General features: G+C 45.3%; 1 protein-coding gene across 1 annotated transcript; it reads right to left on the bottom strand.

Annotated features, from left to right (window-relative positions):
* Positions 1-69503: 69503 nt before the first annotated feature.
* Fndc1 (fibronectin type III domain containing 1) lies at positions 69504-131007 on the bottom strand. The gene is made up of 22 exons (XM_059272476.1): positions 130677-131007; positions 127318-127404; positions 126638-126706; positions 114557-114763; positions 110795-110893; positions 108310-108427; positions 106399-106586; positions 105353-105460; positions 102146-102334; positions 98158-100593; positions 96151-96251; positions 93844-93955; positions 92448-92921; positions 85668-85736; positions 83290-83433; positions 80783-81013; positions 80256-80364; positions 76526-76605; positions 74653-74682; positions 73349-73510; positions 72355-72477; positions 69504-70125 (listed from the first exon to the last, which is right to left on the bottom strand). The coding sequence occupies exons 1-22, from the start codon at positions 131005-131007 to the stop codon at positions 70010-70012; spliced, it is 5583 nt and encodes a 1860-aa protein (XP_059128459.1). The 3' UTR covers positions 69504-70009.
* Between the last annotated feature and the right edge of the window lie 13172 nt (positions 131008-144179).

Raw genomic sequence — 144179 nt, 5'->3', positions numbered from 1 at the left:
GGGTAGAAGGGACAGGGAACAGCTTGTGTGGCTAAAGCTCATGGAGATTTTAGCATTAGCAGAAGGGTCGTGTTTCCCCTTCAGATGGTTCCAAGGATGAGGTGTTCCCTTTAGTCCTGACACTAGGTCATAAGTTGGCCAGACTGGAGAAGCTTGGAATAGAAAGTTAATGACTTTAAGAGAGGTGATCTCAATGGCATGAGCGCTGAAGGCACAGACATAGCAAGAAGTTGCCATTAATATTTCAGATGCTAAAGAAAGTGAGACATAAAGGACAGAACTATTATTCAGGTTGTTATTTTAGGTTCTTGAGCTGTATGAGGCTAGAGTGTGCTTTATATCTCAGAATACCATACAACTACCCTCCTACCCCTATAACTCACCCATAAGCCTTTAGGAAAGCTCCTACTTAAATATTCTTTTTACTTCCTTGGTCAAACCTGGGCCCTCCAAGGACAAACCAATGGTCCAACCACATTTGAAGGTGAAACCTAATAAGCACTGTGGACTTTTAGAAGAGTTCATGTTTAAAGTGCTCATAAAAATAATCCCATATGAATGATGCGTTTATGCTGCCAAGTACATTTAAGAAACTTGACATCATTAGTGTAAGTAAAAGGAAATGTCAGCACTCTATGGTTAAGCCATTTATAGGGAATTCATTCAGCATCCAGTTGGAATTATTTTTTCCTATTAAAACGCTAAGACTTCTGGTCCAGGCAGGATACAGAGCATCAGCTCCAGAGAGGCATTTAGTAATAGGGAAAAACAGAGCCCTACCTGAAGCTATGGAGACTTACAAGGGTTGGCTTGAGGCTAAAGTTGAGGTAGGAGAGCATTAAACTGTCAAGGGTCATCAAGGATGGTGTGGAGTTGTGACTTGGGCTCAGAGCTTAGGATCAGATTAGGGTTACAGTAATGCTGATTCTGGACAAATCAACCTGGTTTCTTGGAGAGCGGGTTTCTCTTCACAAATATTGGCCATATGTTCGTTGGCATCTCAGAATTCATGTGAGACTCTCGCAATCATGACAGTGTGTGGTCTGGAGCCTCCCTTGAAGACAGTGGGCTTGGAACAACACAACATGGATGTGTTGTGATTTCTATGGTGTTTATCTAGCAATCGGTCACAGATGAGGAGTGAAGAAACGGTCTCCGGGTCCTACACCACCCTACACATGCTCTCCGAAGAGATTTCCTTCCTGCAGCACTTGGACAGCTTAAAATGATCCGGTGACTCCTTAGGATCTGTCCAGGTCATGGCAGAGGCACTTGAGTTGTCACAGAATTTGGGGTGGTCAAGCCTTTGTCAGGATAGAGAACTGTGGCAGTTTCCACGAGGAGCCCTAGGAAGATGGATGCTCCCATGAGGTCTGTATTAGTCACTTTTCTATTGCTGTGATAAAACACTGTGACCCAGGCAGCTTACCTAAGAGTTTATTTGGGTTTATGGTTCCAGAGCGACAAGAGCACACCTTGGTGGGGACCCATGGCAACAAGCAGCAGGCACGGTGACAGGACCGGGAAGCTGAGGGCTCACACCTTGAACTACAAGCACCAAGCAGGGTGTGTGGGGAAGAACTGGGAACAGCACAGGGCTTTGAGACCTCAAAGTCCACCCCAGTGACATGCTTCCCCAAGCAAGGATTTCCTCCAGCAAAGCCACACCTGTAGCATGAATCTTAAAGAGTCTTATTAATAAAATCAAACCTGAAGCCAGGTATTGAGGTGAATGCCAGAAGATCAGAGAAGCAGAACAAGCCACAGCTTCCTCACCTCGACAGTTCCTCAGCGGATCCTGTTTTCTCAAACTGGAAGCCTCTGAGTCCTCATTCAGAATGGATCTCAGCTGAACTGCTGCTCAAAAGCCTAAAAGCTTAACCAGCTCTAGTTCCTGGTCCTCATGCCTTATATACCTTTCTGCTTTCTGCCATCACTTCCTGGGATTAAAGGCATGAGTCACCATGCCTGGCTGTTTCCAGTGTGGCTTTAAACTCACAGAGATCCGGATGGATCTCTGCCTCCCAAGTGATAAGATTAAAGGCGTGTGCGCCACCATTTTCTGGCCTCTATGTCTAGTGGCTGTTCTGTTCTCTGACCCCAGACAAGTTTATTTGGGTGCACAATATTTTGGGGAACACAATATCACCACACATACCTTCTAAATCTATGCAAACAGTGCCACCAACTGAGGACCAAGTATTCAAACATCTGAGCTTATAGGGAACATCTCATCCAAACTGTTGGGGTCCACAGAGGTTTCCTAGTGAGATCTGAGCTTGCTTTACCCAGCAGGGCTGCATTAGAGGACGGCTTGACCACGTGCATGGTTACCAGGTGTTTGGGAGGGTCTGTACTTAGCTGTGCTGGGGGGAGGTCTTTTGCTCCACCCCTTGGCATTTCTATAAATAGCCCTTTAGAAGAGACAGAAGGAGCTAGTGGGTTTGGCCCAGGCACCCTCTCCCCCTGAGGCTATGTGTTTCTATCTGTCTTTTTCCTCTATTTTTTTTTAATCTAAATATTTCTTACTTCTCCCTCCTCAAGAGTACCCTGGGAGAAAAAGTGAGAGCAGGTCTCCCACACCAAACCAACACAAGGAAGAAAATCCCAGGCTGTTTGTTTCTGTGAACTATATTCAGATGTCATAAGAAGTATGACACAGGGCAAAGCTGGCTTTATTGTTTGATATTTGTTTGTAGGAGTAAACCTAAAATTCACATGCGCTGGATATTAGTCTCCATTGCTCAAATGTCTGTGTATTTAATTATTTAACTTAACTCATATAAAAATGATATAATTAGTTGTAGGCATTGGCTGGCTTTGCAGGACCATGAAGAATGCAAAAGGGTGTCAGTGGTACCTACAAGGTCCTTAGAAGCTATCCAAGGGAAGTAGCACCTCTCAGTGTTACTCTTATCTGTTGTTGGTTTCCCTTATGGGTCTGTGTGGAATGAGTCTTATGTGAACACTTTGTCCTGGCTTCTTTCTCTGCTCTTCCTCCATCCTCCCAGGACTCTCCCTGTTCCTCCTTCATCCTCCACACTTCGGGCAGCCCATAATTTCCCTACACAGGAACCCTGTGCTTTGGGGTCTTCTTGACGTTGCATGGGGCTATCATGCTTCTTTCTCTCATACTTTGACCAATGTTTCCTTTCTTAGCAAAACTACCTGTTCCTTGGCCCACTCTGGGCATTTTCATCCATATCCACCAGCGAATCTGTGATAAACGAAGTGTAAATGGAGTGATGAGTTACCTGTGCCTCCCAAGACATGCTTTTGTTGTAAAGGTGGGGCCCTCCTGGAGGACCATACTCCAAGTCACGACCACCATCCATCAACTAGTGACGAACTGTCAGAGGATAAGTGGGGAGCGATGGTGACTTTCGGGGATTCCTCAAATCACCCCGCATATCCATTCAGATACACAGAATGATGGAGAGTGCACTCAGCTGAACTTGCCTAAGCTTATGAGGGACATTCTCATTTAAATAGCCACAGCCCCCTTCCAGAAATCCCAGTGGGTGTGGAGATAGTAGCACATCTGCTTTTTGTTTGTTTGTTTGTTTTGAGACAGAGTTTCTCTGTGTAACTTTGGAGCCTTTTCCTGGACTCACTCTGTAGTCCAGGCTGGCCTCGAACTCACAGAGAGATCTACCTGCCTCTACCTCCCGAGTACTGGGATGAAAGGTGTGCGCCACCACAGCCCAGCAACACATCTGATTCTTAAGGGGCCTGTCTCACGACACATAGCTCTGAGCACCCAGGGATCCCCTCAGTGCTGGCAAGACTGGGACAGGAGAAGCTGGGGAGGGGCTGGGTGTGACTACACACTGGCTATCCTGGCCTGAAGAATCAGGCCCCCTTTTCCTACAGGTTTCTAGAGATTTAGAATCCCAAGTTAGATGTGAAAACAGCCACTGTAGTTTATTGGGTAAAACAACGGTGACAGCTGGACGAGTGCCAAGTGTTCTCTGTCACTTCATCCCCCGGGTACCTTGTTGCTTCTTCAGGTTGTCCCTTTTGTCCCCTTGCTCCCTGCAGTCAGGGGACACACCTTGTCATGATGTCTTGTGGACCTTGCCAAGTTTCCTTTCACACGACAGTCACCAAGTGTGACAGAGAGGCCTGGACATTGACTGCATCCCAGTCATCCTGCTTGGGCTCACCTCATCCATCACCATTTCACATCCATTCTAAAATGCCTTAGAATGCCCATCATACAATATTGCGCTCTTGGTAGACGATTTCAGAAACCAGACAAAAGGAAATTTCAAAGTTCCCCTTTCACACTCTGCCCCACTCACCCGGGGTTCTGGCTAAGCTTTGCTGTGACGGGGACAACTCCTGGAGCGTCAATACTTGATTGACAGTCGTCTGACAAGGACCAGTCCTCTCCCATGGGGCTGAAAGGTACTGGAAAAAGCAGACTACGACAAGGGGGCTGAGGGAGTGTGTGAGTCTCTGAAGAACAGTTTGGATGCAGGTGACTCTCAGTCAGCTGAGACGCAGGCTGCAGTCACTAACCAAGGCCAGGTGGTCCATGCCCTGAGACCATAGAACAAGCCCCAGATCTCCCCAGGATGCCACAGATCTCCAAAGAGAGGGAGCACTCTCAAACATCTCTGAAGATGTGTTTGTTGGGGCCAGAGAAACAAAGGACAAAGCCAGGCCTCCTTCCCAGCCACTGGCCTGCCAGACCCAGCCGCCAGGCAGGAGCCAGGACACAGAGGCCAGCAGTGACCTCAACCCTGCACCCCTCTCTCCCAACCTGGTCTGGGGACCTCAGTGCTCCCCAGCTGTGGCCTGGGAGCCACAAGACTCCTGTCCCTGCTCTGAGAGGTCAGAGGTGGGAGCTTTATTGACTCACAGCAGGACTTCCCAACTTGGAAGCCAGGGTTTTCTTCCCGTATATTACAATAATAAAAAAAAGTAATTACTGCTCTATTGAAATTTTCTGCTAACCACACCAGGTCCAGACATCTGAGTTAAACGAAGCCAGAGAAGCTTTAGTGGAGGTTTTTTCCACAGCTGCAAAGCTCTGCAAATCTCAGAGGCGTCCAACAGCCGCCGCACCCACAAATATTACAGGAATGAGGACGGTTCAAATAGGAGAGAAATGGCTGATTATGCCTATCTGAGAGGCCCTAATGAATACAGTGGTATCTTTTGGATAACATTACAGAAATGAGCGAGGAGTCATTAGTTAGAACTGTGAAGATAAAAATTTTCATTAATCATTCTGGCAAGGAGGAAGAGACGGAGGGAGGGGGTTGGCTCCGTGGTAGATTTGGAATGTTAGAGTCACTTGAGAGGTGCAGATCAGCAAAGAGAGGCAGCCCGCAGCCACGCCCTTTTGCTACTGAGGGAGGGGGCTGTCCTTCCTGCTGGGCACTGTGTGGTGGTTTGAATGAGAATTGGTGGCTCAGATGTTTTTACACTTGGTTCCCCGCTGGCTTTGGGGTAGGGTCAGGAGGTTGGTCTTGCTGGAGGAATTACATCACTGGGGGAAGGCTCTTAAGTTTCAAAGTCACACGCCATTCCCAGTGTATTCTCTGCGTTGTGCTTGCACTTCAAGACATGAGCCCTCAGCTCCTGCTCCTGCCTCCCTGCCTGTGCTCCACCATCTTGGATGCTAACACCCCCCCACCCCCCACCCCCCGAACTATAAGCCCAGATAAACTCCTCTATTGCTCACATGGGTCGTGCTGCTTTATCATAGCAACGGAAAAGTAACTAAGACACACTGAAAGAAGCTAGAAGAGTTTCCACTACCCAGCGCTCAACACTATCCATAAGCATGGGGGCCCAGCTTGGAGAAGACTTTTCAATTAAATGGGAAATCAATGGTCTTTCCCAAAAGAGCCCAAGCCTGTACCTGATAGGATAAAGTTCTTTATGCTACTTTCCGGAGGTGAGATAAACACATTTGCCTATGGTCAGACTTTAATAAAAGTTCCAGTTTCTAGAATACTCAAAGGATACAGTAAGGATTATTTAGGGATGAATGACTGATGCTGTAAAATTCTGCTGCAGGTAGATGATGAAGCTGTGAAGACCTGCCATTCTTTGCTCAATCAGACCCATTTACACAGTGTTGAGGAGAAGCCCTCGGAATTCCTGGGCAGATGGAAGCCAGGACAGGCTCTTCTGGCAGAAGGAGAGCCACTCAAGGCTTCCAGGGAAACTGGATTTTGCCAGCGGTCAGAAGAGAGGGGCCAGGTTCAGAGCTACAGTGAGCTCTTCTTGTACCTGTGGGGGCAGCCTTGTCTCTTGCATGGAGAGCCTCACCATCTCCTTTCCCTCTGAGCTTCAGGCCCCCTGAAGAGCTAACAAATGTCCCAGAGCTCTCTGATTGGGACTCTTAATACTTCCTGACTTCTGGATTGTCAAATTTAGGGGAGAGGTGACTCCTGGGGTTTCTTTTGTCTTTATTGAAAAGACAATGGACATGCTTTGCTTTTCAGTCCTCCACTTCCAAGTGACTCTTGATACCCACTCCACCCATAGATTACTCCTCCTCCTTCCCAGGCAAGCACAACCCCCAAGCTCAGCTGTCCTAGGCCACCTCAGCCAAGTAAGCAGAGATTTAACAAGTGCTGCGAATCATGCTGATGATCGAAAATGCTTTGCAAACTGGACTCAGTAACTGGACCACAATAATGTCAGTGTTTGCAAAATGGAAGTTATGGACTGTAATTTGCATGTAGCATCCGTACTTTAAAATTGAATTTATTGAGTCATCTCTATGTGCCAAACACTACCCAAAGTTCTTTATGTAGATTATCTTATTAAATCTCAGGCTAGCCCTACAAGGCAAGAGTTCATACGTGTCTTTTAAGTGGCTGATTGTGACCAGAGGAGTTAAATTGTTTATAGTCAATACATGATGACAAGGGGCAGGTCTCCATGCCTCCACCAAACCACAGCAGCACACAAAGTACAGTGTAGCCTTAAAGAGGCAGGAGAAACTCCATCTATAGAGACATTTTTCCCCAGGACTGGGTCAAATGGAGTCCTAGCTTTCTTTCTATTGCTGTGATAAAGACTGGATTGTAGTGGTTTGAAAGAAAATGGCCCCCATAGGGAGTGGCACTATTAGGAGGTGTGGCTTTGTTGAGTAGGTGTGGCCTTGTTGGAGGAAGTGCATTACTGTGGAGGCAGGCTTTGAGGTCTCTTATCCACTCGAGCCACGACCAGTGTTAGTTTTCCTTCTGTTGCCTTTGGATCAAGATGTAGAACTCTCAGCTCCTTCTCCAGCACCGTGTCTGCCTGCATGCCACCTTGCTTCCATGATGATGATGGACTAAACCTCTGAACTGTGAGCTAGCTCAAATTAAATGTTTTCTTTTATAAGAGTTGCCGTGGTCATGGTGTCTCTTCACAGAAATAGAAACCCTAACTAAGACACAGACCATGACCAAAAGCACCTTGGGGAGGAAAGGGTTTATTGGCTTACACATTCCCAGTGTAGTCCATCACTGAGGGAAGCCAGGGCAGCAACTCAAGCTGGGCAGGACCCTGGGGGCAGGAACTGAAGCTGAGGCCATGGAGGAGTGCTGCTTTCTGACTTGTTCCCCATAGCTTGCTCAGCCTACTTTCTTATATACTCAGGACCACCTGCCCAGTGGAAGTACAAACCACAGTGGACTGGGCCCTCCTATATCAATTATTAGTCAAAAACTATCCCAAAGACTCGTCTCCAGGCCAATCTGATGGAGGCATTTTCTTAATTGAGATTCCCTCCTCTCTAATGACCCTAGCTTGTGTCAAGTTGACAAAAAAAAAAAAAAGGAAAAAAAGAAAAAGTCCTGCCCGCAGTTAAGATAGTCTTTTAACATCTATTAACCTAATTGAGGAAATCACTCAAAAACATGCCTGACGGCCTCAGGTGATTCTAGATACTATCAAGTTGACAATTAGCACATTTTCCTCCCCCCCCATCCCTTGCCCTTTCCTCTCCCTCTTCCCTCCCCTTTTCCCTTTCCCCACTCTCTCTTCCTTCCTCTTCCCTGCTCTTCCCCTTCCTTCTCCTCTTCCCTTCCTTTTCCTCCTTTCCATCATTATCCTGTACTTTCCCTGGAGAGTCTAGACTTGCTGTTGCTTCTGATGTGCTGACTTTCCCTAAGTCCTTAAGCAAATGCAACAGAAAACTCCAGTTTTGATGACTGTGGCCAAGAAACAGGGCTCTGCTGCCCTTGGGTCTCTGTGGAGAGTTGTGGCACCTTCCCGAGGAGGGGGGCAGCTTCCAGCTTTCTCAGTACCCTTAGTCATGTGCTAAAAAGGATCAGCTCCAGGCAAGAGTGCCTCTGTCACCCATGGATACCAAGATACCAGGCTCCATTAGCCCTCATCTCAATTTATCCTTAGGGTAGTAGACTTGTATTTGGAAGGAAAAGCTTAGAAAACCAGCAGCTTCCATTCTATCCAGGGCGTGGCTCCCAAAGCAAAGACCACACTTAGAGAGACTTACGTGGTCCCCATTGCAGATAGTGGAGCTGAGGCTCAGTAGTTTTACTTGTGGGGAAAATCAGGCCTTCCTGAGATCTTGTTTGAAGCCAAACATAGGGAAGATCACACTCCACGGTGCCCTCCAAAGTGATGGAAGCCTCAGTGACAAGCACGTAGGAGGAGGCTTCAGAAGGAAACCAAGTCTACCAAAAGACCGGTCATTTCATGAGGAAGAATCAGAGAAAGAGACAGTTAATGGGAGTCCTCTTGGGATCATGACAAACCTCAAACACTGACTTCAGAACTACCCTCGTGAAGGAGTCCAAAGCTAATTGGATCTGACTGTGGAGTGATCTACGCCGTGGAATGTTATTGAAAGCAATTGAACAATCAGCAAGCAATTAGTGGAGTCTGACAGCTGGGTGTGATCAGGGATGCAGATAATCAGAGTACTGCTCCCACCAACCTTACCCTATGCATTCCTAAGTATGCTTTCCCTGAGAAGTGATACCAAAGGGTTCAGGCTGGTCAGGAACGGGGAGAGAAACAAGTACATAACACCAAGAAGGAGAAGGTTTGGTGAGAGGATCAGTACCCAGACCTGCTCATAATCAACACAAAAAATAAGGACAAAAGAACATGAAGTTATGACTTCCACACAGTCAATAGCACACAACAGCAAGTGCCCATGAGGGAGCTGGGAAGACATCTCAGTGGGTAGGTTTGCCCGGAAGTTGCAGGGCCAGCTGGCAGCACTGGACCACCAAAGACAAGGTTCGTGTAGTTATCATAATGGGCAGTATAGGCAAAACCATGTCCATTTGCCCGGCCCTGTCATGGGCAGCACAGGTAAAGAAGTTTGTATGGTGACATGACTTGTATGACCAGCAAATTAATCTGGTCTTTCCAGGCATGGAATAGATATGAAGCCTACTACATTTTTTGTTTGATCTGTGTGAGCAGAAAAATTCTCAAACAAATAAAAGAAAGGCTACACTGGGTCACTGCAAAGGGAATCTTGGCCTGCGAACAGTTTTCTGACTTGAGCCAGTTTACAGACCCAGATCCCCTTGAATGAAGGGATGGATGGCCAGGTCCTCCCGAAGAAGGACTTTGTTTAAATACCTATGAGTTTATTGTTAGCCTTTCTCCCATCTTTCCCAGCACCCCTACTAAGAGATGGGAAGTAGAGACAGAATTGTCTGGAAGGTCACAGGCCAGCTACCCTAGAGTGTGCAGTATAAGGGCAGACATGAGGGAGACCCCGCTGAGAGAGACCCTGCCTTGAACAAGGTAGGATGTAAGCGCTGAAAAGTTGACCTCTGACCCCCACAGGTGCACCATAGCACATGCACACTCATACTCACATGGACACACACACAGAGCAAAGTGTTTAAAAAGATGATTCTATGATAATGAAATTGAGCTAGAAAAGCATATGTATTTCAGTCATCTCATTTTATCATCTAGAATAATTTCCCCCCAAACAGTTTTCTGTAGAAAACAGAGCAAAGGGTATAAAGAGGATTCTCATAAGATTACTGATAAATACGTATTAGTTTAAATAATAGCCACATGACCTCCTAACAGGTTTATAAAAACTTGGCATGGATGAGATAGGGGCCAATGCAAACCCCAGACTGAGTAAGGAGCTAGAACTTTCATAACTATCAATGAAAGGTCCAAATCCCCATACCCAAGATCTTACTATGCCTGGTTATACGAATCTGTTCTATCAGAGTGTTGAAAGATCCAGTAACATTTAGTAACAATGCTTTCTATGAGAATCCAGGGCTTCACAGTGCAGTTCTGTTCTAGCTACTTCAACCACAGTTCTGTAGCCACCAGGCATGTCCTTAGAGATGCAAACCCAAGCAATAAGCCTGGGGAAGGACTGGGCAAGGTGCCTGGTGGTCTCTGGATCTACTGCTTCAGCACAGCTAAGTGCATCACTCTAACCCTCTTGTCCTGTGTGAGAGGAAGGTGGCACTCATGGCTGTCCACTTCTGTGGCAGGGATGATGGGACTGCTTCTTCCACTTACTACTGGCAGGTCAAACTGAGCTTGGCACCCTGTTAAATGTTGTCTGTATAAGAGCAATAACCACGACTGTCCAGTGCCTGCCGTGTGTCAGCTGCCTGTCCTGTATTTTTACCCTCTGCAGGGATAGTACATAACATTGAACCTCAAAATACATCTTTGTTATTTTATACATCTTAGCTTCATACATGAAAGTTGAAGTTCTGGCACAAGCCCTCACAGAAGTCTAGCAAAGTAGCTAGAAGATTGTTTGGGATTCTTGCCTTAGCCATCTCTAGCTGTGGGACCTTGGGCAAGCTACTTAGTCCCTCTGTGCCTTGGTCCTTTCTTCTGTAAAATGGGGTAAATATTAATACCTACTCCACAGTGTATTAAGAGATTTAATGTGTTAATACTTACACATTCTGGTGTGTAGAAATAATGTGTGTTTCTTCTACCACGGGGGGGGGGGAATTAGTTTGCTCCAAATTTTACAGACTTTTCTGCCAACACTTGTGCTTTTGCCAGAGGGAAAAGGATAATGGCCCCAGTTTTCCTGATGTCCCCACAGAATGCAAAGTTTCTATAGATGCCCCGGCATGAAGCCACTCCGGAGCCGTTTCCCCCAGGTTTGCTATCTGCCGATCCAGCTCTCTGGTGAGTATTTCAAAGCAGAAACTTGCCCAGTGAAAACTGAGTCCAGGACTCCGCTGTCCCTCTGTCACCTGTACTAAGCAGAGGGGATGTTTACAGCAAGCAGCGATCAACTGAGGCTAACTACCTACCACTCCCATGGGGACCCAGCACTGTCGTCAGGATCCCAGGATCCCCCTGCTTGGAACTCTGCAGATCCATGAGCTGCAGCCACAGAACTACTGTCCCTGCTGCCAGAGAGGGTCACTGCTTCAGTGACTTAGGTGGGAACCCACCAACTTTCAATTTCCTCTTATGCTTTGGAGTAAGTTTTTTTGAAAAACATGATTGAAAATACAGTACAGCCCAAACAATATCAGCCCATGTTCTGCTAGATTCTGTTTTATGAGAGGTCCCAGAATTAGAAAGAAGAACAAGTGAACTTCAGAGGAAAAAGTGTTTTTGTTTGTTTAAATCAGGGGATCCATGCTCTGCTTTAGGGACAGAAGGAATCAGAGGCTTGAGGATGAGACATCTCTGAAGTGACACTGGAGGTCACCTGGAGCTACTATGTGAGAAAGCTTTGTCCTATACAGTTCTGAATTTGAACCCAAATCCCACCCATGAAATGACACTGGGTGCTTTTGTTTGTCTACTGTTCCAGAAGACTTGTTTGAAAATCCAAAGTTACTTTAAATCTTCATGATGTCATCAATCCTCTACATTGGTGGCAAGTCAACCACTTTCTGCAGGGAGCTCAGCATACAGTTTTCTCTGAGATCACATCGTTAGGACTGAGCTAAGACAGACTGCTATCCAGAAAGGCACACTTATGTGCCCAGACATACACATTTTATGTTATTTCTTATTTGTCTTCTGGCTAAAGCCAATGCTTTCTTAGCAACACTAATGCCAGCATTTAAGGCTGCAGCAACAACTCTGTAAAACACAGACATCTTGAATGCCTGAATTTGACTACATAGGATGATCTGCTAACTTCTGTTTTCATTTTCATTTCATTATAGAAGTTTCAAACTTTACTCATTGATTTCTTTAATAACTTACTGTGTTAGTCGGTCTCAGTGAATTGGTATACTTTCTGTAGCTATTAATTTCTAATTTTATTCCATTATGATCTGGTAAGACACAAAATCTTCTACTTTTTTGGTATTTGTTAAGACTTGCTTTTATGGCCTAAAATGTGACCTATATTGGTGAATGTTTCATGGGTTGCTAAATGTGTACTCCACAGCTACTGGGTGAAATATTTAATAGATGACTATGAATCCATCTGATCGACGGTATGGTTAACCTCTGAAATTTCTTTGTTGATATTTTGTCTGAGTAATCTATCTATTGATAAAGGTATGGTATTGAAGTTACCCACAGTTACTATATTTGAACCTGTGTGTTCTTTTATGTCTAGTTGAGATGGTTAATTTGGTTATTGACTTAATATACCCAGGAAAAGGGATCCTCAGTTGAGGAATTGCCTCTATCAGATTGTCCCATGTTGATGGGGCATTTTCTTGATTGATGATTGATAAAGGAGGGCCCAGTCCACTGTGGGTGATATCATCCTTAGGCAGGTAGGCCTGGACTGTGAAGAATAAAAGCTGAACCTGAGATGGAGAACAAACCAGTAAGTGGTATCCCTCTGTGGTTTCTGCTTCAGTTTCTGTCTCTAGGTTCCTGCCATGGCTTCCTTGGATGATGGGCTATAACTTGTAAGTCGAATATACACTTTTCTCCCCAAGTTGGTTTTGGTCAGTGTTTTATCACAGCAACAAAAAAGCAAACTAGCACATGGGCAGATTTTGTTCTATGAAATTGAGTGCACCAATGTTCAGTGCATATATACTTACAATTATAGCTTCTTGATCAGTTATTCCCGGTTTAAATATGCAATGCACTTCTTTAATGCTTGTATTTTTACTTTCCATTTTATTTTTTATAGGATATAATGTAACTATGTTATATTCCATAACAGAATAAAATTAGAAATCAATAGCTACAGAAACTACACCAATTCACCAAAATTGAATAATACATATTTGAATATCAGTAAGTTATTAAAGAAGCCATAGAGAAAAATTGAAACTCTTATAGAAACTATATTTTATATATGTATATAAACATATATATAATTATGATTATATATGTGGTTATTCTTATTTCTTGTTCCAACTTGCTTGGGATATCATTTTACATCTTTCAACTTTTAGTATGGGCAACTTTGCAAATAAGTGTGTTTCTTGCAGACAGCAAACAGTTGGATTTTGTATTTTAATCCAATCCAGTCTTTTAATTGAAAAGTTGAGTCTATACATCTAGGTTATTATTGAGAGGTATTTGTTGATTCTTGTAACACTTACTTGATGGGTTTAAATATGTTTATCCTTTAAATTTTTCTTTCTCCCCTGTTCATAGTAGGGGTCTGTTGGTTTACTGAGTTGGATATGTTTGTGTATTTTCTAATTCTCATTTGTTCATTTATTCTTTTTATTAAATCTTCCTTTCTAAATTCTTCACATCTGTGGCTGCCATTTTTCCCTCCTTTGTGCATAGCATTCCTTTCAGTGTCTTCTACAATTTTGCCTTAATAGGCAGCAATATTTTAATATGTACTTATCTTGGATTATCTCTATTTTTCATAAATTTTAAGAGATATCTTTACTAGAAACAGTATTTTTTGGCAGTTATCTACTCTCAGGACTTAAAACACAACATTGCACATGGTGAGGGTGGGAAGAGTGGCTCCAATGCCCTTCACAACCTGAGAGTCCTGGAGAGTGAACTTCCAGTCTGTCCAGATCTGACCCTCTCCCCTTATTAACAATGGCCTCATGTCAGTGTCTCTGCCCAGCCCCTGTGGCAGGGTGCCCCTGGATTCCCTCATTTGTGGTTGTTACTTATTTTCAGGTCTTAAAAGTATCTTAATTTCAAACTGTCACTTCAAGTACCCACACTAGAGTCAGGGCTCACGAGAAAGTGTTCTCATCTTGCAGCTGGGATTGCGCTTGAACTATGGCTGTGCTCTTAGCTTCCCTTCTTCCACCTTTCCTAGGTAGCAACTGCAGCCACAGGCTGCTTTCAGGTTTGTGCTAGACAACCTGATGTATTTCCTTGCCTTTCAGCGGCCTTGTCATCCCTTTTGTAATTCCCAGTACTCTTCCTCTCTTGGTGCTTCATTCCTTTGACTCCCCTTTTTCATGTTTCCACACAAAGGCAGCTTCTTTTTAAGTTTTTTTTTATTATTTAAACAATTTTTAAATTTCAATATATTTTGAGTATATTCTTCCCTTCCCCAAAGTTCATCAAGATCATCTCCTCCCTACCCCCCCCAACTTTAAGTTCTTTTTCAAAAAACAAACCAAAAAACCCAATACAACAACAAAATGTCCAAAATCTAATGTAAAACAAAATACAACATCACCCCCACCAAACTGTAACCAAATAAAAGTGCATGTGCACATGTGTGCATGTGCACACACACTTGCGCATGTGCACACACACACACACACACACACACACACACACACACAAGAAAGAAAAAGAAAAAAAAATCAAATCAAACAACAACATTATTTGTTTATCAACTACTCCTAAACATGAGATCTGCCCTGGAATGGTTGATATACACAGTTTCACTCTATTGGAGAAAACTGATTTTCCCTCTCCTAGAAGGTATAAATGATAATTCTGTTGTTAGTCTTTACGCTGGTACAGCAGTTCTCAACCTGTGGGTTGTGACCCCTTTGGGGGGGTCACATATAAGATATCATACATATCAGAAATTTATATTATGATTCATAATAGTAGCAAAATTATAGTTGTGAAGTAGCAATGAAAATAATTTTATGGCTGGGGGTCCCCAAAACGTGAGGAACTGTATTAAAAAGTTGCAGCATTAGGAGAGTTGGGACTTGGTGACTAGGCTTATAGTCATTTGTTCATTTTAATATAACAAAATAAAATATGATAAAACAAAAACTATTGGATTGCACTCAGACAAGACAGAGCAGCAGAAGGAAAAGAGCCCAAGAGAGTAAACAAGAATCAGAGATCCAGTCATTCACATGCTCAAGAATCCCATAAAAACACTAAACTGGAAGCCATAATGTAAGTGCAGAGGACCTGGTGTAGACCCGTGCAGGCCCTGTGCATGCTGCTTCAGTCTCTGTGAGTTCATATGAGCTTTGCTCATGTTGATTCAGAGGGCTTTGTTTTCTTGGTGTCCTCCATCCCCTCTGACTCTTTCCATCTCTTTTGTATGGTTTCCTGAGCTCTGAGGGGAGGGATTTGATAGAGACACCCCATTTAGGGCTGAGTGTTCCAAAGTCTCTCACTCCCTGTGTAATATCTCACTGTGGGTGTCTATTTTTGTTTTTATCTAGTGCAGGAGGAAACTTCTCTGATGATGGTTGAACAAGGCAGTGAGAACAGCAGAATATTATTAGATGTCGTTATATCACTGTTTTTTCTTTTCTTTCTTTCTTTTTTCTTTTTCTTTTGCTTTTTCTTTTTAGATCAGTATTACTTGGTTTTGCCCTAGGTCCCTGAACTATCCAGTCTCAGGTTCTTGGTCACCTAAGCAGTGTTGGATATGGGTTTCATCTTGTGAAGTGGGCCTTAAGTCAGATCAGTTATTGGTGGGTTACTCCCATATGCTCTGTGCTACCATTGCCCTAGCATATCTTGCAGGTAGTACACCATTGTAGATAAAGGATTTGTAGTTGGCTTAGTGTTTATGTTTCTCTTTTGATAGCTGGAACATAGGGGTGACATCTCTATGTAGGTACCAGCTCAACATATCCGTGTTCAATAAGTTGTATGAGTGTTGTCTTTAGTAATGGGGCCTTGTTGTGAAGAGTAATCTGTTGTCTTGGCAATAGCCTGGGTTTTTTGGGAGTTCCCATGAGATGCTTTTGGCCAGGAACTCAATTAGGTGTAACCCATTCACAGTACTGGAAACTTCATTTGGTGACAAGAGGTGGCTATTTGGGTCTTTGGGTCTCTGTCTCCCAATATTTGGTAATTTCATTTAGATCATATATATATATATATATATATATATATATATATATATATATATATTAGGTTTCCATACTACTCCTTAAATGTCCCTTAATTTTAGCTGTCTTTCCCCATATTCTTTCCCACTATCCCTTCTCCCCTCTCCATCCCCACTTGACCTTCCCATTCTAGCTCTCCCCATCCATCTGTAAATATCTATTCTATTTCTCTTTCCTAATGAGACCTGTCTGTTCCCTCTAGTCCCTTACTCTATACCTACCCTCTGTGCTTCTATGGATTATAGCTTGGTTATCATTGACCTAATAGCTAATATTCACACATTAGTGGGTACATATCGTATTTGTCTTTCTGGGTCTGGGTTACCTCACTCAGGATGATTTTTTTTCTAGTTCCAACCATTTGCCTGCAAATTTCATCATGTCATGTTTCTAATGGCTGAGTAATACTTCATTGTATAAATGTACCACATTTTCTTTACCTATTCTTCTGTTGAGGGACATCTAGGTTGTTTCCAGTTTCTTGCTATATGAATAGAGCAGCAATGAACACAATTGAGCAAGTGTCAGAGGCAGCTTCTACTTTGCCATCATATCCCAGAAGTTTCTAAAGATGTGCCATCCCAACGCTGCCCTATTCAAGCTCCAGTGGTCCCACTGACAGGGCATCTCCAGTTCACCTGGTCTTTGATGGATTCTGTGCACAGCACTCTCAGAGTGCTTTTGATATGCCCTCTATATGTGGTTGGCTTATAGCCTGATGCTCTAAATAACAAGCTGGGACAAACGGTCAGTGGTTAGTAAGTTCATTCAAAAGTGAACATTGTAATGGAAATAACCATGTCTTCCTAAACTATTCACATGCTTAATGAGGCTAAATCAAGATGTTTTCCAAGTAATATTTTTACTAATCCTTTGAGAATTTCATGCAATGTATTTAGATCATATTCACCCAACTCTGCCCACATCCCTTCATCTCCTTACCCACCCAACTTTCTTCCTTCCTTCCTTCCTTCCTTCCTTCCTTCCTTCCTTCCTTCCTTCCTTCATCCTTTCCTTCCCTCTCCTTCCCTCTCTCCTCTTTCTTCCTTTTATATAGAGCTCACAACTTCATCACAGAGAACAAAAGTCTGCTATGCATGGTCACTTTGGTCATTTAAGTATAAAAGACAAAGACTCTCTCCAGCCTTAAACTCACCCCACCCCTTTTCTCTGTTCACTCTAAAACTTTGAAAAGAGCCCACAGGCTTTTTTTCAGGGATCATAGCAAATTTTCCCAATGTTCCCGAGGAAGGGTGTAACCCCACATTCCACATCTACTTTCTATCCTTACAGCAGTAGATCCCTGAGAGACCCTCAGCCCCAGACTTGTTTATCTCAGCTCATTTAATGGTGAACCAGAGATCACACACCTCCTGGGCTCTGGGGAAGGCAGGGAGACTGTGAGAATCACAGGACAAGCACAAGCGTCATCCCCCGAGGAGTAAATAAAATTCTAGCCCTTTATTTTTTCCTCTCCCTTCCTCTGTTTGCTCCTAACCCACTTCTTATAAGTGTGACCCTTCTGAAAAGCTTTGCTGCTTTCCCAGAAAGTCTCCAGAGAAGAAAGCATCAAAGCCCACAGCACGTACCTTGCCAGTCTGCAGCAGGTCACTTGTTTACATCGTTGTTAAGGTGCACAGTTGGCCCTGCATTGTACCCTGGACCCCACAGCTCCTGGACTCCACCGAGGTCCACTGAACACTCTTTTTGGAAGCCATTTCTTCTCTGGGACTCTTGACTGCCATTGTGATGTCATGCGTGACCCTTTTGTCTTCTTCCAGATGTCTAACATCAACACAAAATATTGGCAGTTGTGATCATTTCGGGCTCCAAAAACATTATTACTTGCTTTGTTTCTAGCCAGACTTTAGCTTCTAGAGAAGGAGCTGGGATAATTTCCAGCGTTTATACAATATGGGAGCCCTTGGTGAGTATAAGTGGATCTGCCCTGCCTCATCTCACACCCCATATGCACTGGACCCCGATAATGTTGTAGGTGCAAGGTCATGTCATGTTCTTAACATAGCAGCTTATTTAACTGTCATTATGGACAAGCTACAGAGCTTTGAGGGAAGTTATGGAAGGCCCACTTAGTATATTTGTAGGGTCAATAGAGATTTCAGAAATGCATGCACAGGTGTAGTCATGTAAGTGATAACAGCTGTCCATTCATCTGTCTCCAGCAGCCCCAAGCAAAGCCAGACACCTGGTGTGTCAACATACCTTCAGCACAGACCTGAGTCTTGTCACCAGGTGGAAATCCCACTCTCATGCTTCTCATCTTGTTGAAAACGATGGCCAAGAAGTCTGTCGTTGGTTTTCTGCTGTCGCATGTCAAAATGTGGTGGCCTAATCAGCAATCATCCTTTGTTCCTTCTCAGATGCTCGTGAGCCTGTCATTCAGGCAGGCCATGGCAGGGATGGCTTATGTCTGCTTATGAGTTTAGGGGCCTCAGAAGCAAGACTGGAAGGCAGGGTTTTGCCATCTTCCCAGCGTTTCCTGTCATATGTGTCTGCCAGCTGGAGCGCCAGCGGGACCCGGAGTCAGAGCACTCATGTGGAAACTCTGTGTGCCCTGGGTGTTATCAAATATAATGGCTATCCCATAAGAGAGCCATGCAGTGGTCCACCTCTCATGGCCCATCCTCAGCAGCTGTGCTCCATCTCTTCCAGGGTTTTCTGTTGGCCAGGACAGTTAGAAAGGTCTTCCCTGTCTCTCAGGCAGGGAGCATAGACACTGCCCCCTTTCCCCTCAGCTGCTTTTTGGAGATGAACAGAATCACACTATAAGACTATGTGTTAAGGAAAGCAGATGGGTTCAACCACGTGGGAGAAATGCCTTCCACCCCAGCTGCTCCTCCACACACATGGGCTTCCCCGTGAAGTGGCAGATACACTATCAGCTTTAAATGACAAAGTGCTTTCTTGGTACACAGAAATCATAGTCCATGGACATGTGGCCATCTAGGTCTCTGGTGGGATATAACAGCCCGAAAGCCCAACAGTTTGGCCGAAAGTCCTAAGAACTTGCCATCTGGAAAGAAGGGGGAGTTGGCAGCTGAGCACCTCTGTCAGGCCTGTGTTTGAGGCAAACATCTGGATAGCCCAGGGCTCAGAAAAGCCGGCCTAGACAATGCCATAAAAACATCTTGTGTTTTAGTGCACTTGATGCTTTTATAAGCAGTCTCATCTGGTCCAGTGAGCGGCATGCTGATGAGGCTGTGAACTACCTTCCACAGATATTAAAGTCATAAAGGACACAGTTCCTGGGTCCTGGAAACCTACATCTGGTTGTAGGGGAGATACACAAATGGAACAGACTAAGCAATGCTATACCTCACCAACAAAGGGACCATAGGCTGTGGCGGCACTTGGGGACACTGGGACAGGCGAGAGTGGAATGATTTGTAATTGGTGTGTGCACCATAGTCAGCACAGTGTCCCTCAGGCGGTCACTCAACATTCTGCAGAGGACAGTAATGTCACTGCAGAGAACCCGACTCTCTAGTCAGCCATTATCACAGGGGCTGGCTTAACAACGCAGCCAAGATTAGATTTCCTGGATCCTGGGTGCAGGGCAATTGCTCTCCACGAACACACCATGCTCCAGACAATGCAAAGTGGCAGCCAGGTAAAACCAGGTGTTCTGCTCCACTTGTGGCCTGGAGCACATGCTCAGAAAGTGCCAGAGACGGAGAAACCGGTGACAAACTGGCTGAGAAATGATACTTGCCCCATGTACTCAGGCTGGGAGATGATTTGAACCCCATCTTTCTCCGCATGGTCCATTTGTTGCTGAAGAACAGAGTGTAAATGCAATCTTAGTAGATTAGACTTTTATTTTCAAGCTCTCTGATGCCAGGGTTGGCAAAATGTGGACTGTTGTGGAAGTGCAATGAGTGGAGTTGAGGAAGCTAGTCTCCCCAATGTGGTGTAAGTTTTGAATTTCTCAGATAAGAAGTAGGTGAAAAAGGAAAGGAAGAGTCATCTCTGGCTGTGGCTCTCTCTCTCTCTTACTCCCTTCCCTGAAATGAAAATGATTGCTTCTGAGTGATTTGTTTCACCAAATTAAATTTTACAAATATTACCCTGACCGTTTCTATACACTGGGCTTTCCCAGGCCGAGCATAGTGTGCTGAGGGGCCTGTGTGTTAGCCTTGCCTCTAATTTCTCCGATAGTTAAATCACACAAGGAGCTGGTTCCTAACTTTAGGGACACACGCATGAGGCATCCATTGAAGGGTGCATTGGTGGAGCTGTAAAGATCAGTGCAGGTCTGAACCCTTTTCTTCCAACCAACTGTGACCCTTGCTCTCCTCTCACCAGATAGGGTTTTAGTTTCTTCAAGACTCCTTCCTCCAGAGATGTGGAAGATTCTAGAAGTCACAGTGTGCTGTATGTTTGAAGTCACCAACACCACAGAGATGAGGTCAAGGCTTCGAGACTAGAATTTTCTGGTCTCCTAGAGCAAGACAGTAACCTCACACAACAAGGCTGTACACATTTTCACGGCACTCACGGGTTTTTCACTCAGGCTTTTCTGCTCCACTTACTGGAGGCGAGCACATCAGGCATTGTGGGAGGAAGCTGAAAAAAAGATGAGTAATGGCTTCTGGCTGTGAAGACTGTTTTCACGATAGTTTTTAAATTTCTCAGATAACACTGCCTAGTAAAGGCATTCTCCTCATAGTGGACCTTCAGTCAGACTGTGACCATTGGGTGACCTTGTGGAGAAGCTTCTGCTTGAGTTCCACCTGGTTCCAGCTCTCTTCCTTTCCAGGTGGGACTTCCTGTCTCACCTGGATGCTCAGAGTGACCTCACCCTGCTTCCTCTCTCTTTATCCTTCATCAACTACAGAGTGTCTATAATAGGAAAAGATGTCACACTCACAGTGTGTTTAGCATTGCTTCAAGGTAGCAAATTAACCGAAAGCATACATCTGATTTTTCTTAAATGTTATTTAATCATAATAACTATGCTTTCCACATTCTCTGAGTTTTACTTAATGTACAGGTATATTTATGTGCTTGAAGAATAAAGCACACCAGCTCTATTTTTAGAGATTTATTTATCTTTATTTGATATGTATGAGTGTTTTGGCTGCAAGCATGTGTGCCTGGCACTTTTGGAGGGGGAGGGCATCACATCCCCTGCAACTGGAGTTAATGATGGTTGTGAGTTGCCATGTGGGTGCTGAGAATGGAGCCCAGATCCTTGGAAAGAGCAACCATTGCTCTTAAGCACTGAGACATCTCTCCAGCCAGACATACTAGTTTTGAAAATCAACGTTCTTGCTCCTCAGATTAAAATCCTTAATGGTTCTTGCTACAGTTGGAATGTGACGTGGCCTCCATAGGTTCATGTATCTGAGCACTTGATCTCTAGCTGGTGGCCCTGTTTGGGAAAGTTGTAGCATCCTTAGGAGGAGGGGCCTCAGTGGGGGAAGTGAGTTTCTGACGGTGGCTTTATGGATGATAGCTGAACCTAGTTCCTGTCTGAGTCATCTCTCTGCTTCCTGACACCCCAAGCTATAACTTCCTCTGCCTCACTTCCATCTCCTTCCTGCCTGACCACACTCCTGTCACTCACATTATCTCACACCCTTTTGTCTAGTATTTGTATCTCCTGCATCTGTGGTGCCTTTCTTGACTTGTGCCCTCCTTGTCTTTAGGTGACATTTCAGCCTGGCCTCTTGCTCCTTAGGAAGCTCCGGGGTTCCCACTGGCCCATTATCTTCACCAAGCCACCTGCTCACACACATGTGGAGCACTTTCAAGGACAGTTCTCACTAGACTGGAAGTACCCAAGGACAGGCTCCGGGTTGCAACTTGGGATACAATAAATTCCACTTAGGAATAAATCCATGAATAGTGGTTGATGCCCATTCTGCTTGAAATCTGTTCCGTCCTTGCCCACCAGCAAACTGAGTCAACCTCCAGAGTCCCACATAGATGTTAGTTCTGCTGTGATGCCCTGCTGGCCCCTCCCTAGCAGCTGGTGACATCCATAGATCCTTCCCTCTAAGGTGGATTGTGCACAACCATTTCCCCCATGGTTCCCCCAAGACCTCCCCAGTTGAGAGCTGTAAGGTAGTTATTTCATTCTTGTGGAAGGAAGGGGAGTCATATGTCCATGTGGCAGAAAGCCCTGGGTTAACGTGAATAGAGAAAGTTCAAGGATGGATAACTGGTACTTGTGGCATTTCCTGATGTTCCTTGCATGGGATACTTGGCTGGTGGCAGGTCCTGGGGAATGGCTGCTGCATGAAACAGCCTCATTCTTACCCCTCTGGAGTCATGTGGCTAAGCAAAGCCAGCCAAGTGTCCCCACAAGCACTGGTTTGCCTGCCTTCCCACCCTCCACCGAGTTTCTATTACTTTTGAATTCTTCTTCCCTGTCTTTGGTTCGGGCTGTTGCCAGGCCTGAGACCAAGTTCCAGAGTGTCACCCTTCAGGAATGTAAAGTGATTCTGGTCCCAACATGGCCGCTTAATCACACACTCCGTGAATTCAGGGAGCTTATTTAAGTAAAATACAGTTTTCCCTTTTCATGCATTTGCTGCTTTCTCTAAACAAACTCTAGGAGAGACTGCACCATCAGCAACTTGACAATTTGGAACTGAAAGAGTGTTGAGACTCTGGGATTTCATGTCTCCACTGGCTGAAAATAAGAATTCTTTGAAGTGTATAAATTTGCCCTGGGCAGTGTCTTTAACTGGCAGCCTTTCACTTTTCACCGACCAAGTTGAAACTAGAAAAATTATTTTCTACTCATCACCAGTAAGTGTCTCATTGAGAACCCCCCAAAGGGAAACACGGGCTTTTCTGCCATGTAAATCATGGGGAAGAACCCTTCTGCTTCCTCTACTTCCTAGGCTATCCCTAAGCAAGCTGACACACACCACAGAGTGCACCATGAGTGGTCTCTGAAGTTCTGGATGATGGGAAATAGGAGCAGGCTTGGGCCAAGCAGCCCTAAACCCTGAGTCTGTCATGTGACAGTCCCTCCATACTTGTGCATGGCTCCATGTGGGGCTAGAGATGTTTGGCATTTCATGGAAGAAGACCCACAGGGAGACACAAGCATCATGCTCCTACCATGGATTCTGCCTTCATGGTATGATGGTAATGACAATGGTCCATTGATTGTCTGGCTGCCCAGAGTCCACGTGCACAACCATTGCTACATTCCTGAGGCTGTGGAAGAAAGCGCCACCTAATGTTTGGAAGATGTAAGGATAAACTAAATATGTTGACAATACCGTTTTATCTCTACAAACTTATGGTGCTCAACACTCAGCCTCCCCTCATCTCCCCCTCCCCCACATTTGAAGTTTCTGCATGTGGAGGGTGTGGTGGTAGCTGGACTTTCAGTATGTGGAAGCTGCAAAGTCAGACACTTTGAGATCTCAAAAAGATCTTTTTTTGCTTCACAAGATAGATGTTAGAATATCTTCCACCCATTCTTTGGTCCTGGAGGGAATGCCCACTCAGTGTTGTGAGAGAATGGCCCACCTTGAAATGTTTCAAGCTGAGATGTCGCTTTAGTTGTAGAAACTGGTCCTTGTACCAGGATCATTTGCCCTCCAGGTTAGGATCCCTATACCTGAGAATTCTTGCTCTGAAGAGTATGTTCTTGGGGAAGCACAGTGTTGGAAAGGTAAGCCTTGGAGGTTCTACAGAGTGAGGGACGAAATGTGGCTGAGATTATTTGAGCACAAAAATATAGATGGACCGAACTGTCCCTTGTCCAGTTGTCTTTTCTTGGCAGTGGATCTCCAAAGAGCTGACCTTGGCCCGGATCTGGGAGCAGGTCCTGTGTGGAAGGAAGATGGAACTATGGGCTGTGAAACCAAGAATTCACATCAGAACCAAACAGAACAGGAAAGATGAGAAATGATTTCACAGAAAGGAGAAATAAACCTACATCAAAGAAACTACACCACGGACAGTCAGTCTTCCCAACCAGAAAGGACAGGGTCAAAGAGATGGGAGGGGAGATGGAGCCCACGGGAGTCTGTGAGCTGCTAGGACTGTGCAGAGCTTCTGGATCTTGACTCTGGGTGGTGGAGGACTTTGAAGGCAGACTCAGCTTAGGAGAATATGAAGTGGAGTTGAGAGTTGTCAGCGAGGAAAGAAGTCATCAGTTGATGTTGGAACTGTGGTATAGAACCGTCAAGATAAGAAATAGCCTTGAATGTGGAAAATATGGAGTTGAGGTTGATGAGGTAGTGGGAAAGTTTTGGGTTTATCCAGGAAACCCATTTTAGTTTTTCCTTGCATTATGAGTGAGTCAGTACCAGAGTAATGGACAGATCAGGGATGTTACTGATAGGGCCATAGCTGGGAAAGGCTCTATGTCTACCATACACAGTCACTACACAGCCAGCAACAGAAAGACACAGTATCTCAAGACACCTGTATCTGCCTGTGGGAAAAAGAAACAAGCCTGAAGGGTTCCAGGTTCACCCCTCAATGAAGGGCGGCATCCTCTATAGGAGACAAGTTGTCTTCTGGGACCACAGGTGAAGATGAAGCCCATCCTTTGCCCACAGGCCCAGGGTCTAGCCTGAACTCCGCATTGTGATAGGGCTGTCCCTGACTGGTCCTTCAGTGTCGTTTCCTGGAAGCCGATTCAGTTCCTCTTGTTCGGCTGGTCCCCAGGGATGCTCCTGACGCTGGAAGGAAATGAGCTGAGGAATGGGATGCATATCTAGAGCTTGAGTTACTCTCTGTGTGTAAGCAATGAATTTAGCTATTTTTAGGTTTCCTACTTTGGGTTATTTTGTTGTTGGGATTTTTATCACCTTATTTTTTCCTCCATTACTGGTATGAAAATACATGTTTCACATTTCTCTTAAATGTCATTCTCTCCTTTCAAGGGCAAGAAGGGATCTAATTTTTTCCCCCACTGTTCACTTTAAGAAAAATAATATTTAAATTTTTAAAATTAGAATCAAAGGTGCAAATATTAATTTAGATTCAGAAAATAAGCCATAATCTTATTAAGTAGGCACCAAATACTTTGGTCACAAGACATGGAGAAATCAAGCTGGTACTGACCTGGACACTTCCTCCATGCTGGCCAATTTCTATAATAACAGAAAGTGCTATGTAGCCTATTAGGAGAGAAAAGTCAACAGTTTTACCCAACTGTGAACCCTGAGAGCTACAATAATGACCAATGTGGCAAGATATGCCCATGTGGGCAACAATGGCACAGATGTTATGGAGGCAGCCAGCTGTTTTCTGATTGCATTGAAGGTCCTTGCCGCTGGAAGAAACTCATGCCTAATGCTGTAAATCTTGCCAAGAACCCCTGGCTGGGGAGTTCTCAGGTCCCAGGAATAAACCCACTACGACTATTTTACTAGACAGACATAGTATCCATCTTAGTTAGGGTTTCTATCGCTGTGAAGAGACACCATGGCCACAGCAATTCTTATAAAGGAAAACATTTAATTGGGGTGGCTTACATTTGCAGAGGTTTAGTCCGTTATCATCATGGTGGGACATGGCGGCGTGCAGGCAGACATGGTGCTGGAGCTGAGAGTCCTACATCTTGATCGGCGAGCAACAGGAAGTAAGCTAAGACACTGGGTGTGGCTTGAGCATATATGAGACCTCAAAGCCTGCCTCTACAGTGACACACTTCCTCCAACAAGGCCATGTCTACTCCAACAAAGCCACACCTCCCAGTAGTGCCATTCTTTATGAGTTTATGGGGGCCAGTTACATTCAAGCTACCCCAGTACCACACAGCCCTCTAAATTCCCATCTCTAGACCCACAGACTGGTGCAGCTCTCAGACCTCATCAGAGAAGTTTCTTTGTGCAATAGATGGTGGTTAATGAGGAAACTCACAACTGGCCGTGTTCATCCATTAATGTGACATTTATATCTGAGGCTCAGGGAACATCTTGGAAGAGGAGGCAGAAAGATCCCAAAGGGGAGAGGTGGGGAAGACCAGGACACAATAATGTCTTCTGGACACAACAGGACTGGTGAACACATGAACTTACGTCATCTACAGTTTCCTGCATAAGACCTGCACAAAATCAAGCCAGCCAGCATTCCATCATGAGACGGGGAAGAGCTCATGAGCCCTAAACCCTAGCTGATGAGCTTCTGACAGTTGGTGGTTCTGGTGGAGAAAAAAAAATAAGTTTTCTTTAAGGTTTCAGCCCCTGGTAGGTCCTCCATGCTCCAGTGGATATCCCTGTGTCCATGAGTATATGAGGAACACAAACGAGATTCAGTCGGTTAAAAAAAAAGAGAGGACATGAAGTTGGGAGGGGTGGGCTTGGATATAAGAAGAGCTAAGGGAAAGAGTAGAGAGCAAACGTGATCAAAATACACTGTATACATGTATGCTATTCTCAAAGAAGCATTAACTTCTTATTCGCATGTGCTTTATTAATAATAACTAATGAGCACTATACTTAAAAATCTACTATACAGAATCAAACTAAGTGCCCATTGATAGATGAATATAGATAGTCATATACATGTGGCTTATATGTGGAATGGAGTATTAGTCATAATAAAGAAATCTTGTCATTTAGAGAAATACGGATTATTCTAGAAGCTATTATATCAACTGCAGTAAATGAGGTACACAGGGAAAGTTACCACATGATCTCAATCATATATGGAAGTTAAAACAGTTGATCTCACAGAATGGTGAAAAATGTTTACCATAGGCCGAGAAGAACAAGTAGAAGCTAGGGTAGAGACGTTGGCTGCAGGGTCTAAAGTTATGTGCAGCTGGGAAGAACATGTTCTGTGCAATGACAAGGTAACCATAGTTAACTCACCCCCAGGTCCTCCTCTTGGTAGTGGGTGGCCCACTGCCAACTTGGGAGAATTCCGAGAGAGCTATAGAGCTCAGAAAAGGCCATCTAACTCCCAAGGCTAAAACACAAACCATTATGTTTTAAACAAACAGAATTTTTAAAAGTTGCCTAAAGAATTTAAACCTCAAGTATTTCTAATATGTTGACTCTATTAAAGAGTGGTGTACTAAGATTATGGTTCCATCTATTTTCAAGTCTCTCTTACCCGATGATGACTCAGGGTGTTAGGTTTAGGCTGAATGTCAATTCTGTCTGCTGTCTGGTGGCCAGCGTATATCCCGCCTGGCCTCAAGGAGGGTGTCACTGATGGGTCCCTTCCTCTAGTAAGACTGGTCCCAAGCATGCCATCCCCTCCCTGGTCAGTAAGGAGCTGGAAAAGGAGAATCTCAGTGACCCTCTAGGCTCCATGGTGCTAGTTTAAAATACCCAGGCCTCAGTCTAAAATTCTGTTCCACATTTCTGTGCCAACATGTATTTGTATTAAACTCTCACCACCAGCACAGAAGGATTTTCAGTAACTCTTTCTGCCAACAAGATGTGGATGTTTTGTAGACATCTAGCTTAAATGAGAAGGAAGGGTCTTGGGAGGCAAAGGATCCAGTTCCTCACCTTCCCTCCAGGCCAGGACCACAGCTCAGACCCAGGAAAGAGAGGAAAGCATTTTAAAACAAGAAGGTTCTAGAACCCAGGCATCTACGATTTACTCATGTGACTGTCACTCTGGAGTCACAGAGGTACGAGACAGCCTGTCTGACAGGTCTGGGCCTGACAGAGACAGAGGGAGTGGAGTCTGGTTGCCAGCTTATGGCTCACAGGCATGCTGTCTTTGAATTCAGCAGTGTGGTGCTACCTTAGGTTTTAAACCCACAGAGTGCTTGTCAATACACACACACACACACACACACACTCACACACTCACAGAAGACATGCACACAGATAGACTCACAGACACACAGATACAGACATACACATACATGTACACAGACACACACACATTCACACACAGATACACAGACACAGAGACACAGACACTCACAGACAGACACACACACTCATACACAAACACAGATACAGACAGATATAGACACACACACACACATGCACACACAGACATACATAGACACAGACACACATACACACACACACACACACACACACACACACACACACACACACACAACCCAGATTTCTGAAATTTCGGTATCAGCTTAGGATGTCCAAGCCACAACTGACTGCTAGGATGTGCTAGTGTGAAAGACACTGCTCTCAGGCGAGCATATGCTTTAGGCTCTCACAGCCCCCACCTCTGTCCATGAGTATGCCAGGAATCTTCTGTTACCAGCTAGCCCCTGTGGTCATTTGACTTGGTGATCCCTGAGGTAAGCTACTGTCTAACAGAAATAGAAATCCAGGTCACAGGTGCAAGCAGTGTGTGCAACTTAAATGCTCTATTAGCCACATTTTAAAACAATAGAAAACAGTGAGTACAATTAATTTTAGCCGTTTACTACTTCATTATGTAAAATATTATGCAGCCTATATAAAAAATAGAAATGCAATTTTTTATCCTAACCTTTAAATTCTGGTGTGCATGCTGCTCTTGCTGTATATCACAACTTACATTTCAGCTACCCAATGATGCCATGTCCACAGTGCGGATGGGGTCAGCCAGTGCAGGGAGATGGCGGTGTGGGTGATAGAGTGGGTGAGTGGCAGAGGTTAAGTTACAGTGAGGTTGAGTTTGTTATGATGCCAGTGGTCTTAAGGAGGTGTTTTGGTACTTTATAGAGAATTGGAAACTTTTTAAAGGGCTCCAGTCTAATATTTTAATGCATGTCACTGTAACCACATGTCAGATGTGCTTACTCTTGCACCATGGCATGTGTCTGTGGAGAGCAGGTGGGCAGGAGCTTCCAGAAGTTGCCAGATGGTTCTCAACCTTCCTAACTCTGTGACTGACCTTTCCTCATGCTTTGGTGAACTCCTAATCATAACATTATTTCGTTGCTATTCCATAACTATAATTTTGCTACTGTTATGAATTGTAATGTAGATATCTGATATGCAACCCCACTGTGGACATGACCCACAGGTTGAGAACTGCTGGCTTAGAATGTGAGCATTCCCAGCAGGGCTACACGGGGGGTGGGGCAGTGGAGTGGTGAGATACTGGACCTGCCCCCACCCCCCACCCCAGCACTAACAAGAGCAGCCTCATCAGGGTTCTCAAATGCAGGCACCTGTTATTTACAGAGAGCAATGTCACTGCCTTGTATGAGCACAGGGGTGGGGGTGGGGAGCCTGGACTACTCCTTTAGAATTTCCCTTTCTAGACCATGTGAGATCCTCTCCTCCATGTTTTGTATGTGAAGTGTTTCCCGCCCGTTTCATCCACCTTGTGTGGATCATTTAGTAATTCCATTTTTCAGGGTGGCCCAGTGAAGCCGAGTATGAAGTGTGGTCATGCTTCACAAAGGCCTTTACAGACAGTCATACACAGGAACTTAAACATCTGAAGGGGTATTCAGTCACCACGTAACTCCACCAACCTCATGTTTAGTAAGTAATTATGGATTTGGTGGTACAATTATATTCTGTTTTAAATTACTTCTAAGCACCATTTTTTTTTTTTTTAGTGGAAAAAAAGTAAGGCTTTATCTTCTGCGGAAACAGATTTTCTATAAAAGATGCAGCTGACCGTGAAGAAAGAATTTACCCCTAAACCTTCCGTCCAAAGTGACGACGGACTTATCCACCCTCCATCACAAACCCTTGTGGTGTAAGTTGATCTCTAGCAAAGGAGGAAAGAGCTCTCTGATCCCAGGACTTGTGTGGACTTACATGGAGTGAAGACAGAGAGGCCTCTGCCCCAGGGCCGACCAACCCTGCTAGTTCTTCCACAGGAGCGGTGGAGTTTACCACAACAGCACATTTCTTCAGTGCCTGTCAGTCTCCTCAGAGGTTCTTTGCTTTTTTCCCCCCACACCACCGAGTTACTGGGTCTCTCTTCTCCACACACTCTTTCTTTTTTATTTTAGTTGGTAACTGATGGTTCCTTACTTGTCAGTCAGTTGAGATCTTTTACAACCATTCCAACCACAAAGTCCTGGAACCAGACAATTTCTTTTAATGAATTCCTTTGATGTGAATCTTATGTGTCCAGGGAAAGTCAGGGACAGAAACTCACCCGAATCCAGAAATATTTCCAGAGAAATTCCCCAGGGTGTGTTCAATTAAAACGTTCTGTTACAGTCTTCTGTAACTTCCATTATATTCTGCGCTCTCGTCTGGAAATGCAAAGAGGGGCACTCAGAGGAGTAATGGTGGCTAGTGAACCAGGGAGGGTGGGGACAGTGTGCCAGAGGGACTCTGGGTGGGGACAGAGGCTGTGCTCCATAAGCCAGAGTTCAGATGCTTAGCCATTCATTCCTCTGAATGTGCTGAGGAGGGAGAGCGTTAATTCAGCTACAAGCACCCAGAGCACCCCTTGGAAAGGGGGCCCAAGGCAGGGAAGCCATCCTGTGGAGAACAGGGAGAGCATGAGGTGATGTGCAGGTGTGTGTGAGAGAGTATGAGAGACAGAGACAGAGACAGAGACAGAGAGACAGAGAGGGAGGGAGGAAAAAATGGAGGGAGAGAGGGAGGAAGGGAGGGAGAGAGAGAGATTGATTCCTGGATGAATTGCTGCAATTGCTTTTTTTTTTTTTTCTCAGAAAGTTGCAGAAACAATCGAAGGTAATATTCTTACGGCGATAGCCTTGAAGTAATTCCACAGACACTGAGAAAGAAGTAATCTTCCCACACCTGTGTCTAGTGTTTGTCTCCCACATTCCTATGGAGGTTCACAACAAGCCTTTGAGCAGCAAGTCAAAGGAGGGGAAGACTCCGAGAATCCCAGCAATAAAAGATGGCATGTCCCACAGGATCATTCAGGAAAGCTCAACATTTGGTTATTGGCAAAAAGTGTGGATAATCCTTAAAGAAGCCAACATGGCCCAGTGAAGAACCACACGGCTGACAACGCCCTGAAGCCTGTAGGATCAGGGGCACAGGAGAAATTCTCAGTGTCAGAATCCTGAGAAAGAAGAGCAGATGGGAACTACTGATAGCCTGATGCTTCCCCATGACCCCCTGCTTGCTGACACTGGACACAGGAAGGATGCTGGAGGCTTTCTTTAAACAGGATTAAACTGCCCGTTCTGTGGATGGAATAGGAGGTGCTACTGAAGATGCTGGGACATTTTTTGGTAACCAAAAGTATGTTTAGGAGATGATGACCACGATGACAAAGAAGAAGAGGAGGAGGAAGAGGAGGAGGAGGAGGAATAAGAGGAAGAAGGAGGAGGGGGAGAAGAAGGATGAGGGAAAGGAAGAAGAAGGAAGAGGAGGAGGAGGAGGAGGAGGAGGAGGAGGAGGAGGAGGAGGAGGAGGGAGAGAATTTCTGTGAACTCAGCTGTAACCTGCACACAGCCCATCAGAGGTGAAGTGGAAACCTATTGACGCAACCCAGACAGCAACATGGACCAGAGTCAGTGGGTCAGGGCAAGTCACAAGGGCTGTGCAGATCCATGCTTGTACTCGAAAGGCAGAGTCTAGGCATGTAAACACACAGAATGCACATGTGTGTCACATCCAGCAGCACCCTTACTACATCATCATAAAGTGAAATTCATTGTCATTTACCCTTTCATTTTCATGAGGACCTAAGAAGATATATTGGATCATTTTTCAGGGTGTGTGTGTGTGTGTGTGTGTGTGTGTGTGTGTGTGTGTGTGAAGGTAACACATACACACAAATAAATAGACAAGTGTTTACAGTCATTTGAGGCTTACCACAAACTTTAACTCTGTAAAACTCCATGATCCTGCCTCGAGGACCCCATATTTGCCAAGCTGCCACATCATTATAGAAACTCACTTCGGGAAGGCAGAGTCTTCAATTAGAGAATGGGTTATAAACTTAGCCCTTATGTCCTTAGAGGGAAACAAAGTGAAAAATCAACAACAAAGTTGACCTCAGAACAGTCCTGACAAAAGCTTTTAGAAAAATGCCCTTAATAGTAAGCTGTGCAATGGACCTGAAATGTGATTTCCATCAGTTCTGAACGCCTTGCCAGGGCTGTTGTGACAGATCATGCTCTATAAAATCAACACATGGGGACATAGTAATGAGAATGACAGATATCCGGAGATAGTGTTAACAGCCAGCAACAGGCAGACAGGCGTGGGGCTGGAGCAGGAGGCTGAGAGCTCACATACTGAACTGCAAGTGGGAAGCAGAGACAGTGACTGGAGATGGCCAGGATCTAAACACTCAAGTTTAAAGTCTCCAGTAACATGCCCCCTCCAGTCATGCCACACCTCCTAACACTGCCCCAAATAGTTCCACCAACTGAGAACCAAGTGCTCAGATACATGAGCCTATGTGGGTCATCCCATGGAAACCATCATGCAGACTGATGTTGCCTTCAATGGCTGTCTTTCTTGGGCAGTGCAGGATGCAGATTGTCTGGCATCTGACCAGAACCCCTGATCCATGCTATGACTGGGTGTGGCTTGAACAACCCTCAAGCAGCATTTAAGCAGCATCTTGTGCACAGGTACAAAGTTTCCCATAACCAGCCAGCACAGCATGTGTTTTTAGTGATAATTTCCCAAGAGTAGTTTCATATTTATTTATTTGCATTTTATTAGTTGTCTTATGTTTTATTGGTTTGACCTGGACAGATGCATATTCATATGCTCATTGAGAGTCAAAAATACAGGTAAAACTTTTCTACAAGAACGCCCCAAAAAAGCAACCCAAGGTGCCAGCCTGTTCTGAACTGTCTGTCACTCCTTGTCCCATAGCCTTTGGAAAGTGTAGAAGGTTCATGGAGAAACTGAGGCAGCTCTGGATGGCTGAGATGCAAACCAAATACCCTGTGAAGCACTCTGGCATCACCCACACCAAGGAAGAGATGGGAACGGGCTGCTGCCCAGCCTGAGTTCCTTTTCAGAGATCTTATTCAAAGATACTTTGTGTCCTGCTTGGATCCCACTTGTCCTCAGCTCAGGACACTTAACTCCCAGCTCAGGAGCCAGGCTTTTTCTGTACGTGTGTGGCAAGGATCACTGGAAGCTCAAACGTGCTACCCCAAGAGGTTTTCCTCAGAAAGGAAGCATGGCCTGGCAGGTACCAACATTTAGCTTGGCTTCCGTTCTAGCACTTTCTATATTTCCAAACAACTTAATTCTCATAGCAAACAAAAGTCAAATATCATTAGCAAAAATTTCACTGGGAAGAAAGCAGTTGCCTGTGAGGTATCTGATCAGTCTTGGGCCATCTGGGGTCTGAGTCAGAGCTGTGTGACTCTTCTTCCAAAGCTCACACTTTTAGACCAGATGGGGCGCATTCAAGGTGGTGTTACCACAGACAAAGCTCACACTTCCAAGCACACCAGCAGAACTGCATGGGCTGCCCGGTGGCTTCCTTGTGATGGACACATGAACAATTCAACGTCGTGTTGTCTGCAGAATTAACCCCTTCCACTCCATGAAATAAGAACAAGTTTTCAGTCACAAGCTGGGTGAGTAGAGCTTTGGTTATGATCATTTCAATCTCATCCTGGGTCCCACTCAGTTAGAAACTGAACGTGTGCAAACCTGACTTCTGTGCTGGGTAGCTTTTATTGTCAACTTGTCAGAACCTAGAATCACCTGGGAAGAGGGAACCTTAGGGACTGCTTAGCTCACACTGGCCTGTGGGGGATTGTCTCAATAGCTTGTTGATACAGGAGAACCAAGTCCACTATGGGCAGCGTCATCCCTAGGCAGGTGGTCTTGGACTATCTAAGAAAGCTAGTTAAGCATGAGTCAAAGAGCAAGCTAGTCCACAACCCTCCGAGATAGTTTCTGCTCCATGTTCCTTCCTTGAGCTCCTGCCCTGACTTCACCCTGTGATGGATTGTTACCTGGAAGTATAAGCTGAAATAAGCCCCTTTCTCTCCCTGAAAGTTGCTTTTGGTCATGGTGTTTCACAGCAACAGGAATCTAACTAAAATAACCTGCTTCTGGTCACATCCGGAGAGCACAGAAAAATGCACGGCTTCTTTAGTTCAGAGCTTTAAAACTCGGTCTTAAAGTAACTGTCCCTTGTCCCTTCCTCCCACAGACGAAGCCAGCATGAGCCCAGCCTGAGGGTGATGAAGATGCTTCTGTCTCGGTTTCAATCTGCTTCCGGCTACAGTGTTAAGGTGTGGCTCACACTGCTGTCCTTGTCATCAGAATGAGCCGGCCAGCTATGGGGTCCCTTCAGTGATGACTAGAAACCCTGTCAATGTGTGTTGATCCTTCGTGGCTGCAGGGAGTCCCTGTGTTCTGAAGTGGACCAGAGACCAGAGTCCCTACTCTCCTCCTCCTCCTCCTCCTCCTCCTCCTCCCTTCCTTCCTTTGCCTCTCTCGTTCCCTCTCTCCCTCCTTCCCTTCCTCCCCTTGAGATCCACTGACAACCCTGAGGCCCATTTCTGGCCTCCTGAGTCTCTTGAGGAGCCATACTTGTCCTCTCCTCCCCTTTCTCCCCCCTGGATTCCTGGTTCTCACAGTACCACCAGGTAGTAATCACCCTTCCCTTTTCTTGTCGCCTGTACATCCATGTACATTTTATAATTCTGTCTTTCTTTCCCCTCAACATCCTCTCTTTTTCCTCCACCCCTTTCCTTCCCTCTACTCACAGGGCACCTTCTATTTGCATGTCAGAGAAAACATGCACAATTATCTTTCTGAGTCTGAGTCTGGATTATTTCACTTAAGATGACGATCTCCAGTCCACATATTTTTCTGCAAATTGCATTATTTTATTCTTTATGTCTGAAGTCCATTATGCATATATATACTGCACTTTGCTTATTCATTCAACAGTTGCCAGATAATGTGAAATACAGCACAACTTTAAAAATCATGTCATCTTAAAAAAGATTAACACTTTAAAAGTCAAATGTCTCTTTAAAAATCTAAAGTCTCTTAGCCATAGGCACCTGTAAAAAATGAAGTTTGATATTTTCTATTCTCAGAGGGAAAAATTAGAGCACAGTTACAATCAGATCAAACCCAAACCCAAACCCAACAGTGTAAAAAGCTCACATCTGGGACTCGCTCACGACCACTGGTTCCAAAGGGATTGAACGGTCCCATTTCTGTGGCTTTGCCTTTGACAGCATACCCAGATTGTCTTGTGGGCTCAGGACAGCTCCATCCCACACATGCCACTGTCCTTGATTGACATCTCACAGTCTCAGAGTCTACTCCACACCCCTCAAATGGAGAAGTCTCCACTGTAACTGAAGCTGCACCTTCACTAATGGCCTCTCTCCTGGCCTCTCTGATGCCAAACTTTGGGTTCTCACCATGATCCCCTCATGTCCTTGTGACATACCATATGGGAGACACAGTGCCAAGTCCAGAAATATCATACTTGTCCATGAGTGCTGTCCACCCCATCCAGTAGAACTTTTAACACCACCACCACCACCACCACCACCACCACCACCACCATCATCATCATCGTTATTTTAAAGTTGATTTGTAAACATTGGGCTCTTAGAGACAGGCCACACTGATTGTTTTTTCCTAGTTATTAAATACTGGACATTGCATGCAGACCAGTAAAGAATAAAGTGAATACTTATGGCTGGAAACACCTTCTTCCCTTTTAAGGCCACCATATATGAGTCAAGCTAGTCAGAGACTGAGGTGGATTTGAGGTTTTTGCTGTTGTCTGCAGTGAGCTGCTAACTCAAACTGCTCTGCCTATGTCTTGGACTCAGGATGAGACCTGAGGCCCTGTGTGGTGTGTCTGTGCTTGTGCTGTTGGTTGCAAACTATATTTGCACACCCACATCTCAGACAATGTCCTTCACCACCCTTGCCCCAGTCCAGAGGTTGGCTGCTCTTGCTTCCTGTGCTTGCCAGGCTGCCGAAGAAAGGCAGTAGTCACTGTTGGCTTGGTCTGCTGTTCATTTGTCATTTATTTACACGGCGACTTTCTCTTCCTCCCCATATGCTTTCATAAGTGAGCTAGTGTGTGCATCCTCACCCCCTTGAGGAGTCTGTCAATCCTTGAGAGATCCATGGGGTCAGTGAATGTTATGATTGTTTTCTGGATATTTCTCATCATTCCAGTTGGCTAATACTCTTCCAGTTCCAAGAAAGACTTTCAAATTTTAGAATGTTCTCATCAGAACTGTGTATTCAAAAGCACAATGTTAGATACAATTAATCCCACAATTTTAAATACATGGAAGGAACCATTTCAGTTTATGACAAAGAGAATTAAAATCTAATTGGAGGAAAACAGGACTACATAATCCAGATTGGATGTCTCATCCCAATCAATACAATAAACTCTCTCTCTCTCTCTCTCTCTCTCTCTCTCTCTCTCTCTCTCTCTCTCTCTCTCTCTCACACACACACACACACACACACACACACACACACTCAGCTGTAAGTATAAACAATGATTGGCTTATGGTCTTTGGAAATCAAAACTTGAAAAAAGTTGAAGTACATGTATTTGGAAATAGACGTGAGTGAGGAGCTTAGCAAGACTATTTCTTAAGACACAGCTAACTAGCTTCTAAATATATCCTGTGTTATTAGAAATTCATCGTTGTTTTCCATGTGAAGCTTTCAGCTTCCACAACAATAAACAATGAGAGAGAATGGAAATAATTAAGCTTGGAATTAAGCTGAATTTGGAATTTGCATGACATCGTCTGTTTCTCAACATATTTTCCCAAGTCCCAGAGCCTTTTTGGATAAAGCTGAAGGCTCTTGAGCATCTCTTGCCAATAAGTGGATGAGAAAGGGACTGATATTTTGGAAGCAAGGGCTTGAATGAACTTCTTTCACCCTTGCCGAGATGAAATCGCCCCTGTGGTCAGAACTTCAGAACATCAGCTTTTCTCTCCTGACACCTGACTGGTGAGCAGGCTGTGGGCACTTAAGATTCCTACTCTAAGTCAGAGGAAAGGGAAATTTAGATTTGCCTTCTTCTTGGAAACAAGGTCTCAGAAGAAGGTAGATTCTTCTGGGACCATAAATGACCTCGGAGATAAGGTTAGAGCTGTTCTTAGAAGTTGGTCTTCTTTTGCTGATCCTACCCTTTGAGCACAGTTGCTAACTCTAGCCAAAGCAAGAGTCCTCTGTCTATATTCTTCAGAGAGCCACTGCCTCCCTCATGTTCTTCTGGGAATCCACACCCAGGCTATACAGGGTTGGCTAAACATCAGGTTCTGTTCTCCGAATCTTAGCCTAACTGTGCCATCCGACCACCAAGGAAACATGAGCGTATGGGTTGATAGAGCTACATTACTAATATTTCCCAACAACAGCAGAGGCATTTCCTTGGGGCTCATGTCACCTGCAGAGGGCACCAGGTTCTTGTGCTCACAGCTAAGCCCTAGGGAAATCAGGAATGTTAAACATGCAGGGTTGTCTCTTCAAAGAAAGAGATATACACCTCTTTTCCAACCAGAAAGCTGGACATAAATGTGGTTCATAGCATGGTCATCTCTGTGACATCTGTGGGGCCGGACCACACCTGGCTTCCCTAGACTCTTCTGTTGATCTCAGGCATCCATCATAGACTCTTATCCTGAGTGTTGCAGATCAGGCCTTTTCCTGACGTCATTCTTACAGCCTTTCTTCCCGCACAAGTCTTGGCTGTAACGCCAAGCTTGCCATTGTTCTTTCCCTCTCTGGACTGTGCATCCTGTATTCCTTTTTGCCCCATTTATTCCTTTTCATTGTAGAGCCACGTAAGAATGATTACAAATAAACATGTAGTTGAGTCAGTATTAGGCTGTCTTGAAGTCTTCCCCACCAAAGAAATTGGTTCATTACTTTTAGATTTAGCCTTAGGCAAGTTCTTAGGACAAGGGGCAGAAAGAGTCCACACTCTTTGCCAAAATATCACACTCACGGTATCTGTCCCGTTGCTGGTATTATTCCCTCTGAACCTCTTGAACTGGACTGCCACAGTCCTTGTTGCTCTCCGTACTGTTGTCCTCTGAACTCCTGCTGGGGTGGCCCTCTGCTTACAGCACTCAACCATTTTTCTTGTCCAAACTTCCAAAGCGTTCCACATTCCTTCAAAAGCCAAGATGGCCAGGTCTGTCCCAGCAATAGCCCACTCCCTGGTACTGACTTCTGCACTGGTTACTCTTCCACTGCTGTGACAAAACACCCCAGCCAAGGCAACTTACAGAAGAAAGAGTTTATTTGGACTTATGATTCTGGAGAGATAAAAGTCCGTGACTGTGGATCAGAGATGTGAAAACAAGTGGTAGGTATTGTGGAAGGAGCAGGAAACTGAAGGCTCACATCTTGGACCACAAGCACAAAACAGAGAGAGTGTACTGGCAGTGGCTTGAATATTTAGTCCCAAAGCCCACCCCCTTGGAAGGTGACACACTACCTTCCAAGTCTCCCCAAACAATACCACTAAATTAGGGACCCAGTGTTCAAACGCCCAAGACTGTGAGAGACATCTCATTCAAACTACCACAAAAGGTATAGTCTAAGACTTACTGTTTCAGATAAGAACTCTGATCAGGGCACATCCTGAGCTCAATGGCTGCCATTCCTGGCTTGTTTTATCTTTTTCTTCCAGTTGAAATTTGCTGGAGTCATGTCATTACTCTGCCTTGTTCTTTTAGGCAAGGTAGACAAAACCTTCCTCAATTTAATATTAAATTATATGCCAGAAGGATATCTGCTCTTTCTCCTTTGTAGCCCTTGAACCAATGGCGGAAGAAAAGCACACCTTAAGTTGAGCATGCTCAGTCATGTCCCCCACACCTACATCTGCTTTCCTATGTGAATGTGTGAGGACTGCTCTCTATGATCCCCTAGTTTTCTATGTTCAAGAAAATAACTCCAGTGTCCTTTTGCCATAAGCAGTAAGTCTCTCTGCCCTTTTTTCTTACCTTCTGGTTGCATTCACTGGTTTTGCACTTTCCAAAAGAGAGCCCTCTGCATTCAGTCATGCCTCTATCGCCTGCAAGCATCCAAAACGAAATCTCTTCCAAGCCTGATGTGGTAGTTTAAATGTCATTGGCCCTCATAATCTCATAGGGAGTGGCACTATTAGGAGGTGTGGCTTCGTTGGAGTGGGTATGGCCTTGTTGGAGGAAGTGTGTCACTGTGGGGGCAGGCTTTGAGGTTTCGTATGCTCAGGATGCTGCCCAGATAGTCAATCGACTTCCTGTTACCTCTGAGTCAAGATGTAGGACTCTCAGTTCCAATACCACATCTACCTACAGGCCACCATGGTCCCCACCATAATGATAATGGACTGAACCTCTGAACTATAAGTGAGCCCCCTCAATTAAATGTTTTCCTGTATAAGAGTTGCCATGATCATGGTGTCTCTTCACAGCAACAGAAACCTAAGTAAGACACCTGCCATGGTTTCTTTTCCTTTTTATCCTCTCAGGAGAGATGAACCAACATGACCCGCTGGTTCCCAGAGTGCCTCCAGTGCCACTCTCAGGATGGACACCTCAGACCAGAAGGACACCTGTTAAAAGCAAGTCCAGATGCCCAGCTGCTAGCAGAGCCTTGTTCTCTCTTGAAGGTTGAAAGGTTTCAATGGTGACTATTAAGATTTCCTGTTGGAAACCCAATGTGCCTGACAAATGGTCCTGGCTTCGGCCCTTCCTGAATTTCTACCAGGCTGCGCTTGCTTGGAATGCAGTGACAACCCAGGGGTTTGTTGCAGTGTAAGACAGAAAGTTTGTTAGCCCACCCCATTCCTAGCTGAGGGCACAACTGTGAGAATCTATTGACACCGAAGCTAAGCAGGGCCTCTTGTGTGTGTTTGGCTACAGGGAGAGGCCAGCTGTGTGGAAACATCATGGAAACACCTGAGGTCGCTCTCCCAAGTCCTGCATCCTTGCTGCCTTTCCTGTTTTTAGACTCTGGATACAGTTTCCAGGCAAGGTGAAGTTGTGCCACATTGCGTGTTAGGACACACAGACAAAAATCAAGCTTCTCTGTTACTGGAGGTCTGCTTTGTGCATTCAACAAAGAGAAGGAGATAGCATTACCAAGGTTTGGGCCATGAACATTGCTGTAGATTAAAGCGTCGATTCCTGAAGAGCTCTGGAATTGCTTCTGTTGGTAAACTGTGCTTTTCACAAATCTGTACTTTTTGAAATGTCAGGTTTTCATATATCCATGTCATCCACCTTGGCTACTTTTGAGGCATGGCAATCCTGGAATCCTGATTATTGTATTCATCACCGCAGCCTTCGGGAAGTATATGTTTCTTGTAAAATCTTGTCAAAATCATTCTTTTTCAGTGTAATGCCTAAAGACTAATAGCATAATAGCCGTGAGAGAAGTGTATGAATTTAGACTTTTAAAAAATGAGATAAAATCTGACTTTTCCAAAATCCAAAATGTGACTTTGGTGGAATGGCTTTCCTTTTAAGTGAACTATTTGATGTTGATACCATAGTGTATGGCAAAAATCAAAATACACCCATTTCCTTACTCACAAATTCAATCAGCACACATTAAGCGGGTCAATTTGTGTGCTATGTCCTGCCCAAGGATACATGGACACATACACCATGATGTAGGCTTGGAAAGGAATACATATATGTGGGGTGGAAGTGCGTGGAGAAAGACATGCAGAAATAGCAACTAGAATCAAAGCCCCTCCTTCCCAAATAGCAAGCTCTAAAGGGAACCAGAAAAGCACATAAGGTAATTTGGGATATTTACTTATTTATTCTGCTTTATAACCATGAATGATATAAACAAGTACATGCAGAATTGTTGTCACACCCCTTTATGGGCAAACTGTATGTACAATTCAAGTGTGTGCTAGCTTCTTGTTACTGTAATGAACGCCTGGGGTGATCAACTTATCAAGAAAGAAGGTCTATCTTGGCTCATGGTCTCAGGGGCACCAGTGCAAGATGGAAAAGTGAAATTGCTCACCCAGGATCAACAAAAAGGGGACAGGGAGAGCAGGGGACTGTGGTCCCATAATCCCTTTTAAGGGTATGCCTCCTATGACTTCAAAACCTCCTTCTAGGATACACTTCTTTAAGGTTCTATCCTTCTTAACCCTGGAGGTCAAACCTGTAACACATAGATGTGTATGGCGTAGGGCGGGGGGCATTTACACTAAGACCCAATCTAGGAGGGGCGAGGGTCAAATCTGCATTTGTAATGTTGCCTTTGTAGAATGATAGTTTCCAAATAGGAAAAATAAAACATTGAACCCAGTGGCTCCAGGAAGAGCAAAACCTGGGTTTCCTGCTGGTTTTCTCTCAACCCTGCTCAAGTAAAATGTGTCCTATGGTTCTGTTGTGCTCCCCAGAGGTTGGCATTACAGCTGGAGGAGGGAACAGGGCTTCTCACTGAGACAATCCCTGGAGGGATCAGGTGACAGACAGCACACCTCACTGGAAAGGCCTGCAGGGAACATCTGGTGGGAGAGGTAGACTGCCATCAGCAAATCAAGGGTCTATCAGATGCTGTGGGATGTATGGCAAATGTGTTACTGATTAATCAATAAAACACTGATTGGCCGTTGGCTAGGCAGGAAGTGTAGGCGGAGCAAGGAGGAGAATAAAGCTGGGAAGTGGAAGGCTGAGTCAGAGAGACACTGCCAGCCGCCATGATGAGAAACAGCATGTGAAGATCCTGGTAAGCCACGAGCCATGTGGCAAGGGATAGATTTATGGAAATGGATTAATTTAAGCTATAAGAACAGTTAGCAAGAAGCCTGTCACGGCCATACAGTTTGAAAGCAACATAAGTCTCTGTGTTTACTTGGTCGGGTCTGAGAGGCTGTGGGACTGGCAGGTGAAAGAGATTTGCCCTGACTGTGGGCCAGGCAGGAAAACTCCAGCTACAAATGGCGTCCAACGTGGTGGCAAGAGTTTCCACCTAAAAACTGAGAAAAAAGATTCTAAAACGGAGCTAAAAACAGCTTCCTAATTGTCTCTCTCAAATGAGCAGCAGCTGCTGGTTTCAGCTACTGGTGGGTTCCTGGTGTGCGTGCTCAACTTGCAGTATGGTGGGAATCAGGCCTCTGCAAGTGGCACATTAAGCTGCGTGGTGGATTTAGCCTTTGCAGGTACAAAACAAAAAAAGAGGTTTTTGGGCTACACGCTGCTTGGATAAAAGCATAGACCCACGATAGCTCCCAGAGCTGGCGGTAAAGTACCACCGCCATGTTGGGAAGCTGAGATGGGCGGAGTCAGCAGCCACAGCTGCTGCAGTTTAAGGCAAGAGATTCACAATAAGACAGATTCAGATGTAATAGTTTACAATGTGTGTAAAATATACGTAGGCTTGAAAGAGACAAAAAAAGGTGATATACAATCAGAGTTTAGGACATTGGAAATGAGGAGGCCCCCTCTGAGGGAGGTGACAAGAAGCAGGAAAGCATGGCTCTGAGCTGTTGCCCGCCATGTGGTGTGAACTTCCCCTGTCACGAGCTCCAATTTCCTTTGTTGTTGGGAGTTAGGCATGTAAACACACTGTCTCCAAGGGTAGCTCCATTGCTCAGAACATTTGATTTAACAAGGCATCAGGACCCAGCCGTCTTCCAACTCGGCCTTCCACAGAGTGTGACTTTCATACCGCTGACCTGGACCATCTCTCCAAAATACCAACATTAAAGAGAAGATCAAACAGTGAGCAGGGCCCCAGGGAGGACAGGAGCATTCTCCCAGCAGGAAAACACTTTATTATCCTGCTGGTTAATGGTATTCAAGACAACCTCCCTTCCATGCCTGAAAATACATCCCTGTCCAGGAGCAGATGTTCCTGGTGGCCATTCCCAGAGAGAGAGGGAACAGTGTTTTGGAAGACTGCTTTATCTTTAAGCATAAAAAGGAAGCATGTAAGTTTGAACACTAAAATAGTCACCAAACATTTTGTAAAAATTATCTATGGGCTGGCAAGATGGCTCCATGTGTAAAGATGTTCTACACCAAGCCTGATGACCTAAGTTTGGTCTCTGGGACCCACAGTACAGCAGGAGAGAACTGACCCCACCAAGTGGCACTCTAATCCTCCACGATGTAGCATGCGTGCCCCCACACAAATAAATAAATGTAATAAACCATGTTAAAATGAATCTGCTTGGGATAGTGTATTAATTACTTTTCTGTTGCTGTGACAAAACCCTGTGACCAAGGCAACTTGTAGAAGGAATGGTTTACTTGGACTTTCAGTTCCAGGGGGACACGTTGTGGGCATGGTTGCAAAAGCAGGAAGTTGAGAGTTCACATCTTGACTTCAAACACGAAACAGAGAGTAGAGTGGAAGAGATAGGAGACTTTGAATCTCCAAGCCTGCCCCCCAGTACTTCTCTGGCATGGAGAATTGTCTGTGTATGTAGAAGTGGCTCAGCTGATGGATTATTGACATCCTCCCCAAGACCACTGTTGTGGCAGCACCGAAGTTCTCAGCTCATTACCAACTGACAACTTATATTTACCGTACCTGATTCAGCAAACACAAATGGGTGCCGTTAGGTAGAACTATGTTCTGAGATTTTTAGGTAGAACTACATTCTGAGATTGCTCCTAACTAATACCGATTCTTACTTGCCCTTGCTACCAATTTGGTACTCATTCATTTGGACACATTAGGCAACTGGATGTGGGTGGGTGACAGGAGAAAATATAGATCAACATCAAACAAAAAGATCTGGTAGATATATCACCCAAAGGTAACTTTTGGAAAGAAACTAAGACACATCGAGAATCTATGGGCTTGCAAAACCAGTTTGACAAGGGTGACCAATTTTGGATTTTTTTCTCTGTGTAGTGGAAAGAGCTGTAAGAAAGACACCCCCATGTTTCAAAATGAGAACTAAGAAGAGTGCGCAACTAGGTTTAAAGATGTGAGGTGAAAGCTTTACTGTGATTCCCAACTTTAGAACACAAAATACATTGTAGAAATGTACTACCTGTGTGTCTCCATTCCCCACAATCTTGACAACCATGGAGCCAGAAATGGGGCAATTGCAAGAGCAACACTGTTAATCTGTGTTTTACTCATTCCAAGAGCATGATGTTAGCTCATTTTCTTATTGCTATGGCAAATAGCTTACAAAAACATCGTAAGGAAGGATGAGTTTATTTTGGTTCACAGTTTGAGAGTACAATCCATCATGGAGGGGAAGTCGTGGTGGCAGCAACCTGAGACTTCTGGTTACATTGTATCTGCAGGGGGTGGGGGGGGAAAGGCAGAATATTTGTGTACACTGTGAAGATGTGTCTTTGCCAAGGCACGTTCTGATTGGTTTAATAAAGAGCTGAATGGCCAATAGCTAGGCAGGAAAAGGTTAGGGGCGACTTCAAGGTTAAGAGAAGAAGGGAGAAGAGATCTAGGCACATGAGAGGCACCAACGAGACATGGGGGGAGTCGGACATACAGAATGAAAGAAAGGTAAAAAACCAGATTAATAGAAGCGGATTAATTTAGTTATAAGAGCTAGTGGGACAAGCCTAAGCTAATGTTAAGCTAATGCTGAGCTTTCATAATTAATAGAAGTCTCCATATCGTTTTTGCAGGCTGTCAATCCTAACTAGAAAGCTTACTGGGGGAGGAGGGGAGAAGAGAGAAGAGGAAGATAATGCTTGTGCTCTCCTCACTTTATCCTTTCGTACAGACTAAGATCCAAGCCCAAAGAATGATGCCACCCACGGTAAGTGTGAGTCTTCCCACCTCAATTAATCCAATCTAAAAATTTCCTCACAGGTGTGTCCAGAGATTCATGTCCATGGTGATTCTAAACTTCGTCAGGTTGACAGTATTAGCCACTGTAATCATCTACACACATTTTGGGAATACTATGTGCAGTAGACATTGCCCATGTGGATCCACAGGCCCTGCTCTCATTTCCAGTCAAAGATCCATTACCTAGTGTTTTAAAGGAATAGGACTATCATATATCATATCAATGCTGTCACCAGTAAAGCCCAGGGTGACATTGAGTCTGGGGTGTAGTTACCTTTTTAATAATTGCTGGCCAACTTGGTTGAGTTGGAGCTCAAGAAAAAAAGACTCTAAAATTCAGGCTTTTGTTTTTATCACTGCAGTGTGGATGATGTTGACCTGGGAGCACCCTAACCCAAATCCTCATATCTCTAACAGCAAGAAGTCAGGGTTTCTTCGACTGTTAATAGCTAACAACTAGGGTTTCAGACCAAGTACAAACATCAATTGTGTTCCTAGCAGAAACTCATTTCCCCCGATATTATCCCTTTTATAGACCCAACCATTGGCATGTTTCTGCATGTGGATTTCTACTATAAATATGAGGTTTTCCAATTAAAAATATTTTTCCAAGTTAAAATATTTGTTTTGCCCTCTTGTATTTCAGTACCTCATATTTTAATATGAAAATATTTTCACAGGAATCTGAACACGTGAGTTTACAGAGAAATAATAATGCACCCATGGGGGAGGGGGTGATTGTTGTGCCATGCACAGTACTGACGCTGGTGGAAACTGCTAGAAGCTTGCTCCTGAGAATCTGACATAGTTTGGAAGAGCAGCATCCTAGAGCACAGGACGATGAAGAAGAGCCCTACAGCTGGTCTAAACCCATGCTCTGCCACTAACGAGCTGTGCAGTGCCCTGTAACAGGTGACTTCTGCAAGCCACAATTTCCTGTTATGTGCAGTCACGACTGGATATGTGGCCTTTAGCTTTTCCTATACACTACAGTATTGTGGATGAGTGGGATGACGCAGGTATAAGGCAGCATTTTAAAAGATCCCTGCTTCTGGAATCTTTCCACAGCTTAGACAACATTACCCGAAGCTCATTTGCTATGACTTGATCCTCAGCTGACTGTGACATAATGGCTATCGGTCTTGCCCAGACTCCACCTAGACACCACACCACTTACACGCAAACAAACACAGAGACACACAATCACTCGTGTGCACAAGGCTGACAGCAACCAGGCACAGCCTCTGGATGACTCTTGATTCACCTGTCACATCAACAACTCCTGCCCTCTCCCTGAATGCTCAAAATGCATTTCAGACAGTGTTTCTAGCAACTTTAGAGACTCAAGGATTCAAGAATTCAACTGGAGGAGGATCTTGGACAAGGGCCTTGCTAGTACGTGCAGTCTCCCCATGGAAATGACAGAAAGGTATCTCCATGTACATTACAAGAGTGTCACATCCACACGGGTGAGCAAGAAAAAGGCTTTCTGACAGTTCAATCCTGGGACTGGAACTCTGAAGCATTATGTAGATCCAGTCTATAGGCTCATCTTCCTGGGTCATCAGCAGGCTGGCAGAGCAGCCCAAGACACTACGGACTCCTTTCTCTCTCTCTCTCTCTCTCTCTCTCTCTCTCTCTCTCTCTCTCTCTCTCTCTCCCTCTCTCCCTCCCTCCCTCCCTCCCTCCCTCCCTCCCTCCCTCCCCCTCTCTCTCTCTCTCTCTCTCTCTCTCTCTCTCCCTCTCTCTCTCTCTCTCTCTCTCTCTCTCTCTCCCTTTCTCTCTCCCTCTCCCTCACCCTCTCCCTCTCCTTCCCTTCCCAGAACATGGGTAATAAACTAAAAATGATGCTGACTGGTAAACAATACTGAGGCAATGGTTTAAAAGATAACAGCCCCGTGTTTCCCAATCATGGGACACCAGTCTTACATAAGCATCCTTTCATCTCAGGGCTGTGAGCAGGCTCCAGGGGCAGGAGATAAGTGTTTCCTCTCTAAAGGAAGCCTCTGGGAGCACTGTATGTGGTCCTGAGCAGCCATTCCTGCCCTTAGATGGATTTGTTTTCTTCTCAACAGACCGGACGGGAGTAGCTCTGCTGTTACACTCAATATCTGCCATCTCTTCTGCAGGTGCATCCAGTGCTCGGGGGCTGTCAAGGCCTGGCATGCCACATGGATGTCTTTTTCACAGCCCCGTGTCCTTCCCTAGTTCACCTTCCTGACAGCCAGTGGCGAGGCAGCCATCTGTACTTGGCTATGAGCTCCAGGCTTGCATCTTGCCTTGCCACAGCCATCCAGCAGATCGCCAGAGAGTCCAGCAAGCGGAGCAATGGAAACTCAGCTGACGAGTGGAAGACTTCCAATATAAATTTCCCTTTTCTCACCACAATTTTATAGGACTTTGCAAAGCTGCACATCAGCACTTCTGTGAATCGAGCTGTGCTCTGACAAGAACCTGGGCCCGTCGGAGGCTCTAAGCTCTGGTGTTGTTTTTAAGGGTTTGATCATTGACCAAGCACATTATGTCCTTGTAACCCTATCTCATGCCATAGAAGGAGGTTAGAACACCAGGGTTTTAGGAAAATCTGTTTGCCACATCGACCAGAATTTTAAGCAACTCTTAGTGCATTTTATCCTACATTCTCAAACACTGACCCTCTGTGAACATTGAATCCCTGGCTGGCTGAGCTCACCCCTAAGTGACAGGATCTGACAGAGATGTTAGGAGTCAGGTGACAGGCCTGTGTAAAAGGGCAAAGTGTTCTGCTGAATCCCCTGAGCAGAGTCTCACAGGCTCTTGATCGCCCCAAGCCTCTCTTGAAAACATGATATGTAGGATTTTAACCTCGCTGTTCTTCTGACGTTGAATCTTGGAGCTCTCATTTCCTATACTTGGTCTTAGCCCTTCAAGGTGAATCTAGAATACACTTTAGAGTTGACACCGAGAATGACTCTAATTGACTTCTTCTCAATTACATCCTCAAGCAGGACCCTGGCCAGAGAGATTGTTTTGATCTTCTACAATGTGACCTCTTTGTGGGCAAAGCTGATGTGTAATTATCTTCTTATGTGGTTATGTCAAAGGACGGGTTTTGTAACTGAGTAGAACCATGCACTAAAGACTAGACAACCTCCCCACGCCTCGGAGGCTGTGGCATTCCGTGCCCTGGCCTTGGCTCCCACGGCTGCCCCTTCGGGGAGGACATTGTTATTCCCATTGTCATCTCATGGGCCAGGGCAACACCTTCTCTCCCTTCAAGGTGAGCCTTCCCTGGGTTCCTTTCCTTCCCTGTACCCTCTGGACTCCACCTCCACAGAACTGTTTGTCCTACAGGAACACCATAGCATCGTGGGAAGTCTGATCCTATAACTCCCAACACTTGATTGTACTTACGTGTTCTCATGTGGATTCCGTTTCTCAGTCTCTGTACTCTTGATAGATTGGGCTAGATATATCTTTGCTGGGGAAGTTGTCCTAGGCTTGCAAGGTATTTGGCAGCACTCCAGACCTCTGCTTGCTACATGCCCTTTGCTTGTCCCTCCTCATAAATGACAGCTGAAATGATTGTCAGAGTCCCCGGGGAGACAGGTTTGTCCTAATAGAGAAGCACCTCATGGTGTCGAAGCTCATGTGCCGACTTCATTTACTGAGGCTTGCTTCCAACTTTTAGCTACAAGTCTAGCTGTGTCTCAGCCCCATGATCTCTCAGATATTCTAAAAGAAACGGGGGCTCTTTCCCCATCACACGCCTCAACCACTACCTGTTCCTTCTCATTCCGGTTAGCTCTTGTCCCAGGGATGCTCGCTATGTCATTTCCTGAGCCTCGAGATTACGTTATTTGTAGACAGCATAGCCAAGGCGTGAGCTGAAAGGACTTGTTCTGATCAATGACTGAGCCTGGGACTCTAAACTACATACAATCACCAGTCTCACTTAAGCACCCAACTGCTTTGGTGTTGTGTGGACTCAGCTCAGGACAGGCTTTAGTAACATGCCAACGTAAGTGGTGACTTAGTGGGCCGTGGCCATGTTTATAAGATTGTTATCACCCCACAGATTCCTCAGTAGTCATTGTCTCTTTTGAGACCTGTGGTAATAGACAAAAATCAATCTTGGATCTCAAATGGGCAATGTTCACCTCCTAATGACATCAGTGGCCCAGTTGGACTGACAAAATGATGCCTGCTAAGGACAAGGAGCCGTGACCAGCCTCCCTGTAGTTGATCACCTTTTGCACATCGCAAAGCTCATTCCCACGCCTCCTTCTCCACTCTCTTTAGTCACCCTGTGATGGGCATCCCATAATATGAATGCCAGTCTTAGTGGCTAACTTGGGAAGAGGAGTTGAGGCATTGCCTCCATCAGATTGCCCTGTGGGTGTGACATTTTCTCAGCTACTGATTGATATGGAGGTCCAGCGTACTGGATGGTGGGTGGTGGATGGTGGGTGGTGGACGGTGCCAACCCTGGGCAGGTGGTCTTGGACTATCTATAAGAAAGTTAGCTAAACCTGAGCCTGGGAGCAAGACAGCAAGCGGCCATCTCCCATGGTCTCTGCAGCAGTTCTCCCCTCCAGGTTCCTGCTTTGAGGGCTTGCACTGGCTTCCCTTGATGATGGACTGTAACCCATAAGCCAAATAAACCCTTTCCTCCCCAAGTTGTTTTTGATCATGCTGTTCATCACAGCAACAGAAAAGTAACTAGAACACACAGTAAGGACTATGCTGTTGGCAGCAAATAAGGAGTTCAACCTTCAGCACCATCTTCTAAGCATGGTGATCACTGCTTGACTATTTATCCACCCATTCACCTACCTGTCCATTATTCGGATGCTCGTTCAACATGTACTACTCAATTCTGTCATGGTGAACATCTGTGCAAAGACCTGGCAATTGATGGCGAATGAGAATACCACTGTCCCAGTTCTCATCTTAGGTTCCGAAGGCAAGGCAGATAAATAATCATGGGAACATATGGAGTCAGCAATGCACCTGATACTGTAAGGACAGAAAAAGACTCACAGAGGAGGCAGGGTTGATGTGACTTGACTCTTCGGGACAAGGAGGAGCCCAGGAGCAGGAGCAGCAAGGAACACATGCTGGTCTCCAGGACCCTCTTACAGTCACTCTAGTGCAGGTCTGGGGTGGCTCAGGAAGGCATATTTCCTATATGCAGGCTCTAGAACTGTCTTCCATTTTATAAGACTCAGGAAGGGCCAGCCCCTTCATGCCTAGTGGGTGAATACAGCCATTTAGGACACTGATCCACAAGCCAGGCAGATGTGATGTGTCACTGTGGAATCAGACAAGAAAATGCCAATGCTTCAGAACTCACCCTCTGGAGCCAGGGATCTACAGGTTCTGGTTCTCTTTCGCTTTTCCCATTTTAAAGATTCTCCTACCATAAAGAAATGTTAATATGTCTGTTCACCTGCTGTAGCTTGGGTTAGAGTTGGCAATACTGGCTTCCAGTGTTGCTGGATCTTGGCCAGGTCTATTTATCTTTAAGGTGTTTTTTCTGCTTCTTAGCAGGACTATGATAAAGCCTGGATCACCCACAGCTGATCCAGCATCTTCAACACCCTCGAGCTTAGGAAACTCATTATGAAAACTGATCGCAGAATGGACTCTCCAGAGTTCTATTTAGTTCCTCGGGAGTGAGCCATCGCAAAGCAGGATGTGTTAAGTGATTTCACTTGCCTTTTGTCTTTGCACAACTCCAGCAGGCCTGAATCCCTGAGCTGTCTGGGTGAGGGCCATGTAAAGAACTCCCAGGCTTCCCCAACACGGACCAGCCCATGTGACTCCAGATCAAACACAACGTCCAGCTGACAGGTACCTGTTGTATTCCCTGTGCTTCTCCATGATCAAAAACTGCTTCACTGTCACAGGCACTAGCTCAAAATACATGTTAGCCAAACGGGGAGCTTCATGGGCTGGATGTCTCACTAAAGCACAGGTCCCTGTGAACCATTCTCATGGCAGCAACAATAAACTCAGGCCTTAAAAAGCTTGTAATGAGCTGGGTGGTGGTGGCACACGCCTTTAATCCCAGCACTCGGGAGGCAGAGGCAGATGGATCTTTGTGAGTTCGAGGCCAGCCTGGTCTACAGAGCGAGATCCAGGAAAGGCGCAAAGACACACAAAGAAACCCTGTCTCGAAAAAAACCAAACCCCCCCCCCAAAAAAAAATGTATTGCCAAGCTGGTGTCAGGAAGAAAATGTCAAAATACTACAAACAGACTGAAGTTAGAAATCCAGCCTCTGAACCCATCAGGAGTTTATGCATTCCTCATTGTATATATACAGAAGTGACCTCACACTGTCCCATGCTAGTGAGAGCGAAGTAATGTGAAAATAATCATGCGGCTACACAGAAGTTCCCAAAACAGGATGTCATGAGAGAGTGGGAAGTGAGCAGCCCAAAACATAACAAGGCACCCTCGCTTTCTCTGCTTCGAAATTCCCCCAAGAGAAGTCCTTTCCAGTATGTACTGTTATTATTTTATTTTATTTCAGCAGCACGGGGCATGGAACCCAATACCTCCTCCATGATAAGATCCAACACTGAGCTGAGCCCCAGCCCCAGGGTCTTGTTTTAGCAAAGCCCAGCACAACCACACTGAGTCAGGTACAGCTGATTCACATTCATTCACTTGTGTTTGCTCAGCTGGGAGAGAGTCAACGAGTCTCTTATCTAGGGAGTTTCCAGATTCGGTCCCTTGGGTCACAAAGGCTACTTGCATGTACTCCAGGTGTTTCCACAAGACTCATATAGGGGCCCAGGGTAAGACTCTAACCATCAGATTCACCAGAACCATTGTGTTTTCATCCAATATTGATATTAGTTTGCTGGTTTGGATCATTAAGGAAAAAATGTTATTAAAATGTTTCTCTGTGTGTGTGTGTGTCCTCATGATAAAGTTCAAATCCCAAAGAAGTTGGTTATTGCCCAAGATCACATCATTAGTTAGTGGCAGAACACAGTGGAATCTTACTCTTCTGGGTCTCTTCAGTTTACAGATTTATCTAAATTTCAGATTTCAGACTTTCTGATTAATCTTCCAAATGCTTCTTCACAGTACTACATGAATTCATGATGTGAGTTGATTGGTGGAAAAATTCACTAAAGATTCATGGGCCATGGATTCATTCTCAACTAACAGATCTCATAATTACCCAGCTACTTCTCAAGCACAAAGCCTGCAGGCACAGACCCAAACAGAATTATTCAAGTTGGAAGTCCTCTGAGCAGTTATGCAATCTATCCCAGAAGTGGATATGAGGCGTAGTTAGCATGCTGACTCTAATAGATTGGTAGTGACTGATGAAAAAGATCCCAGGACCACCCTGGCCACAGAGATCATACAGCAATGATTAGTAATGTCTGTCATGGTGTGGGAGGGGAGTATGGTGTGATTTTTTTCATCCCTGGCTTTTCCTAAGTGCTCCATTTGGCTTACAGATTACCTTAGAATTGCTCTATTTTTTTTTCCTAATCAGACTGCTAGTTTTCAAAGTTAGAGATCATGCCTGAAATGTTTAGCTAGCAGATTACTATACATTAATCTAGGCTCTAACAACTATTAATAGCATAATAGCTTATAGCTGAGTTGAAGCAAACCAAATAATGTAATTATGTTGACTTAAGCAAGAACATTCAAGTAAATACTCAGCAGAGAATGCATGCCTGCTCAGAAGCCAAAAATGTTTTCATCAATATTTTAAATAAAATTTATTCCAGATTGCATCTGAGACTATTTCCCAAAAATGTACTTTTTGATTTAACACACAGTTTCCAAAACAGATTTTTTTTTGTCTGTAGAATATTGAAGCATGAAGCATAGATCAAAATGAAATCTAAACAGATTAAATGCAGTTGACTCTTGTGTTACTGTTAGCGGCTGACTTAGCAGACATCAGGAAGAGTGGGAACAAAGATGGCAGGGAAAGTGCTGTTCCGAGATTTCTAAAAGGAGATTAGAGGTGAGAATGGACAGAATTACTGACAGAAAGAAAATCCACAGAGATTCGAAAGGCTTGGGGGACTGGGTGACATTAACCTACAATGCTATATTTTATCATTGTACTTGAGATATTTAATTGTGTGTATGGGGCGCGCGCGTGCGCGCGCCCCCCCCCCCCCCCCCCCCCGTTTGCATGTGTATGCAGTACCTGCAGAAGCCAGCAGAGGGCGTCTGATCCCATGGACCCGACCTTACCAGCAGTTGTGAGCCTTTCAATGTGGGCAGTGGGAACTGAAGACCGGTCCTCTGTAAGAGCTCATACTGCCACCTCTCCAGTCACGTTTATGGTACCAGTTTTTTTTTTTTTTAATTAGCCTTCCTATTTTTAGAATTTTGCTCATAGCTCTGCTTCTAGCTTCCTGTTCTCAGCACAGGTGGAGAAGGCCAGAGTGGGCAGGGTGTGAGAAGAGAACTGGGCCTGGCTGGCTGGCTGAAGAACCAAGCCTTCCCCAACACTCTGGAAGAGGGCATGAGGAGAGGCCACTGACAAGGGATACTGAGGCTGAGGAGCGACACCATTCCCCTTGTTTTTGCCTGGTCGGCACCCAGAGGCTAAGGGACCTTTCCCTGGTCACCTGCTGTGTATCAGTGAGAAGCTAGGCCTTCGGGACATTTACTTCTAAGTACATTGTGTCTGTTCTCCTCTTCTCCAGCGTGACAGCAAGCATAGATCTCTGGGAAGAATTATTTGTACGGTGCTTGTCACTCTCATTCCCCGATATGAAGGAAAACAGACCTAACTTCTAACACCACATCTCTGTCCCATTGGGGTACAAGGGAGCCTCGGATATTTGGACTCCTCCTCTCTGTCTCTGGAGTTGTAGCAAGATTCTACATGGGTGTCCCCTGTCCCGGTCCATCGTGCATATAGGAGGGAGACTGGGGACACCGGAGCCTCAGTGTGGCCTGTCCACGTGAACATGTGCCTGATCTGTCGTCCCATCCCACACCTGTGCTGTCAGTCAGCATTTATTCACCGTGTGAACTTTGACCTGAATCCTAAGGAGCTCAAAAGCAACACTGCAAAGTTGGAGCTACGCTTCTGAAACCACAACGGTCTCTCCAGAACAGCACTTGACCCGTCTGCTGAGATGTCAACCCAGAGTCCTGGTTTGCTTCCTGTCCGCTGTGACGGACACCATAACCGGAAGCAACTTGTGAGGGAAAGAAAGGGTTGGTTTAATCTTGCAACCCCCAGGTTATAATCCATCATGGAGGGATGTCGGGGCAGGAACTTGGAAACAGGTACTGAAGCGGAGACCACGGAGGATGCTGTCTCCTGCCTTGCTCACCATGGCATGCTCAGCCTGCTTTCTCATACAACTCAGAACCACCAGTCCTGGGGTGGCACTGCCCACAGTGGCCTGGCCTCTCACAAACATTAAAAAATACTCCCACAGGGTTGCCTACAGTACTTCGTTCAGCACAGACTTCATGTGAAACACAACTTTCGTGCTTTCTGAAGGCAGTTTCTGCATAAAATAAAATTGTTTGTTGTACAGTTTGTTAAGAATAAAATTATACTCAAAACTTGGACAGTTTAGTCTCGTATGAGTCACTTCCTAGGAGCATTTCAGTGTTTTCCTAGTAATATTAATACTGGATAGAATACAATGTTGTTGGCCAGGTTTGAAGGCTTCTCAAGTCAAAAGAAAAGTTATAAACAGAAGAATTAAAACTGAGGAGGAAGAAAGTATTCCACTTAAAGCATCCGTGAAAACCGGGCTCTACAAACAGAAATATAAAATGTATAAATCTAGAGACTCATGTGACCCGGGGACAGAACACTGTTAACTCAAGAATGCAGCCTGAAAGCCAACTATAATTAGAAAGACATCCATCCTTGTCTGGCTTTTCTTGAGGGACAGTGAGAAGACCTAAACCCAGGGCCCCACACTCTTAGAGACATTTACTAAAACCCTCTGCCCACCCAGTCCACCCCTTCAGCATCCTGACCCTGGTGCTCAATCCACTAGCCACTGGCTCCAGGCCACGCCCACCTCCTTCCCGAGTCACTCATCACTTCCCACCTACATCATCTCTCACAGAGCTGTCATTAGCAGCATCTAAGAGATGGGAAGGCTGTGAATTCTCCTACCACTCATGTTTCCTCTAAGAATGTATCAGGTTATTTCAGGTTTAAGTTTCAGAAGCCCCATTACAACTGACTTAGACCCAATAGCTACTGTGGACTCAGCTAATTGTGATGTTATGAGATGTACTGTTCCAGGGTAGGCTAAAACCAGGGGCTCAGCTTATGCTTCCTAGAACCTGCTTCTCTTCATCTAATGGGCTATGTCTAATTATGTGTTAGTTTTGGTGTTTTACGGCTACTGGGAGATGACCAGAATGAGCATCAGATACATATCCTCCCAGCCTAGCCTGGCTGGGGAGATGGCACTTCTCCCCATTGTGGCAGAGAGAGTGGTGCTCATTGGCTTCCCTGCAATTATTAGCATCCCGAACCCTAAAAGGACAGATTCTCTCACATGCCTGGCTCTTGTTACATGTCCACTCCACTCCTGAAGCTGGAGGAGAGGTTAGCTTCATCTACATCAGATGCATGGTGGAGAATGCTGATGGTTCTCTTTGGGGAGGTTTACCTGAAAGAACGAAGTGGATTCTGGAGGAACTAAAGCATCAGACATCAGCCAGAATGAGCTAGAGACTTCATCGTACCTAAGAGCCACCAAGTAACAAGAGGACCAAAGCAGACCACACTCCTCTGCCTCAGTGGGACACATACAGCCAACCAGTAGATCTGTTCTTTGAGCTCATCCAGATGCCAGGATGGGGAAGGGCCTTTTACAACACTTACCCACAATCCCCACAGCAGGAAAGGATGCTTCAGTGGACACCAGTTGATCATGTCTGGAGATAGCACACTTGGCTTCTGATGACAAAGAGAATCAGAACATTGGGAATGCTACTGTTATGTCTATTCATTGGTGAAGATGGCAATGTTTGTCACAGGGGAGAACTCTGGACACCCCGGGCCTTCCTGCAAAGGTCACATGGGCCATCCTCATCCTATGGGCAGATGCAAATCATCTTTTATAGCTGTAAACCCAACCCAAAGGGGATGGCACCATCTCAGAGGCAGGGACCCCTATTTTTCTCTCTTACCACATGCAGCCTCCGACGTCTCTAAAAAGATTCTCAGGATTGTCATATCTGAATTTTCCCTCCTTTCAAAAGAGAAAAGGAGCCAAGAGCTAATGGGAGTTATTGTTTTCCTCATGATGCCTGGGTCTGGAGGGGCCCACACGCTGCTCGAATAAGTCTTGGCACCTGATCAGCAGAGTGAACACGTAGTAGATGGTGTGAGAACATCTGTGTAAGTTGGCGTCTACTTAATGAGTGTACTTCTTCTCTCCTGGTCAATATGAAAAATAGACACTTCAGTTACATTTCAGGTTTGGTAATGGGTTTTGATGACTTCAAACAGAAATAAATTAACATGAACCAGAGACGTATCTCTTTAAAATTCCTTTTTAAAAACAGGCCTCTACACTATCGATCGCTGTGGAGACTGTGCACAGTGTTACATGAATAACCATGGTAGCTCAGTCTACATGGGTTCCAACAGCTTTTACCAATACCCACAAGCAAGCACCACTGCATGAGCATGCCTGGAAAAGTAACGGTGTTGCTCAGACCTCACCGCATGCTGTTCATTGTGTTAAAAGGACTTTTCCACAGAGACACCGAGAAAGGTTTGTAATTTCTGTCTTAAATACATATGTTTAATTTCAGCAAATAGGTCAAATTTTTAGGAAATTATATAGCAAGAATTAAGGGAGTTTAGATTTTTGTATGAGTGATATCTGTTTGGAAATCTTAGAGGGCACAGGTGGCCTTTCAGGGTAGACATATTTGTTCATATAGGTTATTATAGCAGAAGCCAGGGACAAAGAACTCTAAATATGGACCGCTCACAGCTGAGGACCACTCCCATTGGCCAAACTGACTAAAAATTAGTGAGGCTGGAATTTCAGACTGAATTAATATTCTTGTTATTTCCACATTATAAAAAAAAAAAGTATGACTTTGGCCATTTTGTTTCGTTGAGACACAGTCTTTCTGTGTGTAACCCTGGTTAGCCTTGGACTCACTATGCAGCTCCAGTTGGCCTCAAATTCATGGCAAGCCTCCTGCCTCTGCTTCCCAAATTCTGGAATGACAAATATGAGTCATCCCATCCATCCAGCTGTCTCCCCCCACCAAGAAATGGCTGAAATGAATAAGGTTGACTGAACAGAACCTAAGTTAATAAATTGCAGATGGCTGTTTACCTAGTATCTAATTTGAAGGAACAGGGACAGCACAAATGCATTGGGTTTAATTATACCCAAACATATGAGCAAAGTTTCTGTGTAATTAATGATCCCATGACAGTGTTGGGATGTCTGCTACCATGATGCCCAAGACGTAGAGGGGCAAAATGCACTCACTAGTGAATGTGTGAGTGGATGTTAGAGCCTGGAAAACCCAAGAGCAAGCTGTTCAGCAAACAAAGATCTCTGCAACTAACGGAAGGCTTCCCATATACAAAACATACTCCTAACCACTCTGCGGGGTTCTTCTTCAGCTGACGTGATGATCTCACAGGCAGCCATCATGAGTTCATGGTGCAGCAGAAGTTTGGGAAAGTTGCTTAGCCTCTTCTGATGCCTGGAGTTACAGATGATTGTGAGCTGCCATGTGGGTGTTAGAAATCAAACCCTGGCCCTTTAGAAGAACATCTAGTCCTCTTAATCATCTTTCCAGCCCCTCTAAACTGTTTAAGAGTGGAGAAACCGAGCAGAGGGCAGGCAAGCCAGCAGATAAGCAGGTATGCATGTATTTCTCTCTGCTCTTCACTGTGGATGTGACGTGAGCAGTTGTATCAAGCTCCTGCTGCCTTGACTGCTACAGACTGGACTGTGGAACTGGGCGCTAACTAAACCCTTTCTAAGTTGCTTTTGATCAAAGTATTTTATCATAATAATTGCAATGAAACTAGGGCAGAAATTGGTATCAAGGAAGTAGGGCCATTGCTATGATAAACTCGGCCTGGCTTTTAGGCTTTTTGGACTCTTATGTGGAAGAATTTGGAATGTTGGGCTGGAAAAGCCACTGGACACTACAAGCTGTCCTGTGGGAGCTTGGAAGACGGCCATGCAGCATGCATTAGAGCTTTCTACCTGCCGCCTCCCCTGGCCACTTCCACCCTGTCCGGCTGTCGTTCTCTCGAGGATGCTCATGTTTTTGCACAGTGTGGGTTAGCCTAGTTAGGCTAAGGTTGAGTCCGACCTCTCCCTTGTCCACAGGCAATGGCTCAGCTCTTACACTAAGTCTCCCAAATCTTTGCTCTTCTGCTCTGATTCTGTCTTGTGCAAGTAAAGCTTGGTGGTGAGCCTGGGCCCCTGTTGCATGGCGCTACTCCTGGGGGGATGTGAACAAACCTACTCACCCCAGACAGAGAACTGATGACAGACCAAAGCCATGATACAACCAAAGTGCATCTTGGTTAACCAGGGCATTTATGCAGGCAAATGCTCAGACGTGTAAAAATAAACAGTAAACGTTACAATAAGAAACTTTATCCTCTGTCTGCTCACATGCTTAGTGTCCATCCAAATATCATTAGTGAAATGTCTTTTTGAAAATATTTTAGCGCCTAGAGACATGGAATGTAGACAAAATTCTAAATGGTCTTATTAAATAAGAAACACAGAGCCAAATTCAGAGTTAAAAGCCCAAGAGATCAGAGCACTAGCGAATAGCCTTTAGCTTACCACTCCCTGGCTGCCGTCGCTAGAGAGAGAGACCTTCTTCCTGTGTGACTACCTTTTTATTGCCTTTCTGTTCTGCCTTCTCATTGGCTCTAAACCCAACCACATGACTTCCTCATCACTGCCTGTCTTTACAGACCTCCAGGTCTCTATGGTTGGTACTGGGATTAAAAGTTCGTGTCACTGCTTGGCTGTGTCCTTGAACACACAGAGACTCTGGCTGCCATGTGATCGGATTAAGGGCGTGTGCCACCATTGCCAGACTTCTGCTAACTGGCTCACTTTTAGCTCTGATCCCCAGGCAACTTTATTTATTAACATACAAATAAAATCACATTTCAGCACAAATAAAATATCACCATAATGGAACAGTTGTTAAAAGCACTGGCTGCTCTATAAATCTAGTCCCATGGGATCCAACATCTACTTTTGGCCTGAGTGGTCACTGCATGAATGTGGCATGCAGACAGACAAAACACCCCCACACCCAAAAATGACAAAGAAGTTTTAAAAATATTTTACCCACTTATTTTGAGTAGCTATTGTTTTCTTATCATTAAGACCAAGTATTTAACATGGTATGGAAATACATTTTTGACCAGACATATGATTATCATGTATTTTCTCCCAGTGCATAGCTTGGTTGTTTTTGTTTGTTTGTTTGTTTGTTTGTTTTTTGAGTTTTTTTGTTTTGATTTGATTTTCAAGACAGAGTTTCTCTGTGTAGCTTTGGAGTCTGTTCTAGAGCTTGCTCTCTAGACCAGGTTGGCCTTGAACTTAGAGATCTGCCTCCCTGTATGTATGATTTCTCTCCCACAGCATCCTGAAAAACATAAATTACACAAAACAGATTGGTGGTTGGGGGCAGGAGATGGAGAAAGGGGTTATTTGGGATGACAGCATTGCTCTGCTGTGAGTGGTTACACGACCTTGTGCATCTGTCAAAACTTACAGAAGCACGCACTAAAGATGAGATTTATGGTGCATGAGTTTCTAAACAGTGAGTCTGGCACTTTCTGAAGTGTACTGTTGCTGACATATGGGCAGATAAATGAATAATATTCTCCTTGTCATTTTCGAACTGTGAACCAGAGCACAAACTGTTTTCAACTCAGTTACAATTCAGCCCAGAAATAGCCTGACTATAGATAAAGCAAGACCAAGCAAAACTTCTGGAAGGGCTAGCAACTTTTTGTGCCTCTCCGACCACAGTTTGTTCCCCACTAACTACAGCGTTCCCAGGGGATAAACAGCATTTTTCAGAAAGGAGTCACAGTCACCAGATAAATATTCCCTATATGATAAGGCAGCCCCAAAACATGCTAAGTGGAATCCAGAGACATCAAACAGCTGTATTTCCCACAACATTAGACCATTTGAGATCGTAGTGCACGGACAATATTTTAAATCTTATATTTAGTCCTCATTTTCCAAACTAGTATGAAAAAAATGAAGCTTTCTCACTTGTTCTACTTCAATTTGTCAAACAAAGTGACTGCGGACTGCGCACTGGCCTGGCTGGGTTTATTATCACTTATGTTCTCAGCACACATGGCACTTCTGTGTTTGCTGAATTAAAGACAGGTTGGATAAAGGCTGAACAAAGAGAAAGCCTGACAAGTTCCAGAAGTCAGGGCATCTGTGGGTCGGTGTCATCCTACAGGTGACCTGGGCCCCAGGAGAAGGCTGTTATTGTCACTGTATCCTGAAGACATCCTCACTCACACCTTCGTCCCCCAAGGAACCTCACACTCCTTACAGCAGGGAAGCGCTTATGTGAAACTTTGGCTATCTGGTGTCGGATCCTCCCATCTGATCCCCCTACCTGATCACTCTAGATTTTAGCCTTTTCAAACCTCCCAAGAGGTGATAGTGGGTGGTCTTGTTAGGGTAGACGGGTAAGACGCAAGCCAGACATGCTTAGGGCCAAGTGGGCAGCCCAGGTGGGGTTAGGGGACATGCTTTGGCATCCACTCTGGGGCAAGGAGGAAGGAGGAGGTGGCTACAGAGGATGACTAAGCTGTAGTCAGCTTGCTCTCTCAGACAGGGAGGAACTGTGAAGGGAGCTTGAAGTTTATTCTTTCCCTCCGAGGGCTTGATAATTTTAGTCAGTCAATATACAGACAACAGGAAAAGGAATATGCAGGTCTCATTGTGCGCTTAAGTACAGGAGCCGCACGCCTTTGGTCTGAGGCGGGGCGGGGACAATGGCTCAGAAAGAGGCCAGTTTCTGAGAGAAGTGATACATGAAGGGGAAGATGCAGTCTTGGGGTGCAGACGGTCTCCCGAACAACAGCCACTGTGGCTACTTCTGTCTGGGCTAGCGTCCGATCCTTTGTCTCTTCCTCTTGCAGGCAGAGTGTTCCCAGGGCAGAAATCGAGGTGTTGGGTGGACACACCTGGGCCTTCCTCTGCTGTGTACTAAAGGGACAGCCTCAGATCCCTTCTTGACTGTGGGGCTCTGCAGCTTCACTCATAACCGGCTCTAAATGTGCAAAAGAAATACATTTCAGGAGGGACTTTTCCTCAGCCACGTGGACGTGGGTGTCTTTCCCCTTCAACTTGATTAAACTTTTTAAGGGAAACCAACACACAGTTAGACATGATTGATACTGACAGATAATGTAGGCTGAACAAATATTGATACATGTAACTAAGAACTGGGTTCTGCAGGAAGTAAAAACATGTCAACCTAAGTCAAAACCAGGAGTCCCTCGTGTGGAAAGTGCTGATTGGATTCACGTTGTCCTTTACCTCTTTTACTCATAGCATCCTTTAGCTTCCATCCTGACCATGGGGTCCTGGGAGTGGAAGGTTCATTTCTGTCAAATGTCAGAACAGAGCCTTTTGCCTTGACTAAGCGAAGATGTATGTAAATGAGCTTAAACTTGGCTTCTGGTATTACCTGAGAGAGCTGCCCTGCAGTCAGGGTTGGTGATAAGGATGAAGCCAAATGCAGATTCAGAGGAAGAACAGGCTTGATTGATTAGTGATGTCTGTCCCAGGTTAGGAAAAGACAAGTGGAGACCCATGTGCTGGTGGAAAAAGCAGAGATTCAAAGTTTTCATCCCAGCCAGAGACACAACGTCACCAACTATTCACCTGCCTGGTCTCCTTAGCTATGAATGATGGAGCCAGTGAAATGCCTTCTAAAAGTCTCTACTCTCTCCAAAAAAAGACTCTGAAGGGGCTTCAACCATTTTCCTGGCCATCTGTCTTCCAGATAGTCTTCACCAATGGGAAACATTAGCAGGAAGCAGGGGTGTGTACAGAAGAGAAGGGAGGGAAAAGAGCAGGGATGAGGCAGCCCAGGTGTCCACCCTGCAGGATGCCCCTTGCTGGCACAGTTTCTTGAGCAACATCACTGATTCTCTAAAATGTATCTCCAAGACTCTTCTAGATTCTTCACACCACTCCTTCCTCTGGCCCTTTTGGCTTTGAATAGTAGCAGCTCACCGATGTGATACTCACCCACATCTATACAAGTGGTCCTTCTGATAAGTCTCCTTCAGTCAGCCTCTTTGGAATGTGATGTGTGTTTACTCTTGGGATGTGGATTCACTATTACCATGCTGTATGAAATGAATGTTTGCCTGATCCATGAAATGCATACATGATCTGTGTCTGTTAGCTTAATATGGTCCCAGAATCTTTGCAGGAGCCTGATCAAGGTTGTGGAGAGCAAGGTCAGGAAAGAGTTGAGCAAAACCTGAGGCTTCCATAGGATAGTAAACATCCGTGGATCAAATGGGGATGGACACTTAAAGTCCAAATTTCCTTGTTAGAATCTCCACTGCTGGTGGAAATCCCGGTAGTTATTATTATTATTCCATAAATTAATGGATGGATGGATGGATGGACGGATGGACGGACGGACGGACGGACGGATGGATGGATGGATGGATGGATGGATGGGTGGGTGGATGGGTGGGTGGGTGGGTGGATGGATAGATGCTGTGGGACGGTCTTTCTGTATACTGTGAATATGTGTTGCTACTATTGGTTAGTAAAGAAGTTGTTTTGGTCTATGGTAAGGCAGGATAATCACCAGGTGGGAAATCCAAGAGAGATAAAGGAAGAAGCGAGCAGAGTCAGGGAGACATGATCTAGCTGCCCAAGTAGGAACAAGATGCCAGCAGACCGGAAATGCCACGGCCACATGGCAAAATGTAGATTAATAGAAATGGGTTAATTTAAGATGAAAGAGCTAGCTAGAAAGAATCCTGACCCATAGACCAAATACTTTGTAATTAATATAAGGTTCTGAGTAATTATTTTATAAGCAGCTGCTGGACTACAGGTGGGAGAGATTCGTAGGGCTAGGTGGGACCAAGAAACTTCCAGCTACAGATAGATGGGTGGAAGGATGGATGGATAGATGGTAAACTACACAATGATTCTCTTCCTTTCCCTCTCTTTGTATCACTCTGTAGAAGTGACCTAATAGACCCATCCAGAGTGTCCCTACAGTGGGCATCTAGTCCTGGCATCATCTTCTCCAGAGCCACCGTGGGGCCACCTGCTTTTGCTCCTTAACAAAGCAGCTCTCATGGAAGACTAGGTCGAAGAGTAACTCTCTGGCACCCCAGGGAGTCCTGGCCTGTGTAACACAAGTACCACAAAGATGAGAGGCACCCCATCTTACCAACTGAGCACCCCAGACTCGGTACAAAGTGACTAGTTGGTACTTTTAATAATTGTCTATCTCTGCCTAACCCATCCTGTGCATTCTCGGAATTCCATTCCATTCCGTTCTACCCTAGCCTATCTTTTTTGTTTACCTAACAGAATATCGTAGAAAGACCAGACCTGTCACCTCACTGTCGGGAGACATCGTCTTGGGAGCATCTCGATACAGAGAAAGGCAGAACTTCTTGAAAACATAAGGGCAGTGGTAGAATGGCTACCCACTACATCGATGAAGCTAACCTGTCCTTTCATCGTGGGTTAGGGAATGTTTCTCAGACTTCCTTCTCGGACTCCTCTATGAAGTAGAAATATTGGAGTCTTTTAGAGAAGTCTCAACATATCCAAAGTGAAGTCACTTTACAGTTGAGCACTGTCCTAATAAGGCAACTCACTTTATTTCACTTTCATTCACCAGATTATCTGTTCTAGAGAGACCTCGTTTTCTGTTCTCTAGTCGGGCTGTGGCTGCCAGTTTATACCGCGTGACAGTCCTCACACAGTGGCATGTAAGGATCAGCCAGCCAGCCCAGCCGGAGCTTCGGTCTACCCCTTTGAGGCTGGATCTGAGAGACCTGGGCAGGCAGCTGAGAACAGCTGAGTTTCCTGAGGGCTTACAGGCATGGAGTCAGGGGAGGGCACAGCGTGGCCGAGGGTAAATGGAAATAGTGTTCTTTCACGTCATAAGCACGCAGCAGAAGCTGGTCGCTAGGAGAAAATTGACATTCCCACAACAGAACAAGAGCAAGAGTTATCCAAGAAAGGGGCCCAGAACAGTCCCCCAGAGACCCAGCAGCATGTCACACAGCATCTTCCGTCCCGAGACTGTGGCTTCACTCTTACATAGGCATGTACTCACCCTCTGTGACTGTGAGCTCTGTTTTTCCACAGCATCCCTGAGCTCAGTCTAATCTGAGACTGGGGCATGATCTAGGATCTGAGTGAAGGGTTTGGAAAAGTACTTTACATTATTTTAAAGAGTAAATCATCCAAGCATGACACCTTACCAACAAAGATATCTTTTTATTTATTTATGTGTATGAGTGTATGCCTGTGTGAGTTTATGTGCACCAAATATGTGCAGGTGCTGCAGAGACCAGAAGACGGAGTCAGAGCCTCTAGAACTGGAGTTACAGGCAGTCATGAGCTGACGGATGTGGGTGCTGGGAACTGAACCCAGTCCTCTGCTAAATAGTTACTTTTTTTTTCCGAGTCAGAGTTTCTCTGCACAGCCCTGACTGTCCAGGAACTTGCTCTGTAGATCAGGCTGGCCTCAAACTCAGAGATCCATCTGTCTCTGCCTCCCAAGCATTGGGGTTAAAGGCATCTGCCACCACCACTCAGCAATAGTTACACCTTAAGGAGATGGTTGGAGGCACTGTATAAGAAGTTATAGGTCTGGGAGGCGGAGTGATGCTCATTGGTTAAGCACACCTGCTGCTCTTGAAGAGGACCCAGGTTTGATTCCCACACCTACACGACAGCTTACAACTGTCTATAACTCCAGTTCCAGAGGATCCAGTACCCGCCAAAGACGCAGACCTATATTCAAGCAAAACACCCATTCACATAAGGTAAAATAATTGTAGTAATAAAAAAATAAAAAGAAGTTACAGGTCAGAGCCTGATGCTTCCTTCCAGTGGACTTGTTCTGTGATTACTCACAATGACTAAGAACAGTTTTCCATGCTGAGAGAAGCCAACCGACCCTAATGCCATTCTCTTCACATTCTCAAATTCCCCGCCCTACCACCAACTAACCCAGACCTGTGGCTTGAATAGGTCAAAAGGGAAAAAATAAGTCAACACTCATTTGGAAAATGCTACACACTACGTCTTAAGTAAATGGATATGTTAAATGTGCATGAAGCTGCCTTAAGGGCTTAATAGTTCCCAAGATCACAGCACAAGCAAAGGGTTTTCCAAGCCAGAAGCACGGGAACCCAGGACACAGCCACAAAACACAGACCTCAGGGCACAGGGAGGTGGTGGTCAGAAAAATAAACATATTTTAAGACAAAAGAACATACTAGTGTGTGCATGTTAATATACATGCAAGTGTGTGTATAAGTATGGGTGCATGTATGGAGGCCAGATGTAAACCTTGGGTATTGTTCCTCAGGAGCCATCCATGTTGGTGTGTGTGTGTGTGTGTGTGTGTGTGTGTGTGTGTGTGTGCTGTTCATGTATGGTATTCTTGTTTGTGTGAATGTGAACACTTGTGTGCATGGCGTCTCCTTTAAATAAAAGCTTGTTGATTCAGGTAGTCTGGTTGACCTCAGAGCTGGGGTTACAGGTACATGCCACTATGCCCAGCTTTTCATAATGGTGCTTAGGAGTCTAACGCCAGTCTTTACACTTAGGTAGCAGGCACTTTATCAACTGAGCTTGGAACCTATCTTTGAGACAGGGCCTTTCAACTCTTCTGAAACACACCAGTGAGGCTGGCTGGCCAGTGAGGTCCCAGGTTCCACTTCCCTCTGTTTGGGATTAAAAGCATATGCCATGATACACAAGCTTTTTAAAAATTTTTTGTTGTTGGTTTGTTTTTGTTTTTTGTTCTATGTGGGGTCAACTCAAACCACAGCAAACACTTTACTAAGATCTCTTCCCAGACTAGTACACATTACTTTTAAATTAAGACTTTAAGCCTTGAAAACTCAAACTCATGATTATACAGACTTTTCCTAAAAGGATCAGATCATAAATTTTTCAGGCCTCACACACTGTTTGTGGTCTCTGTCCCAGGCTATTTTTGTGGTTTGTTTACCTCTTTTGCATCATTTATAGCACCTCAGATGTGTATAGACCATTGTGGATTCACAGGCCACATACAACAGTGTGGCCATCGAGCCCAGGCATCATCATCCTTGATTGTGTTTAAAGTTTCCTCTGTGGAAGTGTAGCTCGCCATTTTACAGAGACACTCACTCACTCATGGTTGGACTCTTCTAAAATCTGTTGTCACTCTGAGAAATTCCTTTTTCCTGTGACCCCATGGGTATCTGCTCTAACATCTGGAGTTGACAAGCTCTCTCTTTCATCACAGGCTTCTGACAAAGCATCTCATAGAAGTCATTGCAATATGGTCTTGTGGGTTTTTTTGTTTGTTTTGGTTTTTGAGACAGGGTTTCTCTGTGTAGCTTTGCGCCTTTCCTGGAACTCACTTTGTAGACCAGGCTGGCCTCGAACTCACAGAGATCCTCCTGCCTCTGCCTCCCGAGTGCTGGGATTAAAGGCGTGCGCCACCACCGCCCGGCGGTCTCGTGTTTGCATACCTTCCTCTGTGTCACCTTGCTTTCAATGGACTTTCTAAAGTGTCACATCCAGAATTTGCACTTTTAAAAATTCAAAATGACCACCAGAGACTGATTTGATGTGTTCTGTAATTTAATTGGAATGGAGTGTTGTTGATGGCACTCCTCAGGATGGTTCATTTTTGGTATCGACTTGACTGGATGAAGGAATGCCTACAGAACCAATGACGTGCTAGAGGGATTGTCTGTGATGGTGTTCTCCATGGAAGCTGGCATGTTAGTCAGCAAACTGGTGGGGAAGACCCACCCTCTGTGTGAGTGGACACTGTTCAGTCAGCTGGGGCCCGGAAAACAGAGATAGAGGAAAGATAGCACGCTTTCATTCTCCTGGAGCCGGGCATGCTCGTCTGCAAAGAGAACTCCAGGATCACTAGCTCTGGATGCCATTGGCCCAGCCAGGTTCTCAGGCCTTTGTTCTTGGCCTGGCAGTAACACCCTTGTTGTCCTTGGATCTAGGTCCTTCAGCTCTAAACCCAGGTGTACTGCCAGCATTCCAGACAGTCCAGCTTTCAGACAGGCTGCTGTGGAAATTGTCATCTTCCATAACCATGTGAGTCAAGTGCCCCAGTCAAGACCTTTGATAGTATCTATCTATCTGTCTATCTATCTATCTATCTATCTATCTATCTATCATCTATCTATCTGTCTATCTATCTATCTATCTATCTATCTATCTATCTATCTATCTACCTATCATCTATCATCTATCATTTATTATCTGTCTATCTATCAATTTATCTACCTATCTTTCTTTTAAAATTTTTATGTATATGTGTCTTTGTGTGTATGTGTTCATGTGTGTGCTGGTCCTGTGGAGGCCAGGAGAGGGTGTCAGATCCCCTGGATCTGGAATTGTAAGAGGCTGTGAGCCACCAGATATGGGTGCTGGGAACCAAACTTGAGTCCTTTGCAAGAGCAGCAAGTGCTTGTAACTGCTGAGCCATCTCTCTAGCACCTCTGTCTGTCTGTCTGCCTGCCTGTCTGTCTGTCTGTCTGTCTGTCGTATTGGTTAGATCAACCTGGAGATCCCTCCTGATTTGCCGCCTATGCTTCAGTCTCTGGTTCTCAAGCCACTAGCCTTCTACTGAGAGCAGAGAAAGATGCCAGATCGCAGCCTCTGTGGGGCGAGCACTACAGATTATATACTTTCTGAAAATGTTTTGTGGGTTACCCTCAATCTGGCACCATGAAGCACATTTGGATGCTGGCCAGTGTGGAAACTAAAGCATTTTCTTCAACAATCTCCCTATTATGTGTGAGAACCTCCCAAAACTACTTAAAGAATCCTGTGTAGTTTGTAAACTGAATTTGGATAAACATATGATTTGTCTCTCTAAAGCAGATGTGCATGACCTTTGACATTGCAGTGTGATTTTGTCATCCACAGAATTCACACTTGAGAACTGTACACTGGACCTACAGAAAATGCAAAAACTTTCACAATGTTATATCTAAATGCACAAATTTTGAGGGGTGGGGTGGGCCCCAGTCATAGCTCCTTGGCAACATGCATCCCAGGGGCTGCAGGCTATTTGGAGAAATTCTAGCATTTTTCTCAGGCTGTTTTCTTTGCTGTTGCCACTGTGCAGCAGTCATGGTGAAATGCCAGGAAGGTGCCCGACATCACAGGCTGGTCTCCAAGTTGTGAAAAGACAGCTGTGTCCTTGTAAGTCTTACCATCAGAACTGCCAGATACACAGGTTTTACCTCAGCACAGTGCAGGGTCTGAAAACCACCAGCCCCCACACTCCTGCACTGTGCTCTGCCCGTGGTCTGTGTCAGGAATGGCCCTGAGACCCAGCAGCACTTTCTTCCAACTCATCTCCTTCTCAGCTCCTCTGACGCTGACACAGTGTGAGAAGAGAAGCCCTTCATTCACAGGGCTAGCTGGGGTCCACAGGAAGGATAAACACGTTTACAACAGTGGAAACAGAAGGTCAAAATGAGCCCTCTGTGTTACAGTCCAGGGAGGAAGATGCTTCCATTTCAGGAACAGATGCAGAGACGGAAAGAAAGGAAAACGGAATTTTTAAAGACATGACTTTAAAATCACATTGAACCTAAAGTGTTCATTCATCTGGAAACACATTAGATAAAGAGGCTGGTGAGAACCCAGTCAGGAAAGCACTTGCTGAGTAAACCTGAGTAAAATGAGAAAAATACCCAGTACACACACACACACACACACACACACACACACACACACACACACACTGGGTGTGGTGGCACATTCTCGCAATCCTAGCACTTGAGGCTTGAGGTCCGGGGGAGGGGGGAGGTCAGAGACAGGCATATCCCTAGGTCTCACTGGCCAGCCAGTCTAGAACAATCTGTAGACTCCAACTCTCAGTGAGAAACCTTGTATCAACAAACAAGGGGGATAGCTCCTGGAGGAGGGGATGTCTGAGCTGATCTCTGGCCTCTACACACACATCCAAGTGCACACACACAAACATGCACACAAGCCTACACACACACAAAAAAACCATGCACACAAGCCTACACACATACACACACACACACACACACACACACACACACACACACACTTCGACAAAGGTAATAAAGTCATCTGCTCCGTGATATTAAAAGCCTGGAGAAAAGCACTTGGTTTGCAGGTAATGGTGTGGCTCATCAATGCCTCCACTGTGGCCTGAATTCAACAGCAACTACTAGAAGCATGCATACCTTTTTACAGAACCTATATTCTGCTGAGAACCTATTTCTTGGACACCTCAGAAAGACATTAACAAACAGAACCTTTGTCCACAAAGTCTTACACACATTCATCTAAAGAACAAATATAAATTTTTCAAGTTTAATCAATATTCTTGATGAGTGTAGATATGTATATGCATATATACACAACATATGTATCAAAATTGAGAATTTACAAATAAGATTTATGCACTTAGCCCAGTGGTGGATAAGTCTTTAGTATAAATTCCAAAGAGAGTGTATTTCCTTTGGTAATTTCAGCAATTCAATTCTACTTCATACAAACAGGTGTGAAGCTTAAACTCAGCTGATTCAAAGATGGGAAAAGCAGAAAGCATTCTGTAAAGCTAACACAGCATGACAGTGCTGTTCCCTGGAGATCCCAGACTGTCCAAATTTTGTGCCGGAAGGGTCTGGAGGTCACACTGCTGCTAAGTTGACATCTCTGGAATGTGTGATTATGAATAAACAAAGCATGGAGAAGTGAAGTTTCAACAAAACTGGATTCTATTTATAGTCCAGACCGAGAAATGTGGCCAAATCCCAACTGAAGAGGACCAAACGCCCTGTGTCCACCCTGTGGCCTCCTGATACCCTGGGGAGGCGGGCTTGGAGCACTGTCTTTATCTTGCCCACAGTCCCTAGTGCAAGTTAGTCAAGCAGGCCGGGAGGGTGGACTTGCAGGAAGCTGATCCTTGGTCACCACTTTCCTGGGATGGAGACTCCACACTCGTACCAGCCCACATAGTAGTAGGGGGTTCCAAAACCGATGTTGCCAAAGCTGACCGGCTCCTGGCGGTACTGGCGATGGTAGCCTGAAACAGCAATGGAAAAGAGAGGGAAAGAAGATGGGTCAAAGTCACTAGCAGGAAAACATCTCATCCTACCATCGTCTACTTTCAGACAGTATGTTCCGGCTAACACTTCCTAGGTGTTATTTGTGAATACCCTGGGCCAGTTTTATGTGTCCTCGGAATAACAAGAGGTCTACCCCAAATGTTTACAGGGGGATAGTCCAGTCCTCCTCTCACTCACCACAAAAGAATGTGGTCTTAGCCAGTCACTAGTGAGCACTCACTGAAGAGTGTACCGAGATCTGGGGAAACTGCACAGCACCCACTCCCATCCTGTTCTCTGAGTTCAGAGCTCCCAGCTTCCCAGAGTTGCTCAGCTCCAAGAATTAAGCCTGAGAACCTAGAGCAGACTTGTAGATCTTTCCAGAAAAAAAATCTGCACATTGCTGACCTCTTGATGTAGAAAGATGCTCCAGTAGCCTCAATATGATTTGGGGGACTCTATTGCCCCCACATTTAGCCTTATTTACTTTATTCTTGTCAAATAATGGTTAGCTGGTTAGCTGCCACTCTACCAGTGAGCATATTAACCAGTCATGGTCAATACCACAACCTTAGCACATAGACACAGAAGAATACAGGCAACACAGGACTGTAACAGAAGCTGAGGCATAGCAAGCACTGAAAAGATATGGATTGGATAGATGTTGTATATTTATTGTGATGAACTGGGCTGGCTTACATATTTGACTCAGCAGTACTCTAGATGTTCCCACTGAAGCATTATTAGATGAGGTTACAATTTAAATCAGCAGACTAAGTAGATTATCTCTACACTGTGGCCCACCTAAGTAGCTAAAATTCTCAACCAAAATGACCATTAAGTCCTAATAGAAAGACTAGAGAGGGGAATTATGCCTACACAGCCTCAGTCAGACTTGAAGAATGGCATGAAATTGTCTCTGTGTCTTAGGTTTTGCTCCATCCACTGAAGGTTAGAAATGTCCCCTCCACCCAAATCTATAGTCACCCGAAGCACTTCTCTATAATAAATCTAAATAGTAGATGAATGTCATTGGTTCTTTACTCCAGATGAAAGAGTCTAAATATGCTTATTTTACTGCCTGTTTATTTAATTGTTTGAAAACAGGTAACTCATTGTGTTAGTATTTTCATCAACTTGACACATGCTAGGGTCATCTGAGAGGAAGGAACTTCGATTGAGAAAATTTCTCCATCAGACTGGCCTGTAGGGGAACCTGTGGGACATTTTTTTTTTATTAATGATTGATGTAGGCGGGCCCAGCTCACTGCAGAAGGTGCTATTCCTGGGCAGGCCCTGGGTATGTAAGAAAGCAAGCTGCTGCTGCTTCCATTCCTGCCTCCGGGTTCCTGCCCTGCTTGAGTTCCTGCCTTGGCTTTCTTCAGTGATAGTCTATGACCAAGATGTGCAAGCCAAATAAACCCTTTTATCTCCACATTGCTTTTGGTCATGGTGTTTTATCGCAGCCATAGAGACTAAACCAGGACACTCATGTAAAGTCTGCATAGATAAATCAGCACACGCCATACCCTGAATGTACCACATCACCGAGAGCTGAGTGCACAATGGGAAGATGCTGGACCACTTCCAGCTGCTGCTGGTTTGAAAGGAAGGCTGGGCTCATCTGTGACATACCACAGCTGGTAGCTTTTGGGTTCCCACCTCATAATGCATCATCAGAGAACTAGCACCCTGGCCCTGAAGCCTCTCCTGGTGATTTCACGCTTACTCTTCACTCTAGCTAGGTCCTCTGGAAGGACTTCACTGTGCACTCTTCATGTTCACCCATATCATAAGATTAAACTCATACTGCCTCTCCTGAACTTGAATTCATATGATCACCAAGAACACAATTCCTTGACAAGAGGACAACCAGGTGGCATAATCTGTTGTCATTTACACATCATGGTGTCCACCGTTATTCACCTTTCACACAGTTGTTTTGTCTTCCTGATAGCAGAACTTGTTTCTGAGAACAGGGATGGGATCTTATACATTCTTTTGTATTCCCAGCTTCTCAATGCCAGCATATGGTGGTAGTACTTTAATTAATCAGTTCCTTAATTTTACTCTTTATGATCCAAAGTGCTCCCAATGTTAATCTCTAAATTTTAGGTCAAAGGCAGAGCTACCATGTGTTTTCTCATTATAACAATTTTCCTCTCCCACCCACCCACAGCATAAAATAGCAGCTCTGTCCTTCTTACCTTGAATGGTGGGGAGGGCTTCCACATAAGACTGAGGCCCTGTTCTTCCATCCAAGTGTGAATCCACAAACTGACAATGATCTTCACCTCTTCCCCAGCTGTCTCCAATGCTGTAGAACGTGTCTGCATAAGGACATATCACAGGTCAGTGGCTACCGGAGAGTGTCACAACTGGCTTACAAGTTAGAACAAGCGTTGGAGACTGTTTGAATTGGGGACATTATTTAAATCATGTGTTCCATAGTTTCCATGTCTGAAAAATGTTTGTAATGGCACAAATGTCATTAAGTGTTGTAAGAAGCCAGCAAGACCTTGTATATTAAATACTTAACATATGTTCAGTTAGTGGGGGAGACTTTGAACAATACAGTCAGCTGCATCCTGTAAATGATGGACCTTTTAATCCTCAGCTTTCAAGAGAGAATGAAGGAAAACAAAATAGAGATTAGAAGTCAGTCAAGTCTGTATAATTAGAAGAAATTTTCCACACATAGCTGCAGGCTGAGGTGCTGTCCGTGGTGCTGAATCACAACGCTAAGGTTGGACACCATTGCGTTCCCACACTGGGATCCTGAAGATGACTGTGCAATCTCTCCAGAGATTTTGAAGGGAGAGAGAACAGGTGGAAGAGATGGAAAGAGAATGGACACACATACACACACATGGTGGTGAGGTGGTAATTTTCTAGTGATGAGGTGTGACAGATCAATTTCCAGAGTTGGGGATGGGAGGGAAGACTTAGTTTTGACAAGCTTATCCTTCCTTGAAAAAAATATAAATAAATTTAAAACCGATCAGGCCAGTTGATTGTAGATTTCATTCCTAAAATACAGTGGATACGCACATATAAAGCCAGTAATCTCAGAGCAGAGTGTACAAAACTGGTTTGCACTAAAGTCCCCACAGTTCCAGCTCTCAGACACATCCTAAGGCCCTGCTCTCCCAGTCAGTGCCTGGCAGAAGTTTCCTGCAGCCACCCAAGCATAGGACCTACCTTTGAGGTTGTCACTGAGATAGATCTTGTACCTCAGTGAGTTACAAAGAACGACTCCCACAAACTTTTTGTACCACGTCCGCTTCACATACTGCCGACCGTGGCAGTCAGTGTAGCCAGGGTCATGCTTGAAAGCAAATGGGATCCAGATGGGCTCACCACCTTGACAACACACAACACAGGCTCTAAGGTACGATGGTTACAGGGGTCACTGTCTACACAAACTATCAGAAAACTGGGTATTTTCACTGGGACTGTGTTCCCCTTGGGGCTTCTCTGAGCACATGTGCATGCATTTTGTATTCCCCTTTCTTTTTCATTACTAGAATACAACCGAGGTATTATGAGTTGGATCTAAAAGTGTCCCCCAAAGGCTCATGTGTTAGAGGCTTGGTCAGCTTCTCATGGGCTGTGGAGAGATTTCTGGTTCAAGAGGTTCCAACACCATCATGGGTTAACCCACTGATAGACTCATACCTGAGTGAAGAAGGGAGCTGGGGAAGGAAACAGGTAACTAGAGCAGGCTTTGAAGGGATTCCCCCTTCTCCCTCCCACCTGCCTGCCTGCCGTGAAGAACAGCTTTGTGCTCATGTCCTTACTCTCTTAGTGTTATACCTCACCTTACGCCTAGGATTGAGGGAGCCGAGTGACCATGCTCTGAAATCTCCAAAACCATACACCAAGCTAAACCCTCCTCCCTGGTTTTCCCTGGTTTTTGTCATGACAACCAAAAAGCTAACTACCATATTTGAAGGGCACGGTGCCTTTTACCCTAGAGCATTTAAGATCTTGGTGTTACCACAAAGGGTTCTCAAAGCTAATGAAAGATGTAAGCCTCAATGAACAGCAGCTGTATTGGCATATTTTCACCGCAGTACTCTAAGTCCCTACAGCTACAGCCCTGCTCTTTTGGTCACTCTTTATTTCTGTCTTGAACTCAAAACACAGGGTTTGTTCAGTTCATTGGTTGGAGGGGTGTAAAATACCCTTGTATACTTGCTGCATTTTGTCATCTTTTTATCACATTCAAATGCTCATAAACATGTAAACAATGTACCTATTTTATAGGTATTAGCAATCCCCATCATAGTTTTTCATAGATACCAACAGCTATAGTCCTACTAAAGCATTTTCAAGTCATTCTCTTCCGCAAAGAGAATGGAGGGTGGGTGAATCAACATTGTCAGAAAAGACCATGCAGATGTAAAATGTTCCACCATTTCTACTTGTGGACCACCATAATGACCACACAGCTTACATTCATGTCAACCAGAGCATCGGAATCCTCAAGACAGAAAACTCACCTGGTGGCCTCACAACAAGCAGAGGATTGTCTGTGGACAAAAAATAAATAAATAACATGTGGAGCAGTTGTGAAAATGCTGAAATGCTGACTGGAATTAAAAGAGCTAACCCATTTGGAACAGAGAGAAAAACAAGGTATGTTTATCAGATGCCAAAGTTTCCCATGGGTTTCGTTCTGTAAGCATTATCTTTTGAGAAATACTCTCTGGTCAACTGCCTTGTTGTTGACACAGAAGCTGTGAGTTTCTGGGCGAGACAAAGTTTTGAAATTGTGTGCTACAAAAGTAATGCAGTACTTCAGGCAGGTAAGATGGTTCAGTAAGTAAGCCCAACCTGGCAACCTGGGTTTCACCCCTAGGACCTGTGCGGTGGAGGAAGAGAACCAACCCTTGAAAGCTGTCCTCTGACCTCCACTGTGGCACACACACACACACACACACACACACACTCACATGCACACTGTGGCATGCACACACACTCTCACATGCACTGTGGAATGCACACACGCACACACACACTCTCACACACAGACACACATGCACATTCAAAATAATATAAACAAATCATATAAAAACTTCATAAACCATCAATGCTCTTGTTTTTAAACTTCATATTTGGGGAAGTCCAGTGATTTCTCAGAAGGTTCTGTATGCTATAATATCACACCCAGGAGAAGATAAAATTCAAACCCAAGCATTTGCATGTAGACACTTATAGCATTGTTGTAATTATCAAACAGTAGAAATAACTTAAAATGCAGTTGATTGGGTTGAATGAACAGATTGTGGCACAGCTGTACAATGAAATACAGACCAGTGATAAAAGAGAAGTGAAGGACTAACCAACACGATGTGTGGATGATTCTGAGAGAATCGGCCAAAGGGTCTACACTCTAGGGCACTAATGTCAAATCCTAGATGATGTGAACTCCGTGGAGAGAGCAGAGGGGTGCAGGACAGCAGGATGTTAGTGATGACAGACATGCTCACTGTCTGGATACTGGCCAGGACTAAATATAACTAAAATCTATGACATTCAGTATTTTAAAACTATCTATGCTTTAGCTGCAAAAACCACTGCAGAGAGTATGAAATTTGCTTTTAAAGACATTTTGCTTCAGAAAAAGATCATTTTTAGGTGGTGTTGGGTCACAAACCCATGCCTTCTGGTATGCTGGGCCAGCCATCTGCCCCATGTTCCTGGGGTCCATGCAGGAACATGGTGAGAGCTTTGCCCCGCAGCACTCCAAAATGCAAAGTCATATATGGGATAGTGTATTAAGACAGAATAAAAGTTCAACTCTGAATACTCAGTACAGATATCTCTTCCTCTTCATAAAGGTCATCTTAGATGGAGACTTGAAACCTGGAGAGACAGCTGCCTCCCATGTCATCTAAGGTGGATGTTTTCCAGTGATTTGGAACAAAAGTATTGTTTTTAAACTTTAAAACTAAGACCAGGTATGGTTGCTCATGCCTATAATTCCAGTACTCAGTTGCCTGAGGCTACCCTGGGCTAGTTAGACAGTGCCAGGTTAGCTTGGGCTACTCAGTCTCAATAAAACCAAAACCAAACAATCAATAAAAATCCAGCAATAAAGGAAGTTCTGAAGCTATTTTATGCTAACAAGTCAAAGCTATCTTTAGGTTGAAAACTAAATTTATTTTTCCTTTCATTAGAATTTGACCTTAATTTTCTCCTCACCTAGCAGGGGTCAGGAACGGGGGATGCTTGTTTTATAAAAAGAAACCCAAACTCACCCAACAGAAAAGAAGACTTTTTTTGCCTTAATTTTCACTATGCCAATGGCTACCATTCCGATCCTTTATTTCACTGTTCAAAAAATCAAAACAAAGATGAATGTACCCATACCTGATTCTGTAACAAATGAGACCGAAGGGCTGACAGGCCCATAGCCATGAGGGTTCTTGGCTTGAACTTTGAAGTAATACCTGAAATTGAAAGAAAACATCTTTTAAAAGAGAAATTGATTTGACCTCCGAGGAACGAGACAGATTCCCAACCTTCCAAGCATGCCTCTGTTGTAACTCTGGAGTCGTGTTTGTCAGTTTTTACACACACCCATGCACACACACACACACACACACACACACACACACACACATACACACACACACATCCCTAGTCATCCTCATATTTTTTTCCCCGAACTTTCTCATTTTTGATGATTTCTTGAAATGGTACAATTAGTACAGCATGGGCACATGGATGATGGGAATGGAATAGAAAGTAGGCTGACAGCTGCCCAGAGTGCTTTTCTGAAGCATACAGGTGGGCAGGCACTGGGTAACTCTCTCAGTCCATCCTTTAAAGACCTGATTAAGACTCGGATGCCAATATAAGCTCCAAGAGAGAGGAGCTGGTACAACAAAACACAGAGTAGAACTCAAATGTTAATCAACATCTCAGACTCCATGGTGGATTCAACACTAACGTGACTTGTGACTAGCAGGAAACAGTGGCTAAGGGGTGACCTTTCTAGTGGAACTAACATGAAAGCCATGCCTTGAGCTTTGTAACCTCCAGAAAAGAGAAGCATGACCAGGAAGAGGAGGTGAGGAAAACCTGAGGAGAAAGGCTTTACTGCAGGGCCATACTTTGTCTTGGAACAGAAAATGTTCTGGAAAGCACAGTTTGAGTCAGCTAGCTCATCAAGAAGGAAACAGAGTCTCCAGGCATCTTTCTTTGCCAATACTAATGCTCAAAGAAGAACTGAGGATCAGTACATCGGTTGGAACCACTTTTGCTAACTTTTATGACTTCCTCTTCCTGGGGTTCCACATAGCACAAGGCTATTATAGGCCCCATGAATGGTGGCTCTTTGAACCTTATAAAGAGTATTTTCCTCTAGCTTTTGGCCAGAAGGAATGTCTCACCTAACTATTTTAAAATTCTTTATCTGGTTAAGTCAGGTACACAGATGCATGTGCTGATTAAAAAAAAAAAAAAGGTAATACAAAGTTTTAGAGAGGGAGAACAGGAAGGTGGAGGGAGACACTGCCAGCCGCCACCATGACAAGCAGCATGTGAAGATGCCGGTAAGCCACGAGCCACGTGGCAAGGTATAGATTTATAAAAATGGATTAATTTAAGATGTAAGAACTAGATAGCTAGAAGCCTGGCACGGCCATACAGTTTGTAAGCAATATAAGTCTCTGTGTTTACTTGGTTGGGTCTGAGTGGCTGTGGGACTGGTGAGTGACAGAGATTTGTCCTGACTGTGGGCCAGGCCAGAAAACTCTAGCTACAGACTATTTATATTTTGTTGGTACCACTGACTCCTGACTACAGGTAATGACATCACCAAGGCCACCTCTGGCCTCACAGCAGGCAGAGACATTCTCCTGTGGTTTGACTAAAGAAAAGAAAAGCCACTCGGTAAAATCTGAAGTCATCCACATACTGATTTTTTTCATTTCAAATTGTTTTTTAAAGATATGCACAATTAAGAACATGGTTCTAAGTATCGATTGACCCAGCATGGCATGTTTCTTGATTATTCACACTTAATCAGCGGCTGTGGAGTAATTTATGGCAACCCCCTCCCTCCCATAGTTGTTTGTAGTTGCTGTTCCCATGGGTCCTGAGGGGATTTGATCAGAGAAGCTCCCAGGCTACATCCCACCTGCATTTTCCACCTGAAGAGCCAACAGCCTGTGCTTAGTCAGAGGAAGCAGAAGAAGAGGCTGGGCGCACGGGCAGATGGAGCCTGGTACTGTCCATCTTCCCTCATTCTTCTTCTCCTTTGAGACTTTCCATCTCCCTAGAACATTTCAAACGTCGAGGCTTCCTCTTCCTGGAGCAATTTTGCCTCACCCCGCCTCACACCTCACCTCACTTTGCCTACCTGTTCTCTGGTTTAACTGCTCCATATGCTTTAGACCTAACTTTCTCAGTCTTACCTGACAGAGAATTTCCTTATTATGTACTCTCCCTAAACTTCCTCAAGACACTGACTATGGAAGTCTCTGTTTGTACTGTTTTGCCTTTTTAACATCTGTTCCTCCGCACAATAAACCCCGTGAGGACAGTGCTGTACACTCTATGAGAGCTGCATCCAGCTCACCCCATGCCCTAAACCCTGGCCCAAAATAAACAGGAGGAAGAATCACTTAAATGAAGTTTGGACCCAGAACCATGGTCAGAACAAGGACACCTCCACTTTACACCACCATCACCTGACAGTTAAAATGGCCGAAATCCAATATGGCAGCAAAAGCTGTGGAAAGAACACTGGACACAGATAGGGTAGGGGGGAAGGGAGAGGCCAGGAGAGTAAGGTTCAACTTTTCCCCCTGGAAAGCATCTTCCAGTGTTTTGATATGCATGGTGGCTGTGCTGTAGAAGTAGCAATCCCTGCATGTAGAGGAAAAGGATGCTGACCCTGTTTTGTCTGATTCTGCTGCTTTTATTTCCTCTGGTTAACTTTCACCTCTGGTCAACATTCATCTCATTAGGAAGGAATGGAGTACTTTCTCCTCTCCCTGACTTATTGCTTCATTTCATTTGCCAAATCCTGCAATTCATAACAGTTTATGGAAGCTTGGTTCCAGGGAGCCTAAGTGGCACGTTAAAATGTCACAGGGAGTGCTCCCAGCTTTGGGGATGTCTCCTGGTAGCAGGGCTCTGGCCAGATTCTGTCCCCTCTGTTTATTGAGTCATTTGTTCCGGCTTTTTCCTGCCTCTCTGCCTGTGGAAGCTACTTTGAGCTCTTCACAGCAAGCCTGCCAGCTCTGTCCATCAGTGTGGTGCTGTGACTACCTGGACAACCTGCAGGAGCCGGTCATGAGCTACTCGGGGATCCTACAGGCCTACTGATGTTGTATGATTAACCATAGCAGAGGTACCTGAACCACAGACACTGAAAATGCTGTAAGCCAGGGATGCCCCCTTCCCCATGCCCAGCTGCCCAGACGGTCAGTTTACCAGCATGCCACTGCCTGGCCAAGGCACGCTCAGTGGCTCACTCATGTTCGTCCACCAGGTCACTTTCTGTTAGTCATACCTCCCAAACTAGGCAATACAACTGAAGAATATACAGCCAGTCACTCCCATGTGAACAAGTTTTGCCGATTTCTCACTGAGTGCCATAAACTTTGGTTTCCAGAACAGTGCCCTGTCAGCCAGCCGCTGCTCAGTGATGAAGACACACTTGTAACCTTTACCAATGAATGCAGCACACCTTTCTAGAATTTTCTGAGCATCTGCATCACAAAGCTTAAGTGTCAGTTAATTAATATATTTGACAAAATACTGTCCCACTAACGTCACACAGCAAGGTTGTATTAAAAACTGAACCAATTCTATTCCAATTTATAGAACAACCTCCCTTCCCTTATGGGAGGTAATGTTTAGGAAAACAAGGAACAAACCCAGTTGTCAAGTAACAGCTACAATACATGCCATAATTTCTCTTAAGCAAAAGACACGGCACATGGTAAGCCTTCATTGGTATCCCATAAGCTAAATCAAGAATTCAAGGAAATGGTGAGTCTGATTAATCCCTTCTTCCCAAGCAAACGATTCTGTGACCAAGCTCACAGGTCCTGCTGTATGTTTGTAAGTGACTGCTGGGTCATACCTTGTGTTCGGCTTTAGATTCTCAATGGGCAGATGGGTCACCGACGACGTCTGAGTTGACCATTTGTTCCTGATGAAGTCCTCGTAAGAGGCACTGTAGACCAAGTATCCTGGAAACGGAGAGGGAGGAACCTCCATGACCATGACCAACAGGAACTCGGGAGAGGAAAGGTCTTATTTCCCACCCTCTCCTATGGGATTTCAGCTGACAAGTGGTTGGCTGGCTATTTTCAGGATGATACAAGGTTAAAGATATAATGAAATTTATTTTTCCTATGAGGAAAAAACTCCCAGCAAGATGATGTATTACTAGCTTAAGGTCATACAAACCAATCTGGAATTGTAACTGAGGACTCTAGCTTCCATCCAGTGTTCTTTAACTACTCACGGGGCTCCTGCACTTACCCGTGTCCCCCATGCCACTGAAAATGATGTCTGCCTTCTCCACCTTACTTGTCTGTTTGTGCATCCACCCACTGACTGCTCCTCTCTCTAAGTGAGAATGCTGAGCATCCGCATAGGACACACCTGTTACCACATCTCCGGGGATGGCTTTGTTCCAGTCCACAATGACAAATGAGTGGCAGCCTTCCATGGCGACCACGGTGATGTTGCGGGGAGCATGCTGAGGAGGCAGGTCGTTCTTCGTCAGGTCGTTTGGAATGAGTTCATCCAGGCTGTCCACTTGGAAGTGATCCAGAGCATCAGTCAGGGAGCATGGGGCTGACGGGTCTTTACTGAGGTATGTCACGTAAGGAGCTGGAAAGAACAGAGGAATCAGATCCACAATTCAGCCTCTCCCTGCCAAGACTCCGGAGACACCTGATGCTAATTCAAGGGCACATCCTTGGGCTGGGGAGATGGTTCTGTGAGTAAAGCACACGCCACACCAGAGTAAGGGTCTAATTTTAACCCCTAACACCCATGTGGCAATGGAGCAGCAGTGGTAGCCACCCGTAATCCCGACACTCGAGAGGCTGGCACGAGGGATCCCTGTGGTAAGCTGGCTAGCCAGACTATAATAATTGCCAAGCTCTGGGCTCAACAAACAACACTGCCTTAGTACATATAGTGAAGAGTGAGCAAGAAAGATACCCAACACCGATCTCTGGCCTCTACACACAAGTGTGCCTCCACACATGCAAATACACACGCATACACGCACACTACACACATACACGTAAGTAAAATCAAAGAGCAATCCCCGCCTCTCATTAATGGATCCATGGACACATAGCTTGAAATCTGATGACTGCAGAAGGTCTCATTGCCCCATCAACGCCAATGGCTAGAACCTCAAAGTGCTTTAGAAAGGTCTTCTGACCAGTTTGATGTAATAGACGCCTCCAGTATTTTTCCGTTCCTATGCCCTCAAATTTGGAAAACTGTGAGTCAGTTAACTAGCATCCCCTCATCACATTTCACTCCCCCAGCCATCTTAAGACCAGAGAAACATATGGCAGCCTCAAGCTTTTTCCCTAGTGGCGTCCTGTAGAGCTTTGTGAACCTTACAACCCTCTTGGAAGTTTGGACATAAAGCCAAGGTCCAAGCAGCCCTCTGCAACATTGTTGCTTAATTTCTCATTCTCTTATTTATGACGTGTTGAAGCCCATCCACATGATTTCAGGGGCTGCAGGAGACTGGGACTATGCAGGTCATGGCCTGGTAACCCGTTACAACTGAGCCTCCTAATATGAGAATGTGCCAGGGACAAGCAATAGGCTCTGCTACCAGCCCACATGTCTTTGGACTGTATTCCACTCTAAGAGAATTTAAGAATGCCAAGGAATTGAAGTTAAGGCTTTATATAACCAAGACCTCAAGTGCTCTCAACTGAAATGACTAGAAACTTCTGAAGGCCTCTTAGTCTTTAGAAGCAATCAGTGGAAGGGCTAATGATACCACTAAATGTCTCTTTCCCTTTTAGTCGTGGTACAGCAGTGGGGTAGTGTAAGTTTGGTGGACTCTCCAGGCTGCTGAACACCAGGCAAACACTGGCATTAGCCCCAGAAATGGCTGCTTCAGACTAATGGCTTTGCTCTTTAACTTGTATGGTGAGACGCCCAGTCACTGCCTCTTGGCTGGCAAGACTTCTTCTCTGCTCATGGCAAGACATTTGTTTTGGAAACTGAAAAGTGTGATGTTAATTTAAGCTGTTGCTTGTCTCCACTCAGTAACATATTAATCCAACTGTCTCGTTAATGCAGTTCATTAAGGGCATGGGAAAGATGGCTCAGGAAGGGAATAGAGCATACTTCAGCTGCACAGAATTTTCAGTTGAAATTGTTTCGATTGCTGAGAAAGAAGAGGGGAGAAATCAATTTCTAGATCCCAATTCTCTGAGGCTAATGAAGTTGGAGAAGATAACTGTAGACAGACAGCTTTGGTTCTGCAACTTTGTCACGGCTAGTGACAGCATTCACCAAGCTGGGCCGTTCAGAATTTAGGAAACTGTGCACGTTAAGGTCCAACCATCCAACGTCTTCAAAAGACTGGCCACAGGGCTGGGAACATGGCTCAGTGGGTAAGAATTCTTGCTGTACAAGCATAAGGACCTGAGTTTTGATCTCCGATACCCACATAAAAAGCTGGGCGTGGCTGTACATTCTGTAACCCAGGTATTTGGGGCTGGAGACAGACAGATCTATGTTCTCACTGGCCGGCCAGCCTAACTGAAATAGTGAGCTTCTGATTCAGAGAGAGATGCTGCCTCGGGGAACAAAGGAGAGGTGATGGAGAAAGACACCGGCTGTCCTCTGGCCTCTGTGAGCACACGTGTGGGCGTTGGCACACTCGTGTGTACACACTTGCTGAAGTCCTCTGTTGAGCACTAACAGCTCTCTGGTTAGTGTGGACTTTTGAAAATTAATGTGTATCTAAGTAAAGTGGACTCACTAAATTACTCCAAATGGAAATTTCACCCAGGGAAGTGTTTTATTAAAATGCACCACCTTAGCCAGGCCAAGGCTTAGTTATGCTGCCTTCAAAGGCAAAAGTTAAAATCAACTTCTCCAATTAAGGACGTGACACTCACCGACAAATCGTTTCTTTCCAGCCAGATCGAATTCTTCCTCTGGGAAGGAGCTGACGGTGCCTTGCTCTGGGATGACCTTCAGTGTGGCAGCGGTGGTCGAGGGCATGATGGTGGTCAGTGGCCTTGTGGTCTCAAGTCCATAATCTGAAAAGATATGAAGTCTTTGTAATTGGGTGCTACCAAAAGAGGCACTGATTGCAATCTAAGGATAGTTAAGATTCAACTGCAGACACACACAAATACACACAAACACAGACACATCCCACACACCACACCAGACCTACCCCCTACAATATACACCAATACACATACACTTACTTATACATATACATACATATGCATATATATATCACATACTACACCACACATACAGCTATACTACATACACAGATACCACACATCACCTAGATACCATGTATACCATACTCACATACATAGATATACACATACCACATGCAAATATACAGATGTTACATACAGGCATCCACACAACTGTACCATATATCACACATACCACACACAAAGACATCCACACACAACACACACACACACACACACACACACACACACCCTCACCAACTGCTATATGCAGCTGCATATTAATAAAGAGAGAGAAAGAACAAAGAAATACATATACCCACAAAAATAAAGTTTAGGGAACAGAAAATGGGAGTCCTTCAGAAATTTCCAGACCATGTTCGTGCCCAAAGCTAGTCCTTACCTGAATTTCTTTTCCTTTTAAAGCTATAAAAGACCACATCAGAGGCCAGGCGGTGGTGGCGCATGCCTTTAATCCCAGCACTTGGGAGGCAGAGGCAGGTGGATCTCTGTGAGTTCGAGGCCAGCCTGGTCTACAGAGCGAGATCCAGGACAGGCACCAAAAACTACACAGAGAAACCCTGTCTCAAAAAACAAACAAACAAAAAAAATCACATCAGGGCGAGAGAGATGTCTCTCATGTCTCAGTGGTTTAAAGCATTTACTGCTCAAGCAAAGGACCTGGATTCAGTTCCCAGCACCCATGGCAGGTCACTCACAACCTTCTACACCTTCAGTTCCAGGGGACCTGGCACCTTTGGCCTCCATAGGCACTTGCATGCATGTGATGCATATAAACTCACACAACACATATATGTACATATACATAATTAATGAAAAGGTATAATATAAATAAATCTTTTAAAAAATCACATCAGAAAATAAATTTATATTTTAAAAACCTTGGGACTGGAAAGATGGCTTCTCAATTAAGAGCACTTGCTGCTCTTACAGAGGACTCAGGTTTGGTTCCCAGCACCCATATCAGGCAGCTCACAACTGCCTGTAACTCCAGCTCCAGGGGATCCAGCGCCCTCTTCTGGCCTCCAGAGTCACTGCACTCAAGTGGTGTATATACATACACTTAGATATAACACACACACACACACACACACACACACACATAAAATTTAACAAATGAATACTTTCTTTAAATGTAGGTACAGACTTTTTTGGGGAGAAGACTGGGATTAAAGCTCTAAAAATAACTAATCTTTTAATATTTAAAAGAGAAAATAAAACTGATCCCCTTCAGCTGCTCAAAGATAGTAAGAAAGACAGTGTTTTCCAAGGTGCTGAGGAATCTTTCCGGGCTTCCTAACACCTGATGTTTTTCTTTCAGGTCAATCCTTATCTGGAAACTGCAATGGGTTCAGCCACGGAGTCTCCCAACTTAATTATGAATGAACCAAACATCAAAGGCAACATCATTCACGGGATCGTGGCTCAAGACGCCTGACACCAGCAGGTGAATGGAAGCCTGTCCTAAGCTTGGACAGCAAAGGTCCACACAAGGTGGGCAAGTCTCCAAGGGGAGCTTCTCAACTGTAGAGGTAATTACAGAGGAGACCAGACAACCCCAGGGCCCTGTAACGACCAAGAGCAGCTGCCATTTCTTAAGGGGGCTGGTGTAGCTGGGTCAGGGGCATTTTGGGATATGGAATTTAACCATTTGAAAACCATTGATTTCTGTGATAAGAAATCAATGCATCTGTAGCTGCATCTGCGTTATTTAATTGGGAAAAGAAAGCTTGAGGAAGAACTAAGAGGCTCCATGCCGAACTAAACCACGTGGTTTTGCCAACAGAGCTGCTGCTGAAGGGGAAGTCTAGCGGTGGCAGCAACGGGGTTCGAAGGGACTGGTTTGGAAGCGGCACCAGCTCTGCAAGCTGGCTGTTTTCCTTTAGATCCAACATGAATTTGAGAGTGACTCAGGAGATGGGGTAGTTACCACCACCGTCCCAGAGAAGAAAATGCAATCAGGATCAAACACTTATAACTAAAATAAGACCTTGCGGTGATCAAAAAACGAAGCGTGTACTTTGGGATCAGCTCCATACCGTCATCATACACAACATAGTCCTCTTCCGTGGGTGGTGCCGTGTCAGTCTCCAGGCCCGAGAAGTCATCTAGGGAGGAAGAGGGAAGAGGACAGGTCATCACGGGCCCATGGCTCTTCCCAGGATTCTCAGAATCCTGCCCCCGAGGATGGCAACTCATTCATCCTGAGTGGCTCCCAGAAACCAGGCACCGAGACCAGTGTCACCTCACGTTAGCAGAAGGAAGATCATCAGAACCCCCAAATGGAAGCCAGGTTTCCTCTCTTTTAGATCAGAGAAAGGTGACCCAATACCCTTCGCGCAGGAGCAAACACCCAGCTCTGTGTTCCTAGCACCCTCGGCTACCCTCCCACCTGTCTGAAAGTGCTCTAGACCTGGAGGGAGGGTCGCCATGCCCCTGCCACAAGCCTGGACACCTGTGCTCAGAGGTTAGACAGGAGAGGGGGCTCTGCAAGGCGATGAAAATCCCTTCCCTGGTGAGCTCTAGTTATCTGCCTTTATTGTCCCCCTGCTTCTATGCTGCCATTAGAATATTCTAGAACCAGGTGATTTCCTGCCTCTTCTTGCCTCTAGCTTGACAGACTGCTCTCCCAGAGTTTCCTGCACTTCTCTCTGTTGTCCAGGGCCATGCCCTGCTGTAAGGCTCTTCCATTTTGGTTGAAATGTGACATTCCCTGCAACCGCAGTCATTTGATTGTAGAAGTTAAGTGATGTGCTTCTCTAGCCCCTGCCCTTCCTGCCATGAAGGACCCTAGTAATTGCTAGGAGAAATATTTGTCGATCATCTGGCATTGACTGAGGCTCGGTGGTTACCACTAGCAACGGCTGACTGAGAGCCAGAGGGACATGCCTCAGCCTCCTTCCCCGCTCCCTTTGTGCCCTAAAACCACCCCCACTTGTAAGCAGATGGCAGGCTCAGGGTTTTACAGAGACCCCTCTCTGCAGCCTCAATTCCCAGTTAAAGGCCCATATTGTCTTAAGTCATTCTTTCTCATCCGTCTTTCCTGCCTGCTGACCTTTTACCACCAACCCAGGAAATTGACACTGATTGGATTCCTGAACTTGCATATGAACTTTGAATATGTTATGTCAATGGCTAAATTTCTCATTATGGCATTACTAACCCCTAGACTCCTTAGGAGGACAGAATTTTACTTCGATGTGATTTATAGAATTATAGACGAGTTTTCTCTAATGTCGTCCATTTAATCATGAAAACTAGTATTAAAACACCAGTAGTGAAGTAATGACTGGGCTGGTAAACAAGCATGTGGGTGGGGGTGGGGGTGGAGCAGTCAAGACAGGTGACTGATTTAAGGAAATAGAAGGACTTTTTTTTTTTTTTTTTTTTTTTTGCATTATCTGGGCAGTTCAGTCTGAAATCGCTTAGATGCTCTGCGATGGTGTTATCCCCACCTGGCTGTACAGAGTGATCACTATGGTGGGAAAGTCTTGGATCCAAAGAATTTCCTATCCAAACAACTCAAAGAAACCCCTCTCCCCTCTTATGATCTGAAGTCCACAACCATGGTACAGAACTCTCTGGACACAATGCCCTCTTGAAAGGGATGATGAGCTGACAGGAGGAAGGGGCAGTGGCTACCAGATGCCTTGCAGACTCTAGGTGCTCTCAGTGTGAGCTGTGTGAGTTCATCATCACAGCACATGCTTGGGATAATTGTCACACTCACTTCTCAGGCTCCACACCGAGGCTCTGAGAGGACGTACAGTGACCTGAAGCTACACAAGGCGGAACACAGACCTTGAGCGTCAGCCTCTGTGGCTCAGAGACCATGTGCTTTCCACTCCATCAAACTGCCTTTACTTTCTAGACACTAAACAAGCCGATCCAACTATCTGTAAACCTGTGTTGTTGACTCAACATTTCACCGTGAAATGAAAGGGGAACAGTATATAAATTCCCATCTCCAGGAAACCATATGCACAATCTGGCTTTTTTTTTTTTTTTTACCATGAGATCTAATTTACATAGCAATGTTTCAGTGTATCCCATGGTGAGTATTACAGTGCCAAAATGAGCTACAGTGGAGGGCGGGGGCACTCTGCTGTCGCCTGCCTGGCATCTTCCGAACATAGCAGCAGGACACTCACAGCTACCCTCAGCTGCTCAAGACAGGCTCCAGCATCCTAGAACATCACCTTAGCGGGATGTGCTGACAGTGAATGTTAATCAGGCCAGTTCCAGACCATCCATCCTCCAGGGGCAGGATGGTCATCTTGTGAAAAAAATCCCAAGCATGGTCATTACTATATATATAAAACATATATTATATATAACATATAATATATTATTATCATCCACAGGCCAGGGCAACATCAACATGCTTGCATCCAAGATAAAATTACTTCTGAGCCAAGTCAAATCTGTTTTCAGGTTCATGGTTTGGGTTTATCTTGTTGTCGCCAGATCCTAACCACCATTTTTTTCCTCTGTGAATTTAGCTTTGAGGAGCATAGTGTGGCTTTTCTATTGATCATTTCCATTCCATTTTCATTATGTCTCCAGGTTTTAAAAAAATGAACAAAAATGTGTGGGTTTTTTTTTCCTGTCTCAGGACAAACAGGAACAGGTGAAGCAGAGCTCTCTTTGTGGACCCCGTGTCCATGGCAACTCCTTGAACTGCTGAGATGGCTGGTGCCTTGGAGGAGGTCACATGTGCTACCTTACACGTGATAACCAACACAAGGCCTCTGGCACAAGTGAACATCCCACCACGTCATTTAATGCATTTCTCAAGTCAAATAAAAATCACTTAGTTTATTTCTGAGTTATCCACCATCTTCTCTCTGAGTAAATGTGTCTTCTCTGTGTAATGACTGTACATCCACATTTTGTTAGAACTGATGACCACTTGACTCTACCATACAAGACCATCTGAAACTCTGTAAAACTGGGTATCCTGTAATCCAACCCAGAGCACTTGTCAAAAGTTTGATCTTCATATAAAAGTGGCTTCCAGTCGTTGGCATGTTGGTGCAGCCGAGTCTTTTCAGCACCTCACCCGTGGTCACGCAAAACAACAAATGCATGATGTCTCCAAGGAATTAGGACCTCAGCTCCAGAGACATTAACACAGTTTTTTAAAAGTTTGTTCTCTGTAGAAATTTAGAGAGAGGAACTAGATACCAGGCATGGGAACTTGGGCACATTCCCACATGCTATGGTGGGTCCACTGCAAGCACATCCTGATTACTCAATTCTTTGTGTTTTCTGTCAAGAGGGTGAGCGTGGCAGGCTGGAACTGTTTTCTATAATGATGGATGTGTCTCTCCAACATGTAACGAGGTCATGCTACAAATTCTTGAATGTTCAGTTGGCTCAAAGTACTTCCAAATATGTGTAATTTCACCCAATCTACTGTAGAAAGAGCCTGGAAAACAAAGATCACTGGCTTTTACTTTCCCAGCAAGAAAACCCAGAATGCTTGCATCTTAAGATATTTAGATGCCTCAAGATGATAACATGGTACCCAGAGAAATTAGATACATGACAGAGTCTATTATCTCAGCTCTGGGGTTCACTATCGAACAGAGAAGTCAATTCTAGCTAAAAAATAAAAACGAAAACCAGTGTGTGTGTGTGTGTGTGTGTGTGTGTGTGTGTATGTGTGTGTATGTGTGTGTGTGTAAAAAGAGAGGGATAAATGCAATAATATACAGGAAACAAGCATGTCATGTACATCTATGGCCACAGGGAAGCACAGCATCCATAACAAATGAGGAAGTATCCATAAATAACAGAGTTGCTGGCGTGACTGAACAGCTCAGGGTTATTCCTAGAACATTTCTTGAAAGCAGTTTTCAAAGGAAAAGAGGAGGAGGCATGATTTAAGCAAGGGAGCCAAGACTTGGATGTTTGAAAAGATGCTTTAAAAGCTGCAGAGCTGAAACAAAACACCAGGACTTTACAAACGGAATGGAATGTCCAGCTGAAGCGGGGTGAGGAGAGGGGTTTGGAAAAGCCCCCCGTTGGTACTCTTCAGGACCACCAATGCAGGCTCCAAATCATCACCGTGGTAACAACAAACACTCAGGTTCCCAGGCTGGGGAGTGCGGCAGACAGGCTGGTGTCTGGCTGATTTTAGCTGTGTACAGAGGGAGCCACAGTGTAGGCACGGTGAGTGTGCGTTCCCGACGGAACTCTGCTTAGCAACGAAGAAGGTGATGTGGAAGGACCGTGAAAGGGAAAACTAGAGCATGGGCAAGACCCGGGTGCTTCTATGGGTTCTGTAGGGGAGCCAAGGAACAGGCTTCCTTCCTCTAATGCTGGGGCCTGACAGGGACCACCTCTGCTCTGAATGCCATTGTAGTGATGACGGAGCATCCGCAGCTGAGGCCATTACAGAGACGCTCCGTCGACAAGGGAGGTGTGTGTGATATAGTTGGCGAGCAGGTTTTTCTAGAGCAATCGGACTCTGCTGTTTTCAAATCTCCAGCCATCTTTGGAACTAAGTTCCTACCCGAGAGGCCATTAAGCACTGTGCCTGGCTCAGGGTCATATTTGATAAGGACACATTAAACTGGAAACGAGTGGACAGAAAGCCACTGGGGCCCACTGTGAGAAACACAGGAAGTAAGAATCTGAGAGTGCTAGGTCAGTGGACCAAATTAGTGACACAGAGAACAGGAGCAACTTCAAGGCATGAAATGGAGGAAAAAATAAAGAGAAGAAATCTAACAACAAGGGAGAGGACTCTGAGGGGTGATGGACAGATCTATGGTCTTGATGACTGGATGTGTACACAAGCCTTCTCACCCCAAACTCCTCAGACTGTGTTAACATGCACGGCTCTTTATACGTCAACCACACCTCAGTGAGAGGGTTTTTAATTAAAATATTAAATAACTACGATTAGAATAAAAGCAAGGAAGAGAACATTCAAGTTTTAGAAACAGCTGAAATAGAATACAGATCTCACTGAAGGATTTTAAAAATAACGCGTAGTCCATTAAAAATGGCAGGGAGATGTGCCACTCTCGCCAAATTTAATTTTTTTCCCACAGGACTTTGTGTTTATTTGTACTTGATTTCAAAATGCTGCCTAGAGGTACATTAGTCTCTGTGCTGGACCAAGGAGGTAGAAGAGGGGTTACAAGGGAAAAGAGCTGGATGCATTGTGATTGGCAAAGAAAAGCGTTGACACTAATGCTAAGGAGACCTATTGGGTTTCATGCCAAATTAAAGTCTGGAGTAGAACAATGTGAATGAAATAACATGCTCCAGGGCCTTTAAAATGCAGACAAAGTAAAATGCCCAACAGCAGTGGTGAAATCAAATCCTAGGCAATCATTCTTCTGTTTACAACCAATTACTAAGCAATTGTCTACAGTTATATTTCTACTTTCAGAAACAAACATATTAATGTATGCAGAAGGAAAAAGTCACTTTAATACTAAAAAGTTAAAGGTAAATTCAAGGGCCAGAGGGGAAGCTCGGCAGGTGAAGGGACGTGCCACCAAGCCTGATGACCTGAGTCCCATCCCTGGGATCCACGGGTGGAAAGAGAGAACTGACTCTTACAAGTTGTCCTCTGACCTCCATACACATGCTCTGGTACATGTGTGCCCAGCACCCTCCCCATAAATACATAGATGTAAAAAAAAAAAAAAGGGAAATTCAGATTTGTACTCACCAAGTGAAGATTATAAGGATTCTCTCCCCAACGCTCTCTCCCTTGGTTTGCATTTATTTCTTGACTTTCTGCTGCGGACTTTTAAGATCTGTCCAGTTAATTTTGCACCTTTCCATGCACACTCTGCCTTGAAAGTGGATCCTCACTCTGAGCAAAGTGTTCGTGCTCAGATTCATCAGGGCTCATCACAGGTAGCAACACTCTGTGAGAATTCCTGGCTTGTAAATCCGTGCTAAGAGGAAGGGTCTTCCCTGCATTAGACTGAAAAAAGATCCAAGCTTTCCAGTCTCCATGTCATTCCGACCCAAGGGAAGAGCACATGTCTGCCCCCTCTGTGTCAGAGGAAAGCTTTGTCCGGGGAATCTGAACAGAAGAATGAGAAGGGAGGATGATGATGTATTCTTCTACCATGACCTGGACCTTCGCGGCTCTGGTTCCTCGGTGGGAAGACAGGCAGATATCAGGAGTGACTGGAGAGCTCAAATCATTCACGGCAAAGCAGAAGTGGTGTGTTCTTCTGATGGAAACCAGGTGCTCTCGGGAGAAGCCTCACCACCTGAGGCTGGCATTTGTCAAAGGGAAGGCTGAACACCGGGAGCGTTGCTGCCCAGCACACTGCTGGCTTTCCTGGAGCCACTCAGTTAGAACCCAACAGACCTGATAAACCACATGATCACAGAACCAACTACCAATATTTCTTCCTCTCTCTCTCATACACACACACACACACACACACACACACACACACACACACACACACACCAATTCACAGTAGACAGCACCTAGGGAAACATAGCCCAAACCAATAATACTAAGTTTCAATTGTTAGACAAACAAAAGACACCCTGAATTTTTAGATGAACAACAAATGTACATATGTATACACCATATATATATACACATGTGATGCGGTGCATCTCACACTGTATTTCTCAGTTGCTGAATCTGACAACCCTGACTGGATCACAGTGTTGCCAAACAAAGTCCCTGGGATTCAAGACGCATCTGCCTGGCTGCCATTCTCCTCTGCCTAGTACTCCCCCGTTTCTGGCAGGCTCTGAGACCCACCTCTGACTTGCGGTATACTAGTCAAGTAAGTTGTCTAGACGAGAACAAAGCTGGTTACCTTCCTCGGGGTAGCACTCCGGGACCCCATTTGAGCCCATTATAAGGTTGCCAGCTTCGTCCTGTTGTTCCAGGGTCCCAGGGGGACAGGTAGGAGAAGGGGTGGTAGGTTCTGGAGTGGTGGTAGTGGTAGTTGTCCTCCGGGTAGCTCGGACTGTAGTTGTGGGACGCCTGGTGGTGGTTGTGCGGCGGGTGGTGGTGGTGGTGGTGGTCCGGCGGGTGGTGGTGGTGATCCGGCGGGTGGTGGTGGGTTGAAGCGTTGTGGTGGTAGGCACCGTGGTGGTCATCGTCGTGGTTGGTGGTATGGTTGTGGTGGGAGGATGAGTAGTTGTTTTGATGACCTCCAAACCCACCAAGGGCTTCCCTCCGAGACTCAAGATGGGTTTATCCTGGGCACTGGCCAGAGGTTTGCCATGTCTCCCCTGCCCAAAGAGGGGGAGGCCATCGGGACTCACCATGGGAGTTCCTCCCAGATCTGAAATAACATTAAGCAAGAGATAGGCAACAAGGTGAAACAATCGGGGGCCAGAAAACACAAGAGAGTGTCTTCTCGAAGCTTATGTGTGCCTATGCTTTAATCAGTGAAAGGCGGAGGAGTAGCTGCTTGTGCATCTGCAGTGGTAATATTTGCTGCCATCCAGAGAGGTGGGCTTGGGGGTCTGTCCATCATTCCCACTATAGAACTATATAAACTCTCAAGTCAGTGTGTGCCATTTCCAGAGAAAACTGTCTGGTAAGGGAAGCAGTTCTTTGCCCTTTGTTTCTGCTCCTAGGGGAGAAAACATGCTAGGCTGGGCCAGGGCCCACAAACATTTCCACAAAAGTCCAGAGAGTAAGAATTTTAAGCTTTTCAGGCCAGATGGAGCTACTCAACCCAGCCCTTGTAGGGAAAAACACACAAGAGACAGTGCATAAACAACACACAAGCCATGAGCTAGAGGATACATAAATAAATGTTCCTGTATTCCAACGAAGCTTTTGCGTATGGACACTGAAATGTGAATTTCATATAATTTTACCACGTCACAAGACATTCTTCTTTTGGGGCCCAGAGGAAGAATTGTTTTAAAATGTAAGAACTATTCTGGGCTCACAGCCTTCCAAATCAGGCCGTACAGAGGTTGGCCTGTGTACTTTGGTTTTCTGACCTGAGCTCTAAATGGCCAAGCTCAAGAACAAACTAGAGGACATTTCCAGAGGGTGGGGTCTGAAGAAATAGGGTAACTAAGGCCATGAGGAAAATGCTGTGTTCTCTCCCCATTTGGGGACCTTCTTCCCACATGGGTAAGAGTGACAAGACCCTGGGCAACCGTTAGAAACAAGGGGGGTGTGTGGTGAAGACCAAAGCTATTCCACAGCTCTCTCAGCTTTTGTTCCTAGGAATCAGTCTCACTCACCCACGATGGTGCGACCATCTCCCCCGAGTCTCACCCGGAGAGGATTGCCATGTGAGTCTTGGAGGTATCTCCCTTCAGCATTGAAGACCAATCCACGATCCAGGTCCACAACCTAACCAAGACAACACAGATGGAAGGAGGTACTGGGGAGCCCCAAATGTTCACATCCCCAGTTATGTGTCCAGACATGTGAGCATCCACAGGGGAAAAAAAAAGGACACAAGATGGAAGCAAGCTTGTCACTTTCACTTGCAAGGCTTGCAAAATTAGGTGCAATTGTATCTTGTATTGTATTGTAACACAACTGCTCACCTATATGAACTGTTTTGCTTCTGAAATATGCAAAAGACATCCCAGGTATTTTGCTTCAACCACTTAGTACATCATAAACAGGAACCAACCTAAGGATCCCTCAACCGATAGAAGAGCTTAAATAAATAATGGGCCATCGGCATTGAGGAGAGGAATGCGTGAATCTTGTATATAGTGACCTAATTTCATGCATACCCAGGTAACAGGACTGATTATTTTGAAAAAAAAAAGCCAATGCACTTTATACATAAGCTTGAAAATGTCAAAGACACAGGTTCTGGAAGGGTATCCACCAAGTTGTCACCAAGGGGTCACTTCTGAAAAGCAGTTTGGAGTACAGAATGTTTGTTTCCTTTTCTAGTATTCCTTATCTTTAATGATCAAATGAACAGATATCACCAGTTGCTTAAAAAATATGAAATGTTTTTATTGTGTTACTTATGTTAAAAATAAAATTTTGATTATTGAATTAAAAAATTTTAATTTATTGAAATATAAAATATAGAATACATACAGAAATTTCTTATTCTAAGAAATTATAAAACTTAAAAATTTCTTATTTTCCCTCTGAGGAAGAATCTCATGCTTTTCCCTGATAGTCCCTTAAGTGTGGTGGTCCTGGACCAGCAGCATCCTCATCTATTAGTGACTTCAGATACACAATGGCCTGACAGGGCCCCAGTGAACTCATGCTGAGAAACACCCGAAACCCATCTCTACATACCCATGATGCAAAAATCATCCTGAGACATTTCTTATAGATCCTACTTTCAAAATCATCTCTGGCCACCTCTCAGCCTTTGGCTAGGATGGTGTATAGTGTCAAGACCTTTTTCAATTCAGAACCATTTATAAAACTATTCTGTTTTGATTGGCATGGCTCTCATCTTTAGGTCACCTGTGATGAAAATTTTCAGTGACCCTCAGTATATTTTTTTTTAAACCTTTTCATTTTAAGTAGAAAGTTTGACCGGCAATTCCACAGTGAGATTTTTTTGTTCTTTCAAAGAATATTTTCAAGCCCTGCATATTGTTTGATATTCACTACAGTCAACCCACAAAACTCCCCTAAACATTTGTCGTAGCCCCAGGAAGGAGTTTAGCATATTTGTTGTGTAAACAAAAAAGCACTATGACATATTTTCAATTCAGTCAGACAATCATCGGATTCTAGGGATTAGCGGTAAAACTGTCTACTTGGTGTAGAGTTTTTCCTTTGGATTAACTGTCTCTTTTACAAAGGATTTGAGACAACTAACAGAAAATACATACAACATCAAATTATACACTAAGCTAAAAATAAAAATTAAATACAGGGAGGGACATAGGAAAAGCCATTCTTAGGCTCTAGGTAACTGCTGTGGTGGGGCCACGAATTTCTCTTATCTTCCTGTCAATCAGGACAAATGGAAAATTCCACAGTGAGATTTTCCAAGGCCAAGCCTCACTGATCACCAAAGACTTTCTAGACATTGAAAGCAATTATATTTAAGGCCGTTAAAACTAAAGATGAAAAAAGAGAAAGTTTCTATTGTGGAGTGGCTATCACATTGGCTGAACATGACAGATATCCTCAGTTTACCAAGTAGAAACATTTGACTTTTCCTCTTTCTGAAGCTGTTAAATTCTCAGGTAGACAGGATGGGGCACGTATAATCCCAGTGCCAGAGAGGTTATGAAGCAGGAGGATCTCAAGTTTGAGGCCAGCTGGAGTACACAGAAAATTTATCAATAAGAGAGGGGAAGGGAGGGGAGGGAAGAAGAGGAGGGAGGAGGAGAAGGGGAGGGAGGAAGGGGAGAGGAGAGAGGAGGGGAGAAGAAAAGGAGAGGGAGGAGAGAGGAGGAGAGGGGAAGAGAGGAGTGGGAGAGAAGCAGAGAAGGGAGGAGAAGAGAGGGGAAGGGGCAGACTACATGATTTACTGGCACACAGCACCTATGATTTTCTCTTCCCAACAGCATAAGAACACCTTGAGCATGTAAAGAAGTTTACCTTACCCACTTTGTTCCTTGAGGACCATTGATAATTCTTTGTCCATTCGGTTTTCCAATACTACCAGGAGGTATGTTCTCTTCTACTTTTGGTCTTCCATTATAACCTACACAGGAGGGAAAAGAAAAAAAAGTTCCTAGTAAATTCAATCTTCCTAGACCATTGACTTCATCAAACTGTAAGTGCGCACTTCATTTCCAACGAACACAAAATAGAATTTCCACCAATAGCGTCTACGTATGAGATAATGAGCTCCCACTGTGACTTCTACAGAAGGACAGTCAAGTGACAGCCTGACAGTGCTGGGGGACAGAGACTGGGCCTCCTAAGTACCTTTGTACATGAAGTTTAAGACCTTAGTAGCTCTAGCCTCATTTTCACCTGAAGAACGGGAAGGCATCGGAACAATAGAGATGATCTCTAAGGAGTTTTAAAGGCCATCAAACAGGACAGCTATTCCAGCTGACCCCTGTCCCAGGTCTCTGTAGTCACGTGGTGTTGTCCCAGCATGCTGGGCTCTGCAGTACAGCTTGAGAAGTACTGACTGAGTTGAATTGGACCAGCTCTTCTGGGGGACAGCGGCATTTATTCTCAACTGGGAGACTGTGGCCCTGCCTGCCTTCTGGAGAAGTGTCAGGGCTTCTGACACCACTGCTTGTCAGACTGAGTTCATGCCTTCCCTTGTAGAGCAAGCATGTATTGGGTTCTAGTACATGCAAGACATTGGTAAACTCTACATCTGTTAATGCGACTGTCACTTTAAAAAGTCATAGTAGAAAAACTATCCCAACATGGGCCAATGCATCAAGCAAATTAACAAATGCTGTCAGGTGTGGCGATTCATGCGACCTCAGCTCTCAGGGGCTAAAACAAGAAAATTGCTTTACGTTGGAAGGCCACTTGAGCTATACAGTGTCAGGCCAGTCTGGACTACAGAGTGAGGCACTGTCTCGAATGAGTTAATAAATCAGTAAAGAATACCACTAGATTCTAACACACTTGTTGAAGACGTTCTAAGAAACTCCAGTTACATGGGAAAGAAGTGAAAGGTTCAACTGAACACAAAGGTATCACAAATGCCTTCGACCCTGCCCTGCGGGTTTACTTGGACCCTAGTTCACAGCTGTCTATGTTCCATTGTCTGTTACAGAATTCACGGCCTAGCCTGACCCAACTCTATGACAACTTTACCACATGCTTTCTGCAGGTTATAGACACCTTTTGGTGAATGAAATGTCTAAGCAATTCCTACAGAAGGCTATTTGAAATTGAACTAGGGTTTATTTGGTTGAGTTTTATGTGCAAAAGATAAGGATGAACCAAGCAGAAGACAAGCCAGTATACACACACACACACACACACACATATACACACATACACACACATATACACACATACACATACATATAAACATACACATACACATATATACACACAAATATATATACATATATACATACATACACACACACGTATACACACATACACACACATACACATACATATAAACATACACATATATACACACAAATATATATACATATATACACACATACACACACGCATATATATATACACACACACACATAATATGTGTTATTAGTGTTGGTTCCTTAAATATGTTCTGCCCAGTGAATAATTGAAAATAACATCTGGCTATGACACATCTTCACAGTTGAAGGGACAGTTTGGAGGGTGACAGGATATTGGGCTTCATGTTAGGAGCCCGAATGCAGCTCAGACATCTCCGGCTGATGTGACTTGAAGTCGGCAGTTCTGGACTCTGAGGGTCAAATCCATCTAAAAGCAGAGAAGCCACAGGGCAAACCCATCCCCGCCCCCAACACGCAGCTGAACAAACAAGTGGGAATGATGCCTGCTTGGGTTATTGGGGAAGCTTAGTCACACAAAACAAGCTTTAAAATGAACAAACAAAAAACCAGTTTGAACCACTGAGCCCTTTCTAGAAGGAAACAGAGCAGGTTGGGTGGCCCTAGGTGAGGACCAGTTACCTTGTGTAAGCACGGGTCTCGGGGGCTGGCGCGAGACTGGGGTCCGGAATCTCCGCTGCATCCGCTGGCGCAAGGAGAGCATGGGGGTTGTGGAGGCGTAGCTGGGAGGGGCGCGGGTGGTATACCTTGGCCAGGAGTGGGTGCTGGAGGTGGGGCTTGCCGTAGCAGGGTTTCGAGGCTGGTACCGAGGAGATGGGTGTGAGGCTATTGAAGGACTACCTGGTGGTCGCCTTCCAGGGATGGTGTTCTCTTCCTGCACAAGGCTCCCTTCCTGGGGAGCCAACGCAATGGCAGCCCTGTCCTTGTCAAAGTTTCTGTCCCCATACTTGTCGCCCCTGCGAGAGGAGGAAGCAGGCCACTTTGAAACTGAGGTAGACAGAGAGTCTTCCTTGCCTTTTAAAACTCCTTCGTTTTCCTCTTCCTCCTCCTCCTCCTCAGCGAAGACTGACTGCTGAGATTCGGGTGGCAGGGGACCCTTGGAAGGTGAGATCTTCTTCACTGGTGTGACCTGGCCCCCAGCCCTGCTGGAAACCTGGGTCCGGGGATGGGAGCTGCCAGGCCGATTGGGCCTCACAGAGGCTCCTGCATGGCTGCTGTCACCTTTCCCCGGCTGGGAGGCCCCCTGCCGATGTCTGAGAGTGGATGGGTTGGCATCCTTGGCACGAGCCGAGTGAGTGGGAGCCCGGGGATCTGAGGCCTCCACTTCTGTGCTGTTATCCTCAAAGCTGCTCTGGGAATCCTCATCCCGACTCTGGGGAGCCGCGGGGAGCATCCGACGGGAGTTCACTGTGCGTAGGCGGTCACGCAACAGCTTGGGCTGGAAAAGTGATCTGTCCTCATCCTTGCTCTGAGAACTGGAAACCTCTGAGCTGCGGCCAGGGGCCATTCTTCGGGGAACAGTGGACCCGGGGAAGGCCTGTGATCTTGATGCTGGAAGCCGATCAGGGGACAACTGGCGGCTGGTAGGCCCTGGGGATATTTGGTGAGCATCCTCGTTGGTGCTCTGTTGAAAGTCTTGTACCTTGGAGGACAGAGGGGATTTGCCCTCAGGATGTACACCTGCTCCAGCAGCTTTGGGGTTTTCTGGGGTGGGGTCCTTCCTGTACAAGCTGGCCCCTCTCTGGGGACCTCTTCTTAGGGTGTCCCATCCCCCAGAGGCTGGGTGCCTGGAGGAGGAGGAAGGTGTACGATCGTTGACCACAGTGGCTGAAAGCGGCTCTTCATCCTCGCCATCTCCATAGACATCAGAGCCAGGCCTGGTGTGGGATGCAGGCTGTGAAGGAGCCCTGGTGAGGACTTTCGGAGCTGAGGTAGACTGAGGGGACCCAGAGGGCTGCAGCCTCAGTCCCCGGAATCTGGAGAATCTGTTCGGATTTCTGCCGTGGGCAGTGAAGGGTTTACTCCGTGTCAAACTGAAGTGCGCCAAAGCAGGCCGGGTCTGTTGGGTCTGTGCAGTGGCCTCAGCCTGCCTTCTGGTGTCCCCAGCGCGTCTGTCACCGGCTCCTCCGCCATCAGAAGTTTCCTCTTCCTCGGAGCCTTCTGTCAAGGCCAAGGGGTGAGAAGAGCCGGAGGGTGATACGGCAGTCCAGGAAGGTGTGTGGGAACTGGAGGCAGGGGCATCCTGGCGGTCCTTCCAGCCCCTGGAAAGCTGGGATCTGGAGTGTGGTCTGGTGGACCCTCTGTGCAGTGGGAAAAGTCCCGAGGGTTGGGCTGCAGCCCTGGAATCTTCCTCACTGGTGGAAGAATGAGAATGTGTCGATGCAGAGGACTCTGCTTTTGCCCCTGGGAGCACCCGACTTTTGTCCCTGAGCATATGAGAAGCCACATGGCGGCTAGGCGTCGAGGTTGGCTGGGACCTGACTGGATCCTTAGGTGACTGGGAAGAAGCAGCTTTAGGGTCAGGGGAGACATCTTGATCATCCTCATTTTGGTTCACAGAATCATTGTCTGTAGAGCTGAGCCGGGAGTAGGCAGAAGAGGCTGTCACTGAAGGTTCAACCCCTGGACGAGGGTGGGGAACCAGTGAAGGGCCACGCCTGTCCATCCCTTCCTTGCGGGGAGGCACTGGCGGGCCAGCCCTTGATGGAGTCCTGCCAGGAGCTGGAACCCAAGGACCAGATCTACTTGGTACCCTCAGGGGTCGCCTCTGGTCTAGGGTCTCCAACCGTGATGGACGAGGATCTTCAAGGGAATCCAGTTCCTCCTCACCAGTGACTTCTGTGGCCTGGGGATCCTGCTCTCCCGGTTTAGAGCGAAGCTGGGTTTTCCTGGGCAGCCCACCGTTAGCCAGGATTTTGTTCTTTAAGTCAGGGAGAACATCCTTGACATTTTTAGCTGGGGGAGTGTGTTCTGAAGAAGCTGCAGCTTTGGGAGCAGGGGAAGAAGGCTGAGGTTTGTTCCTCCCATCCTGGTGTGGGCTGGCCTCCGTGGAACTGGCTGGAACAGATTTTTAAAGGATGGGTGTCAGAGGAAGTTCAGTAGTAACCACCATCCAGTGTGGAGGTGTTCTGAATTTCTCATTATAACTGATCACTTATAATTCCTTAGAACACCAAACAGGCACATTCCCAATTATAACATTCTTTTTGTTGTTGTTTTATTTTCACTTTAGATAGCAGAGTTCTAGAATGTATGTGTGGATTGAATCAAGGGACGCCACAGTTTATCATTTGAAGAAATTCTGGAATGAGTGCCCTCCACATCTAGGGAGTCTGCAGCCTCAGATTCAGCCAATCTTGCTTCAGAAATGTTTGAGGAAAAAAAAAATGTGTCTGTACTGACCATGTATAGATTCATTTTCCCCCTGAATACACAGTATTTCCACTATATTGTTGTGTAATTAAGTTGAAGTGTATGGGGAAATATGTGTGCGGGTTCTGTGTAAACACTCCTATTTCAGAAAAAGGACTTGAACGTCTGCAGAGCTGGTATCATTGGGGGTGTTGGAACCAACTCCAAAATACTGAGGGATGACTATGAGTCACTGGTTTTGTAAGTGCGAGATCTTATGTAGGACTTTCTTAAGCTAATCATCAGTGTGTTAGCAATGTAGTATGGCTGTTCTTAATGTCAAGTGACCTGCATTCCAAGTTACAGTGGAATGACCAATGGAACTTGTAAGGGACGGGAGTGAGCACCAAGCTCGTACACTCTGAAGCACCACAGGGATCCCTGCTTCCCCTCAGCATACTTTCACTTGCTTCCTCTCTGACTTCAAGTTTCTTTCATAATGGATGCATTTGTATCTTCAAAATAAGGCTTAAAATAGAGCCCCAAGTTGGCAAAATAATATCTTAAACATATCCTGTGATTCATTCAGTCTTGAGAGAAGGAGAGAGGGGAGGGAGGCTGTATTGGAAAGGAATTTATATAGCAACAGGGGGACCTAGAAGTAAGAAACATCTTTTTCAGTGTCTTCCTGCATGAAACTGTGGGTCTTCACAGCACACAGTGAAGGGGAGAGCTGTGCATATCCAGAATAAATGTCGAGACGTAACAAAGGAAGCATGGTCCACAAACAGTCCCCCCCCCCATCTCCAGATCTTTGTGAACTTGCTGGCTTTAATACTGATCAGAAAAACCAAACAATTGAAAGTCTTCTGAGAAATGTTACACTCCAAAATAATAGAAGACAAAGTGAACGTTTTAATGCTTGCAGCAGAAGGCTAACAATTAAAATGCCATATTAAGCTTACAAACATGTTCTTTCCCTCCCAATATAAGCCCCAAACTAAATACTAAACTAAAGCAATCATGTAACTAATATGTTGATAATGCTATAAATAAGTTATTAATATCAGTAGTAACATTTTAGTTTTTGGAAAGACTGATTTCAAAGGGGACTACAAAATACTTCGGAAATAGCTGAGCAAACTCAGCCCTGAAAACCCATCAACTGAGCGTTTCTAAACCCAAAAGCATGATTCAAAGTAACACAAAACAAACAGCAGCAATGAAAGAGGGAAAAGCACAAACACACAATGCTTACTTGTTGGTATAGTGACAATGAAGGCCTTGGAGTGTGGCCCCTGGCCTCTCCTGTTTGTGGCCCGGATTTTGAACAGATAGCGTTCCCCAGGCTGCAGACCGTCCACCAGGGCAGAAGTAGTGTGTCCAGAGAAGGTGAGGGACTTTGCTCCAAATGGTTTGAGAGCCGGGGCATATGAAAGAATGTATTCTGAAATGATTTGGCAGACGGTTGGAAGGAAGAAAATGAACACAGTCCTGTATCCGGCAGACAGACAGTATGGGCAGGAATTAGAACACACATTGCTGAAGCTCACACCCTGGTGACGCACACCTGGCCAACAGCTGCAGCAGAAGAATGGGGTGCAAGGCCAGCTCACACTCATTAGAGCCCTCGGAAGTTGCAAGCAGGCAGCTTGCTATTTTTAGCACATGAAAGCACACAGGGTGGGGACAGTTATCTTTATATACCTGATCATATATATATATATATATATATATATATATATATATATATATATACACACTAGTTTGGGAGGTTCCATTAATTTACAGACTTTCTATAGTGGCATTACATATGCCAATGCAAGAAACCAAGGGACCCCAAAAGTGCTGACTCCCAGGAACTGGTTCTGAATAATTGCTCACATCACATTTCATTTACCAAGTGAAGTGACTTTTAGAATATTAACTCAGAAAAAATGCCATATTTGTCATAAGTCTTCACTCTAGTAAGAACTGTAAAAGTTTTTATTCACTCTGTGCTGCTGAGAATATTTCAGAATATTCAAAACTGTGAGGAAAAGCCACTAATAGGGCTGTACGGTTGGTTCCTAATGCTTCCATTTTTATTGGCTTGTCTATAAGCACATAATGCCCTTGGAGTCTGAAAAACATGCGCAGTCCAGTATAAGGAACTGTTTCTTTTATTACATGTGAATTTTGTTTATATTTATTTATATTTTTAAACTTGTTCTTTATATATTTTTTTGAAATTAAAATATAGTTACACCATTTTCTCTCTCCCACTCTTACCTCTCCCAAGTGGTCAGCCCTGAAATCACGTACATATAAATAATATTAGATGGGCTGAGTAGGTTTTATATGTATATTTAGAAATATGTACATATATATATGAAACAATGAAAGCCAAAGGCATATTTCACAGTGTAATTTTAATGGTCAACAAAGAACTGTCCTTGCCTATTCTCTCAATGAATTTAAGATTCAAATAACATTCCAAGTTAATATGAGAATGGCCTCAGAACAAGCAATTACATGAGTATGGGCAAGTCTTCCCCTTTCTCTAAGGTCTAACCTTTAAAAAGTACAGTAAAAAATTCCAACTAGAAATGTCTTTGCATCATCTATCTAGGGAGATCCAACATCCTTTTCTCGTAGAACTAGTCATGGTAGAGAAGTGAGAGAGCCCCCATGCTATAAAATCACATATTTATGATTCCTTAGAGGATTAAGCACATCTAGAAAAATGCTTAACCGTGTCAAAAAGTGTGCTTTCTTACTATGCCCCCAATTAATTATGAATTTTAATCTCACAATTATACCCATATGGAAACTCAACAGGGTTAAGATACACAAATCTTCCATCTATAAGAACTCAGTAGCTATCATTACTTCTGGCAATATTTAGCTGACATGCGGCTTCCTTCGGCATTATTTGTGATAGGCACTAAGATGTGAGCTAGAAAAAGAATGAGTCAGTATTGTGAAAATAAATCCACTAGATGGGCAGTGACTGCTATTGTCAACAGCTGAAAATCTAATCTGCCGAAAAGGTGTCTTTACTCCTTTTCAGAGGCCTTTCCAGCATTGCGGTCCTTATACACGGGGCCAGTGCGTAAAAATCCATTCTTTCTAAAAAGTGAAAAGAAAATATGTATAGAAAATACCACACCAATCATCCTCCTGGAGACCTGTTTTCCTATGAAAAGGCACACTACATGTGAGCCAAGTCATCTTACAGTTGAATGAAAAAAAAATGAACCGTTCAATAGTTTCCATCAGGAAATTCTCAAAGGAGACTGGTCATGGTTTTCTGTGTTTCTGTAAGCCTAAACAAACTGCCCAGAGCTTTTGGGTATATCAGACTTAAATTTGTCTCTCCCTAACCTAACATGGTAGTTTGAATGTAATTGGCCCCCATAAGCTCATAAGGAGTGGCACTATTAGGAGATATGGCTTTGTTGGAGTAGGTATGGCCTTGTTGGAAGAAGTGTGTCACTGTGGGGGCGGACTTTGAGGTCTTCTATGCTCAAGATACTGTCCAGTGTCTCAGTTCACTTCCTGTTGCCTGTGCAAGATGTAGAAACTCAGCTCCCTCTCCAGCATCATGTCTGCCTACACGCTACCATGTCCCACCATGATGATAATGGACTGAACCTCAGAACTGTAAGTGAGCCCCAATTAAATGTTTTCCTTTATAAGAGTTGCCGTGGTCATGGTGTCTCTTCACAGCAACAGAAACCCTAACTAAGCTACCTAGTAACAATAGAAAGATTCCTGTCTCTAAACAAGGATTCCATCTTTTCTACCATGAGGGCACACTTGTCAGCAAAGCCAGGCAAAACCCATTGTGAATCTTTAAAATGTCTTCAGATTTCTGAAACTTTTACAATGAAATGAAAATATTTCTGGGCTTTCCTAACAGTCCCAACAGACTACTTTCCAGCTTCACTTGCTGTACATATCCCATTCTATTTTTATTCTTTTAAAGCTCCGATAATCTTTATCTCTATTTTTTTTTTATCCTTTTCTTGACCCAAATAAATCAATACAGGCTGAAATTTACGGAACAAATCCACTTTCTGGAAGTTATGACTTAAGGTTTTCAGCCCCATTAGAAGTGTTTATGGTCTCATTAAAGATCTTTATGGTCCCAGCAGACCCTTCCAGCTTCTACTTTGAGGATCTCTCAGGCACAATGGAAAGCTCTAGAATTAGCACAGGGTGTAAATGTTATGGTAGCACATAGTATAGTTACAAATATCTCCAGGGAGGCTATGTTGAAGATCCTGCCTACAGAGAGACAAGAATAACTGGCAGGTACCTGCCTGGCTCTCAGATAATGTACATCCGAACAAAGCCTCCGTGTCCCTGAGTTAGCACTTCACTGTACACATTGCTTGTCTAGAGCATCACGCTTTTGTCAGGGTCACCAAAGTAGCATTGCTCGGAAAGGCTACTCAGAGGGTAAGGAGGAAACGCCTACCTTTCACTTTCCCCTCCGTCTCTGGCAGTGCATCCCAGGATACCGTGACAACTGTGGGCTTGCCACTGACCGGCCAGACATTCAGGTTCTCGGGTGCTGTGGTGGGAGCTAGAAGATGACAGGAAATCAAACATTTCACAAGGCTCTCGTGGACCTCCCAATGCAAACAGAGACAGGCCCCTCACCCACTATTTACTAAAGAGATGGTGTGCTCACGTTGATGACACACGAAAGATGGCCATACACCAGCTTTTCGTGAAGTGACTTCATGTCACTTCAGCCAACTCACACAGTGAGTCTAGACACATCTAGAAACAGGCTTCTTGGAATTCCAAGTTTCCCTTCTGGCTCAATATTACAACATTAGACGTTCAAAATCTGCAACATCCTTTTAGTACAACTATTGCTTTTCTGACAGGCTCTTACTATGTTGCCCTGGCTGGCCTGCAACTTGATTTGTAGACCAGGTTATACTTGGATTCTCATAGATCCACCTGCTTCTGCATCCCAAGTGCTGGGATAAAAGCCATGCTTCCTATCCATCCCAGGACAACTTTTAAAGATGTAGTTCCAGTTGTTATTGAATGATAGCCTGGGCTACAGAAAAGATTTTCCCCAAACTCAAATATTAACCCCAGCCTCAGAAAGATCATGCAACAAAAGCTGGGCCACCCAGGAACATCTGTGGCCACAACAGCAACCTGTGTGTGCTGCACACTGGAGTTTGGTAGGTTTGACATGCCGGAAGAACATTTTGGCAGAAATGGGCTATCGGAGTACAAAACATGGACCCAACAAAACTACTCCTCAACCCCTTTCATTCCTCCCTCCCTCCCCCTCTCTCTCTTTTAATTTAATAGTTCTAAACCCAAACTCCAACTTTAATTCTAACTAAACATACAAACTCTACTAGTGAGATTTATAGTTAGTGAGAGTTTAAAAACTGCCAGTGCTGCCCTGTGTCGCCACTGACTTCTTGGATTGTGCTAAGTTCCAATGGGGGAGTGACCCTCCGTAGAAACCCCAAGGCCATTTCAGACACAAACCGGATTCTGGCGTTCTCTGGAAGATGGATGCGCTCCACTTGCCGTCCCGTTCACCTTGTGAAATCCGAACTGCGAACTCGTACACTGTGTCAGGGATCAGGTTGTCCACCAGGACGCGCCTGTTAGAGACTTGCTTGTAATCCCACCTGGCTGACTCTCCCTTCTCACGGTAGCGCACGGTGTACTGTCTATGAGAAAACCACACAACAATCATCCTGTGGACCAGAGTCTTTGAAGTGGGATTCCAGAGTCCCTAATGTTTGTTTTTCCCTGGTGACTTCTGAAAGTAAGCAGGGAGATGTGAGGAGAAAAATCTAAACTTTTGACCACATCATTGGCTCTAAGAATCTGCAGACAGGGTCCCTGGAAAGGTGTGGAAGACAGACCAAGAAATACAGAGTGCGTTGCTGTCCAAGACTCAGAATATCCCAGTGTTCCAAAGACCAAACAGAGAAGACAAAAGGAAGCGATAAAAGGAGGCAGGCAGAATTTATGAGCAGCTAATTTTTCAGTGATGTAGAGCACACGGGCTGAAGAATGTGACAATTCCAAGAACCAGAACTGACTCCAGGTAGCCAGGTAGCCAGGTACACACACACACACACACACACACACACACACACACACACACACACACGTGTTGTTGGTTATATGTGGAAGGCAGGAGGAGGTATCAGCTGAGGACTCAGCACAACAATGGACAGAACAGTCCTTCTCAGGAGAGTCCAGCTTCCTCTGGTTTCCAGCAAGATGTTGGACACCGAAGCCCAGGGTAAACATGAGCACTTCCTGTTGGGGGAGAGTATACGGCTGGATAAACACAGTGACTCTTCTGGGTCCCTCAATAGAAGCAGGCATCAGTCTACCAGCAGACAGTCAAGGCCATCCTGCACCTACTGTGGATCACAGTGTATATACCTTTATAATCTGAGCATTGTATTTCTCTTATTTCAACGTACGTCCCACTTTCTTGCTGTAGATAGGTTCAAAACTTAGCACCTAATAACCAGGCCACAAATATTTGGCTTCTTCTTGGTTGTTATAGACTATCAAGTCTTGGAACATAGAAACTTTTTTTACCCATATTCACTGGGTTTCTCTGCAATGTGGAAAATCATAAAGCTCACATAAAGATGATTGTAACTTGGTAAGATTGTTTTGGGCTGTTGCTACTACAAATGGATATAAAAGGCAGAACAGCACAACATCATGAGATAAGAGAAAAGGGGCTCTTGGTTACACACAACCAAGCAGGACATGACGAACTTCAGAGATCAGTAAATATCTACTGAGGGGCCATGTGTACAGCATCAGACCAACATCTACCAGTCTACATAAAAATCCATCCTGCCTTGACTCTTCAAGAAGACTACTCTCTCAGTGAACACTGCACAGAGGGAAACTGAGTCAGAGGAACAACAAATGTAGGACATTTCCACACATAAGATAAAAAGGAGCCCATGAGATGTGACTTCCTGTCCTAAGAATTTCACTCCCAGGCCTGATTTGATTTGCAGGAAATAGATTGTCACAGGGTACTGCACCATTCAACAGCAAAAGATTGGTCAGTTGGTACCCACACAGAAAAGAAAAGAAAGTCAAGCTGGAGAGATGGGTTAGTGGTTAAGAGCACTGGTCTCTTCCACAGGATCCAGGTTTGGTTTCCAGCATCCAAATGGCAGCTCACAACCATCTATAATTCCAGTTCCAGAATATCTGGTGCCTTCTTCTACCTCTGTGGGCACCAGTACATGCACATGGTACACATACATACATGCAATTCAAACATTCATGCACAAACAGTAAAATAAATAAATCTTTATAAAATTAAAAAAGAAAATTACTGAATTTATTTAAAGGCCAGAGAAGCTGTATTTCTCATACATAAAGATAAGAAATAAGCATGTGTACCTTGATGCGACAACTCTCTTCTGTTTTTCCACAAGAGGATCCACCCAGGCCACAAGTACAGACTGAGATGACATGACCCGGACACTGATGTCTTCAGGTACATCCAGCTCACTGTCTTCTGAAATGACAGTGGGCACACAGAAAGGCTCCTCTTACCATAGGCTCTATACTGACTTCCTCTGATCAGGCCCTGCCTAACTTTTAGTTGCTCATGCTTAACTTAGGTAAAATGAGATGAATAGAAAGCTAAGTGTCAGTATAAGGGGGGCAGATATGGTGGTTTGAAAGAAAATGCCCCCCAAAGAGAGAGGCACTATTAGGAAGTATAGCCTTGTTATGCCGGGCGGTGGTGGCGCACGCCTTTAATCCCAGCACTCGGGAGGCAGAGCCAGGTGGATCTCTGTGAGTTCGAGGCCAGCCTGGGCTACCAAGTGAGTTCCAGGAAAGGCACAAAGCTACACAGAGAAACCCTGTCTCGAAAAACCAAAAAAAAAAAAAAAAAAAAGAAAAAAGGGAGTATAGCCTTGTTGAAGTAGGTGTGGCCTTGTTGGAGGAAGTGTGTCACTTTGTGTGAGGTCTCTTTTGCTCAAGCTTCGCTCAGTGTGACACTCACACAGTCTACTTCCTGTTACTTGCAAGATGTAGGACTCTTCGCTATTTCTCCAGCACCACATCACACCATAGTAATAATAGACTGAGACTCTGAACTGTAAGCCACCACCTCAGTTAAATGTTTTCCTTGATAGGAGTTGCCATGGTCATGGTGTCTCTTCACAGCAATAGAAACCCTGACTAAGACAGGGGGAAATCTCCACTCTTGCTTTTCTTAACCATTATCTGAGAAGCACATAGTTCAGTGTAAAAGCTGCCTGAGCCCGTCGGTATGTGGAAGAGTGTAAAGGGGCATCTACGCCTTGGTAGAAAACGCTGCAAGAAACTCAGTGTTTGCTCATTACATGCTGTAAGTTTCTCAGAAATAATAAAGCTTTCATGAGAGCATATGTGTGGGGGGAAGAGAAGTTTACTGTGTTATTCCTTGGAGATCGTGACGTGAAGTAAAAATTCTGCTTTAAACAATGGTTATGAATTTCATGGGAGCCGATGTTAGACTCACATTTTAGAGTATGTGGTTGCAAGGCAGATTAAATATTATATTCCGATACAAGATAGAGTTGAGCTTGCCAGTTTCTTACTGGGGTTTACTTTTATAATCAAAAAATACAGTCACATGGCTCACTGACTTCGGTCTCTGACTAATTAAGACTCACAAGGTGTCTTCAACTTTGCTTGTAACTCTCTTCCTCTTGTTTTGGTTTTCTTTATACTTTTTTTTTTTTTTCAAAAGAATACAGATTTTACCTAAAAGGGGGAAGTTGGAACAGACCGTTAGAAAAGCTGTCCGTTCTCTACGGTAGTAATCAGTGAAGGATACAAATGGGTCAGGATCTAGGTGGGACATCCCTATGCAACGTGGAAAAACACAGTAAGTTCCAGTTTACACTGTGACTCCACTAAAGGATCGTGCTGGGGTTCCCTCCTATCCTGCCTAGTTTTTACTTTCAACCTGTCACAAGCTAGAGTCACCTTGGAAGAGAGAGCCTCAGCTGAAGAGCTGTCCTGATCAGATCGGCCTGTGGCCATGTCTACAAGAGATGACCTTGATTAATGTGGGAGGACCAGCCAGGACCCAGCCCTTGGGGCGTGGGCTTAGGCTGTCTAAGAAAGCTAGCCGAGTGTGAGCCAGTGGGTGAGCTTGGGGCAGTATTCCTTCACGGCTTCTGCTTCAGTGTTTGTCCTGACTTCCCTCAACGAAGAGACTGTCACCCAAAGGGTAATAGTGCATTAACCCTTTCCTCTCCTAAGCTGCTTTTGGTCATGGTGTTTATCACAGCAACAGGACGAAACTAGGCCACCTTAAATAGAGATTCATGGCCAGAAAATATCTGTGTAATTTGCTAATATTATGAGTGATGTAACAAATACCCATCAATGGATGTGAGACAAAATACACTTGAATAAGTGCACAAGGATTGGGCTCTTAGCGAACCACAGTTACGTGTTTTCATACTACTCTCAAGGTTCACACTTCTGCATAAAGTCAAGCACAGTGGTGTGTGTGTGTGCCTCTGTGCCACCCCAACACACCTATCCCTTTCTCCTGCTTTGTTCTGTGTCTCACTGGGGTCAGTTAACAGATGAACTAGACTGTGTCTTTCCGTGGAATGATGCCTTGCTCCCCCTGGCACAGCAAAGCAACTGTACTATGTAGCTGTCCATAACCCTCAGTGAAAGGAGTTTTATCAAAGAAACTCCCCTGTCTCTACACGTGAAAGAAAGATGTTCGTACCCTCGACACTCTGTCCCATGGACCCCTTCATTCCCCTTGAAATTCACCGATCACATCACCCCATCACAGCCAGCATCAGGTGGGAAACAGCATTCACACCAGACCACGGTTTCCCCAACTGCATCCCTGGAAACATACCTGAATTCTTGCGCTTTGTGAGGGCAGCCCTATAGACAGGCTGACTCGGCCCCTGGGAGTTGGTGGACTGCAGGGAGACCACATACACCGACTCAGAGGCTGTGGACCAAAGAGAAGGACATGGGATGGTGTCCTCACTTCTCCGGAGCCTATCTACCTAACGGCCTATAGCCCCTCCTCTGCCCTGCCCCAACTATGCTAAACACTTCAATTAGTCTTCATTTAGTTCTCATTATGCTTTACAGAGGCCCCTATCATTGTCTTTGTTTCATAGGTAAGGGCAGGCTCAGAGGGGTGAAGTGACTATTGAAGTCACAGAGTGGTTGGGGCTCCGGCTCCTATTGACTTCAGCTGAGGAAGGAGCAAGCCCTATGCAGCTGTCACAGATACATCAGAAAGTATCCAACACGAGACATACACTTCTCTTTGTACCTTGGTTATTGAATACTGGATGGAAATACAACCTCCAAACTGACACCAGCATCACCACCCAGTGACCCCAGGGCATCCCACATACACCTCATCAAAGCAAATTCTTGGCTGGTTCATTTCTCAGCCTCTGGTGTAGGAGAGCAGAATATTGTGTTTCACTTCCCAAGTGTCTCCCATTTGGCATCTTCCTGAAGGTCTTCAGATTTGCTTGTCTCCCGTCATTTACCACTCCTCCGTAGGGCCTGATCTCATCATCTCCTCTCCCTTCTGTAGTCCTGAGGCCCCTCCACCCCAGGGCTTACTCCATGTGTGGGGTCTCCTTTGACAATCACTTGGGAACTGCTACATCTCCCAGGGATTTCACTGACACAGAAGACCACCGATAAAATGTGTTTAATGATTGTCTAGGGACAAAATGTGTTGCTGACGTGACTTCAAGCCAGTCTCCAAGGTTCCTCAGTGTGTGTCCACTTCCTGCCGTGACCATGGCTGCGGCACCTCTGTGCTGAACAGTGTTAAAGTGTTGTACGGGATAAATCACAAAGACAGGCTTTCCAGGCAACAGCAGATCCAAGGGAATTCACTTTACCCTCATCCCACCCTGTCCTGAAGCAGGCATCTGTTCAGGCCTCCTTTTCACAGGAACCCACCGTGAGAAGCCCAAGCCGTCGATGAGACGACAATTCAAAAGATAACATACTGTAGAAGAAGCCCCAGAGGGGCCCACCCTGTGCGATGGTGATGTGAGCTCACGTATATCTTAGGTCCAAATTTGCTCACGTTTGGGCAGCATAAGAGCAAGTTTGTATCATCTTCAGGTGAGCAGAGGTGTAGTACTGAAGAGAAGAAAAACTAGCAGGGCCAGCCACGAAGGACAGGATGCTGCCAAATTATGTTTTAGTACTTGATATGAGTGAGACTCCTATGCAACTCCTATGGGTGTTCACATGAAATGCTCCACGTAAACAACACTTTCCCACGGTATTGGACCCACAAAGAGTGTCTCTACTCTTCGGCTGGAGAGCTGGGTGGAGTCTGGTCCATGTCATCAAACCAGAGCTGAACAACATGCATAATGAAGCCATCCAGCGGCAAAGGGACAGTTCAAGAATGAAGGACTGGAGTGACTCCAGATCGTTCTGTGGTTTCACACCAAGTCTCTCTTTCCACATCTGCTCTTTGCAAGCACACCCAGCCTGGAGCCTCCTTTCCCTTCCTTGGCTCTCTCGGCATTTCTTGTGGCATTGGAGAAGAGAGCTGGCTGGTGCCTTTTTGCTGGAGTCTGGGCTTTGAGATGGCTCAGAGGTTCTGTGTGGCTCAGAAGGACTTGTACCTCCTTGTGGGGACCAGGCAGACACAAAGAATACCACACAGTTTTCTCATGCTGGGAACAGCCAATCAAGGGACTTGATAGACACTCTCCTGGAGTGTCCACCAGGTAGCTGAACACAGCATCTGATAAAACAGAGACTTCTGGGATGCTTCAGAAAGAGGAGTATAGCTATCTGCTCAAGGTCTTCACCAGTTCAAATCTGAGCTACTCACACTGCAGCATAATCCAGGGAGCCAGGACTGGGCTATCAGAGTGCCCGCCTAGGCTCTCTAAGGATCTACACTTTCGCCCTTAGCAGATTAGCTCTCAGAGCAAATCAGCAGTGCAGGCCAGAGGCTTTCTTCCTAGAACTTTGTCTCCAGGAAGCTGCTCTCACCCAGGACTGTTCCCTGAGCTCAAATCACTGTGCACCATGCACGGCCTGGCTGTGAGTCTCCCTTCTACATGCTCTGACTCCACTCCCACATCCTATCATCTTCTGCTCCTCACCTATCTTGGAGAAGAACTTACCTTTCACGGCAGAGGTACCAAGCAAGGGGCACCATACTCCCTTCCCTGTGCTCCACTCACACTCCACAGGCCTGTGGGTGCCTCTTTCACCCCTTCCCACCCCAGCCTCTGTCCCCAATGATGCCCGTCTCCACCTCCAGCCTCCACGCCCCTGATTGATGTGAGCCTCCACCTCCACTGTCCACACCACAAGGTTAGCAAGAGCCTGAGAGGCATCAGACTGCACGTGGGTGGAAGAGACCAGATGTTTTACTAGGATCTTCTCAGTGGCCCCAGTAAGCCATAGCCTCTCCCTTGCCTGGATCTTGACCCCTTAGGAAATAAAAGAAACATGAACCGTGGGGACCAAAATACTTATCACTGGTAAAAGAGCAATTGGGAGACAACAAGACAAGGGACTTTCCAACTTGAGTGCTAGCACAAGACAGATGTGCTGCTAGGGCCACCCTGGACCCTTGAGTTTCTATAGCCTGGCTTCCCCCAGGAGGGTATATAAAGGGTCCCAGATATGTACCAGGTCATCAGGTAGATAAGGGGCAAGAGTGATGGGCCATTGGCACTTCCTCCACATGCAAGAGCCTTGGGGGCTACAGCATCTTCTCAGAGCATTGTCTGTGTCCCCCTCTAGCTTGCCAATAAAGGTAACGACCCATTAAGATGGACCACACAGTATCTCCTGATCCCAGCAAACGTGCCCACCAGCACTCCATAGCTATTGCTACCTTTGCCCAAAGGAAAGGAGAGAAGCCATCCTGGCAGGCCTCACTCAGCTCTCCTAGTGTTCAATCTCAACAGGACTCAGGGTTCAGGGTCTCAGGATTTGAAGAAAAAACTGCAAAGAACCAAGTGATGAGAACAGGACCATATTTTCCCTCCTCACCACACCTCACCTTGAGCAAAGTGTCCTGGCTCAAGGCATCTGTGTGCAGAAACAACTTAGAAAAAGTGTGGTCCTGCCACCGAACAAAGGTTAATGTGATGGAGGCCAAGACAGGGTGGGGCAAAGAGACGTAGTTTGAATGAGAAATGTCCCCATGGGCTTATGAGTTTCAGCACTTGGCCCCAAGCTTGTGGCACTGTTTCAGCAGGTGGTGGAACCTTCACAGGGTGAGGGTTGCTGGAGGAAGTGTGCCACCAGAAGCAAGTCTTATAAGTCTTGTAGCTGGTCCCTACTTCCTGTTCACTCTGCTTCTTGTTCTGCCGAGATGTGAGAAGTCCCAGCTGCACACTCCTGCTGCCAGAGAACGACCAGCCACCTTCTCCTCTGTGTTGGGTTCCATCCCCTCGACTGTGAGCCAAACTAGCCCCTTCCTGCCTAAAATTCCCTTAGTCAGGCATTTCGCCACAGCAAGGGGAAAAGTAACTAGCACAGAGCATAGCCTTGGATAATCATCACAGCCGGGAGACACACCTCACCCACTAAGACAGCGTTCTGTCTTGAGTGAGCGTCTCAATACTGCATGGAAGCATTGGGATTTCAGACTCACCGAGCTTTTTAATTTCATGTGATCTCTCATCTCTGGTCAGCGGGACATAATTCATCTTCCGGCCACTTTCCCCATAGCCCAGAAGAAAACCCCGAGATCGGCGTGGACTCTTGGCTCCAGACAGGCGCGGCGCCTTCCATGCAACGGAGAGCCTGTCATCGGAGGCTCGGACACGCATGCGCACAGGCTTGTTGGGCACTTCCTTTTCTTAAAAAGGACATGACACAGAAACAATTAAATGATGCACCACATGGAGCTTACATCATTGTATGTGAAATCTCTTCACACATTGAGTCTCATCAATTAACTGTGGGGCTTAAAACACTCTTTTTGGGTAACCTGTTAAGTTCAAGGGTGTATTCTCTCCACACGGTCTTCTATTTCTTGCCAAGAGGTCTCCTGAACTTAAAATGAAAATATTCCATGTGGTGGAGCTGCCAGCCACAGATCTTAGAGGCTTTATAATATTACTTTTCATCCATTTCCTTTCACCCCCTTTAGGCCAGACAGGCTTTATACTCTCTGATGAGGGCTAACAGTAGATACTAAAATACAGCAGAGAGTCATTAGGTGCTATTTATAACTGGCCTCCAGAAGGCTTCTGCTCTGTCATATTAAAAAGATAGCTTCCCTTGCTTTAATGAGCTAGACCAACCAATTTCGACCTGGAGTCTCTATTCCTACCCCTCTGTAAGTCCCGCCCCACAGCAAATCTTAGCTATGCCCCCACCATTGCCGCTATCATCAGGGTCTCTGGCTTTCTTACTAACGAATTAGCCAGTTTCCAAAAATCTTGAACTGACTTGAAATGTCCCCATTGTTAACTTTCTCAAAGTAATGTGTTCTGGGGGACACTAGTTACAGTTTTGTATCTGCACTGAGTAAGAGCTGACATGTTGAGGAACAAGGTTTACAGATCATGTGACCACCATGTTTGCCCATTTCTAACAGTGAATCACCTTCTGGCCCTCATTCGTGGATGCTGCTAAGCAGAAGAGCATCTCTCTAATCGTATAAGGCCGTTGCTTCCAAGCATCCTTTCTTTACCATCTACGTGGCAAAGCTCCACATAGCTACCTTAGCTCCAGCACCAATTCTGACTAATTCTATTAGACTAGAAATTCCAAGCTCAGATAAGATCTGAAAACTAATGCCATGATTAGCATGGGCTTCACCAACACACATGAACAGCCACTTCAGACAGTTACTCTGAAATGACCATCTCCAATGTTGTCCATCTAAGCAAAGGACCACGCTTTTGTGGGGTGCCTGGAGTTGCTTAATGAGCCACTGGATACCTCTCCTTAAAGTCATCTGAGAACAGTATATAAGTTGTAACAAATGTTTTCCCCCATATACAAAAGTTTAAACTTTTTGTAATTCAACAGAATGGTCCAGCAGAATGCAATGAGCAGCAGACCTCTCTCTGGAGTCCAGGAGAGACACTCGCGGATGCAGAGGTCCAACACTCTCAGCCTGCGCTTGCTTTTCATCCCTGAGTCGTCTCTAGTCAAGCAACTTGAAGGAGACCTGGTGTCCCCTGGACTATTCTGTCCTCAAGGATAGCTGCAGGTCTGTCTCTGAACAGATTCTCATTCGGAAAGCCCTGCACTCATGAGCAGACCACTGAGTGGTGATAAGACCTTTGAATTCTGTAGTGATGGGATGGACAAAGAGGAAAGGATGAAGTTCCCAGAGCAGGGGCCTTCGTCAAGACCACACACATTTGTTGGCTGTGGTGTGCATCCTGGAACTCTGATGCATGGTAGTGCCTATCAAGCATTAACCACACAACCGTATGGTAGAGACAACAGCTGTCCTATGGACTGTGTGACTTCTGCCACCAGTGGTTGTCAGTCTTCCTGCAGGGGCCCTAGAATGTGGCCAGGGCCCTAGAATGTGGCTGGGCCCACAGAACAGCTGATAACCCAACACAGTGACCTATGTTAGCTAGAACTTTAATGAAAGTCAGCAACAACCTCGCCCATCTGCATCCTGGTTGTCCACATAGTGCCTCGGGGCAAGGAAGAAGAAATTCATATCCAGGAAAAAAGCAAATAAAGTCACAGGGCCATTTAGTGTCAACCAGGGATGTGAAGCCACCCATTCTGATCCTGAGTGTTCTATCTGTTCAAACCTATGACTCGCTCCCCACACCTTCCCACTAGTCACCCCATTTCTACTACTCACAAGTGTGAAACAGGAGTTTGGGTCTAGACAGGCTCCCTGAGGAGTGGGCACACTATGCCCAGGACTCTGGCCAGAGGCTATTCCTCCCAGGACAACAGGAGTGTGGGTAAAAGTCACAAAGCGAGGGCCCACCCCCCTAAACTTCTCTTTCAAGGGTTTGATTTTCAAGCACTTTGAAACTTTCTTTTCCTTGTATTCTGGAATCTGTCAACTATCTTTTCCAGATCATCCAGGGAGCCTGTCTTAAAGCAGATGCGTGCATCCAGAAAACATTCCATATGGTTAGAATTCATTTGCAATTAAATGATTTAAGTTATTTTCTCTAAGCTGTGTGCAATAGACTCACAAAAGCCCTCCGATATTTTCTAATACACTCTGTAGATCTTTTATCTTGAAAGCAGGAAGTCATAACTGCCAACAGCAATCAGGCTCACACCCACCAGGGCAGAGCATATTAATTTCACAGTTGGCAGGGCATACTCCCCACATCGGTCTTAGCACAACAGAACCAGGTAAGTCACAGAAGACCTGTGACAGCTACACACTGTCCCCCTGCCAGGCTCAGAACAAAACAAGTGCCACCTGGCTGTAGACCAGGAGGCCAGGCAGGACTGGGTTGTCTCCTCCAGGTTTGTGTCACTGGCTTTACAAGTCAGCACATTTCTGAAGCTGTGGGGAATCAAACTTTTCTTTTCACCATGAAAAAGAAGAAGAAGAAGAAGAAGAAGAAGAAGAAGAAGAAGAAGAAGAAGAAGAAGAAGAAGAAGAAAGAGGCAAAAATTCCACTCGATGCTTTGCCCGGGTATAATTCTATGCTAGTTAAATGTGGCAGATTTTAAATCTGCCTGTAGATTGAGTCTACATCAAATCTACTACTTACAGGGGGACTCCAAGGATACTCCCTGACTACATCAGTTTCTTGTTCTGTGAGACTGTATATAACAGTAGGGTATAGAGCTTATGCCTATAAGCCCAGGACTTGGGAGGCTGAAGTGAACTGAAGGCCAGCCTGGGGTATATAATGGGTCCTGGGATAGCTTTGGCTACAGCAATTGCCTCACCAGCCTATGTCCATCATGAAGCCATTCTTTCTGGGCATATTCTGATACACAAACTCCTGAACTATCTCTGAATGGAGTCACAAAACTCTTGAACACACCCATTATTTACAATACAGTCCTGTGTCATCAACAGCAGAAACACACCCTGGGAAACGCATTGTACATGTTATGTGGTTGCTAAGGTGACTATGACATCACTAAGTGACATGATCTCCAGGGCCTTAGTTGTTTACACAGCCCACTGTGATGCAGCACCTGACTATACTCACTTGAAAGTCTCTTTAATGCCAGTGTCCTCTCCAATAAACAACCTCAATACTTTTAATTCTTTACTAAATGAGTTTTGGGGTGATAATTAAATAAAATTAACTATCTAATAATTACAAAGAAGGACTCTCAATTTCCTTATTTTTGGAATGGATCTATGAGACTATCATGCACCAGAAATATATCCTACCAATAACAGACAAAGAAGCTGAGAGGCAAAGGTGGGGGGAACATTTGGAGCTGGATGGCAACAGGCACTGAGCAGGAATTAGAGCCCTGCTGTTGGATCTGTAGTCCCAGCTCACTGCGCTGTAGCACTTACTCAGAAGCTCCTGGTGGCTGCATTGGGAGCATCCCTGTAGCCACACTGGTACAAACACAGCAGCCACTCTTGGAGAAGACCATGGTGCCTCCTGAATGTTTCAGGTGCAGTGGGAGTCCTTGTCCATTGAGTGCATACACACATACACACACACACACACACACACACACACACACACACACACACACACACCTGCTTACACAAATTATTGGTTTGGTCTGGCTCCCTACCAGGAAGTCAGCCAGTGACATCCTCTCCCACTGAGGTCTACTCATTGCCCTGTTTCTTTCAAATTTAGAGGTATACCCAGTGCTCCAAGGAAGGACCATAGGATGAAGAGCCAAGTTCCTAGGCAACCATGCCAATAGATCCATTAGACTTGTCCAAGGAATCGTTCAGAACCTGAAGTAGAGAAAGACAGCACACAGACATCCTGGTACCCTCAGAGACACCGGAATAGTGCCTCTTGGCCAGTGCCTGGAATCAGGAAAGCATTTGCAGGAGATGAAGGAAGATAACGGTCTAAAAAGCAAAACAGGATGAAAAGGAGAAAAGGGAGAGAGAAGAACCTTGACGTTCCCCAGGCTTGTTAATGCCAGGTAAAACATTATAGGTGACAGAAGTCAAAGAGCCTTCATGAAGGACATAAAACTAACTTCAAACATCCTCCGCAGGGCCCTTCAGTTCCAGCTCACTGGGCCTGTGGAGTATGTCAGAGACCCTGCCTTCCTGCTTCCTCCAGAAGCCTGCCCATCACAAGGAGAGAAAGCTCTGCTGTAGTCAGAAGTGACCCCAGGCAACCACCATGCTGCCAGCATCTAACCCTACAACTGGCCCTTAAAATCCAGTAAACCACCAACCAGAATTGAGGCAAACACCTTGCGCTACCCTGGGCCACTCAGGGTGCAGCACGTGACCACTTAAATTTTTTTCCTCAAGGTTTTCACAGGACAGCAAAGAAAGTTATCTCAGTCCCCCCACCCAAAGCCTGGAGTGCTACTGCTTATTTACAATCTGTTTTTAATCTCAAAATTCTCAAGATTGCATTTGAATGTTGTAAACTGCACCACCAAATGTTGGTGTTCACTCTACACTTAAAAATAACATTTTTTAATGTCTGATCATTGAGAGGAGACTCCCACTGGAGGTGGTCAGTTTTTCTCATGCCTTTGCTGGCTCCTGATCAGATCCTGTGGATTCGGGTTCTGGAGGCCTGCTTGAGTAACTCCATAAATCACAGTCAGGATGGCATTCTGTCAGTCAGCAGGTGGCTTTGTTATTGACCCCACCAGAGTTGACCATCAGAGGATCCATCAATGCCAGCATCTATTTCACCATATGGGGCCGAAGCCCTGCTGGGCTGCAAGAGGCCAAGTCACCCACAAATTGCAATTCGTTGGCAGCAGGGGATTCTGCACAGGTCAGTGAAGAAGCCCTTAATAGTAGTGCAAGAATCAGGAGGCTCTACAACTGCCTGTGTGGATGTGTCTGTGCTTTCATACGTCACAGACCTTCCCTGGGACTCTCACTAAGTAGACAAGGCCGATGTCTTTGCCCTTTCTGTGGCAGGGACTTATCCATACACCCAGGAAACCAATGTCAGATTCTGATGGCAACATCACCATCTCACTTGTCTAAGGAGCTCAGAGTTAGCCCTTGCCAAGTCCAGCCTACTGGATCCCATTTCTGGCCCAATTCCCCCAACACATATGAAGGGATCATCCAGATTCTCAGGGTAGCCAGCTGTGAAGGCTCCCGATGCTCCTAATGGGTGAGTCAGATCCCACAGCTGCCATGGACCCATCCGGTAGCATGTTGGTTTCCAGCCATACTTCCTGACAGTTCACAAGGGCCACCAAAAGCAAAGAGAACAGTAATTCTTTTCTGACTTTAATAGCTGATGTTTCTGGGCCCCTCAGGACAGCGCAGGGGCAGCCTCCTAGACTGTGGAGTCTAAGAAGGACCTGCATGAAATATTCTAGGGAAAGCCATGTCTCCATTCAAAGGTTTAATTTTCTCTGGGATGGTTTTAACAGAAGTCTTCCTGCATTTGCCTCATCGAGGGCTTGACTGGAGAGCAAGGCATGTGTTTTCTGAGAATGAGAGGTCTGGTCTTGTTGATTGGTTGCTTGTTTCCTTCAGCCTGTTGCTTTTAGCTAGTCCCCCATTTGTAATAAAATCCAACTGCAGTTTATGAATGGTTTGATAAGAAGGAGGTGTATCTTTCCAGACTAACGCATTTTTTCAGGGATCCTAGATAATATATTTCAGGTTACCCTCACGAGAACACAACTGTCCCAAACTTGCAGGGATTTTTTTATTTTCAAACTTTAAAAGAAGAGCCTTTGGTAGACACAGGATCAGACAGTAACACATGGCCCTACAAATGTTGACCTCTGAACAAATGTTGGCTTTTATTAAACTATGGAGGTCCTTCTAGAACACATTCAAGGCTGCATGAGCAATCCCAGCTCGGTCTCTCCAGCTTTCAGGCATGCTGGCCCTGACCTAGGAGCAGCCAGTCACATGGCAAGAACCACAAGCCAAAACAGACCTCTTTTCTTCATAACCTATCTAGCCTCAGACATTCCGCTTTAACCACAAAAGAAACAACCAACTAAGCAAGACAGAAAGAAGAGGTTGAGCCGGTTTTTCAGGATTTCATGGTTAAGTTGTTTCAGTGTCAAATTATTTGTGCAACAGTATGTCTCAGCCTTTTGAATCAGGCACCAGGGAGGCTGCTGGAGGGAAGGCTCGAAAGAGGAATCCAACCCCAAATTTGCTCCGCGGTCTCACTGTGGTTTAAAGACACTCTGTGAGTGAAGCCAGCCTTCAAGAGAAGGGGTGACTCACCTTTTCCCAAAGCGGGGAGAAGGGGAGATGGAAGTCACCTAAGGAAGACAAGGCATGTCACCTAATCACCTTTACCCCCAGGTGAGCAGGAAGCAAGAGCACCTGGCAGAGGGGAGGAGGACACAGGCCAGGAGAGAAGCTGGTGGAAGTGGTCACCTTTTGCAGCCGCCATCTTGGAAGAGAAAAAGGTAACTGTGTAAGGCAGACTGATTCATGTGGTGATATTGTGTCCCCCAATATATTGTGCATCCTAATAAACTTATCTGGGGTCAGAGGACAGAATGGCCGCTAGATAGACATAGAGGCCAGAAAATGGTGGCACACACCTTTAATCCTATCACTTGGGAGGCAGAGATCCACCCGGATCTCTGTGAGTTCAAAGCCACACTGGAAACAGCCAGGCATGGTGACTCACGCTTTTAATCCCAGGAAGTGACAGCAAGAGGCAGAAAGGTATATAAGGCATGTGGACCAGGAACTAGAGCCTGGTTAAGCTTTTAGGCTTTTGAGCAGCAGTTCAGCTGAGATTCATTTGGATGAGGACTCAGGGGCTTCCAGTCTGAGGAAACAGGATTAGCTGAGGAATTGGCAAGGTGAGGAAGCTGTGGCTTGTTCTGTTTCTCTGATCTTCCAGCGTTCACCCCAATAACTGGCACTGGGTTTGTTTTTATTAATGAGACCTTCTAACAATTTGTGCTACAGATTTGTTGAAGCAGCACTGAGGGCCCAGGCTGAGAAACACAGCTGTGATGGTTGAGACAACACAGGGTGGCTTAGCTCTTTCTCTCCCCTGGTCCAGCTAATTAGAGGCCGGAGAAGGAGCTCTACGCAGCTGGGTGGTCCTAGTGGAACCAGTGAAGGAAGTTCAGAGAGGGGAGATAGTGTGAGTGCATGTCTGGGTTGAAGCAGAGAAGAAACAAGCCAAGGGTGGCCTCGGGCCTCTGCCGAGGGGAAAGGCCTGCAGAGCTGGGGCCTGACAAGGTCTGGAAGCAGGTTTACGGTGTGAGGGATAAAAGAAACAGGATATCCTGCCAACAGACGGAGGAGTTCAGAACTCCAGCTTGAGCAAGGTCCAGCTCTAGCCTAACTCTAGATCTGTGATAAGACCTAGCAGTTAGAGACTAGGAGGTAGGGTTAGCAAATGGGCCATCACCATGGAGATTGATGTGGCCCAGGATGCCTGGTGTGTAAGATAAACTACTAGATATGTGCACTCATGTTCCTGGACTGGGGGAGCAGCTGAAAGGCCCGTGGCTATAACCAAAGGGAATGTCTGCACCACAGTGCTGGTGGCAATGGTGCACACGGCACCCAACTTAGATCAAGCTATCGTCGAGCTACTGAGCGCGTAAACAACCTTCATAACTAAAATACAATGCAAAGACGTCAGGAAGCAAAACTCAGACCTTCGTTCAATTCTGGATCCATTTCAGCTCCACAACTTGAGGGGAAAGCACAGAGGACCGGATTTGTAGAAAGCCATAAAAATTACTAAAATAGATACAAGCCTAGTCTGCACTAAAGTTAACTAGGATGCAACATGGTTTCCAAGACAAAATTTTAGCAAATGAAGACTGACTGGCCCAGCTGTACCTGTGGGCTGCTCACTATCAAAGCTGGGACGTGCACAGTCCTGACCCCAGGGGCCTGCCTCTATATGACCAGGTTACTCTGGAGCCAGCTTCTGGAAAAGCTAAGACAGCAGTGAAGAATTCTGAAATAAACAATAGACCAGTGTTCTAGAAAATGAACAGACTTGTGACGTCGCTTCCCTGGGATGAGAAGAGGGGGAGACAGACTGACGTCCCAGAAAGTGGATTCTGCATGAAGATCAGAGGAGACACTCAGATGGTGGGAAGAAGCCGAGGCCACTGCCCAGGAAATGAGTTTTTGCTTAGTCTAGTGTTTCTGAGTCCAAACTTTTCGTATTTGGTTGAGCAACAATACTCAGAGCCCTTAGGTCCTATCCAACCTCCAGGACTCTCTAGAATGTTCCTCCTCCTCATGTTACTTCACCATTTCAGCTTGACGATATTGTCTTATCACCAGGCTTCCCCATCTGCTTATTTAAGATTACTATACAGTTTATCTTTTAATAATTTGTGATTATCTCATTCTGTCCTCTCAAAATTCACATAGTGATATCTTAACCCCAGACCCTCAGAATGGGGCTATGTTGGGTATAGGGTCCTTAAAGAGATAATCAACTTTAAATGAGGCTATCAGGGTGTGCTCTCATCCAACCCAACTGGTGTCCTTTCAGAAGGAAGGAGTGTGGACCCACAGATGCTTGCTGCCCCTTTTTGGTATGAGACAGAGGGAAGTCTGGATGAAGACAGAAGAGCAGACCATCTGCAAACACAGAGGATTCTCAGGGTTCAAACCTGCCCACACTTTACTCCTAGACCACCACACTCCAGAACCATCGGAAACGCTTTTGTTGTGCAAGCCCTCCCCACCTTGTTGGTGCCCGCCCTAGCCAACACTAGTCAGATGCACTGGGGTCCATTTAGCCGCTTCCTGGTTTAATTTCCCACTAGTGTGCACATTTCATGCCAATGATCCTCCTTGTCCATCTTGCCCCCCATGCTAGAGACCTCTGGGTCCTATGCCTGCAAAACCACAGGCACTGGAGGAATAGATTAACAACTATTGAGTTCTATTTTTAGGTAAAGAGTATTTGGATCTGAGAGGTCTAAGCCAGCAAAGGAGGCCTTCTGGAATTTGGGTTGAAATCCTTGTTTTCAGCAGAAGAAAGAATGGATTCTCCCTTGATTTCAAACAGCACTGGTGGAATGCCAGACACTGTCGGCCGAAGCACCAAACAGCTCCTGCAAGGCCTCTCGCCGAGCGCTGATGCTGAGGTTGTGTTATTTATTTCTGTTTTTAAAGGCAAATGCTTTCCTGTGAATGAGGACCTGCACCATTCTGAATGCCCCTTTTGTTCCACCGAATTATCCACTTAACCATTGCCCTGAACAAGAAATGGCTATTTTTTTAAGTCTCAAAAGCAAAAGATAGAGAAAACATGACAATCACTCATTGACAATTTCCTGCAAATTCTTATTATTTTCATTGACAATGAAATATAGCATTTTCTGAGTCTATGCTCCCTGGACATCATGCATTATATAGTTAGTGTTTTGAGGTATGGCCTACATCATATGCCCAAAGTTCAGCTGGGGACCTCTTCGAGTATCTTTTATTCATTATGAATGGTAAATGGAGATCATGTATTGTAACAGAGAGCTTTGACAGTCACGGATCCAAAAACTCCTTCAGAAAGAAACTAAATAATGTCACGGTGCCTAAAACCAACAATGAGTTAGAGCATGGATTTCTTTGATTCCCAAGCCCTAATCTGTAACACTTGGGAGGCCACATCACACATGTACAAACATGTACACATCAACACTTTCAAACACACTCATACACTCCCATTAAAGGTGGAAGAAGAAAGTGATTATCTATGAAAAAGTAAGAAAATTCCTAGTTTTAAAACTAATGTCAGATCAAGAGTATAAAATAAAAATATAAAATTCAAATACAAGTCATGTACACCAGACATGTGTCTGACTGATTATATGTATATCTTCAGGAGTAAACACGTCTGAAATAAATATCCTTTCCCACATTGCCCTTATCTTACATGTGCAGTAGTCCCCCCCCATCCAAAGCTTAACTTTCCCAGGTTCAATTACCCTTAAGCGACTGTATCCTCCAAAAAGTTAAGTGTAAAATTCCAGAAATAAACAATTCATAGTGAAAATGTGCATTGTTCTGTAAAGTGTAATGAACTCTCCCATTATCCCACTCCATCCTGCCCAAGATAGAAATGATACCTTTATTCAGTGTATCTATTGTGTATATGCTACCCACTTGTTAATTACCTAGTAACTTTTTCAGTCATCCAATTGGCTCTTGCAAGTATCTAGGTACTTTTGTTCTAGTAACATCTTCTTACACATAGTATCCTCCTACTAGGATCACAATGCCTAATTTGTGTTACTTTAGCTAATCACCTGCACATTGTATCAGCTCCTAGTCTTACCCTAAGAAGAAGAGTAAATACAGTACAAGTTATTCTGAGAGGTAGGAGAGAGCAGTCACATTCACATTACTATTATCATGCATTGTTAAAACTTTTTTATTTATTATAGTTAGTGCTAAAGTCTTATTGTACCTAACCTATGAGTTCTAAATGGTCATAGATATCTAAATAGAGGGAAAAGCACGATGTGTATAGAATCTGGTACCATCTGTGATTTCAGGTTCTGCTTGGCTCTTGGAACATGCTCCCTGCAGATAAAGGGACTTTCTATACTACCAGTGTGTGCCAAGTTTGATCCTTGGTCCCCTTTTCTTCTCTCTCCCAATCTTCTCCTACTATACTTTCTCGAATTCAATTCTCACTCTGTAGAACGACTCCCCAAACCATATCTAACTCCTGCTCCCTCTTCCAGCTTTCAGCCCCTCATCTCTACTCACCTACACAATGTTTCCATTGCAACACCGCACAGTTGCCCTGAGCCCAGCATACCTGAGGAAAAGCATATTGCCTCCCCCGCAGCCAGCTTCGTCAACTCATTGTTTTGTTCTTCCACCCCCTTTTCTGGTATAAAACACTGTCAACTGTCTGCACCAGAAATACTGATTGGAAAAACCTATCATGGTCATTAGCTTCAACATATACTCACCTTTCTCTGAGAAATACCACCAGGTCAATGTGTTTCAACACATTGTATACAAAAATAAAGCACAGCTCTTTGCCCTGTTACATTTGGGCTACCGCCCAACCACATTCTGAAATAACTGCATTCTTGGGCATTATTTTTTTTAACCATCAATTATTCAAGCAACAGCTCATAAGAAACAGCTGCTCTTCTTTCAATAAGTAAAACAATATGACCAGACAACATCAATGTCCACACAGCAACACACACGTAGGCAAATATGGAGCAGAGATGGAAGGCAGGGATCTCGTATATCACAAAATATTCCTTCCAGAGTATTCCAAGAAAAGTGCAAGACTTGAGGACACACAGCGGCTCATGGGAGCCATTGTTTTTAAGGGTCTGAGTCCATTATGCTGTTCCCAGATAAAAGGCTATGAAATTCCTAACGGGGCCAGTTCTACCATCTCGGCCACCATATTTGCTTGTTAGCAGGTGACAGTCTCCAGATGTAAACACAGACACTGCCCACATGGGGATGGGAAGGAACAGGAAGCCGCAAACACCACCAGCTGCAGTCTGGGCCACCAGCATGTGCATTAGCTTAGCGATGGGAACAAGATGAAGGCTTGTGAGCACATGTGTGTGACAGAACCACAGCCCTCTTGGGACATGTGGCTTCGGTGAAGACATGAACCAAGTGAGCAAGAAGTACCTGTGGTGGTCTCATTAAACGGTCCCGGACCCTTAATGGGAGAACCATCACTCTTGATCCATTCACCTCCTAAATCGGGGAAATGCAACTGGATAGTTAGAAACACGGTCTGCGGGATTCTCACAAGTTCCATACATCTTAGCGACTAGTTGAATGGTCTTTCAGAAGGCTGGGCTCAGGCTGGGAACAACTCCACACCTAAGCTTTAGTTGTAGGGTCTGCACATGGCTAGTTGAGCCATGTTGAAAAACATCACACACACACACACACACACACACACACACACACACACACACACACGCAGAAGAAAAAGCAACCCTCTCTCCTAATTTTCATCTTTGGTCTTGCCATACAAGCCTACCGTGTGGATTGTTTGGGAATCGTTTGGTTATTCTAATTTTAATTTTTAAGTTATATTTACTTATTGGGGTGTGTGCATTCCACACTGTGCATGTGTGGATCAGAGGATCATGTACAGAAGTCAGTTCTCTCCTTCCACTGTGTGGGCTTTAGGGATCAAACCCAGGTCATCAATCAGTCTTGGTGGCATGTGCCTTTGCCCACAGAGCCATCTCACCAGTCCATTAATTCGGTGTTTTTATTGGCACGAAGAAGCAAGGAGAGAGGGCTCCCCCAGTCTCATCAGCTCAGCACAGCCTCCCGTTCCAGGTCAGACTTACCGGGTGGGCTCTCAGCTCTGTAAACCGGGCGGCTCACTCCGCTGTGGTTCTCTGCGGTAACCAGCACAAAGTACACCACCCCCGGCTCTGCAACACACGGTTCCCATCAAACCACCGTCCCAAGCCTCCAGAAACACACACTTCATTCATTAACCGTCTCACTTACACCAGCTATAACCAAGCATAAAAGCCCAAATCCAGTAGCAAATCCAACAGTAGCTTTCTCTTTGGCTTTACGAAAATCGCTAACATTCTCGCCATGCAGCAGAAACATGGCTGACCCTAAGAGCACCAGCTGCAGTTAGTACAAAGTGCAGGCAAGTATAACAAACCTGGACTCCTACACCACTGATAACAGACTCAGGGTTTTTAATATGAGCCCAGCTGAGGGATTAGAACTCACTAACCACATAGTATCTGAACACAGTGTCACAAACTACTAACACTGAACATGGAAGCTCCAAATGGAAAGATCTAGAAAAAATAAATAATAAATAAATAAATATCAATGAAACTCATAAAATCTTTATTGCTCTACATAAAGCTCCGTGGAATTTTTCTTTTTCATAGTAAAATGTTCCCCAGGCTATGTCTGCATGTGGTTTTTGACTACTTCAACTAAAAAAGAAAAAAAAAGCTAGAAAAATATTTCCTGGAATTCTGAAAATGCTAATCTTGAAATAATTAGGCTTTGCTTTTTCACTTTGGTCTCAGGGTCACGGCAAGCAGCAGAGGTCTCCTTGGCTGAACCCCTGAAGCTGCTGGGACCCAAAAGGAAACCAATAGGACCACAGGCCAAAGAGGACACACCCTGGACTAAGAGTTTTCAAAACCAAAACTAAACAACACCAATGTCCCTCAAAATGAATGACTGTCTTTTAACAGGTGGGCAGGGAGTCATTCCTTAAAGAGATTAAAGTCTTCATGGGGAGAGATGAAGGGTTGGAGAGATGGGGGTTTGCCCTGTTGAAAACCCAAGTGATAATGGCATTTCTCAAAGTCAAGGGCATTTTTTAAAAACAAAACCTCATTCATCTTTGAGCCAGAAGTTCAAGACCATCTGGGACACCTGCTTTGCTCAAGCCTGACTTGTGTCTCTCTATGGCAGGAGCTGGTGGCATTGAGGGTCTGGCACAAGCTGCCGAGCTAACGGGGAAATGTTCCAGGTCCCACCAGAATACAGAATTGTGCTTTGCCAGGCTTTATTCACTCTGGACTCTTTTGAATTCCCCAGCAATGGAGTCCACATGTCTCTGACTCCCATCCAGTTAACTCATCGTTTACTTGGGAGACGTTGTTTAGTGGGTGATACAGATCTTCGTCACGTATTTTTCTTCTCAACAGCAAACACAACCACCCAGCATGTAAGCAAATATGGCCCCGCTCATGCCTTTGGCCTGATGGCATCCACACTTAACCTCACAGCTGGACTGGGGGTGGGAGCCACAGCGCTTCAGAGGACTGTGTGTTTAGCTGGAGGCAGGAAGAAGGCAAGCTGGACACCTCTATGTCTGCTTTCTACATTTTCTGTTCAGTTGCCCAAAGAATACAGTGGTACCCAGCAGAAGGTGGAGAAGGAGTAAGTCCAGAGACTCAGCCAGGGCGTTGATGCTAAGGGGTCGACTAGAATCCATGCCAGGATCAGAACACTGACATGGCATGAGGAATGCCTGGTTTTCTGCAGCTGCCTCTGTGGCATCCTCACGCCCGGTCTCAGAGTTGTAACCTAACATGATGGTAGGAATTTCAGCAGAAGAAAAGAGGGTATAAAGGCAGCATCTCAAAGCCAGAGTCCAGACCCCCAAAGCTCTACCTTTAAGATAAGGCACACTGAGGCAAGACTTAAAATGTCTCCAATTTCCAGAATTAACTGAAAATAAAGTTTCAGTTTCAGAAAAGGTTATCCTGTCCACATGCCTGATCTTCTGCATCCCTTCACAGTGACATGATACATTAGACTTTGGGCAATTCAGGAGTTAGGGGCCCCAGTCCCCATGCAGGGGAAAGCCTGCATATAATAACTTTGACCTTCCCAACAATCTTAGCTACAAAGAGCTTGCTGCTGACTGGAAGCCTCATGGACCACAGGAGTCAAGTGATACCTATTCCCATTTTATATGTTCCACATTGAATGGCAGGTAAATCAGAGCGGCAAGATATAATTTTTTTACTGACATGTGTGATTTACCGTGGAGGTGGACTGCGCACAGAGCGAGGTGGCCGACATTGCCAGGGTCCGTTTTCTGCAGTCATGATTTAGTACCTCAGCCTTTGTTTATACATCTCTTGAAGACAAGGGGTGCTGCTCTAACATCTTCTCTGTTGCTGTGATAATACACTCTGACCCAAAGCAACCTCTCTTACATTTCCAGGTCACACTCCATCACTGAGGGAAATCAGGACAGGAACTCAAGCAAGGGCTCAATGCAGAAACCCTGGGGAAAGGCTGCTTGCTGGTTTGCTCTCTGGCTCACCTTTGGACTTACTTAGCTTTTTTACATGGCTCAGGACCACCTGCCTAGGGATGTTGCTGCCCACAGTGGGCTGGGCCCTCTTATATCAATTAATACTCAAGACAGTCTCCCATAGGCATGCCCACAGGCCAACATGACTTGGTGACTTCTCAGCTGAGGCTCTCCTCTCAGATGCCTCTAGCCTGTGCCGTGTTGACGATTAAGACTAATTGAGACAGGTGCTATGTGTGGTTCTAAGTGTTTGCGTATATAATTGATAAATGCTAGCTTTAAACAGATTTGTATATTACATTATAGCAGTAGATGATAATGCCGAGTTATTTATGTATTTTCTGCATTTTGACACAACCAACCTTTTCATGATATCACGAGGCTTTGCAGTTCTTCAGCAAGCTTTTTTTTCCAATTGTCACAAGCCTCCACCCCCCAAAAAAATTCCACATATGAGCAGACCCACATAGTTTAAACCAAAGTTGTTCAAGGGTCAGCTGTACTTAATTATTAAATGGCTGATGAATGGGAAAATGTTCATATTAGGCTATTAAACCATCTAATAGTCAAGTTTCTATAAGACCAAAAAATAAAAGAGCAGTACGTTTTCCAAAGCACATTCAAAAACTAAAGCTTTCTATTTCATTTTGAGGTTAGAAGTGCTTGGGTTAAGTGTGTGGGCAAGAAGCCTGAGGTAAAACCAAACGGCCTCACGGTGAAGCCTCAAAGAATAACCTGCTGTGTCTCAGAACCCGGCTTCCTGTTTCCAGAGACTCCTGGGCAGCCTGGGCCAGCCACACTCTGTCTTGCAGACAGTTATCCTAAGAACATAGCTACAAATGTTGATGCGAGCGGGAAGTTAGTTGCGAGCGGGAAGAAGAGCAAGTCACTTACCCACATCCTCAATAAGGAAGGAGTTTGTCTCCGCATTCACCTTGATGTACTTAAGACTTTTCAGTGCCTTCCCATAGGCAATGTTGTAATGCTCCACGGGTCTACTGGCAGCATCTTTGGGTGGGTCCCATGTGACCTTCAGGCCCATTTTAGTGGACAGCAGTTTCACATGCCTTGGCTTCAGTGGGTGGTCAACTATACAAACAGTGCAACTATCAACTTCACAGTGAGGGCAGACTGGGGGAAGAAGTTTTTGATGTTCCCTGACATTGTTAGTAAGAATGTAAATGACATTTGATCTGTCTGATCCTAAAGACTTGAGTGCAATCATGTTTGCACATCATCACAGCGTGACAGCGAAACAAACATGCCAATCCCACATGGGGCTCTGTGTTTTGGATAAACTGTGGGTGGTAAATTTAAACCAAACGGGGGGGGGGGGGTCAAAATAAACCCTTGGTGTTCCTTGCCTTGATTATGCGGACAAGTCAGGGCAAGCGAAACAAAGGAGTAATTTCATAGATTCTCCAGGAGCAGTTGTTCACTACATCTGTTCCCGGGGTCATGTATGTTAAGTTGGACAGCTTTGGAACACCTTGAAGGCGGCAGTATGACCAGGGTTAGGAAGAATATCCACCATACTCAAAGTGAGGAGACAAAAGCGCTGATTTCCATGAAGAAAACAAACCAAGGCCATCACAAGGTTAAAGGGGACTTAAAACTCTGCTTTTATCTGTATATATACTTTATTTTTAAATTGTTCCATATTTCCCAGAAAGAAAAAAAAATAGACCGTTAAGTAGGAGCATTGTGAAGATGGAATGTCAGCTCAGGGCTTATGAACACAGGCTGCTCTTGCAGAGGACACATGCAGGTCCCCAGCACCCACATGGTACAGGATCATCTGTAGCCCCAGTTCCAAAGGATCCAACACCCACTAATGGCCTCCGTAGGCACTGCACCGCACGAGCATGGTGATGCACTTGCAGAAATGCAAACAAAATAGTTCCACACATAAAATAATTTTTAAAAGTACCATTGCATCTTCAATTATGAGGTCTTAAAGTTTTCTTCGTTTTCAAAATTGCCAAGATAACACATAACGTTTTACCTAACAACGTCTCTCAGTTCACTGTGTTACTGGAACTGTAGTGTAAGATGGTGGCAACGTGTGCTAGATATTCATAAAGCAACTGCAACAGCTAAACAGATTTTCAGCTCATTTGGGCAATAAGATGACTGACTATTCAGTAACACGAGGAACTCTCAGAAAAAAAAACTCCAAAAAATGTAACCAAAGTGGGGTGGGGGGAGAAGCCCTTAATTTCAGTAGCATTAAGAAAAATGCACTTGGACTCTCATAGAGGAAGTGGAAACCAACGTTTTCCTGAGGACACACATACACGAGTTAGCATGTGATTTTGACACCAATGAACCCGCTGAACAGAAGAACGCAGGTGACTGTAACATTCGCCACACATTCCCTCTCTGAACATTGCCCCACCGCCTCTGGAGGAAAGCGTGTTGGGAGTATTCACAACATGAGTAAAGAGGATGGATTTGATGCCTTTGGAAGCGTTAGAGGAAGGATGTTCAGTCTGGGGACAAAAAACAAGATGTTAGGTGATGTTCATTGACCACAATCCACAGAGGACCCCTCCCAACTCCGGATATGAAGCTCTGCAGTGCCATGAAGGAGAATTCACAGGTAAACCATCTTCAAGCCATAGAGACAGAATGCCAATGCTTCCTGGGCCTGAGAAATGAGCCATACTTGCTTTTCCCAAGTCAGAAAGCACTTCATCATTGCCATCTAGAAAGAAGAGCCATCTACGAACATTGGCTTTACTTCCCTGCTGTGCCTGTGTGCTAACCAGCTTCCTGTCACTCACATAAAATATCAGAGAGAGTCAACTTAGAAACAAGAGGGCCTTCTCTTGGTCATGGTGTGGGAAGTGTCTGTCCACGATTGGTTGTTCCTGTGGCCCTTGGATCTGTGAGGAGGCAGCCACAGTGGTGGAATTGTATGGTATGATAACGTGGCCTACCTCTTAGTGGCCAAGAAGCAAAAGAGATGGGTCCCACTGTCCCCCTCAAGGGCAAAACTCTAATGGCCTAAAATCTCCCGTTAGGTCCCACCTCTCACAGATTCCACAGCCTCCCAACACCTCCATGAGCTAGAGAGCAAGCCTTTAACAGAGAACCTCTGCAGACTCATCTAAGCCACGGCAGCCTTGTCGTTTAGACTTCATACAATAATCCTTTTCCAAACCAAAGTTGGCCAAGGCCTCCTCCCTGCCTTCTTGGAAGAAAGCAGGAACCGAACCTTCATGTGCTTTCTTGGGGACGTTTGCCTTCTCGTGACAAATATGGAACCAGAGAAATAGCTTTCTAGGCCTTCGAGTGCCACTGGTAGAAGTCACTTTTGAGCATAAAGGGTTTGGGGGCACCCGGAAGTCATGTCTCAGAGGCAGCCCTAGAATCATTCTGGAATTAAGGTTTTTCAAAACTCATTAGGTCGACATACCACCTCACCTTCCTCCCAAAATACACACGGGGCCAGTGAAATGGAGCCTTTGACCTGATTCCATGTTCTTATTTCCTAGATTTCCATCAGCTTTGATATTTCAGACTGACATCATTTCCAGCATCTCCTAGTAAACATGGGTAACTAAGACAAGAGGATGAGATGGTAAACAAGAACAACATCATGGGCCGTGCAGGCCCCACAATAATCGCCTCCTCTATCAGTGCCTGGGTACTGGGTACCAACCCGGTACAGAGCGAGGTCAGTCCTTCCAGAAAGTGCATACCACTGTGCAGATTTGGGTCACAGTAGGCTGGTACCTGGACTAGAAACATGACAACATGTCTTACTTCTGATGATCATTTTGAAGGGCTAGTGATTCTAATCTCTAAATATGAAATAAAGCCACGAAGGGATAGAGATTGCTGGAATTCCAGGCTGGGTTCCAGGCTCTGGGTGGGAAATGAGCATTTCGATAGCATGAAGTTGAACTACCACACAGAGGCCCTTATTTATTTGTTTATTTTATTTTAATATGCATTTGTTTATGGCACCAGAGATCAAATCTAGGGCCTTGCACTTCTAGGCAAATGTTCTACCATTAAGTTATATTTGCAGCACACACATACACACACACACAAACAAACAAACAAACAAACAAGCAAAAACATGTTATTTCCAGACAGGTTCTTCCTAAGTTTCCTTTGAGCTCATTCTATAGTTCAGCTAGGCCTTGATCCCACTCTCCTGCCTCAGCCTCCCACGTAGCTGGCACTACAGGCCTGAAGTACCAGGCCCAGGCTCCTCTTAAGTGCCCAGTAGACAGCTGGAGCACACAGCCTTTGAAAAATAGTTTTCTATACACGTCTCAGGGAGGACAGTGGGGCAGCTTGACGGCTGTCTGTCCCAGGAGCTCTGTCTGTCTCTCAGGAACCAGACAAACTCAAATGTCAATGCTGCAGTATTATGAAGTATAATGGGGGAGGCGGGGGGGGGGGGCAGAAAGGACCCCAGCAAGCTGCTTTTCATCTCCGAGGCGTGCTAAGTGAGGAAGTGTGCTTAAGCCATGGCTGAAGGGAGGGGTTTAGGGTTAGATTAGAATTTTCTGGCTGCAACCTGCCTCTCCCCCGCATCCCAGGCTGGCTTTGAAGGAAGACAGGAAGGTGCTTCATCCTGAGGCAGCAGCCAACACTGGTCAACTAGGGCTCCAGCAATTCCATACTGTGGCAAAATCATGCCAATAGTTCATGCCAGGAGACTTTGTCTAGACTTGAGAATATTCTGCCAGTTTCTAAATAGCAAAATGCTGTTCTGGTGAAATTTCAGGTAGCCACACCCATTGCCACACTTCTGTATCTCAGCTGCCACAAGATGCCTACTTGCTCATTTAGGCATGAGTCTAGTTCCAAACCTCAAGACTAACCCAAGAGGACTCCAAGAGAGCTATTTGCTTCAAAAGTCAAAGTGCAGCTCCTGGAGCCAGTATGGTTCAAGGTCAAAGGATCAAGCTGTCAGTAGTCAAGACAGATTCTAGATTCCAGCACCTCTACAATGACTGTCTTTGGGAAGTCTTCAGCTTCTGAGGACAGACCTCAGAGGACCTCCAGCATTAAGGCCCAACCTTAACCCCAAGCCAGAGCTAAGTCCTTAGGGCCAGCCTGCCCAAGGTCTACAATGGCCATTCCAGAGTAGATAGGTCCCAGCCTTGGCTGGCCCCAGCTCTGCCTTCCTGCTCTGATATGTCCTGGTACCCATCACTAACCACACACTGGCAATGAGTGAAGGAAATGGTGTGTGATAACCACATCAACCCAGGGTTCTCCTACCAACTGCTCACAAGAGCCAGGAAGGTGTAGCAAAGGGTGCCTGTGGATTTGGGGTCAAAGTCTAGTTTCAGGCATCTGTTGACAACGCAGCCCTCAGGCTCCAGACTGGCAGGTGCGCAGAGATCCTTCTCCTAAGAAGACAGAAGTCATTTCAACTCTTCCTGCACTCTGTTTGCTTTGCAGGGGAAGAGAGGCACATATACCCCATAGGGCACGTGTCAAGGTCAGAGGTCAGTTCACAGGAGTCCATTCTCCCCTTCCACCACATTGGACTGAATTCAGGTGGTCAGGCTTTCTGGCAGACACCTTTATCCACTAAACCATCTTACCAGTTCCAAGACAGAAATCTTAGTTTGGGGCTAAATATCTCAATTCTTATGCTAATTAGCAATTAATTCCACTTTTAAAAAACAGTGTGGGAACACATACACACACAATCAGTAGGTCAGACCAAGTCCACTGATGGCCAGTCAGCAACCTCTACCTTGACCGGAGGTGAGATCTTCTAGTTGCTGACCCAGACAACCTTCCAGCATCCTTTGGTCCTTTGCAGTACAGAGATGCCTCCATGAGGAAAGACTACAAGGGATGAGGATTAAAATGGAGAAGGAGGCAGAACTCCCTACCCATGCGTGATAGAGGATGTACAGATCAGTCCAGTTATCACCTTCCACCTCCAGACATCCCTCCCTTCCCGAGAAACACAAGGACTCTGGAGATGGCTTGACCTGGGCTATAAAGAGTTAACAGAGGGGGGTGTAGAGAGGGTGTGGGGTGCTACCCAGGCTTAGTGACTAGCAAAACTAATGACTTGCATATCCATGTGTGGCCTAAGGGCTCCAGGTACACCTCAGCTCTGTGTGAGCTGCAGTCCGACCTCACCATCTCACTGTTCAGTGTCTCGGTCCAGATAAGCCTGGCCTGAGCACTGGAGCCAGATGCTCAGAACCATCCTTGCATCCCAGGCCAGTCCATGTTGGGTGGACACACAGGTTTTCACTAATGAGAGCCATGTGGAGAGCAACGACGTCTCAGAAGACAGAAACTGGGTCCAAAGCACGGTCAGTAAAACAACCCAATACAGGCAGGATCTATGGAGAAGCCATGCTCAGAAAAATGGATTCAAAGTTATAACCGATTCCTTCCAGGTTTTGTTTTCTTTTTTAAAGTATAGTAGCTTCATCCGGTAAAGAGAAAAAGGGAGGTGTGTGTGGAGAAACAGCTGGAGGAATGGGAGGGAGATGAGAAGGAGGCAGGCCAGAGAAAGGTTTCCAGGGAATACCAACCCAAGAAGAAACAAGGCAGGAATGTCCTCCTGTTTGGCCCACTCACTTTGAATTGCTACATGTAATTTTGCAGCTGAATGATTTTAGCCCAAATTGTTACATCACAGAAAGCACTGGCTCAAGCTGGCACTCAAGGAGCATTAGATGAATTAGGTCCATACTGAAGTTTGACTTACAGGCAACTTACCATCTAGAAAGAAAGGAAAGCCGATAACCACGCAACCATGCTCCACCTCGGGGTCTGCCCCAGAGAGCTACTGCAGACAGAATCGTTCTAGATCCCAGAGTTAAACCCCACAGCTGTACAGAAAACCACTAAGAAAATATTGACCAGAGAGAAAGGAGCAGATACTTGCTGAAGCAACCAACTGCACAATGGTGATTTTAAAAGAAACACTAATTCCTTGATACTCACCCAAGTACTTACTGAAGAAATTTATGTAACTAAAAGTTAGTTTGATTGGGCTGAAAAAAAATCTGAAAAGTAATTTAAGTGACTCACTGGTTCTTCAGAGACCTGTCATACTCTGCTATGACAGTCATGGGTTCTTAGAACTATCTGCAGGTCTTCAATAGCAAACATTATCTGCATGCGAGCGAGCAAGAGAAAAGAGTCACGTGTTTCCTCCACATGAATAAATAACAAACCAGGCATCAACTTTATTTTGTCTGACAGGTGTGCAAGGTAACTTCTCTGTGTATTTATTTTAAACACCTAAATTCAACACCAAATGGAGGAAAAAAATGGGTCAAAAATGAAAACATCAAGTTCACTGCTGATGACACTGAATCAGAGAATGTGGCTTTCGTGTGCCTCCACCACCGTCCTTCCTGCTTCTCTGTCCATCTTCTCAAGCTCCGGACCATCAGACAAACCCAGGTGAGCTGTGAGGCTGCCAGATCCCAGGGGATCAGGGCACCAGGCCAGTAATCCTGCCTAGTAGAAAACATCCCCCAATATAGTCCTCTGAGCACTGTACAGAGGAGTATGGGATAGAAGCCAGAGTCATTTTAGTGATGCGCTCCCTAACAGAAGAGGACAAAGGAAGTGTCCCTACAAATAGCCCCAGCTGGTGGGCTGTTCTTGCCCACACTGGGCATGACAATTACTCTGTGGTCAGGCTGTATTAACTCCTCCAGGCAAGGTTCAAGTTGACCTCACCCTATGTTCAGGAGACCCTTGCCATACCCACTGATGTCCAGTACACGACTTCCCAGGATCAGAAATGGAGATAGTGTTTCCTAAGCCCTGGAAGGCTCCGAAATGAGCAAAAACCACCCAACTCCAAACCCAAGTTGACTTCTAGGCTGAAAGTCCCCTCCTAGCCTGTCCCATCCTGATCTCAAATTGTGCGACATCCAAAAGAGCTCAGCAGAGTGTAAGGAGATGCTGTGACATCCCGAAAATATCCTGGTTAGATGACACCAGCGAGGCAAACATGCTCCAGTGTTCAGGTACATTCATCCCATCACTAAAGTCCCCAGGAACGGTTAACGTGCAGACGTGAAGCCTTCAATGTCTTCCAGCTTATTATCAAGAGAAATAAACATCTAGACCTCCTTCCTCCTCAGCTTCTTACTCCATCTGGCCTCCGTTAGAGAGGATTCATTCGATGCTCAGGTGGGGACAGGACTCCCTCAGACGACAACCTTCTCAATATCGAACCTTTAGGACACTCTAAAGTAAGAGAAACTGAGTCCAGAGTCGGCCAGTGACTTACACGGTGGAGACCCTGAGGACTCCAGTGGGCTCAGGAGAACTTCAAATGGCTGCATCTTCTTCTGCCTATCCAGTAAGGCTCCCCTAAGTTCTATAACGGACCTGTGACCCTGTGACCCTGTGACCCTGCGACCCCCAACAAGTCCAGAAGTCTTCTCTGCACTTATTCTAACTGGGGACACCACCAAGAGGCTGAGGAGGGAGTTCCTGGACTCCGGGAAGCGTGATCTAGCTGTCACAAACAGAAGGGACTAGAGATCTAAAGTTATGATCTGAGCACACATCTTTTCTTTATACAGCCTCTAGCCTCGGACATTTAGCTATAGCAACTAAAACAGACTTAATAAGGAGTTCTGGGTTCTAAGAGTCCCTAAAGCCAATTCCTGGACTTCCCATGATCTGGCTCCAAGAAACAATGAATTCTGAAATTTAAGTAAGTCCAAATTGAGATTCTGCCATTAGTATTCAAACACTGGTGGACTAGAACACCGTTAATAAAGATCTCCCGGGAAAATCAACAGCAACCAATGTCACAAAAGCTGCCAGTGATGAACCACCCAAAGCAAGGAGAGCCAGCACCAGCAGACAGAGGCTGCTGTGCCCAGTGAGCACCCACCACAGACAGGAGAGGCAGGCAGGTCCACGGTGCAGGCGAGGACAAGCTTGGTTACAAAGAAAGCCCCCAGAAAAATGTTCAGGCCTTTGAAATAGGTGAGCCACTTAACCCCAAACACACTGATGTTGTCATTCTCCAACGGTGTGAGGTCCGGCTGTCGGCAGAAACCTCCACGCTTCATCTTTGAAAATCAAGGTTCACCATCCGATGGAAACATCTGAACCAGTGGCTCTCAACCTTCCTAATCCTGTGCCCCTTTGAGGTAGTTCCTCACATTGTGGTGACCCTCAACCATAAAATTATTTTCATAGCTACTTCATAACTGCAATTTTGCTGTTATGAATTATAACGTAAATATCTGTGTTTTCCCCTGGTTTGGGGGGGGGGTCACAACCCACAGGTTGAGAATCACTGATCTAAATGTTTTGGAGATTCTCCAGTGAAGAAAGCATTGAGTTCAGTGCAACCACTAGACTGACTCTCTCTCTCTCTCTCTCTCTCTCTCTCTCTCTCTCTCTCTCTCTCTCTCTCTCTCCCCCCCGTGTGTGTGTGTGTGTGTGTGTGTGTGTGTGTGTGTGTGTGTGTGGTGAGATAAGAGACAACCTCAGTAGTCCTCCTCTGGAACACTGTCCACCCTCCCTGAAATAAGGCCTCTCGCTGCCCCATGGCTCACCCATTAGACTGGCTGCCTAGTGAGCCCCCAGGGATGCACCTGGCATTGTCTTCCCGGCACTGGGATTACAAGCATGTACCGTGACATCTGGCATTCAGCTGGGTTCTAGAAGTCAGGCTCAGGGTCTCGTGCTTATGGGGCAAGTACTTTACCAACTGAGTCATCTCCTCAGCTTCAACCGCAAGTACTTAACCAAAAACCCAGCAGATAAGCTGGAAAGGAGTAGGATGTACTTAGGTCGTTGTCCAGCTCGCTAGTGGGAATCAGGTGACAGGTGAGCTTGAGATTTATTTGAGAGGGAAGCAGAATCACTCAGCCATCTCCCCCAAACACCAGACAGCATAGGAATATCCAGAAACATCCGGAAGGCTGGCACACATGGCCAGATCTCTGAGTTAACTGGCTAACGTTTAAATCAGTCTCCAAATGGAAAAGTATTTGCCAAATAATTATGACCCTCCCTGTCTCCCCAAAGGGGGGGACTGAAGGTGCAGGCTGATCAAAGGCTATGTGACATAGAACAGGCACCGGTACGACCCCCAGATGGCTGAATGGATCTTCCCTGAGAGGCAGCCATCAGGTAGAGACAATGTGCACATTAAAACAATGGCCTGGTTCCTCTTTGGAAGTTTCCCAACCTCAAGGGTCCGTAAGAGAGTTTTCCAGAGTTGACATTGGTTCTCTGGGGCTCTGCCTCAGGGTCTGTGAAGTATGCTCTTCTACAACACCACAGGGAGCCTGTCATGGTGGTGTGCTCCTTGAAGCCCAGCACTCGGGAGGCAGAGACAGGTCGATCTCTGTGCGTTCAAGGCCAGACAGGTCTATGTAGAATCCCAGGACAGCCAAGGCTACATAAGTGAGACCTTGCCTTGAAAAACCCAAAATAGAACAATAAATAATAAAATATCTCAAGGAGCTGAAAGAGCTTTGCTCAGAAAGAGCCTGACCCCACCACAGGGAAGCCATAGTGTATTTTTGCAAAGAGAAGCGTCAAGACAAGCAGATATCCCGGGTCCCCCACAAGGACAAGGACAGCCAAGGCAACAGCCTGGGTGCCCGGATTTCATCCAGGTTCATGGTCCTCATAAGCCAATCGTTTTCCACAGAGTGCTCACTAGCTGGGTTCTGCTTCCAGGCATCACTTGCTTGGCTGCGTTTGTGTAGTGAAAGCACCATACACAAGTGAGTGCCAGCTCGAGAGAACCGGAATGACCTGGGCTGCTCCTGGTAAGTGGCCGCAGCATCCCCAGCTGCTGTCAGCACTCCCTGATGCCCACAGGAGCTGGTGGGACCCACAGGAGCGCATCTACTGCCACTTCAGCTAAACCTGGATCCCCCATGGTTGTTCCCCCAGCCAGACTTTTGATAACAAAGCATCACTTTATTCAGAACAGAAGGCTTCATGCCCCTGCATGCATGCCAAAGTGCTCATGACAGCTCCAAGCAGACTCTGAATACAATTGTGAATCACATTTTTTTTTTCTTCATCGGCCCCAAGAAGCCAAATGGTGGCACTATCCAAATCTCGCTTGCTAACCTTCACATAGCGTTTGCCGCAGCCCACTCTGCTTCCCTTGTTCTGTGAGCACCGCCAGTCTGCACTCACCTCTGTGGAAGGTGGGCCACCTCAGGGGGGTCACACTCGGCTGGAGAAACTGCACCCAACACCATGTCGCCTGGAGATCTGTATGGGGGCAGCACTCAAACTGGCCACATCAGGCCCCCACATACTACTGTCGAGAGTGGTCCAGAGCAAGAGCCCTGAGGAAGATGCTGCCTCATGATGTCTTCACATCAAACAGCTTGCACTGCCTGGGGTTAGCAACTTCTTAAAGACAGCAATGGCGCAGACTATCCCTGATTTGTATCCAAGGGAAGCCAGTGCCTTCTTCTGGCCTCTGCATACACACTTGCACATACTCGTGCCCATACCATCTTGCAGAAACACCCAGATAAAATAAATCTCTGGTTTAAAATAGTTCAGGTTATCCTGAACTCCATAGTTCAAGGCCAGCCTGAAATGTCCTGTTTAAAAATTTAAAATAATAATAACAACAATAATAATAATTAAGAAATCACTAAGGAATTTTTTTAAAGCAGCAAATGACAAAATTAAAATGAAATACATAAGTCAATAGAGACCGATTAGGTGCCCAAGGATACGCTTAAAATAAGCCTGTTTTATCTCCCAAGATGCTTTCTGTTGGATTTTTATCAATCCTATTCAAATTTGCTAAGTAATTTTAACAGTTTAGCAGCTTGACAGAATCTGAAACTGCCATGATAAACACTGCCTATGGCCCACCCCAAGGCCATTCCCCACTTCTCTGTTCCTTGCTTTCACCTGCCAGGAAGCTAGAACGCTAAACACATGAAAGTCCTCGCTCTTGGCTTCCCTTGCAGCTAGGATACACTTACAAGTGAGTCTGGCCCACGACACAGGTGAGAGAATGTGCTGTCGCTTGTGGAAAAGCAACCTAAAGGGGCCCCTAATGTGCTCAGGTCTTCTTTTAGCTTCTTCATCCCCAGACAGGCAGCAGCCACCATCTAGCAACAGGAAGTGACAAATGGGAGATGATGACATGGTCAGCAACGGTAGAGTGGGAACATGGGATGACCCTGCTTAAGGAAGGATGGCCTCATTGAACCCCAGAACCAGTCCAGGACTCAAGTTTACAACGGAAGAGATAAACAGTCCCCTCGTTGTTTGTCCGCTGATATGACAAAGGGTTTGGGGTTAGCCACACTGTTGCTTGCGGATTCATGATGTTAAATCACTTCTGACTTGTGAGAACTGCTTTCACTTTAACTTGTTCCTGCCGATCTCAGGGGTTCACTCTGGAAATATCACTTTGACGATGTCAGTCCTTTTGTCAGAATGCCATTGAGTACATCTGTCCCCAGAACAAGGAAGCCAGAACTGAGGGAGGATTTAACCAATCCCACTGGCAAAATGTGGTCACTAGGATTTAAAATCGTAAAGCTCTCGGACACTTTGTTTAGCAACTAACATAAACAAAAGCTACTGTTTGGGGGGAAATAAGACCCCCCTCCCATCTGCACCATTAGCTGTCTGGAATGGATTAGAAAGATAAATCGGAGGGATTCGGTGGGTACTGTCCTGGTAACAACCATGAGAAGATATGCCAAAGAGCAAGTGCTGAGAGCTGTGGAGGCAGCACAGTGCCATGCCTGCCCATGACAGTGCCATGCCTGCCCACGACAGTGCCATGCCTGCCCATGACAGTGCTATGGACTCACAGGACATCAGCACTTTCCAGGTTTTTATGGGATCTTTTGCACATTCTTCAAATTCAATTTGCAACCAAGAAATGACTTCTTAAAGAATTGCCTTTGTTCGCTGGTCCAACTCAGACTCAGCCCACTACCAACTGCTTGACATGCCAGCCAAGACACACACACACACACACACACACACACACACACACACACACACACAAAACCTTCTAAAAATGCATTGCTTTCCCCAAAATGTGAAAGTCATTGTCTAACTATGTTAAACACTCAGGCATTCCTGTGTCCTCGGTCACCACTCAGCTAGCCCTGAAAGCTCACTGGAAAATTCCCTTAGAAAATGTGCCAGGCAGTGGCTTGGGATAGGGCTTGGATGGTGAGTGCTTGTCTGGTGTGCATGAAGCCTTGAGTCCATTACCCAGCACCACAGAAACTAAGCATGGTGGTACATGCTTGCAATCCCAGCGTGTGGAGGCAAAAGGATCAGAAATTCAAAATCATCTTTGGTGAGAGGGTAAGTTGATGGCCATCCTGGGACTCAAAACAGAACACTAATAAGAGAAGCCAAACAAGTATGGGGGGGTAGGTTTAAAAAAAAAAAGGAAAATGGGACAGATGTGACCAGAAGCCACCAAGACCCAGTGACAGTCCTGATTTCTAATGAATAGTTTTAAATCACTGAGTGGTTATTAATGGGGATAGACAAATGATCTATTAAAAGAGGGGCAATACAAACCATATAATAAACAAAAGTGTGTGTGTGTGCACACACGTGTGGCGTGCGTGCGTGTGTAAAATCTTAAAGAAGAAAGGAAATGAGCATTGGTTGAACAGATACCTTTCATCAGCCACATCATTCACTCATCCAACAGTACTAGCTATCAGTACCCTAAGGCAGGCACTGGGATACTGAAGTGACTAGAGATGCAGTCACCTGCGGTAGCCATTTTCTCTCCAATCCCACTGCACAGCTCGTCAGGGACACTGATCCAACCCCTATCTGACTGAAGTCATAGCGCATGCTTTCAAAATTTCTACAGGTAGAAAGCGTGGGGTGTGAGGTACACATGTGTGTGGGTTGTGAGTGTGTGGAGTTAAACCAGGATGGGATTAAGGATGGAATTAGACACAGAAGCTCAGGTCTCAAGCTGCTGATGGGGCAAGTTTATCAAGCCCTATTACAGGAAGGACCTTGTTTATAGCCACACCCCTGGTCCCTTTTGTAATAGGGACCAGGTTCACAACAACTGCTTCTTCAAGGAAGCCCTGCTTGAGCTCAGCACACCACAGTGTTATGGGATCATTCCTTAGCAGCCAGTCAGAGTAGAAGAGGCCCAGGAAGGGTTCTGTTCTAGTTTCGTCTCTTCAGCTTACAGTTCCAGTTTACAGTCTGTCACGTAGGGAAGTCAAGGCAGCAGGAATTTAGGGGAGACATCACATCCACAGCCAAGAGTGGAGAGAAATGGATGTATGAGTGCAGGCTTGTTGGCTTGCTCCCAGGTAGCTTTCTCCTTTCTTACACTGTTTAGGACACACTGCCTAGGGAATAGTGCCACTCACAATGGACTGGGTCTTCCTTCATCAATCAACAACCAAGACA

Source organism: Peromyscus eremicus, chromosome 8b (assembly GCF_949786415.1).
Source record: "Peromyscus eremicus chromosome 8b, PerEre_H2_v1, whole genome shotgun sequence".
In the NCBI taxonomy this organism is placed as follows: domain Eukaryota; kingdom Metazoa; phylum Chordata; class Mammalia; order Rodentia; family Cricetidae; genus Peromyscus; species Peromyscus eremicus.
The sequence above is the reverse complement of the archived record's forward strand: the minus strand, read 5'-3'. Positions and strand labels throughout refer to the sequence as shown.

What these genes read in the sequence shown, in the direction of transcription:
- Fndc1 (XM_059272476.1), bottom strand. Translation starts at nt 131,007, where the DNA reads ATGATTGCACTCAAGTCTTTAGGATCAGACAGATCAAATGTCATTTAC. An exon ending in GTTTAATGAGACCACCACAG is followed by an intron (nt 114,764 to 126,637) that starts GTACTTCTTGCT and finishes GTCCTTTTTAAG; the next exon opens with AAAAGGAAGTGCCCAACAAG. An exon ending in AGCCCTCCCCACCATTCAAG is followed by an intron (nt 70,126 to 72,354) that starts GTAAGAAGGACA and finishes TTGCTGTTTCAG; the next exon opens with GCTACCATCGCCAGTACCGC.